The 131439-nt window shown below is 34.6% G+C and overlaps 26 protein-coding genes across 30 annotated transcripts; 11 read left to right on the top strand and 15 right to left on the bottom strand.

Annotated features, from left to right (window-relative positions):
• Window positions 1-5587, bottom strand: LOC17891275 (DNA topoisomerase 2; the record flags this gene model as incomplete). Its single annotated transcript, XM_006296777.2, has 19 exons — window positions 4841-5587; window positions 4437-4729; window positions 4282-4348; window positions 3911-4181; window positions 3611-3807; window positions 3326-3535; window positions 3115-3228; window positions 2908-3021; window positions 2666-2830; window positions 2240-2581; window positions 2034-2167; window positions 1610-1958; window positions 1345-1531; window positions 1214-1263; window positions 689-1126; window positions 428-608; window positions 266-336; window positions 114-183; window positions 1-17 (listed from the first exon to the last, which is right to left on the bottom strand). Coding segments are annotated over exons 1-19 (3834 nt in total), but the record flags the coding sequence as incomplete, so codon positions are not given.
• A 4546-nt stretch (window positions 5588-10133) lies between these two features.
• Window positions 10134-11483, top strand: LOC17891098 (F-box/kelch-repeat protein At3g23880). The gene has a single exon (XM_006299475.2). The coding sequence runs from the start codon at window positions 10149-10151 to the stop codon at window positions 11250-11252; it is 1104 nt and encodes a 367-aa protein (XP_006299537.1). The 5' UTR covers window positions 10134-10148; the 3' UTR covers window positions 11253-11483.
• Window positions 11484-11976: 493 nt separating this feature from the next.
• LOC17893102 (probable magnesium transporter NIPA1) lies at window positions 11977-14764 on the bottom strand. 3 transcript variants are annotated; one of them, XM_023786512.1, is made up of 9 exons: window positions 14701-14764; window positions 13674-13914; window positions 13525-13581; window positions 13348-13438; window positions 13094-13254; window positions 12893-13020; window positions 12669-12806; window positions 12468-12560; window positions 11977-12377 (listed from the first exon to the last, which is right to left on the bottom strand). In XM_023786512.1, exons 2-9 carry the CDS (start codon window positions 13801-13803, stop codon window positions 12153-12155), a joined length of 1023 nt encoding a protein of 340 aa, XP_023642280.1. In that variant the 5' UTR covers window positions 13804-13914; window positions 14701-14764; the 3' UTR covers window positions 11977-12152. The 3 variants fall into 3 exon arrangements, with proteins under 3 accessions (XP_023642280.1, XP_023642282.1, XP_023642281.1); XM_023786514.1 differs by lacking the exon at window positions 14701-14764 and adding an exon at window positions 14014-14312; XM_023786513.1 differs by lacking the exon at window positions 14701-14764 and adding an exon at window positions 14018-14312.
• Window positions 14765-16145: 1381 nt separating this feature from the next.
• Window positions 16146-17676, bottom strand: LOC17892149 (protein ECERIFERUM 26-like). The gene is made up of 2 exons (XM_023786112.1): window positions 17209-17676; window positions 16146-17119 (listed from the first exon to the last, which is right to left on the bottom strand). Exons 1-2 carry the CDS (start codon window positions 17641-17643, stop codon window positions 16289-16291), a joined length of 1266 nt encoding a protein of 421 aa, XP_023641880.1. The 5' UTR covers window positions 17644-17676; the 3' UTR covers window positions 16146-16288.
• Window positions 17677-20589: 2913 nt separating this feature from the next.
• LOC17892469 (protein ECERIFERUM 26-like) lies at window positions 20590-22544 on the bottom strand. Its single transcript, XM_006297677.2, has 2 exons — window positions 22110-22544; window positions 20590-21636 (listed from the first exon to the last, which is right to left on the bottom strand). Exons 1-2 carry the CDS (start codon window positions 22542-22544, stop codon window positions 20794-20796), a joined length of 1278 nt encoding a protein of 425 aa, XP_006297739.1. The 3' UTR covers window positions 20590-20793.
• A 6288-nt stretch (window positions 22545-28832) lies between these two features.
• On the top strand, window positions 28833-30393 carry LOC17892083 (glycine-rich RNA-binding protein 4, mitochondrial). The gene is made up of 5 exons (XM_006298634.2): window positions 28833-28929; window positions 29089-29219; window positions 29331-29399; window positions 29643-29749; window positions 30062-30393. The coding sequence occupies exons 2-5, from the start codon at window positions 29099-29101 to the stop codon at window positions 30170-30172; spliced, it is 408 nt and encodes a 135-aa protein (XP_006298696.2). The 5' UTR covers window positions 28833-28929; window positions 29089-29098; the 3' UTR covers window positions 30173-30393.
• A 1236-nt stretch (window positions 30394-31629) lies between these two features.
• Window positions 31630-33292, bottom strand: LOC17892657 (UDP-glucuronate 4-epimerase 6). Its single transcript, XM_006297567.2, has one exon. The coding sequence runs from the start codon at window positions 33103-33105 to the stop codon at window positions 31717-31719; it is 1389 nt and encodes a 462-aa protein (XP_006297629.1). The 5' UTR covers window positions 33106-33292; the 3' UTR covers window positions 31630-31716.
• A 12979-nt stretch (window positions 33293-46271) lies between these two features.
• Window positions 46272-48290, top strand: LOC17890632 (adenosylhomocysteinase 2). Its single transcript, XM_006297406.2, has 2 exons — window positions 46272-47053; window positions 47267-48290. Exons 1-2 carry the CDS (start codon window positions 46343-46345, stop codon window positions 48011-48013), a joined length of 1458 nt encoding a protein of 485 aa, XP_006297468.2. The 5' UTR covers window positions 46272-46342; the 3' UTR covers window positions 48014-48290.
• Window positions 48291-49179: 889 nt separating this feature from the next.
• On the bottom strand, window positions 49180-49863 carry LOC17892357 (protein RALF-like 24). The gene has a single exon (XM_006296574.2). The coding sequence runs from the start codon at window positions 49794-49796 to the stop codon at window positions 49431-49433; it is 366 nt and encodes a 121-aa protein (XP_006296636.1). The 5' UTR covers window positions 49797-49863; the 3' UTR covers window positions 49180-49430.
• Window positions 49864-50610: 747 nt separating this feature from the next.
• Window positions 50611-52760, bottom strand: LOC17892935 (selenium-binding protein 3). The gene is made up of 7 exons (XM_006299444.2): window positions 52639-52760; window positions 52348-52543; window positions 52028-52255; window positions 51678-51909; window positions 51484-51591; window positions 51126-51398; window positions 50611-51046 (listed from the first exon to the last, which is right to left on the bottom strand). The coding sequence occupies exons 1-7, from the start codon at window positions 52685-52687 to the stop codon at window positions 50765-50767; spliced, it is 1368 nt and encodes a 455-aa protein (XP_006299506.2). The 5' UTR covers window positions 52688-52760; the 3' UTR covers window positions 50611-50764.
• Window positions 52761-53539: 779 nt separating this feature from the next.
• On the bottom strand, window positions 53540-59784 carry LOC17893017 (probable acyl-activating enzyme 16, chloroplastic). Of its 2 annotated transcripts, XM_006299541.2 has the most exons (18): window positions 59390-59784; window positions 58857-59048; window positions 58279-58393; window positions 57637-57724; window positions 57011-57219; window positions 56820-56935; window positions 56558-56707; window positions 56339-56406; window positions 55955-56060; window positions 55669-55827; window positions 55501-55554; window positions 55341-55421; window positions 54951-55088; window positions 54508-54667; window positions 54244-54323; window positions 54000-54148; window positions 53844-53901; window positions 53540-53746 (listed from the first exon to the last, which is right to left on the bottom strand). In XM_006299541.2, exons 1-18 carry the CDS (start codon window positions 59543-59545, stop codon window positions 53654-53656), a joined length of 2172 nt encoding a protein of 723 aa, XP_006299603.1. In that variant the 5' UTR covers window positions 59546-59784; the 3' UTR covers window positions 53540-53653. The 2 variants fall into 2 exon arrangements, with proteins under 2 accessions (XP_006299603.1, XP_023641876.1); XM_023786108.1 differs by lacking the exon at window positions 59390-59784 and having other exon boundaries at window positions 57637-57764; window positions 58857-58952.
• A 928-nt stretch (window positions 59785-60712) lies between these two features.
• Window positions 60713-62372, bottom strand: LOC17893507 (probable glucan endo-1,3-beta-glucosidase A6). The gene is made up of 3 exons (XM_006299695.2): window positions 62295-62372; window positions 60853-62199; window positions 60713-60750 (listed from the first exon to the last, which is right to left on the bottom strand). The coding sequence occupies exons 1-3, from the start codon at window positions 62338-62340 to the stop codon at window positions 60713-60715; spliced, it is 1431 nt and encodes a 476-aa protein (XP_006299757.1). The 5' UTR covers window positions 62341-62372.
• Window positions 62373-63143: 771 nt separating this feature from the next.
• Window positions 63144-64936, top strand: LOC17890847 (uncharacterized protein At4g14100). Its single transcript, XM_006298536.2, has 3 exons — window positions 63144-63467; window positions 64405-64561; window positions 64657-64936. Exons 1-3 carry the CDS (start codon window positions 63174-63176, stop codon window positions 64767-64769), a joined length of 564 nt encoding a protein of 187 aa, XP_006298598.2. The 5' UTR covers window positions 63144-63173; the 3' UTR covers window positions 64770-64936.
• A 1650-nt stretch (window positions 64937-66586) lies between these two features.
• LOC17891324 (receptor-like kinase TMK4) lies at window positions 66587-69869 on the bottom strand. Its single transcript, XM_006296865.2, has 2 exons — window positions 67497-69869; window positions 66587-67342 (listed from the first exon to the last, which is right to left on the bottom strand). Exons 1-2 carry the CDS (start codon window positions 69772-69774, stop codon window positions 66822-66824), a joined length of 2799 nt encoding a protein of 932 aa, XP_006296927.1. The 5' UTR covers window positions 69775-69869; the 3' UTR covers window positions 66587-66821.
• A 2526-nt stretch (window positions 69870-72395) lies between these two features.
• Window positions 72396-75074, bottom strand: LOC17891992 (receptor-like kinase TMK4). Its single transcript, XM_006296917.2, has 2 exons — window positions 72980-75074; window positions 72396-72875 (listed from the first exon to the last, which is right to left on the bottom strand). Exons 1-2 carry the CDS (start codon window positions 75072-75074, stop codon window positions 72454-72456), a joined length of 2517 nt encoding a protein of 838 aa, XP_006296979.1. The 3' UTR covers window positions 72396-72453.
• Window positions 75075-75568: 494 nt separating this feature from the next.
• Window positions 75569-78620, top strand: LOC17893629. Its single transcript, XM_023786216.1, has 8 exons — window positions 75569-75946; window positions 76033-76151; window positions 76262-76355; window positions 76445-76716; window positions 76858-76951; window positions 77140-77825; window positions 78049-78147; window positions 78258-78620. The coding sequence occupies exons 1-8, from the start codon at window positions 75604-75606 to the stop codon at window positions 78354-78356; spliced, it is 1806 nt and encodes a 601-aa protein (XP_023641984.1). The 5' UTR covers window positions 75569-75603; the 3' UTR covers window positions 78357-78620.
• Window positions 78621-79046: 426 nt separating this feature from the next.
• LOC17892937 (probable xyloglucan endotransglucosylase/hydrolase protein 16) lies at window positions 79047-80211 on the bottom strand. Its single transcript, XM_006298175.2, has 3 exons — window positions 79881-80211; window positions 79609-79802; window positions 79047-79525 (listed from the first exon to the last, which is right to left on the bottom strand). Exons 1-3 carry the CDS (start codon window positions 80151-80153, stop codon window positions 79117-79119), a joined length of 876 nt encoding a protein of 291 aa, XP_006298237.1. The 5' UTR covers window positions 80154-80211; the 3' UTR covers window positions 79047-79116.
• An 8462-nt stretch (window positions 80212-88673) lies between these two features.
• Window positions 88674-89093, bottom strand: LOC17890590 (putative defensin-like protein 252). The gene is made up of 2 exons (XM_006299543.1): window positions 89027-89093; window positions 88674-88909 (listed from the first exon to the last, which is right to left on the bottom strand). The coding sequence occupies exons 1-2, from the start codon at window positions 89091-89093 to the stop codon at window positions 88674-88676; spliced, it is 303 nt and encodes a 100-aa protein (XP_006299605.1).
• Window positions 89094-90774: 1681 nt separating this feature from the next.
• Window positions 90775-93434, bottom strand: LOC17893092 (protein TIC 22-like, chloroplastic). Its single transcript, XM_006300191.2, has 7 exons — window positions 92798-93434; window positions 92640-92714; window positions 91820-91876; window positions 91567-91626; window positions 91398-91478; window positions 91269-91304; window positions 90775-91170 (listed from the first exon to the last, which is right to left on the bottom strand). The coding sequence occupies exons 1-7, from the start codon at window positions 93365-93367 to the stop codon at window positions 91090-91092; spliced, it is 960 nt and encodes a 319-aa protein (XP_006300253.1). The 5' UTR covers window positions 93368-93434; the 3' UTR covers window positions 90775-91089.
• A 343-nt stretch (window positions 93435-93777) lies between these two features.
• LOC17890555 (30S ribosomal protein S1) lies at window positions 93778-96221 on the top strand. Its single transcript, XM_006297682.2, has 9 exons — window positions 93778-94265; window positions 94350-94411; window positions 94487-94646; window positions 94733-94853; window positions 94931-95012; window positions 95097-95200; window positions 95547-95625; window positions 95702-95752; window positions 95836-96221. The coding sequence occupies exons 1-9, from the start codon at window positions 93818-93820 to the stop codon at window positions 95917-95919; spliced, it is 1191 nt and encodes a 396-aa protein (XP_006297744.2). The 5' UTR covers window positions 93778-93817; the 3' UTR covers window positions 95920-96221.
• A 732-nt stretch (window positions 96222-96953) lies between these two features.
• Window positions 96954-99367, top strand: LOC17892856 (transcription factor bHLH77). Its single transcript, XM_006297874.2, has 7 exons — window positions 96954-97757; window positions 97968-98168; window positions 98265-98399; window positions 98483-98554; window positions 98648-98800; window positions 98886-98973; window positions 99053-99367. The coding sequence occupies exons 1-7, from the start codon at window positions 97332-97334 to the stop codon at window positions 99088-99090; spliced, it is 1113 nt and encodes a 370-aa protein (XP_006297936.1). The 5' UTR covers window positions 96954-97331; the 3' UTR covers window positions 99091-99367.
• A 447-nt stretch (window positions 99368-99814) lies between these two features.
• LOC17892528 (F-box/kelch-repeat protein At4g33290) lies at window positions 99815-100951 on the top strand. Of its 2 annotated transcripts, XM_023786919.1 has the most exons (2): window positions 99830-100573; window positions 100661-100951. In XM_023786919.1, the coding sequence occupies exons 1-2, from the start codon at window positions 99830-99832 to the stop codon at window positions 100919-100921; spliced, it is 1005 nt and encodes a 334-aa protein (XP_023642687.1). In that variant the 3' UTR covers window positions 100922-100951. The 2 variants fall into 2 exon arrangements, with proteins under 2 accessions (XP_023642688.1, XP_023642687.1); XM_023786920.1 differs by having other exon boundaries at window positions 99815-100951.
• A 345-nt stretch (window positions 100952-101296) lies between these two features.
• On the bottom strand, window positions 101297-107827 carry LOC17891332 (kinesin-like protein KIN-12B). Its single transcript, XM_006296774.2, has 16 exons — window positions 107403-107827; window positions 106970-107104; window positions 106800-106883; window positions 106576-106701; window positions 106430-106489; window positions 106279-106332; window positions 106095-106187; window positions 105638-105733; window positions 105325-105470; window positions 104876-105025; window positions 104644-104773; window positions 103291-104568; window positions 103107-103205; window positions 102864-103016; window positions 101986-102789; window positions 101297-101877 (listed from the first exon to the last, which is right to left on the bottom strand). Exons 1-16 carry the CDS (start codon window positions 107694-107696, stop codon window positions 101548-101550), a joined length of 4032 nt encoding a protein of 1343 aa, XP_006296836.1. The 5' UTR covers window positions 107697-107827; the 3' UTR covers window positions 101297-101547.
• Window positions 107828-108818: 991 nt separating this feature from the next.
• On the top strand, window positions 108819-113960 carry LOC17891229 (protein transport protein SEC23). Its single transcript, XM_006296942.2, has 12 exons — window positions 108819-109685; window positions 109788-109961; window positions 110085-110246; window positions 110947-111089; window positions 111270-111345; window positions 111468-111637; window positions 111754-111835; window positions 112448-112525; window positions 112805-112966; window positions 113056-113319; window positions 113413-113517; window positions 113608-113960. The coding sequence occupies exons 1-12, from the start codon at window positions 108900-108902 to the stop codon at window positions 113752-113754; spliced, it is 2349 nt and encodes a 782-aa protein (XP_006297004.1). The 5' UTR covers window positions 108819-108899; the 3' UTR covers window positions 113755-113960.
• Window positions 113961-123232: 9272 nt separating this feature from the next.
• LOC17891763 (terpenoid synthase 25) lies at window positions 123233-125995 on the top strand. Its single transcript, XM_006299161.2, has 7 exons — window positions 123233-123496; window positions 123574-123847; window positions 123943-124321; window positions 124415-124633; window positions 124746-124878; window positions 125284-125532; window positions 125632-125995. Exons 1-7 carry the CDS (start codon window positions 123233-123235, stop codon window positions 125923-125925), a joined length of 1812 nt encoding a protein of 603 aa, XP_006299223.1. The 3' UTR covers window positions 125926-125995.
• A 1975-nt stretch (window positions 125996-127970) lies between these two features.
• LOC111831460 (meiosis-specific protein ASY2-like) lies at window positions 127971-130399 on the top strand. The gene is made up of 3 exons (XM_023785601.1): window positions 127971-128775; window positions 128844-129553; window positions 129629-130399. Exons 1-3 carry the CDS (start codon window positions 127971-127973, stop codon window positions 130397-130399), a joined length of 2286 nt encoding a protein of 761 aa, XP_023641369.1.
• Window positions 130400-131439: the final 1040 nt, after the last annotated feature.

Genomic DNA, 131439 nt, shown 5'->3' with positions numbered 1-131439 from the left:
CGATGTTTCAGTTGAATCTGTTGATAAAACCACATAAAAGACAAAACTTCAGGACCCAATTACATACACGTTAGATCAATGTTTCTTTATCAAGAATGTGATTGTTAGCTTACTGCTTGTTGAGCCAAAATTGTATTGGGCAAGCCGTTGTGCTAGATCCAACATGTCATCCTCCTCAACCTCCTGCAAAACAGTAACCGAACAGCATAAGTTTTTCGGATTATACCGTCATTCAACCTATCAATTAACTATAAGCAATAATCACCTTTGCAGCTGGAGCCTTCTTTTTGGCTCCTTGTCTACCTTTTGGCTTCACCACTTCTGCTACGTTGTAATCTTATAGAATCAAGAAAAGGTTTCCAATGTACATTAGATCCAACCAAGAAAACAAAACGCAATGAAAACGCTCGAGTACGAGGAGACTAACCAGTGTCCATCGCTGAAGCCTCTGTTGTTTCGGATTCACTGACTTTCTTTGTTGTCTTCTTTGCTACCGGTTTCTTTGGCGCCTGTTTTCTACCCTTTAATGGTGCTCCAGATTTGGCCCTGATTTTTTCTTGTGCTACCTTTCTTTCTATTTCGGCCTTAGCATCGGCCTGATCAAGTTTCTGCAATATGAGGAAGAAGATATGTCAGTGACAAATTAAATATTAAGCGTTATATAAGGGTTAGCTTTGTGAATCCTTACATCTAGTTCCTTGTCAAGAGAGTCCAGGTCTCTGAGCCAGAGGGCTCTCGGTGTGGTTTTTCTCAAGTCCTCAACTGCTTCAAGCATTTTATCTCTGTCTTCGCATAACTCCTGAACTTTCTCTATAGTCAACGATCCTATAGCCATTGCCAATAGGTAGTCATACTCTGAGCCGGGTATATAAGCATCTGCGGAATCTACAGGATCCACTGAGCTTTCTTCAGATTCTTCAGCTGCATCAATTGCTCCAGCAACTGCAGCCTCTACAGGCATGATCTTCTTCGGAAATGGTGTGAACCCTCTCTGTCTCAATTCCTCAACAAGATCAGCTTTCTTTCTATTATTCACTATGATTTCTCCACTGAGAACTCCAAGAATGAACTTCACTTTGTTTTCTAGTTTCAACAGCTCAAGTTCCATATTCTTCAGCATAGTTTCCTGAATACATCAGAAGACAATTAATGTTAGAACAGTACCATGATGACTAAAACCTCTAAAGGACTGAATCATTGTTTATTTTCAAACCTTTCTCTTCTCATAGTATTCATTCCTGAGGTCAAAGAACTCTTCAAGGACTGGAACATAGGGATGTAACATTAGTATGTATTATAGAGGAGAAAAAAAAAAGAATAAAAACAAGTTGGATCTCTTCTTACTTTGTTCTGGAGACGCATATTTCTTTATAACACCTTTTTTATCAAAGAGATGCATATTACTTGTAGAGATTGTCGTGGTGAGTTTGAATTTCTTCAGAAAGCCCTCTTGCCGAGCCTCCAGCATGTTCTCTTCACTCAATTTAATGTCGAAATCCACAGATGCATGGTCATTGTATGCCCTGATGTCCTGCAGAGAAAAAAGAACGAATCAGAAAGCAGCATAAAAGAATACTAGTTTAGTTTCTGATTAAAGCATGCATTCTACCTGGATAAAGGGGGCACCATTATCTGCCTTCATTGACTCCAAGAATTGTTTATAATCATCAGTCCACCTTCTGATGGGCAGCTCCGTAATTCTGATAGTTGTGTCATCAACTTCCTCATATAGACCAGAGATTGTGTAGGTACAACCACCTTCCTTAGAGGCACTTTTCTCAATAGTTCCTTTAAAACCTCTATACCAAGGATCCATAGGAACCACACTTTCACCATTGATTAGACGCCTTATGTTAGCAACAATCTCTCTAGGGTTATAGTTCGGTATGAAAGTGCTCCACCCAGTTCCAATGCCTTCAGAGCCATTGACAAGAACAGTTGGAATTATGGGCATGTACCTAACCAGCAATAACATATTGAGTTAACTAGTCTGAAAAGTAAAAAACAAATAATTAAGGAGGGCAAAGAGTTACCAAGTTGGCTCTATCTTTTGCCCATCTTCATTCAAGTAATCAAGTAGGACATCATCATCCTTGGGATACAAAACCCTTGTTGCTGGAGAGAGTACAGTGAAAATGTATCTTGTACTAGCTGCATCTTTTCCACCCTACAATTGGATGCACTATGATGAGCACAAGCATAGATAAATGAGAACAGTTGGTCTATTAGCTATCCTTACCGAAGCTCGTGTACCAAATTGACCTTTTGGTTTAAGCAAGTTGATATTGTTGCTCCCCAAGTAATCCTGTGCCATGCCTATGATAGTGCTGCCAAGACTCTGCTCACCATGATGATAAGCTGAGTGCTCTGCTACATATCCAGAGAATTGGGCAACCTTCATTTCTTTAACTAAGTTTTTCTTGAATGCAGAGAAAAGTATCTTTCTCTGACCGGGTTTGAGCCCATCAACCATTGAGGGAATTGACCGTTGAAGATCCGCCATGGAGAACAAGATCAGTTCTTTGTTCACGAAGTCACTGTATGTAATTTTTGGTTCTTTCTGATCAAGATGAGTGCCAGGCTGAATGGAAAAGAGAAATCAGAATAGGCAGATGTAATAAGCAGAAAACATATTTTTTTTAAAGATAACTTAAATCCTCCATACCACATAGTTTGAAAGCCAATTTTTTCGGGCTTCAATCTTCTTTTTACTGAAAGCAAGTTCAATGGCTTCTCCATCTTGTTCATCCTCCCAAACAAAATCCTTTTTGTGAAGACTAAGATTACTAAAGTACTCTTTCCCCTCCTTAGCATCACTTGTACCCAGCCCCTGGAAAGATATATGGACAATTAGTACATGAGAAGTTTCAGTAGGTTCTCTCTAGATAGTTGCAACAGAAAGAAAACCTTGTAGTATTTGATTTCCCATCCGGTTGCATTACCCCTCAGACTTTCTTTCCAGTCTTCATACTCAGGCATTGAGTAAAATGACAAAACTCTTTTAGTTTTCTTGTTCGTAGCCTGAGTATGATATTTCAGGGCAGTTGTTAGCATTCTTTTATCTACTATATCAAGCACTATAAAATGAAAGGAAGATAAAGTCTTTCTACTTACCTTCACAATGGGTGTTATAAACTCAACCAGGAATGATGGAACTTTGAGTAACGACGGCCAGAAAGAGTGGATAAAGTTGATTAGGAGCCCCTTTATATGGGAACCATCATGATCCTGAACAAGGTGGAGAGAGAGAAATTTCGTCAAGAAAACATATACTGTATAGAATAATGCACCGAGGGTAAAGATAAGAAGTAGTCTGTAAACATACTTGATCAGTCATGATCATCATGTGGCCATATCTTAATGAGTTAACATTCTCGTACTTCATATGTTGCTTGAGCCCAAGAATTTTTTTTAAGTTCTCAATTTCCTTATTGTTTGTAATCTGAGTGGTGCTGGCTTCCCTAACATTCAGTAGCTTTCCTCGAAGCGGAAACACACCGTAATAGTCATGACCCACAACAGACACACCCGCCATCTGACCATAATGAGTATTAGGAGCGTTGTGATAATAATTGAGAGGTGGCAGAAACTATAGATCAGAACCACTTACCGCTAGTGACTTGGCTGAATCACCTTCAGTCAAAATCAACGTACACTTTTGAGAGTTCTTCCCTCCAGCTTCGTTTGCATCCGATAACTTCTCAACAAAAACCCTCCCTGTTTTGGCTCCATCAGTTTTCTTTAGGTCTTTGCTCTGCTTGAAATCAGCCCATGAAAGCAGATTCTCCACTACGCCAGATTTTTCCACTAAAACAAACATTACACAAAAAATAAAATAAGGATTCATCACTCTTACAAAAAATCAGTTACATCAAACTTATCCACAAAAGACAGATCAAGCGCACCATACCTTTCTTCAAAAGATCTTTTGAAAGCTCACATTTTGATCCGAAACTGCTCTGTCGAAGAGTCAGAGTTTCTTTTGTTTGGGAATCAAAAGCAGGATTGTCAATCAGTGCATTGACAAACACCCACAGATGGTTCTTTACGTTATGGGCCTTAACGTTAGCGGTTTTACTCTTTTTGTTCACAATACCCACAATATGGTTTGTGATCTGACTCGTCACATAATCAACATGAGTACCACCCTTGATCGTTGCTATGGAGTTGACAAAGCTGACCTGGTAGCAGCAGACAACCAGAAAACATTGTTAAGACTTTACTCTTTCTTTCTTCATATGAAAAAAGGTAATACCAATACACAGCCAAATGTATACACACCTGCTGAAACTGTCCATCACTTACGCTCACACAAACTTCCCATCTGTCATTAACTTTCTCAGTCATCCTAATCACAGAAAACTCAAAAAGATCAAAGATACATTCCAAGAAACACAATTGCTATAACTAAGCAACAGCAAATCACGGGAACAAACCTTGGGAGAGGCTCAGTCCTTGATTTGTTAGCCGCACGTAGGTATAAATCCACATAATCACTGAATGACTTGACTGGTATTCGTTTGCCATTCAGCTCAACTTTGACAGACTTCCCCAAACATCCAGCAATATCAAACACTCGCTTACTCATTAAAGCAACCACATCGCTCTCCAATTCAGTCATGCTAAACTTCGTCAAATCTGGTTTGAATGTAACCTTCGTCCAGTTCTCACTCTTATTGCATTTGGTTATAACTGGTTCTGACTTCTTCCCCATATTGTTCTCAAAGACCTAAATCATCACCAGTAAAAGTTAATTTCCTAAACGAATCAGCAAATCAATTACGCCATAGATGAAACAACAACAACAACAACAATACAGAAGCAAGAAACGATTCAATACCTGCTTATACTTCTTGAGTCTCTTCCCGTCAGCAGTCTCTATGATGAACTCAGTAGAGAAGATATTAGTAAGCTTAGCACCATATCCGTTTCTTCCACCAGTGGTCTTCTTCACATTATCATCGTAGTTACTACTCGTCAACAAATGACCAAAAATCATCTCAGGCACATAAACACCTTCTTCCTGATGAATCTCCACAGGGACTCCATCTCCAGTGTTACAAACACTAATCAGATTCTGCTCAACATCGATCACAACTTGCAGAGAGTCCATCGACGGATCTCTCTGTTTGTTATCAGCAGCGTTCACAAGAATCTCATCGAAGATCTTATACAATCCAGGAACGTAGGTAACAGGACGAGAAACCATCTCTTCATTCTCATAGACCCAAAGCGTTTGGGTGTGTTTCTCAATCGATCCGATGTACGTATCAGGACGGAGCAGGATGTGTTCCAGCTGCGATTTCTTCTGATACATTTCCTCAATCGTCTTCCCGGCGGCGGCGGCTCGAGGTTTTGGGACATTTGCGTTGTTGCTGGTTTGAAGCGGGAGTTTGGTAGCCATGGTAGCGAGTTTCTGAGGGAGAAACTTGAGAGTAGATCTTCAGATCTAGAAACGGGAGAGAGGCGATTGTAGAGAAAACAGATCTAGAAATTAGGGTTTTCGCGAAAGTACAGAGAGAGATAGAAGAATGAAGAAGGAGAAGAAGAAGAGCGTTCACCAGGAGTGTTGTGTATCTTTTTTTTCTTTTTTTGAAATGGGGAATTTGAGTGAGAGATATAATGAATTGAATTGAGGAGAGAGAGAATTGCAACGGTTGGGGTGTTTGACTGACCGAATCAAAATTCGAAATTTGAATTTGGTATAGGAGCGGGAGAAGATATTTTTCAGCATTTTGATGATCGTATTGCGGGTGAAGAGATCTGACGGCTGGAGTTAACCTAAGCCTCTCAATGCCACTTTTCATGTAAGATCCTATTAGTATGTGAAATCGGACGGCTGGAGTTAACCTAAGCCTCTCATTGCCACTTTTAAACCATGCATTATATTATTAACTCTTTCTTTTTCTTATATGAAAATTTGAAAATTAATATGTTATATATATATGCAAATATTAATCAAACAGTTTAAATTTAATTTGTTATAAGAGTGTATAACCATTTTAAATTTATATTAAAGTATATGAATTACAATTTTCAATCATATTTTGCATATATTCAGAATTAGGTATAAGAAATATAAGTTGAAATCATGGTTTATTTTAGGCAAATAAGAGATAGTAAAATATCATTAGTTTCCAAGCTATGTATTTAACATATTTAAAAGATAAAAATATGTAGATATATATAACAAGTAATTAATATATAATAATATATCCCATTATACATAAGAATATTAACACTTTCGATTATCTCATTTTACATCCCACTACTGCAATTAGTCCCGCACCACCAATTGATTTTTTTGTAAGATCTTCAATTTTTTCAACTAGGATAATTTGTTTTGGCACGTTTAAATAATTTATATGAAGTTATAAGATTTATAATATTATCTTTTCAGCAAAATATAACTCTGACAACTATTTGATTCTTAATATTTTCACGAATATGGTTTATATATAATCATATATATGCATAATCACAACAATGGGTGTTAAAGATTTTTGTTACTCTTATTGAATAATTTTTTGTTTTAAAAGAAATATAGTTTGAAAAGTTTGTAAAAAATCTTTGGTAACCTATAATTTTGAAAATATACAAGAAAATATTGTTTTTTACCGCAAAAAATGTAGAAATATTGTAAGAATCCAGGTTTTCTCGCATTTTCAATCGTGTAGATTTTGTGTGCTTAACAATTTCCCTACTATAATTATAGGATATGGTATTTAATTATAGGATACTAAAGTGTCACGTCCAAATAGTAAGAAGCAACGGAATCACGTAGCTCTACTTCCTTGACATCTCCTACATATGCGACCACCTCACATCTTTATGATGAATTAGGATCTGTTTCTCGTTGTTGGTAATGTGACGCCCGGCTGAAATGACAAGCAGAGATTATGCAAATAAACAACAATACTATACATGCGCAAGTACTCAGGTGGTCCATGCTCAACAGTACCTCTAATCTCCAGACAATTACATTGCATATAAAACGAAAAATTGAACTAAAAAAAATATTTACCACGATAAACACACAAAATCTAACAAAAAGTTGTAACACATAGCAATGTCTTAAAGTTCATATCAAAATTGTTTTGACCCAGATTTCCACTAGCTTTGACAACTCCACCTACTTGTATTAGCTGCTAATCTTTTGATTATATTGTAACACTTATTTTGTTTAACTTGACCATTAGTTTCTCGATTGAAAATCGTGACTATATTTAAACCATTCGATCATGATCTCCTATATTTAATATTGGGTAAATTTGTTGTTTAGTACGTTTTGGAAACAATATATGCTGTTTAGTACATTTCCTATTCATAATTTGCAAAATAGGTGTTGTGTAATAAGGGTTGTGTGTAATAGAATTTTGTGTGGGGTAAGAGGTTGTTGGGTGAAAAGACAAAAATAGGGCATGTGTTTGTTGGTGTGAGTAGTTTGTTTTGGAGAGAAAAAGAGGTGTGTAATAGATTTTTTTAAATTATTTTTTTTTCTTTTTATTACACCATTCCAATCTAATAATTAAAATGTTCACCAATATATATATTTTTTTTGATATTTTTCACAAACAAAAAAAATATATGTTTTTTTCTCTACAATTTGATATGCATTTTGTTAAATGATTTTAAATTTATATAATAGTCTATATATATACAATTATATCTGTACATATATTTTTGTATACAGTTGTTATACATACATTTTTTGTACATATAATAAGTGTACAGTTTGATCTGTACAATTGTACAGATCTAAAATTTAGAAAATTTATTTGTTATTATCAAATAAATCATCAAACAAAATGCATATCATATAATAGAGAAAAAACATAGATTTTTATATATCTGAAATTTTTAAAAATTCAAATTTTCATTTACTAGTATTTTAGTTTTAAGATTGAAGGGGAAATGTAATAAAAAAGAAAAAAAGAAAGAAAAAAATATTAATTAAAAGTGGGAGTTAATCTCTTCGGTTTGGGGGGGATAAATGTTCAGTGGCATTAATAGTAAATAGATGGATATAATAATGGCAAAACAGGGATGTGTGCAAAAGTGAACAGTGACTTATGTGTATTTTGCAAATTATAAATGAGATTATTATAAAGATAGGCACAATTCAGCTTCTAACTTCGGAAAGAGGCATAGTAGGAAGGAGAGCATTAAATATATAACAAAACTAACTGTTGATGACATTTCTGTCCCTAATAGTTTACTATGCTGGCTTTAGTGAGATTATGCAAGTTGATTAACAAGTGGAGCACAGTAATTGATACCAATTATGTAGTGAAAAGCAGCGATTAAAAAGAAAAATATTCACTAAACCCAAGTTTAAAGGGACTAAAAACCCCAATCAAAATTAAAATAATTCATATTTATAAACCCAAACCAAATTTTTTTTATTACAAAATCTAAACCCTAACTATTATTTTATCAACCCAAACTTAAATATAATTTTGTTTATTTATAAAATATAAACCCTAACCACTATTTTATCAACCCAAACCATAATATAATTTTGTTTAATTATAAAATCTAAACCCTAACCACCAGCGGCGGACCTATGTGTAACTAAGGTGGGTCAGCTGACCTCCCTAAACTTAATTTGTTTGGTTAGTTTCATAGGATTTTATACATTTGCAACTAGTTTAGTTTGGTTTAGTTACATATTTATAACTATTTGACCTGGGCAAAAATAAATCCTGGGTACGCCACTGCTAACCACTATTTTATCAACCAAAACAAAATATAATTTCGTTTAATAATAAAATCTAAACCCTAACCACTATTTTATCAACCCAAAGCGAAATATAATTTTGTTTGATCAAAAAATCTAAACCCTAGCTATTATTTTATCAATCCAAACTAAAATATAATTTCGTTTAATTACAAAATATAAACCCTAACCACTGTTTTATCAACCCAAACCAAAATATAATTTTGTTTAATTACAAAATCTAAATTCTAACCACTATTTTATGTGTTCAAAAAAAAAACCACTATTTTATCAACCCAAACCAAAATATATTTATGTTTATTTATAAAATCTAAACCCTAACAACTATTTTATAAACCCAAACCAAAATATAATTTTATTTATTTATAAAATCTAAACCCTAAATAATAATTTATAGATATAAATTGAATAAATTTTCCTTAATAAAAATCGTACAAAATTTATTCCTTTAGTTTGTTTTATTTTATTTATTTTAATTTTGATTTTTTTTAAATAGAAAATGATATGGCAGATTGTTATACAATTTTGATGGATTAATTAAGAGGATATGAACAATAGTGTAAACCTAAATATTTTTTAAGAAAGAAATAGTATGGGATATTGAACATATTTGGTCAACAAGTTTTTGAACAGATTTGGACATCATCGATTCACAACAAAAAAATTTTAATAAAGCATCGAATATCACAATTTTTCTTTTAATATAACATGAATAATCTGATGTGGTCAACTATTTTCTCGTATGTGAAAATTATTAGTTTCACTAAATAATTAGGAATAAGTAGAACAATATCATGAAATCAACTAAGTAAGGGTAGTATAGTAATTTCCAAAAACACAAGTGCCTAATGCTGAAGTTTGGTGGGCATTGTGTTTGTTTCCGAAATGCATCGGCGTTTCGTTACTTTTTCTGTAAATAACTCATTATAAATAGTGAATGTATCAAATAACATATTATGTTTTGAAAACGTACTATATTGCCAATTATTCCTTTAATATTCTATTTTTAAGTACATATCGTTGTCTTTCCATTTTGTTGTAATACTTTGGAACTTTTCTACCACGGTCAATAATGAAGCTTTGCTTGTTTATTGCATATGATAAGAACCAAAATTTTGTTACTAGATGAAAAAAATAAAAGAAGCAAATTTTGTCGCTCTATAACTTCTTCTGGTCCTTTAACTTGTGTCCTCAACTTTCTTTTTAATGTCAACATCTTTACCACATTATCATCCCCCATATCTAATATATATATGTTATCATAAAGTACATAATATTCTACGTTATATTTGATATTTTACATTATCCTGATACATGCATCTCCTCTTTTTCCACAACCACTTGTGCGTAAAAGAATGGTCTTTTTATATTTTCTTCTTCAACACTATTGGTTCCTCTGCTCTGACTCATGAAGGAAACCACCAAAGAGATGTCCTCACCACCTAATCTTCCTCTTGAAATGGTGGAAGAGATTCTCTTAAGGCTCCCCGTAAAGTCATTGGCGCGATTCAAATGCGTTTGCAGCTCGTGGAGATCTTTGATCTCAGAGACTCTGTTTGGTCTGAAACACGCTTCGATCTTGGAGGCATCGAAGGCAACCACTTCCAAGAAGAGTCCTTACGGAGTCATCACAACGTCTCGGTACCATCTCAAGTCGTGCTGCGTCCACTCTTTATACAATGAATCAACCGCCAATGTTGTAGAGCATGATGGTGAGCTTATAGGCAGAGATTACTATCAAGTCGTGGGGACTTGTCATGGATTGGTTTGCTTCCACGTAGATTACGACAAAAGCTTCTACTTGTGGAACCCAACCACCAAGCTTCAACAAAGATTGTCTGGTTCGGATCTTGAAACGAGAGATGATGAGTTTGTTGTAACGTATGGGTTTGGTTATGATGAATCTGAAGATGACTATAAAGTGGTTGCATTGTTGCAACAAAGACAACAAGTGAAGACAGAGGTAAAGATCTACTCAACGAGACAAAAGCTCTGGAGAAGAAGAAGCAACGATAGTTGTTTCCCATCTGGAGTTGTTGTTGCTGACAAATCAAGATCCGGAATCTACATCAACGGGACACTAAACTGGGTAGCCACGACTCACTCATCAACATGGACTATTATATCATACGATATGTCACGAGATGTGTTCAAGGAGCTTCCCGGGCCAGTTTGTTGCAGCCGAGGATGTTTTACATTGACGCTTGGAGATTTGAGAGGATGTCTTTCAATGGTGTGTTACTGCAAAGGAGCTAAGGCAGATGTTTTGGTGATGAAGGAGTTTGGAGAAGGAGAGTCTTGGTCTAAACTCTTGACCATTCCAGGTTTGACTGACTTTGTTCGACCACTATGGATCTCAGACGGTTTAGTGGTTTTATTAGAGTTTAGATCCGGTTTAGCTCTCTATAACTGTGCTAATGGAAAGTTTCATTACCCAGTTGCACATAGCTTAAGTGGTTGTCGTGACGCCAAAGTTTATGTCAAGACAATGGTTTCTCCAAGTGATCGTTAACATTCAAAAAACAATTACTGGATTTGGTTCAGTTCAGATTTGTTCGGTTTCTCCTTGATGAGAAGATAAACCGAGATCATCTATGTGAAGATAAGAGTTAAGATCATGTTGTTTTGCTTCTGTAAATTTAGTGGTTAGTTTCTTTGTTTTATTTTGTGTATTAAAACATCATTGATTAGCAAATGAAGGAGGACTAGAAAATTGACAAAACAGAGTATATCTCTTTGGTTACTTGCTTATGTCTTATACTTAAGCATCCCTTTTTGCTTTGAAGAGGACCATTCTATCACTACTTTGTTGCTCTTTATAACTAACAAGAGGGTTAAGAACATTACAAACTGATTAGATTTGAACAATTGTTACACTTTATTACTTGGATCTTTCTTTTTTTACTTTGATCAAAACACAGTCTAGAAAGATAGATGCATATATCATTTATTCAAAAATCCAAACTCGACGGGAACAAGAACAAAAACATATAAGAGGAAACACTCGTATTGCAAGTGTATGCATTTTTTAAAATTGTCCATGTAGATTGTAGAAAATAGCTTTTTATCCCTTTTTGGTGATGAATGAGATTGGAGAAGGAGAGTCTTGTGACGCCAAGTTTATGTCAAGACTCAAGACAATGATTTCTCCAAATGATCTTTGACACCAATGTTATAAAAAAAAAAAATTTATTGGATTTGGTTCAGTTTATATATTTGTACCTCTGTTAAAAAAAAAAAACATTAATTCTCTTTAGTTAGAAAAATTACATTCTCATAGAAACCAAAAAATAAAATAAAAAGAATATAGTTCCTAAACAAGTGTTCAAAAATACATCGATCCTTTATGCTTTCAAGTGTTTCGTGCTCACGTGTACGTACAATGGTGGAGAATCTTGGACGTTAAGTTAGATCAGGAGGGTATTTTATCTGAGCTAGAGCTCCGAGCTGATCCTGAGTTGGTAAAGACAGGAGTCTCTCTAGGCATAGAGACAGATCCACGACCACTTCCACGACCACTTCCACTGTTAGTGTTTCCCATGTCTTTCGTCTTGTGAAGCAGAAATGTTCCTGACAAAATCGTCACAAACCCACACAACTCTGTTGCAATCTTCAATCCACTCTGAGAAGCCCAGTCCTGTAGTCAGTCACACAAACTTTATTTAATTGGACTTTGTTTACTTGGGGATGAAGAAAAAAAGAGTTGAATAAAGAGATTCTTTTTGACCTTGAACATGATCATACTAGCTATGATGGTGAAAGTTGTGAACATAACGTAGTAAACCGGTGAAATAACCGCGGTGTTGAATGTATCCAGTGCCTGATAGCCAATTTACAAAGAGAGAAGAAGTTCAGAAAAGATGAATGTGATGAAGGCTTGTGTGCAAACAACATGATTGAATTTTACTTAGTTTTTTTTTGTGTGTACCTTGTTCAAGTAGTTGATTTGTAAAAGGCAACAAAACGCAACTACTAAAATGAAAATCCAAGTGTTGAAGTATATGAACTGATTCGTCCCCGAAAACGTTAGCTTTATCGCAATCGCCACAGCTTTAACACTCATAACCTATACAATCAAGAAAGCCTGAGGAAAATTTTCCATGAAGCATAATAGTTAACAAAGAGAGATTAGCTCATCAAGAAAAATCGTACCGTAAGAGAACCCATCAAGGAACAGATTCCAACATATACTATCATATGAGTCTTTCCATATCGCGGTTCATAGTAGAAGATCAGTATAGCTACCACAATCACGATCACGGCAGAATACACAAGGAAACCTGATGAAACAGAGCTTGCCATCAGAAGCAGTCTTACTAAAATTCGATTTTTCTTATTGTTAAGTATATATACCTGGTTCAGTAGCAAGCTGCCATATTTGCTTGACTGATTCAATCTTCTGCTCATGTGGTGCGTGTAAGACTATAGTTGTAGACCCAACAACACAGAGAATGCAACCAAGTATACCAAACATATGCAGTTTCTCTTGCAAAATAAAATGCGCTAGCACTGCGCTGCATAAAACATAGGTTCTTGTTTTCAAGAAAACCATAGTCTATAAATATAATATATATAATAATATGATATACTGATTCAGGTTCCAATACCTGAATATAATACTTAAAGCTCCCAAAGGTGTTACCAGAATAGCTGGTGCAAATGCATAGGCTGCAAAGTTGGCTACTTCCCCAACAATCACTAAACCAAGAGGCCAAAACATGTTTAGTCATTTGCATCTTGAGTTTTAAAAACAGTTGAACAGAATCTTGAGTTTTAAGACTTACTTGTTATCATTCCAGCCCACCACCATGGTTCTTTTAAATATCCATACCCTCCTTCACCTGATCGAGGATATAATTACCAAGAAGTTAAAAGATCCATATTGAAGTGTTGATTTCAAGAACTAGTAGGGATGTGAAAGAAGCTCTCTCACCTGCTCGGACACCGCTTGCGCCGGCCTTCTTGAGACCTTTTTTCTTGACGATGAAGCTAGAACCAATAAAAATACTTGAAGACACTGCTAAAATGACTCCAGTTATGTTATCAGGTGACATTTGATCCATCTTGGCTATATATATATATATAAGCAAAGATGAATCAGCTTTGATATATGAAGCTCCCAGAAGAATATTTGGGGAGAAAGATTCCAATTTCTTTCAAAGAGATTCTTGCAACTGGATACACAAAACAAAAAACAGAATAAGAACATCAAAAGTGAGTTTTAAATCTCATCTCTCATAAAACTAAAAAGAAGATTAAAAAAAAAAACTCACATACATATTGCAAATGATCATATTACTGATTATACTTTAATAATTAGCTCATCTTTAACCAAAAACACACAAGAAATAGATTCAGAAAGAAATATATTAAAATTCCAAACAGATGGCAGAAGCAGGCAAGAGAGGATTTTTTAGAATCGTATCAAAATCAAAAGAAGAAAAAAATCGACTAATGATACTATGACAAATCTTTAAACTCCAAACAGCAACAAAACAAGAACAAGAAAGAAAGAGACAAAACAATAAACTTTACTTCCAAAAAAAAAAATAGAATCTTAAGGTCGTCCTTCAAAGTTTTGAAATGTTGATTTCTGATTTTTTTTTTGCCAGAGAAAAAAAAAAGTTTTAACGTATGAATACCTCAAAACCCTCTCATATACGTTACCTTTTGTAACAACAAAAACATTAACTAAATTAATTCTCAGAAATCACTAAAATATCGCCAGTAAATAAATAAAAACAATAAAAAGTGAAGAACAAGCCAAAAGACTAAAAATCCAATTTGCTTCTTCTCACAAAACCCATCACAAAATTACATGTACAGAACTCAAAACGCGATTTTTTTTTTGAGATAGTGATTGCACAAAAAAGAGAAAAAGAAAGATAAAATTCGAAAAGTAGGCAAAATAATATATCACGAGCAAGAACGTGGCTTTATGTAGAATATTCGAATGGTACCTTTAACTCTGCCACGTTCTCTTCTCCCCCAAAAAAATGAAAACAACAAAGAGAGAAACACAAAACTAAGAAGAAGAAGAAGAAGAAGAAGAATCTAAAGAGACCATAGTTGTTATTTTTTTGTTCTTCTGTTGAAACAGAAACAAAACAAATTAGGGTTTTGGTTGGTTTTTGTGTGTTGTTGCTATGAAGAATCTGCAGAGGAGGAGAAAGAGAAGATCCAGAGGATATAGGGGTGTAACACAAAAAACAGCTCAGAAATTAGAAAATTATCGCCAATTCATAATTATTCTCTTTGGTTTATACATAAAACAATAATAATTATATTTTTTACATGCTCGCCACTTTCTTTAATTGTTTTTATTTTTAATTTCCGTATATAATTATATTTTTGCAAATTTGCTTTTATTTTATTTTTTCAAATTTATAGAAAGAAAAAAAAATATCTAGATGAAGATTTTGTTTGATTTTTTTTTCTTTTTCTAATATTGTTACATTTGTTTGTGGAGGATATGGAAGTAATTCAATAACTAGATCTTTATGATTCGCAAGCTAGTAAAATGTTTAATCTATATATAAACCATTTAAAATGTTTAATTAATATTTAATATAATTTAAATGGTTATTTTTAGATATTAATAAATTTAAAATTGATCACCAATTAAAACTAGTAATCACACCTATAAGGATATACTGTACATTGAAAGCATATCATTTATATTTAATACTAATAATTACACAATATTAGCTTTATACATATTTGTAAATTTTCTCCTTTGCAAAAGATTGATAGACCGATAAAATATTTAGGATCATGAAATAAAAACCGATGGAGAGAACCTACTAATGTACATAAGTCAGCATTTTGTAACCGATGGAGAGAACCTACTTACTTTGTGAAGTATACGATCAAATATCTATGTTTGAACTTATATGAGGACCGCAATTGCAAATATAGTAAAAGAACAGAACCCATTAGAAAGAGTTGAACAACCAATCTCCTCTGCATTTGCAACGTGTAATGACTGAGGAGTGATCTCACCCTCCTAATAAGATCCTTTTGGCCACTCTCTATGGACTATGATCTGTTTTCTTTGCCCTTGTATCTTCACTGGCCGCCACTTGTTTGTCAGCAACAAACTCATATTCCGAATCCGGTCTTTGTTTGTTGCTTGGTTTGATGTATGTTATAGGCCTGTTCCTAACGTAGAACCATGGCATTCTTGTAAACATAGCTATGGTTTGCGAGGGAACATCTTTCTCACAATTTCCTTGCGAAAGACGTATTGCAAGGGATATTGCGAGGGATACGCTAGGCATTCTTCCCTTGCAATACGAGTATTTTCTTGTCATGGTTAGATGATACATTTGAATTCGACAAGTTATAAAAAATATTGTATGACGCACCCAAACCCATCCGAAAGGTCTTATTACGGTCGTGAGGATGAATTAAAAACATTCAAAGCTATAGTACTTATTTCACTCTTCTTAACACAAACATCATAACAATAAACAAAATGATACAAAAACACCACAACGAAATTAAAATAACACAACAAGTGTATAATAAACCGTTATTTAATCACCGTTACTTAACTAACACCGTGATCAAACCACACTTGTCCATTTCACATTTCACCTTCTCAATATCATCTCCCGGTAACGTCACCGTAGCAACCCTCTCATCCACCACAACCCCTGGCGAAACCACCACCGCTCCGCCGTCACCAATCCCCTGGACATTACAATAAACCGATTCCGGCGACTTCCCCAAAACCTTCGCCTCGTAAAAATCAACTTCGCTTAGATCCACAAACGTCAGATTAGCACCGTAAACAATAAAATCCGAAACATCATCAACAATCTCATCGATCTTAGACCTCTCATCGCTCGCTTCACCGATCGATTTCACAATCTCCTCCAAACTCGCCTCCGCCACCGAGAAACCGACGTGGACGGAGCTTATCACCTGACTGTTTCTCACCGCTCTGGGTTTTAACCCGTTCGGATCCGGACGAATGACCGTAATCGTAACCGGATCTGATCCTCCTCTCACTTTGGCTATACACTTCCATATAACTCCGATGAGAATCTCGAATACATCGTCTCCGTTCGCCGGAAATTTTGATTTTATATCCTTAACCGTCAGATTGAAGGAGAATGTTGTCATTTTACTATTACTTGGAGTAACCCAAAGGTCTCCAACCGGGTCAACCCGTTTGATTGACTCCGGTTTTGCGCCGGTCGAGTTCGGGTTTTGAAATACTCTTTCTAACTCAGAGGTTTTGTGGGAGTAGATCTTCTCACCAGCAAAGGCCCGAGCCCATAAGTTGAAGACATGAGAAAGCGATAATGGATCTCCCATGATATGAGCCCAGCTCAATCCCAAAGCTAATCCACCACAGCTAAACCGGGTCATCTACGCCAAACAAAACCGTATTAAACAGATTTTAATTTTTGTATGGCAATTTTTATGTACTTTACGTGAATTTGTAGTGGTACGTATACCTGAAGATAGATCAAAGGAGAGAATGCCATATCTGGTCCAACTGGTTGATGGTAAACCAAAGACTCATCAACGGACCGGTCCGGTACACGGAGCCACTCATCCACCGTGAGATCACAATGACTCTCCACGAAACGTGTACCACAGTCGTTGCACTTAATGTACGGACGTCCCGACTCGTGCCGTCTTAACCTGCCAGTGATCCATGAGATCTGATCGAACACTGGAAACAAGGGAGCTTTCACGCTCATCACGGTCAAGTCACGTGCTGTCTCGGCTGAGTAGATGTAAACCACCTTTATGTAGTGGAGCTTCATGGCGAGGTCTAAACCAGTAGGCTCGTGGGTCGTACCGGTCTCTGTTGGTCTGGACGAACTCACGGTCGATAACCGGAAGCCATGAACAGGACCGCTTCCCTCTTCTTGAACTCGACCCATGTTTTATGAGACAAAAGATATGTATGAGAAATATTTGACAAGATGAGTTTGAGTGATGATCTCTTGGTCTAGTCTAATATAGGTATATATAGAAATATACTTAGATGTTTTTTTCATGTATTAATGTGTTTTGCTACGTGTCTCTCTCTCTTTCACCCTTGTTATATGTATAGATTGTGACTATAATCTACTCACGTTGTTATAATGCATAGAATAGAGACAATATGTATTTGCGTCACGAGTTGGTGAACGTGACCCCATTCTTATTCGTTTTCCTAGAGAAGGTTATATAACCTATGGCCATTGTTGTATAAATAATTGTTGGCAATCCATTGTTGTATATATACGATATGATCATCGTATCATGTGAATATATATGTACCAACAACTTAGAAAAGAGATTGAACCAATATTAGCTTAGCTTAATATGATGAGCAACCATTTTAGGTAATCAGCCGAGTTTTCTATTACTATTTGAGTGTACTTAACAGAATTAAACAATGATTGAAAGTACATATAGGTTTTAGATATATATACAAGTTGGAAACAAAAAGTTGGATACACGGGGCCTTTGTAGTTTGTACTCGTCCTGCGCTATCCGTTCCATTAAATATTCCGTGAAACTCATTTTTGATCTTTTGGTCTAATCGGAATAAGTGTGTATGTTGATTCTTTTTGTTTGCATAAATCAGTGAATTGTCGTGCGACACTGCGAAGCGTAGATAGATAGCTTGGTAGATGATAGGTTCACTCCATATCCTTATATGATAAGTTCCAAAGACAACCATCTTTCGTTGACAGTCGTCCATGTATAGAAAGTAAACTCAAACCATTTATCATAGATTTTGGGTTAGGTCTACGTTAGTAAACTCTTATTGTATACGTTACGTCTCTTATTTGTCATAATAATTGTCTAGAACTTGTGGTTGATATAGTTGATGGTATATATCGAACTTAATTTGTACGAGCTTGTGTAATTTTGTATAGTGGGTCGTCTAGGCCTACGTATATCAATTTATTTTGATTTGAATAGTACTTCTACTCTAAATAAATACGTTTAAAAAAGTTGGTTCGACCTGCAAATGTAAATCCGTACAGTATATGGCAATATGTCATGATGGCCGTGAGAGTATATACTCGTATTTTATTCAACAAACAAAAAAGAAGTTGCTTTTCAAACAATTTAAAACATGTTTAATTCACAAAAAGCCAACTAAACTTGAGACCATTTCAGAAATGTATAAAAAGTTATCACATATTTGATACTTTATAAAAATATATATCATGTACTAGCTAGTGTTGTTCAGTGTCAAATACACCACAATTGGTCTTATTCGGAAAGCAAACAAAAAAAGCAACCGCAAGCGAGACAAGAGTACGAACAACCAAATACTTAAAATACTTCCAACACATTTACTACAATCCCACCTAGTTAAGATCCATATGGTTTTATTTTTGTAACTTACCAAAATAGAAAGTAAATGTGATTTAATGGAATGGTTTATAGCTACCGTATATGTTAGGTATATATGGTTCCGTGACTTTGTAGTTCATCGATCTATTGAGGTTGACATCTGTAGTATGTTTAACGTTTGTGGAGTTTTCATATGAGTTTTAAAATGTCAATACCAAGAATCATAAAGGTGAAATTGTACAGAGTTAATGAGTTCCGTAAACTTAAACTCGTTTCAGCATATAGTTGATGTTTTACATGTGCATAGATTAATGTGAATATGAACAGTTAAGAAATATTAGTAGACGGTTGTGAGTTGTGTGATTTACGTACGTCTTCACGTTAGTTTCACCAACTCAACTACAATGAAGGATGCAACCACTATTCACGTACGATAGGTTTGTATGTTTGGGGCTATCACTCGAACTTTATAGTCGAACATCTATAAAATACGATAGCCTTGTAATATGACTCGTATTATACGAGTTTACTGTTTTAACAATTATTTTAATACTAACCATAATCTAATATTGTTGTTTTTAAAAACATATGACTTATATTAATGAGTTATAAGGTATTACAAAACATTGTAACAACCATTCAACCAATAAAGGAGGTACAATAAAAGATTAATATAAAGGAAATTAACCAATAAAGGAGGTACAACCATTCAACCATAGAATTACTGCAATGTGATTATGTAAAAGCTTATCCGTTGCTGCATTCTTAGCTCGATTAACATGGCCTAATCAACAATCAATGAGGCAATTTGGACATCCAATTCTAATATTGTTTATTGTTCTATTTCTCAGTTACTATTTTATGTGATATACCTCGTGTGAGGATCTTGTAAATGGGGTAATATGACCTTTTCTCCTTTTCATTTCACCTGCTGGATATTTCCTTCCTAGAGAAATAGCTTTTTGAAAAAATATTTACCAATGTTTCCCTTACCAATAGCTTTAAAAAAAAAAAAATGAAAGTAACTTCAGAAGTTAACTTGCTAAAATATATATACATTTTTAAATTTTTATCCTATTACTTACATTGATTATTTTTTATATCTATTTCTGTTTCCAGAGGTTATATAGCAATTTGAAACAACTAACACTTGAACAGCATATCTAAATGGCTGAATTTATGCCTAATTGTCTAAAAGGCTAAAACTATACTAAAGAAGCATTTTTGGACCTTATAAATTGGGTTTCAACGCATTTTTCAGTTTAGACCATACAAAAGTGAAGTATCTTTCAGCTCTTGACATCTTGTTGTATCCAAATCCAATCATGTAATGAGTTTTTTTGGACCTTATAATGGGTATTTTAGTTCATGTATATGAAGCAGCTGATGTGACTTAAGTCACTTAACTCACTAAACAAAATAACAAATCGATGTTTATAGATAAATAACACAAGCCAAGGTGGCATAAATAAACTGAAATAATTTTGTATAGCAATTGCTCATAAAAAAAAATACATAAAAACTTTCATGAAATAATAATATTCTTTAAATTTTTTACAAGCTATCCAAGTAGAGCTTGATGACATATTAATTTTTAGATACACACCACTGAACAATATTATTATGCAAAATTAAATTATACGACAAATAATACCATTTAAACCATACACAACTGGTACTTATTTCACTCTTAAATCTTAACACACACATCATAGCAATATAACTAAACCATCCTTTCATTCACCGTTAACTAACACCGTGATCAACCCACACTTATTCATTTCGCATTTCACCTTCTCAACCTCGTCCTCCGGTAACGTCACCGTCACAACTCTCTCCTCCTCCACACCACTCGGCAAAACCACCACTGCTCCGCCGTCACCTATCCCCTGAACATTACAATAAACCGATTCCGGCGACTTCCCCTTAACTTTCGCCTCGTAAAAATCAACTCCGCTCATATCCACAAACGTCAGATTCGCTCCGTAGACAATAAAATCCGAAACACCGTTAACAATCTCATCGATCCAAAACCTCTCGTCGTCTGCTCCACCGATAGATTTCAAAATCTCCTCCAAACTCGCCTCAGCCACCGAGAAATCGACGTGAACGGAACTTATCATCTGACTGTTTCTCACCGCTCTTGGTTTTAACCCGTTCGGATCCGATCTGATGACCGTAATCGTAACCGGATCTGATTCTTCTTCTCTCACTTTCGCTACGCATTTCCATATGATTCCGATGAGAATCTCGAATACGTCTTCTCCGATCGCCGGGAAATTTGATTTGATCGCGTCAACCGTTAAATTGAAGGAGAATGTTATCATTCTGCTGTTACTTGGAGCGACCCATAGGTCTTCAACCGGGTCAACCCGTTTGATTGAGTTTGGTTTTGTTGTACCGGTAGAGTTCGGTTTTTGAAATACTCTTTCCAAGTCAGAGGTGTTGGGACAGTAGATCTTCTCACCAGCAAAAGCCCGAGCCCATAAGTTGAAGAAATGAGAAAGAGAGAATGGATCTCCCATAACATGAGCCCAGCTCAAGCCCAAAGCTAATCCACCGCAGTTAAACCGGGTCATCTATCAGCAGATAAAAACGGAATTTAACCGATCTTTTTGATTTTTATATTTGGCTATAAAATTATATATTTCTTTCACTATATGAACGTCGAGATTTTCTTGTTTTTAATCACTTAACACGTTTATGACCTAGACTCGTATTAGCTGACTTCTCTTCCACTCGAACAAAATAATTGATGCCGATGTATTAAGAATATAACTTGCTTTCGTTTGAAACTATAAATACGTATTATTCATGCAACTATATATATGGTATAGTTAGCTAGGTCTCATCAGCCATATATCCCGTTTAAAGTTTCTCTCTGTTACACTAGTTCTTGTCTTCATCTTTTTCGTATTTAGTGGTAAGCAAACTTCAGAAACATGTACTATATGATTAATAAAGGTAATGAGACGTCTTTATCTATGTTAATGAATGGGGCTATACGTAAACTTTAAATCACTAGAGATATATATATCTACTACGTACGTACCTGGATATAGATCAAAGGAGAGGATCCCAATTCCGGTCCAACTGGTTGATGGTAAACTAGAGACTCATCAACGGACCTGTCCGGTGCACGGAGCCACTCCTCCACTGTGAGATCACAATGACTTTCCACGAAACGTGTGCCACAGTCGTTGCACTTTATGTATGGACGTCCCGACTCGTGCCGCCTGAACCTGCCTGTGATCCATGGGTTCTGATCGAACACTGGAAAAAAGGAGGCTTTCACGTTCATCACGGTCAAGTCACGTGCTGTCTCGGCAGAGTAGATGTAAACCAACTTTATGTAGTGGAGCTTCATGGCGAGGTCTAAACCAGTAGGCTCGTGGGTAGTACCGGTCTCTGTTGGCCGGGACGAACCCACGGTCGATAACCGAAAGCCATGAATATGACTATTTCCCTCTTCTTGACTTCGACCCATGTTTTATAAGACAAACGAGGTATGAGAAATATTTGGAAAAGATGAGTCTGAGTGGTATCTTCTAGCCTAAACGGGTATATATATATAGAAATAATTAAGTAATTTCAAAGGTTTTATGTTTTTCTTATTTGTTAATGTTTTGCAACGTGTCTCTCTCTCTTTCACCACTGTTATATAGATTGTGACTCTGTGACTATAATTTTACAAACGTTGTTAGATATATGCATACTATATTTCATAATAGAGACAAGAGGTTGGGCGTCGCAAGTAGGTGAACATGACCCCAATTCTTAATTGTTTTCCTAAAGATCAGGCGGCTACATAACCTACGGCATTGTTGTATAAGTAATACATTGTTACTTAGACCTGTATATATGTAGAGGAATTGTATTGGAATAAAGATTATGAAATATTATACATATATAGGAAATATGATATACAATACATATTGTTGAATATAGTGTTATGTTTGAGACCCACTAAAACTACGGTGAGTGTACAACTTTGTCGCTACACTCATCTAAGAAGATTAAATGGGTCGTTAAATTCTGAATTACGTAATGGTTATAAAAACAAACACATCACACATGTAATAAACTATAATAACAAATAGCGTATTAATTTATAGTGTTATATTATCCTTAATTAATGATTATTTTTTTCTAGAGAGAATTTAATAACTTTATAAAAATACTAGCAGTTGATCCGCGCTCCGCGCGTGAGTTTTATAATATTGTTTTGTTAATTTTTTATTTATTGTAATATTTTATTATATTTTTAGTTGATTTTCAAAAAATATTATAATTATTTTATCTTTAATTATTATCTTTCAATACTCAAATTTGGATTAAAAGCATTTGATTCAATTTATGAAATATCATTTTTTTTCTTCTTTTTGATCATGTTATAAACTAATATTTCACTTTCAATTTTATTTGTCCTCTTAATAATGTTATGTATACAATTGCATAACATTTGGTTTATTATACAATAAATTTAAAATTTACTTCCATTCTAAAACTGAATAACATATTTAAAATTTTAAATTATGATCAATTTAAAATGAAAGTTGAATTGTATTATTACCACTAATAAAAAAAATTAAAGTATTGTTTTTCTTATTTTAACATTTCATTTATTTTACATAATTTATTTTTATTTATATAAACTTTCTATTAATTAAATAAGTAACATAAATATGCACTAAATGAATGTTTAAATTTATTTTAATGTAAAAACAAAAATATGGCTTAGGTGGCATCATAAGAAAAGAGAAAAGCTAACTTTATATATATAGATAAATAGGCATTGAAAAAATTCGATGTAATCACTTACACATAAGAAAACAGTTATCACATTTAGGGCTCTTCATGTACGTTATTAATTAGCATGCAATTTATAAATCGTCATCATTATGATTTCGACATTATGAAGTTTTGAACAGAAATTGTAAGGAGATGATAAAAATGTAAAAATTCAAAGATATGAGGGTGCTTAAAACTTTGGCATAGAAGAAATTACAAAAAAGGAACATTAGCAGAAGTAATTGGTGAGAAATCCACAAACAAAAATTCATAAAAACTAAGTTATCTGGCGAAATTTTGACAAGATAACGTAAAGAGGTGGAGAAAATTATGGATAATATAAATATTTTGGTGCGTGAAACTCTTCATAAATAGAAAGAAACTAGTATAAAAAGACAAAAAAATTTGCAGAAAAAATTGATGAGAAATCCACAAATGAGAAAGATCCATTTGAACTTAATTATATGACGAAGTTTTAAACAGAAAATGGTAACGGTAACGGTAACATTATATATCACGAAAATACAGTGGTTCATAGTGAATATTCATAGAGAATAAGAAACCGACTACAAGAATACAGAAGTATGTTAATTATATCATTATAACAAAGTTTATATAATTATATTAATTAAAGATATTGATGAGATAACATAACTACAGAATTTTTCAAAAGATATATCTATATATATAAAGTTAACTTTTTCTCTTTTCTCCTTAAGTCACATCATCATCCACCTCATTTTATTATTTAATTTTTAAAATTAATTATACCATTTTATCATTTAATTTTAATATTTAAACCTATGTAAATAAGTTTTTTCCAAAATGAATATGAAAGGTCTTTTTTTTATATTATACATTATAAAACTAAAAAAGATAATTGATTAAGAGTTAAAAAAACTTACTAATTATTGATTATACTAACAAATATATAAATAATAGATTATAGTTTTTAGTGAATGTTTAAAATATATATATGATTATATTTACACAATGTAAACCTAAAGATAATGAGATTTAACGGCAATAAAACAAAAAAATAAGAAATTTTGAGAATATAAATCTATCTAATTTATGTCTCAAAAAAATTTCTAACATAAGTGAGATAGGTCGGACCGAAACATGAATTCTTATTTTTTATAAACATATAAAAAGGTAAAAATAAAAATAATATTTCTTTAAAAGTTTCCAATATGAATTTAACTATTTGTTTCCAATACAACACATATGTTAAACTAATAAACAAAATAAAAAATTAACTATATTTCATAAAAATTGAAAATTAAAATAAAACATTATTAAATGAAATAAACTAAATATAAAGTAAATTATACTAATATGTTAAATTTAAAAATTGTTCCATATGAAAAACAAAAAATATATAAAACATAAAATCAGAAAAATATATAATAGTATATAAATGATCATTACGAGATATAAAGTACGACAAATCCAAAAAATGAAACCGTAAAACAAAAAATAATAAATTATGACAATATATAAAGAGATAAGGTAAAAAATTAAAAATACAACAATCCGCCCGAAACACACAAATTATGTTCAAATTTCATGCCAACATATAGAAGGCCCAAAATATTAACATCTAGATATATATTTGGTAAAAACCCTAATATCACACGTTTCCCACACTTCGACTTATACTATACACATTTACTTTCTCAACGACTAATGAAGCTAAAACTCAATAGTTTTTGTATATAAACACAATTTAAGTTTTAAAAAAGTAAAGTATGGTATAGTGAAAAAAACAAGTAGGAAAAAAAGTACGAACCAATTACTTATAAACAATATAATAAACTCCCGCGCGTAGCGCGGACAACCGACTAGTAATCATATAAAAATGTGTTAATGATTACATTGGCTCATCCGATAAAATTTCTTAACTTATAGCAATATTAATTCATAGAAATTTTATATGTGTTATGTTTAGTTAGGGTTTAGATATGCACTTTGAGAAAAGTTGGTATTGATGTTCAACAACTTTAATTTTCAATTAACATACATGGGGCCTGATCTAGCCTTGCTACCCGTTCCATTAAATATTTTTAACAGGAGAAATTATTTATGAAATTTAGTTGTAGACATCGGCGAATTGTCATGCAAGGCGGCTAAACAAAGTATGAATGAGAGGTTCACTCCTTATCCTGATTAGTTCCAGAGACATCCATATATCTTTTGTTGAATGACTTCCCAAATTGCGGAACATTCGCAAGTTGCATGCAACATGCATGCCTCTTTCCAACGCCACACCAAACGACTCTCTCATGAGTCATCTTAAACAAAAACGAAGCGAAGATAAATCACATTGAAATGAATCATGACTAAGAAAGTGGTGTCAAACAATGATATGATGGGTTACAATTCCGAGTCTTCGACAGCTTTTGCTTAATCATAGTCAATAGGCACACATAACATAATATTGGCATTTTTTAATAATATACATGAAGAAGTATAGTCGATGTGTGGGAAGTAAACTACAACTGCTTACCATATATTTTAAGCTAAGGTTAGGGATCAGCTTTACTTGTATGCGTTATATATGTCTCTTATTTAATTTGTTATTTGTCTAGAGCTTGTACGTGGTTCGGTGGTTGCAGCTATTGAACTTTGTACCTTTGTATTGTGTGGACGTCTAACTATAGTAGGCCTATATTGATTTGATTAGTAGTGGTGCTCTAATTAATATGTTTTAAAAAGTTATTGCGATTGCAAATGTAGATGGCATAATAAGTAGAGTATTACACCCATTTATCAAAGAAAAGGATTAAGGTACATTTTTTTTGGTTGGAAAGGATTAATTAAGGTACTTTTCAACAAACTTAAAATATGTTTAAATCACAAAATAAATACTATATTATAATTAGGTATATATGTGCATACAGCAAAGAAGTGAGTTTAAACCAAAAAAAAACCCAAAGAAGTGAGTAATCCAGTGGTTTACATATTTTTTTTTTTTTGGTTTATATTCGTTTCTGCTGCAAAAAATCATATATTAATCGAACCAATTAGTATTTTATATTCAATTATACTAATCAGCTAACTAAACAACATGGTCACTATATATACCAAGAATCATAAAGTCGAAATTATGTAGAGTTGGTTCCGTACATTTTAATTCGTTCCAGTATATATAGTTCATTTATGTATACTGATTGATGTGCGTATTGATGGTCGGGAAATATTAGTTTGGTCTCAGTAATATCTTTCGACATCCTGCGGTCAATGACCCATACCAATTTTCACGTACGATAGAGGGTTTGTATGATGTTGGGAATCACATGAACGTTTTTGTCGAACATCTATATGTAAAATAACTACAAAAATGTCGGGTAATGTAATGTAAGGTATTATTTTGATCCCGAGTGGCCGTGTCGGTCGGGAGCGCAGAGCCGTCCTGAGGATTTAGTGGCTTCAAGCAAAGGAACAAAATTGACCCACTACAAAAATGCAACAATAGTCATGTATAACATTATTATCTTCATGCATGCTTGTTACCCCCAATAGCAATAATTTATTGTGTTTTCTTCTACCGCCGTAAACGTGTAAAAAAAACTTGCACAAAGATATAAATAAATCGACCCACTAAATACATTGATTTATCTAATTCTATTTTTACTTTTTTTTTTTTTTTTTGAAATTCTATAACGAGGATCAAACCCTAAACATCCAAACTACTACAATTGCTACAATACTCGGTTGATCTCCTTATACTAGGTTTCTTAAACTACAACCTACATCAAAGGCTCCAAAAACTCATGGTTGGTCTCTTTGTTATGTGACTGGTGTTGGGATATCTAAACCAAGCCAACTTTCTATTAGTATGATATTGTCCGCTTTGGACCTATAACTCAAACCCGTACAGAATTTTTGGGTTCTTTCCCAAAAAACCTCATACTAATTGGAGTTGAATTTGATTTATATATTAGAAACTTTTTTTTCTAATCTTCCGATGTGTGATATTGGTTTGTATTCCAATAACTGGATGTGGGATATTGGTTTGTATTCCAATAACTGGGTTTATGGACGACCTGAGGAGCTCATGACTCATGACGACACAAGAGCATCTCTATTGTTTATTTTATAATTAATTTCTAATGGAGATGATCTAACCATTGGTTTGAGAACCGAGACTAACTATATATTGCAATGTCCATAACTTGCTAAACATATATTGCATTGTGTGTAGTAGGTAAAATTGGAACAGTGAAGGAATTTATGCTGAATGGCTTGTATTTTAATGTTTAGTTGCCTTCAAAAGAAAAAAAAAACAAACTAACAAACTAGCTATAGTTGGAAGAAGTTGATCTCAGTGGAGATTCTTAACCACAGTACTCTACTCTCTTGTTGTTGTTTTTTTTTTTTGTCAACACCTCTACTCTCTTGTTACTTTACCTAATCTACTCGTTGGTAGGATCATATTGCCATATTGGCCTTGCTCGGACATGAAAGAACGCAAGATTCGCAACACAGAATGTAAAAATCGTTGAGAGCATATACAATAAGTAACTTCAAAATACTAATGTGGATATATACTCTTCGATTACATTATTGAAATTATACATCTTTCAATTTGAACCCAACAGAAGAAAAAAAAAACACAGTATATTTTAATGGGGTTTTGCATAACAACATTGTAATGGGCTTTCTATACCTTGTGTTGGGTTTTTGGTCACTGATGTGAGTAAACAAATAGATAAACATGCCGACGTGGCAACAAAGGTCGAACAAGTTAGAGAGAAGTCCGTGAACATGATCCCCTACATCGGGTACATTTTACTTTCACTACACTACCGCTTTTTCACGGTCTTTACTCTTTACTGTTTACTCTGTAACCTCTCTATTCTATTGGACAAAAGACTATAGTACACACTAATAAAACACACCTAACCCACAGGTGATTAATCTGGGCAGCACAAAAGATCTTTTTAAAGAAAAAAAGAGAGTTTTTGAGTTCTGTATAAAATCCCTTAAACCCTACTCTTTGTCTTCATCCTCTCACTGCCTCTTTTCTCACTGACTACTCACTGTCACTTCGCAAAAACCCTAATTTCGCCATTCAGGTTCGCTTCACCCCTTTAATGTTCTTTCTCATCTTTTTAGAAATGGCTTTGATTTTGATAATCTTTTTGCTTCTAGGTTTTGTACTCTGTTTTGGTCTGATTGAAATGGAATTTGATTAGTTATACAACATATATGGTTTTGATATGTTTTGTGTGCAGATATCTAGAAATGGCTTTTTGCAACAAGCTTAGTGGTATTTGGAGACAAGGTGTTTCTCAGAGCTCAAATGTTCCAGTCACATCTATGCTTGGCTCTCTCCGTTACATGTCCACTAAGCTTTTTATTGGTGGTAATGTATTTTTTTACATATCTTCTTCCCTTGCTGGTACTGGTTTTTTTGTAGCTTGTATGAATTTTAATTTGGCTTTCACTAAATTTGAATGTTTTGGTTTGCTTTCAGGTCTCTCGTGGGGAACTGATGACTCCTCCCTGAAGGACGCTTTCTCTAGCTTTGGTGATGTCACAGAAGGTAAGCCAATATTTTCTGTTCCTTAATAGAATGTGTTTTTCATTTCGAATGGTTATAACAATTGCTATGTTAGTAGTGTATGTATATCAGACGGTTCAAGAATGATGATTTAGGTTGGTTGATAAATAGTTTTGCTAAATGGTCTTAGTGTTTGGCTTTTGTAGTGTTTAGGGACCTATTTGTCTTGTTTGTTGTGGTTCATGTATCTTGTTCGTTACAAGTGTTGTGTCTTTGGTTGTGCAGCTACGGTGATTGCAGACAGAGAGACTGGGAGGTCAAGGGGTTTTGGATTTGTCAGCTACGACAGTGAAGACTCCGCAAACAATGCCATCAAAGAAATGGATGGAAAGGTTAGAGAGAATTGCTAATGCTTAATGTTGAGTGTTTTGTGTTAAAAGTCATGTCTCTTGTATGTATGATGGGTAGCTTAATACATTGTGTTGGTAAGTGTTCTGTCTACGAAAGTCTTGTCTTTTTACTTAGGTTTGGGTTTGATCAGGAGTTGAATCCATAGTGTTTGAAAAGTTCTGTCCAAAAAGTCTTATCTGTTACTAGCTCTTTTGAGGGTTGGGTATGTGATCAGAAGATGAATCCATATTGTGTTCTGTGTAAAAGGTCTTGCCTCTTACTAGTTGTTTTGTGTGTGTTTTGGGTATGATCAGGAGCTGAATGGGAGGAACATCCGTGTGAACCTTGCTAACGAAAGACCGAGTGCCCCGAGATCATCATTCGGTGGTGGTGGTGGTTACGGTGGTGGAGGAGGTGGATACTAAAACAAGCCAGAGGATTTGAGAAAGAGAGAGAGAGGAGCCTCTGAACTTTCAGTAGTTAGTTATTAGTTTTGTTTCCCTCTCTGTTTAACTGCAAACAAACCTTAAAACTAGTTTTGTTAAACTTCTTACTTAGACCCTGTTTTTGGTTGTGTCTTTTCCAATGAATACCATATTGCTGCTACTCCATCTTCAGCAATCTATGTTGCATCGAGTTGATTTAATGTTTAAAACTTTTCCTTTTAGTCACAAGTCATGTATGAGTGATTTTGATATGATTGTTCGGACTTGTAGATATACCATAGAGCCATGGAGGTACCAATTAGTATTTTGGTGAATGAAACTGGAGGCCAATAATGAATTTAAACTGGAGGCCATGCCCATTGGCCCATTAGCCCATTTTACAATATTCTACATTTTTAAGCCTATTTGTGTTTCCTTGTTCTGCCAAATACAATTCTTGTGCTTACTCCCAATTTGGATGTAGTAATATCAAGTTGTTGTGTATTACCATGAGTCGAGTCGATGACATAGACTTACGTATGTTTTCTACACTCGTGTGACCCAAATGGCCAAAATGCATCAAATTCTTGAATACTACATGATTCCTTATGAAAAAAGTTTATAACTCTATAGTTGGGGAAGAACATTTTTATTTCTTGCTGAGTTATAAAAAGTGCATTCTAAATTGATTCCTTGCAGAAACCGATAGAAACTCATATAACAAATTAAATGCTATTTGCCAAATTGCCTAAGGTATCGTGCATCTTCAAAAGCAAATATCTAAAATAATTGCCAAAAACCTTTATATATCATCAAATCTATTACAGAAGATAAAAAAAATCTAAAAATCCAATAGACAGAAAAACATAAAAAGAAATAGAGAATAAAGTCCATAAACATAAGAGATAAGATTTGACAAAAGAAAAGCCAATGGTCCTCTTCCTTTATTACTCTTTATGGTTTTCATTTTTATTTCGATTCGGATTGAGTCATCATATTTCCATCAACAAAACCTAGTTACAACAGATTACTTTCAATTCAGTTCAGTTCTGGTCTTGCCATGAAATAGCAAAGAACAAAAACAAAAACATTATAAAGTAAAAAGAACAGATAAAAAGGCAAACATTAAAGAAGAATAAAATTTATTTTACAGTTGGTCTCTAATAATAATGGATCACAGGTTTCATTTCTTTCCAGCAAGATCGATGAACCCAATTTCATTTATTTCAATAACAAAACCCAACACAAAATATATATATAAATATTTTCAATTCTTCTTCTTCTTCTTGCTATATATCTTTTTTTTCTCTATTATAACATACAGCTGTAACAATTTAATTCCCACAACTATGATCCCCCTAAAAAAAGGACCACCACCAAAAAAAAAAAAACATTATATGATTTTTTCTTTTGCAATTTTTAAATACGGAAAAATACAGAAATCTGTCCCTGTAAAATGATTTATAAGTTTTTTTTTTTTGGTTTTGTAAAAAAAAAAAAAACAAGCATGTGATGATGAGAGAGAGATGGTGGAAGTAAAATTATTAAGCGGAATCTTCGGCGTGAGAGTTTTCCTTTTTTACCCTCGGCTGTATCCCGTAATAACCAACGTACCACTTGACGAACTTCCTCAGCCCCGCCGCTAGATCCGTCGTCGGTTTGTATCCGAAGTCTTTGTACGCTAAGCTCACGTTAGCATGCGTGTAAGGCACGTCACCGTTTCTCGGCATTTTGATGAGATGCTTCTTGGCTTTTGTCCCTAGCAGCCCTTCCAAGATCGAGACCAGTCTTCCGACCGGAACAGGAGACGTGTTTCCGAGGTTGTAAACACGTAGCTGAGCTTGTCCTCTTTTCTTTCCGCCGCTTCCTGTGCTTTTCTCGGCCGTGTCTAACGCACCGACACATCCTTTGACGATGTCGTCGATGTAGGTGAAGTCACGCGCCACTTCTTGATTGTCTTGTGTTCTGTAAATGTCGATTGATTTGCCGTGGAGGATGTCTTTAGTGAAGAAGAAGTAAGCCATGTCTGGTCTTCCCCATGGACCGTAGACTGTGAAGAACCGTAGTCCGGTTAAGGAGAGACCGTAGATGTGGTTGTAAGTATGTGCGATCTCTTCACCGGCTTTCTTGGTCGCGGCGTAAAGACTCGCAGGCTGGTCTGTTCTGTGTTCTTCAGAGAATGGGTTCTCAGTGTTGAGACCGTAAACAGAGCTAGAGGAAGCCCAAACAATCGCTGGCTGAGGATTAGCTGCTTTGGCTACTTCGAGGAGGTTTACGAATCCGGCTATGTTGGATGCGATGTAAGATTGAGGATTCTTCATAGCGTAACGTACTCCGGCTTGAGCGGCTAAGTGAAGAACGTGAGTGAATGGGACGACATCGAAGAGTTTACGTAAGAGTGGTCCATCGTTGAGATCACCTTCGACTATGAACACTTGTTGCTTCTCCAAGAGAGCTTGTCTTGCTCTTTTGAGTGCTGGGTCGTAGTAATCGTTGAAATTGTCGAATCCCAAGACTCCATCGCCTCGTTTCCTTAGATAGAGTGAGCAGTGGGATCCGACGAAGCCAGCTGCTCCGGTGACTAGGACAGAGAGACCGTGTTGTCTTTTAGCAGTTGAGGATTGTCTAACGCGCTTTTCCCACGCGGCTCCACCGATAGAGGAGGAGGAAGAAGAAGAAGAGGAAGAGAATAGTCCGGTGGATAAGAAGCTACGACGGTGGAGATGATGAGCTGCGGCGGCGCGGCTGTCGGAGAGTGGAGGGTAGTTGATGGCGAAGAGGAGGACAAGGACAAGAGCTACAAGTAACGTTGCTCGGAAAAGAACTTTAGAAGAAGCGTTGAGAACTTTGGTGCTGTGAATCTTGCGGAGGTAGCTGTTGTACCTCTCCAGCTTCACCGTCTTACTTGTATCCGCCGTCGCCGACAAGGGCATTTTCGTCTTCTTGATATAGACAACCTCACTTGGTTTTTTGATATGTGGATCTTTCTCCACTGTGTTCTTGATCTTATCAAAGAAACTCGAAAATTAATTGTTAAAAAAGATTTGTGGAAATTTTGTTCGAAGAGGGTTTGAGAGAGAGCCCTGAAAACCAAGTGAAGAAGCGATCTGATGATTATAAAGAAGAAGAGAAGAAAAATTTTGCTGGTCGGAAACCACTTTTTTTCCTAATAAAGATATATAAAAAATAATAATATATTAAAAATAAATTTCTAAAGTATAAATAATAATAATGAAAGAAGAAGAAGAAGTAGTACAATATTGTAATAGTGTTATTAGAGTTGTCGGTATTATTTTTTACATGAGTGTGTGTGATTCTACCCGAAATATAAGAAGGATCACCAAATTAGGCAAATGCCACGCATTGGCAAGAGTTAGATTGTTCTCCATTGGAGACTTCTTTACAAGAGTTTACTTTTGCGATCTTGTTTTTTTTTTTTCTATCTTTAAAGTCTTTCTTGAGTTATTTACTTATTTATAAAAAAAAATTATATAGTCTGTGATCAAGATCTGTTTATTAACTATGAAGTTTGTTTTCTTCATTACTACTAGATATCAAGTTTGTCGTGTTCTTTATCTTTATGGAGATAATGTTATTATGATTTTTTTTTTTATCTTTTTAATGTAAAAAATGTTTACAACTTGTACCCAATCAAATGATCATTTATTATGTTATTGGTTTCTTTTTTTCTTTCCATGGCTTTTAATTTAAAGATAATTAAATAGTTAAAGTATAGTTTTCATGATAATTAGATATTAAATAAATCAGAGAGAAATTAAAGTAACTGAACATAGTAGAATTTACTAGATACTTATCCCTAATTAGTTTCTGTAAAACATAATAAATACACTAAAATATGATGTTAAAATGATCTAAGCAATGAAGGGATTAAGGATAATTTTTTGTGGTTCTGTAACAAGGGAGTACTAGTAGCTCTTGCACTTTTGACATACTCCATATTTCCCATTTTATAAAACTTTGTAACTAAAAGCAACAAAATTAAGAAGTCAGAAATGTTTTGTTATTCTTACATAAAATATATTACATATTTATAATAATTTTTAACCAATAGAAAATATAAATATAAATGATTATATAACACACTAAATAAACATAAATGAAAATCTAATAAAATGAGCATGATTCATGACATCGATTATAAAATGAAAGTACATGTATATGTTGCATAAGATAAATTATAAGCATGACCCATGAGATCGGATAGTTTGATGTGCTAGAGTAAATTATTTGTTGGAGATCAAATGAAAAAGTACATATATTTAATTTGTTCCATAATTAGAGAAAAATGTGTGCCTAAATTAGGTTTTAGGGAGGTCTCGGTTCCCATGCCATTGCAAACTTCAAGCTAGCTTAAATGCCAAGTATGCTATAGAAAAATTAATTGATGATCTAAAACCCAAATTTTGACAAGAATCTAAAGAAACTGGAGAAATATGGTCGGCGAAAACTCTAATATAATAGGCTTCTAAAATAGAGTTTTGACCATAAAATTAGTATGCAAAGAACAGTATGTTATGTTTTTTTTAGTATGGCAAAAGTTGTACCTAGTCCGACAAAATGAAAAGGTCGAAACTTAATTCCATATTGTACTTCTCCCAATTGATAAATCTGGAGTACGAAAACATCTTTTAAACAAGGAGCCAGTGACAGACTATTCGGAAGTGTGCTTAAGAAAACATTGATATATTCATTGTTCTACGAATAGCTAGCTTGTAAAACTTGAAAAACTAGGTGTAAAATACAAAATCACAACTGAAAGTAATACTAACAGATATGGTGAGCTAATGTTTTTTTTTTTTGTATATGATGCCGATAAGGTGAAATATATAGAGTTGACGGTTGAATGATTAATTTAGATAAATAATCACATAATGTTTTTTTTAAGAGGTATATTCAACATTAGTTTTTAGCTGAATTGAGTTTTAATGAGTTTTTATAGGTTTCACTAATTTTAATTAAATTTAGAGAAATTGATATAATTTATTGTAAGTTTGTAACATAATCGCAAATTTCATTTAAAGCTATGAGATTTAGATTTATTTGTTTTCAATTTTTAACCTTCATAATAGTTTTAATAAGAATATAATTTAAAATAACTATTTTAATAATATTGGATTTCATTATATTTTCTAAAAGTTATATTTAAATAACAGCAAAATTTATTATATTAACAAAATCATATTAAATATTTGACTGATCACATTCCCTAAATCAACCTCGTGTCAATTGATGACAGTCAAATAACACAAATTCTCTTACATAAAAAGTGAAAACATAATATTGTCATGCTCATGCATGGCGATCAGTGAGACGAACGAGTGGCTGATGGTAACAAGGAACATGTATTTAAAACGCCAAAATTGTCTCATCCAGTACATGAACATATATGCGCGACACATGTACCAAACACACTTCAGATTTTATTTACGCGTATTGGATTCTATGCATGCAATGATTTGAAATTTTGAATACGGACTCTATCCAAATCCAATCCAAGTAACCCCTACGTATCAAATTCTCGAATTTACTCATATGTATATGGATAAAAACTTGTTTTTAATCATTATTTGACTACCCTTTTGTTTTATAAATATCAAAATTTATAGGTTTGATATTAACAACATGATCCAATAAAACAAACTAAAATAACTTTTAATTTTTTTTGTGAGAATTTTTATAAATGTACGACCAAAACTCATCATGGTCTTTTAAAATCTAGTTGACACTGTAAACATTTATTTAAGCGCATCTTTTATCCGGTCAAGTAGCTAAGATTATAAGAGAGTGTGTTTATTGGCCTAGATTAGATTATAGATGGATTATGAGAGTACTTAAGAATATAATTGCAGATGCTAATAATCGTCACGAGACAAGAGATCAAAAAACAAGTTGTGGTTGAGACTTTGACGTAATCTGATACGATGTAATGTCTATGTCTGTCAAAATAATTGAATCATTCTCGTATATTTTTATTCATCTATAGACTATATACTAGAATATGAAAATTCGCCTCATAAGTTAAGCATTCAGAAACTTAAATACATTTGATTTTTTGTTTTATTTTATAAAAGTCAGTTTGACCAACGAGAAAGAGATATCAAATGTCACTAATTGATTGGAATTTTAATGTGCAACTAGTAGTTGTTGTTGTTGTGGATTTTGTTTGTTATCAATTGTATCTTCATTGGTGGGTTTGTTTAATTGTTCACAATCGATCATTAGCTACTAACAACTCATAGATATCATAGTTTCCGAATCAACAATTTTGTAAACACTTTGCATATTCATGAATTTAGTTCAAATTTCGTGATGAAAAATATCGATCAACCATGCACCGGCCCAAATATGTGTGGAACAAAAATTACCATCGTAGTGTTTGGAAATGATATTATACCGTAAAGACCTAAGTCATCTCCTAATACATGTTGTTTTGGAACTTGTATTTTGCCGTTGGCGTAGTAAAACATGAACTAACTACCTAAAAAGGTTTTAATTATTAAAATATTAGTGACTGTGTTACGACTTAATAACAGTAAAGTGTGCATACTTTAATATGCATATTTGTGTGGGTTTAAGAATAATATTATAAGTAAAGTATGGACCTTAGTTGTCAAATAATTAACCAAAAAAAACGAGTCAAATAATTAAGGAATTGTTATGCACATTGGTTAAGCAAGAGGACAAGACCACTTCTGTTTGTCTTGTGGTGCGACGAAATGACAGGAGAGAGCCCCATGTGACCTCCTTCCACATGTTCGTATATGTGAACATTTGGACTAATTTTATTTGCTGACTTATTTTTTTTCTCCCTACCACTTTATATATGTTTTTATATTAATTTTTTTTTCTTTGAACAAAATTTATATTAATTCTATATTGTGAAAATGGGTTTCAAGAATCAATTAAAGAACAGTACAAGTACAAGATAAATGAAACCGTTTTAGGACTAAAAACAAACAAAGTAGAGATTAGTAAAATAGCCGACTTGTTGCTAGTCTACGCGTTTTCTGAAGATTGATTATATTCTACGCAAAAATACGAATTTTATAATGTGAAGATGAAATTTCAATATTAGAGATCTAATCTATATCACCCACCCAATTAGTTATTGCAATAACATGAATGATCGATAAATATAAAACAACTACACAGTTTTTAATCATCATTTAACTATATATAAACTTTAAAAGTCTATTTTTAGATATAACTTATCGAAACGATCAATTCTTTGTAAATAATTTTTTATTGAAATTTTTTTACATCCTCTTTTTTACGACATCATTAATATAATTTTTAAATACTTTTTTTTTGTCTACTTTTAAATACTTTTCTTAGTTTTCAGTTTAATACCAAATTTTAATTTCGAAATATATTTTGAAGAAGAAATGATTTACTCGTCATTTATATTTATGGCAAGACTAAAATCATTGTTTTAATATTTAAATACATGAATATTCCAGCAAAGGCTATGTTGACTTGAATTTAGCATAAACCAATTACCAACTATAAAATTTGATATTTGGGGAAAATAAACATGGTAGGAACGTTCAAGAAATAGACAAAAAAAAGAAAAGAAAAAGCGAATAAGTTAAACATGATAATCTAAAGGTAAAAAGACAAATTAAGATCCATCTTTTACATCTCTTCTTTATTTATAAACTTACTACAAATACATTAGAGCCAAAACTAACCTTTTCTTTTACCCAATATTCTACTGCAAAGACTGTATTTTAAACGTAGGATGAAAAGGAATCCCCCAATTTAATAAAATAATTTTCTATTTTCCAATTTGAAACTTCTTTTTTTTTGCATGTGATTTTTGAATAGTAATGAGCGTATGGACAAGTCGGTCGCAAGTTGGAGAAAACGTTAGGTCAAGTTTCCAAATCAGAAAGAATAATTTTTTTGGGGGGGTTGTAAAGTTAACAGGAGGATGAGAAACATGTGGTTTCTTAATGGTGTAATCATTGTTTTTAAAATGACTGATTACGAAACTTCTTTAATTTCATTAGATGCGAATAAAGTGTATATTACTATTAATCTTTATAATTATGAGACATATAGTGTAATGTTTCTTGAGAAATTAGATATATACCAAGCCTTTTGCAAGTAGCAAAGATAATAATTCCTGCAGTATCAATATAATTTTTTTTTTTTTTTTTTTTTGGGTCGAGGAGTCAGAAATGTAAGCTGTCAAATTATAAAATCTCTCGAGATTCTAAGTTTTTGTTTAAGTACGTAAAAAGATTATTTAATCAAGATTGACTTCGTTTTTTTTGCATTGGTTTCTAAAGGAAACGACCAAAACCTCGTTCGTTGCCTTCGTAGAAGATTCACCATGCATGTTCTACCATTTATTGCAGATGCTCGTGCTTAGTTTTTTTTAACTATTACAACAGAGGACGTACAGTCTTAACGATATTTATCACTAATAATTTTGATTGATGTTAAATTAACGATCGGTTTGTATTTTGTGGCAATTTAGTTATATATATTGTTAAGGACATGATCACCGACAAAACCTTTCCAGAATTATAAATTCTATAAGATTAATTTAAATCTACTTTATTATATAAGTTGATCTATTATTGAAGCTGTATATATGTCCATGGGATGTTTCTTCAGAAAACGTAAGATCTAAATTTTGCTTATATATATATATATAAGAGATCTTCAACAAAATCATGAAGGTATATATATAGATCGGGGCAGGCTAATGGTTTTGTGTGTGGGCATGCAAGACAATTATTCTAAGTGTTGGTTTGTTTGCATACTACTACTACTACTGGCTACTGCTACATTTGAACGATTTTACTGCACATGAATAACCAAATTTTGCACTATATTTATCTATGGCTAAAGAGGCTTTATTGCTATCTTGTAATGAACCCTAATTTCTAATGAGAAGTATTTGTTGTTCAAAAAAAGGAAATTATGTTTTGAATAAAAAAAAATTCACAAATTTAGGATGGATAATGGATTCTTCTAGAAAGTTTGGGAAGGACTTGGGAAATTCTGTCTATATCAAATTATGAATAATAATGTTTAATTGAAAATGCCTCATATATATTCTCATAAATTTTAAAGGAAGTTTAATGTACTTTTCAAATAAAATTCATCGACTAAAATGTTGGTAATTTTGGTTATGATTTTTTTTTTTTAATAACTCAATATAATTTAGAAATTACAACTTACATCAATTTATGAGAAATACCCTCATGTATCCATATCCTTTAGTTTGCTTTTGTAATTTACTATGAGACAAAAAGAAAATTATGGAGTGCACGTAAATAGAAAGGTCAAATATAGTCAGCTAATTTTGTAAAAAAATATATTTGTGATAGATTTTTAAAACAGAAAAATTGGCCAAATCTTAAAATCTGAGATGGAATATGAACGTATAATTTGTTCATCTTATTTAGATCATGACACACATATATAAGTCAGCTTAATAGAATATGTAAGCTATTGTGAAAATTGGGTGAAGAGTTTTTAGTTGTCAGACTCTATTTTTATTTTCTTAAGTGTCGGTGTGAGAGAGTCTTAGCCATATTTGAGAAACATTAAGATCGAAAAATTCGTTACTTAATAATAATAATCTGAAAGCGATTTGGCAAAAAAGCCTTTGAAGTCTCTCTCGCTGCCTATAATATTTGTCCCTTTCTCAAAGGCTTTTTAAGTCGAAAACGGAACTCTTTGTCGGTACGGTTTAATACTGTGTGGATGATTTGGATCGTTTTTTGCATGATTTCAAAGTAGGTAATTTACAAGTAGGAAATAATATGTATAATTTTTTTTCTTCCATATATTCTAAATATATTTCATGTCTTTATCATAGAACTAAGGTTTATCATTTGTTTTTACATATTAAAGACAAAATTACGAGGAATTAAGTGCGATTTACATTCAGTATATAACCAAATTTAATTTTGACCAATATCGAATATTTGATTGGTTTTCCGTGATAAATATTTATTTATTTTTTGTAAATAACAAACAAATTTATCCGATAATCAACCAAAAAATACTCAATTCGTAAAAAAAACAATATTTCAAAATAAGGCAAGAGAAGGTAATAATTTAGCTTACAATTATTTTAGCTAGATGCCTAGATAAACATACTGTATATAACCTTTTGAAAGACGCATATGTATTATGTAATCTATTCTTTTTTTTTTTGGTAGCAGAGCCAATAATATGTAATATATTCTTCCAAAATATAACTTTACTTAATCCATTTTTTTTTACACCAACTTTTTTTATCATCAGTTTAGCAAAAAAAAAAAACTTTATTTATCATCACCTCTACACAATATGTTATGTGTCCAACTCTATAAAACAACTCGTCCAAATTGCATTGATTAAATATAACGAAACGTAGTAGGAAAAGTATTACAAGTTATATCAAAGATGATAAAATACCAATTTTCGTATGCAAATCATGTATATACGATAGAGCTGACAACATAGCAGTAAAATGGTATTTATTTGCATTTGTCAGGAAGAACGAAGCTGTAAAGTTTTGGAAGTTTCAGTGTCCAATCATAGTCTCAAAAAGAAAATTATTAAAAGTCTAAAGTATCCAATAATTCGATATATCGATCCCTTTAGTGTAGATAACGTATTTCTCAACGTTATAATATTCTCATACGACATTTTATAACCATTGGTTATACAATTCTAATAAACAGAGCGACAAAAGCTTTTGGTTAAGTGAAAAAGTCTTACAGTATGATGAGTTGACACCAATACTAGCGGTACCGGTGGGTTTATCAGTTGTGATGATTAAATTAAAACAACGACGTTGTAACTAATTAAGATCATTAACAATATTGTTGTTGTAGCTAGTTAAGGGTTTAAGGCTATAACACGTTGAGCATTAATTGTGTGCAATAAATTTTGACTCTTTTTAAGTCACTTGTTTCCCTCATAGTTAGTTGTAGAATCCAATGATCCCTCCAATGGAATAATGTAAATTAAGAAGAATAATATAAGACTACGTACGTAGATCCCATCTTTGGTTTCTTCCCGTTAATCGAAGTTCAAATAGAAGTCAAAGGATATGTACGTAGCTAGTGCCACCAAATATGTTTAAACCTAGTAGTTATATAAAGAACACAAATACAAAGGTGGACATTCATAATCATATTAACATGAAGATGATTTATAACCGACCAACAAAAAAAGAAAAGAAATAATAAAAGGGAGAGATTTACCTTAGCCAAAAGCCCATTTTCCAATTCAGTAGTTGTGAAAGAGACAGTGGATTTGTTGACCAATTAGCATTTATCTCGATAATATTGGCTTCTTGCAAGTTGAAAAGACCATTCACAACTCATCTCTGATCTCTCACTAGTCACTATTACTACTACTACCACTTCCTTCCTTCTCCACTTCACAAATATCTCTCTCTATTTTGTCGGCAGAGGTACATTTTCTCATTTTGTTGAGAAGATACTTTTATCCTTTTCTAGATTTTTTCTTCTTTTTGCCCATCATCTCCTCAATTATCATTGTGTATAAAAACTTTTGTAACTATCTTCATGCAATCATATATATATATGTATAATGTGTCATTTGGGTTAATTTATAGTGTGTTGCTTGATGTAAAAGATCAAGTCTCACTCCTGATCTTTATTAACTCTGTTAAAAAAGACAGTAGTGTGACAAGAGAACTAACAGATTATGTGGTTAATTATTTTGTAATTACTACTATATATTTGGAGTTTAAATTGAACAAAATAAGTTGAGGATGATCTTTAGTGTTGCCAAGTGTCCCCAAAGGATAAGACTAACTTGTTCTGGTTGTAGCTATTAATTATGATCGATCAGTTTGATAGTTTTTGTTTTTTCTACTCTTCAAAGGATTATCAAATTGTACAATATTTAGTTATTATGATAAAAGTTATATACACGTATGACTACTCTCCCAAACTATTCCCTACAAATCTACACGAAAAGACAAGAATGAACATGGAGTAACAAAAAAGAGGATGAACATCCACATTTCTGAGAGAGATATTATGATAGGACTAGAATATACATTATATGATGATAATATCAAAATGTAATATACATTATAAATAAATATGGGCGAGATATATGTTGCATGGAACGTTATGGAGACGATGAAGGGCCATTAAATTTGTGGATATGGCTCATGAGCTTATGTACTTTCTTTACATCAAAGTTGAAAATTGTATGGGAGACACTAAATAACATCAATTCTGAGCATGAAGTAAAATTAACTCATCATCCGACTAGATACGATGATAAAATTAAACATCAAGTCGTTGTCACTCCATTTCTTACAGAGACCGAAGCCCACATTCTCATTTTTTCTTCTTTCTTCTCTTGTTAGAATTTGTGTGAGTCTTCTTTAAGTTATTTATATTAGGGAAGAGCCACTTGTTTTATAACCATACATCATTATCAACTGTGTGGTTTTCATAGATTTTAATTAGTACTTTGTCGGCAGATTGAAAAATTTATGATGAGATAATGACATATACATATAGACTATTCAAAACGTTCTTGTAAGAAACTATATAATAAAACGTATTTCACATCCTACCAAATTATATGTGAATCTTAAAAGTTTAACCGACGACAGATGAAAATTTTAAAAAAGAAACATGGATATAGTGCTGTGAATATGGACCAACATATGCTATCCACTGTCCCTTCTGAAATCTGGAACCCAATTATTTGGTCAGTAAGGACATGCTTTTTTCACCACTCTAATCAATGCTCAGAACAAATCTAGAGGTAGCTGATGTCGTGATGCAATTTATAGTTTCCTGATGATATTAAAATTTTTGTGTAAATTCAATTTTATTCCCTAGTCGATCTAGAATGAAATTTTTTTAACAACTTGTTTTTGTGGAAAAAAAAAATGTGGATTGAGATGTAGTGTGATTTGATATGTCTGGAGATGGACGTTCGTTCATGGAAAAAATACATGAAAACTTATATTTTATTTTCTTTAGGAAATTATTGCAATAAGGGATGTTGTAATCTATTGCCCCATGTGCTAAGGCAAAGACAATGACTCTTTTTTTTTTTTTTATTGTGAAAAAATGTGTAATATCATCAATGTAATGACTATAATTAATAGCATCACATTCTTCCAACTAACTTCCACTTTAACTTTTTTTACAAACAATGATCATCGAAAAGCAAACTGATTCTCAATTTTAATAATAAGCCCAATAATTTTGGATTTTAGTGAGGGGTGAGGTCCATCACTAAGCTTTTACAATGTTGGGCTGATGCAGGAAAATTATAATTCAAGAAAACAATGATTTTTTTGTTTGTTTGTTTGTAGCATAAAAACTATATCAATGTATTTATCCATGCAACTCAGCAAAAACAACTCAAACATACCGAAAATCTCAGCCATCCAACCGAACCAATAGCCTGATTTGTTGTAAGGTTCCTTAAAATCTGAAATCTACATTTTTACTGCCAAATCAAACTTTAAAAGAAAACCAAATGTATCCATATGTAAAAGAGATTGTAAGGATTGTAAATCAACAACTTTATCCTATTCATGCCATAGGCATAGCACTTCCCTTCATGGATGTTTTAATATCAGTTGGGGTATCCTTTCTATTTAATCTATTTCCATAGTAAGCCCAAAATTTTTGCTAGAAAAAAGAAATGGCCCAATAAAGGCCCATAGTTATACATCAACAAGAAAACAAAAAAAACATAAGGATATGATTCAAACAAGCAAACAGTTTTGTGTGGAGTTATATAATTCACGTTTTGAAAGCAAGTTTCGGGAATGTGGTAGTTGAGATTGAAGACTATATGCTCACCGAACCACAAAGGCACAAAGTGCCAAAGTTATGTTTTTTTTTGGAATTAGGTTTACCAATACCAATTATGGAGCTTTCATAATGAGTAGTGGCGTGGCCCTTTAACAATTCTTCTACACACACACACACACACACAAATATCTGTCGACATCGTGACGTTCATCAATGTTTGAACTTTGTTTTTTTTCTTCTACTTTTACTCTTTCTCTTTCGTTTCTAGGTAAGAATACATATTGTTTATTGATTAAGATTTGATTATCATAAGCTATTTTTTTGTTCTTGGATCAAAGAAAACGTATATCTCTTACAAAAGTATGATAGTGTAGAACTTGTGTCCCTTTTCTCAACGATAAATTTTGACCTTATTCACATTTCCCATGTTAATATAAAATTACCTAAACTAATTAATATACTTATATCTCTCTTGCAAAAATATCAAAGGAACAAACTCGCATGGCTCGTATACTAGCAACGTCTCATTTCTAGTTTAAAATACTGCAAAATATTTGGGAAACACACAAAATAAAATTAAAATGGATAGTTTTAATAATGGGTTCACCTTATTTTTGCACTGCAGTTTATTATTACAGTAAAACCTCTATAAATTAATACTCGATAAATTAATAATCTCTATAAATTAATAAATTTCTCCGGTCCCAATTTGGGACCAGTGTAATTTTAGACACATTTCGATAAAATAATAAGATAATAATTTTTTGAAAATCCTTTGTAAATATATGGTCCCATCAATATTATAAATTAATAATTAGGTAAAATTTTCAAAATATATGTATATATAGACACATTAGTTTTTGTTAGATTTTATTTCTAATATTTTACTATATGAAAAATAGTTAGCATTCTCTTTTAATACATAATAATTACTGTTTTATTTGTAATTGATTATATAAAATACTATTTATCATGATTAAATCTTATTTTTAAATATTGTTTTGAAAATATTTTCTAAATTAGGAATATCTCTCTATAAATTAATAATTATTAATTTATCGATAAATTAATACCTTTATAAATTAATAGATTTTAATGGTCCCATCATTATTAATTTATAGAGGTTTTACTGTATGTCTATTTTTGTTGGTAGGGTAATATTAATTCAGATCCACCGACGCTCTTCCACAATCCGGTGCACATATACTCGCCACCGACGCTCAAAAATATTTCCTTGGCTTAAGAATAAGGTACGTACACATTCAATAATAACTATAGTTTCCACACAAACTCACACACACAAAACTATGAATGGGGTCGGTTTCTTAAGAAAAATATCGGTGTGAAAGGGCAGAGATATAATGGAAGAACGACACTAGTGACCCACACCAGACGAATTAGAAGATCTAATCAAGAATGACAGCAAAATCCTGACCTGCGACAAATGCTGCTATTGCTAATAACCTATAGTTCTATACTTCTATGATGAAGCCTTGGTTTGGTGGCTGTATTAGCTCAATGCATCCGAGACTGTATTGTATCATTCACCATAAGTTATAGTCTTCTTATATTAATGTAACATATCCTCTTAAAATGATAAAATTACGTCTCTAATATTGATATAATGTATCATTTAAGATTAATGTTTGGTCTTCGGTCGTGCATGTCATTTGATAAGTCATTTGTTACTTGTTAGCTATGATTTTTATACCTCAAATAATATTCTTACGTAAACAAGTTTTGCACTAATTATTCTGTTAGTAGTAATGTAGTGTATAATGAATAACGTGTTTAATCTGTTAGTTTCCTAGTTAAACTTTTTTTTTTGTTTGGGTCTTTTTGTTAAGATTCCTAGTTAAACTTGATCGTCTAAAGATTTTTGAACATTCGACTTGCTATTTTCATATGAAATGGCAAAAAGTTTCCTTAAACGGCAGGAGCGGAGCTTAAACAAATTTAAACCTAATTTTTATGTACTTTAAAAAAAATTAGTGATGAAAAAACACAAAACAAAAATTAGTTTAATTTTCATATGAAAATATCAGACTGATTATTTCTGATCCATAATTTTTTTTTCTTGTTCCTGTTTATTTGTAACCAAATTTTATTGATTGATTTGTATAATTAAGAATTTTTTTTTACTGGTAATCAAAACAGAATTGTCACTCTTTTCGGAAAATCTTAAAAAAAAAAAAGGATGAAAAGTCAATGTCTTTTACCAGATCCACCAAACTCTCTCTACAACTAATCTCAACCGTTCATCTCACTCCCGCCTTTATCTATATAACCACACTCCCTAACCTTCCCCTGTCTCCTCCCACATCACACCCATCTCTCAAAGAATCCACATTTTCAAGAAAACAAAACTTCAGAGATGGCGTTGCTCGTTGAGAAAACCTCAAGTGGCCGTGAGTACAAGGTCAAAGACATGTCTCAAGCCGACTTCGGCCGTCTCGAAATCGAGCTAGCCGAAGTCGAAATGCCTGGACTCGTCTCTTGCCGTACCGAGTTCGGACCATCTCAGCCACTCAAAGGAGCAAGAATCACCGGTTCACTCCACATGACGATCCAAACCGCCGTGTTGATCGAAACCTTAACCGCTCTTGGCGCTGAGGTGAGATGGTGTTCTTGCAACATCTTCTCAACTCAAGACCACGCCGCAGCCGCCATTGCTCGTGATTCCGCCGCCGTGTTCGCTTGGAAAGGTGAGACTCTTCAAGAGTACTGGTGGTGTACTGAGAGAGCTCTTGACTGGGGTCCTGGTGGTGGTCCTGATCTCATCGTTGACGACGGTGGTGATGCTACTTTGTTGATCCATGAGGGTGTTAAAGCTGAAGAGATCTTTGCCAAGAATGGTACGTTCCCTGACCCGACATCAACAGATAACCCCGAGTTTCAGATCGTGTTGTCCATTATCAAAGATGGTCTTCAAGTTGATCCTAAGAAGTACCATAAGATGAAGGAGAGATTGGTTGGTGTTTCTGAGGAGACTACCACTGGTGTTAAGAGGCTTTATCAGATGCAGGAGACTGGAACTCTCTTGTTCCCTGCCATTAACGTTAATGACTCTGTCACCAAGAGCAAGGTAATTGCTAATTCTGATGTATATGTGTCACATTATAGCTTTAGAAGACTAGATCTGATACTGTTTTGTCTAGTTTGTGGATAATGCAATGTTTATATTACCAAAATGTGGATGACATTGTTAATGATTGAAGAGTACTCAATTATGTTTACGTATGTTCTGTTTTTTTCCTCTGTTTTTCTCTGTTTCACTGATGATTTGTTTGTTTTACAGTTTGACAACTTGTATGGATGCCGTCACTCTCTACCAGACGGTCTCATGAGGGCTACTGATGTTATGATTGCCGGAAAGGTCGCTGTTATCTGTGGTTATGGTGATGTTGGAAAAGGTTGTGCTGCAGCCATGAAAACAGCTGGTGCTCGTGTCATTGTGACTGAGATTGATCCAATCTGTGCCCTTCAGGCTCTTATGGAAGGTCTTCAAGTTCTAACTCTTGAGGATGTTCTCTCAGAAGCTGATATCTTTGTCACCACAACTGGAAACAAAGATATTATTATGGTTGACCATATGAGGAAGATGAAGAACAATGCCATTGTTTGCAACATTGGTCATTTTGACAACGAAATCGACATGCTCGGGCTAGAGACCTTCCCTGGTGTGAAACGTATCACCATCAAGCCGCAGACTGATAGGTGGGTGTTTCCAGACACCAAGTCTGGCATCATTATTCTAGCTGAAGGTCGTTTGATGAACTTGGGATGCGCCACTGGACACCCGAGTTTCGTGATGTCGTGCTCGTTCACCAACCAGGTGATTGCACAGCTTGAGCTTTGGAATGAGAAGTCTAGCGGGAAGTACGAGAAGAAGGTGTATGTTTTGCCTAAGCACTTGGATGAGAAGGTAGCTGCACTTCATTTGGGCAAGCTAGGTGCCAGACTCACCAAGCTTAGCAAAGACCAATCTGACTATGTCAGCATACCCATTGAAGGTCCTTACAAGCCTGTTCACTACAGGTACTGAGAGGATAAAGAGCCAGGGATTGGTTCTTACACCAAGGGTTCGTATGGTTTTATGATTAAGCCGTTTGTTGGCTATTGTTTGAGTCGGGTTGGATCTGGTCTGGTCGGGGTAATATGAGATATTGGTCCTTTGATCAAGGTGACCAAAATATTGGTATGAATAAGAGGTTGTTCTTGGTTTTTTTGAAAGGCTGTTTTTTTTGGTTTTCTTATTTCTCTATTTTTATATATCTCAACTAAAATTAGCTTCTGGATTATACTATCGTTAGGCTTATTTATGCTTTGTTCTGTTTACTTTTCGAACAAAAGAGAAAACAAAATACGTAAAGCTATTTTCGACTTCATATATTGGATATGCTTCTTTGAATTGTATACTAAGTTTGAATCATGCTTGTAATGCAAGCTTATGAAAAATGTTATGAGACTTACTAGTATGTTAATGGGCATGATCTTCTGGTCTCATACGGCAATCCTGCTACATAAAGATGATGATAAAGATGAAGATGAAGATGATACACGTTTATATATAAATTTGATGCTAAACTCAAAAGGTCATCAAAGTTCTCAAAGGATTAGAGAATATGTCTTACAATGTTCTCTTAGTAGACCCTGATAACTGCACGTCAAGAGCAAAAGAGCTACTTCATCTTGCATTCTTTTTATGGCGTTGGGATTGGCCTATTTCGTGGTGATCCACCTATCCAAGATGATACTGATGCTTGCTTGTGAGTAGTTTTAGATTTATTTAAGGAAAAGGGCTGATGGCAATGGACATGATAAGCAAGCTTACCGAAGAGTCTTGATAACAAATTATTAGTTTGAGTCACACAACATGAAGTAAACTGATCCCTTCTCTGAATCATCTTAACAACCAACAGTCAGCTGAAACTCTTTATGCTTTACACAAATTGAGTTCAATTGAGCAATTCAAGAGTCAAGTTCTTGAACTTTACAACAACAACCAAACTCAGCTACCTTTACTAAATCCGAGAAGTAAGCAAGGTCTTCTCTTTAGCAACATTATAAGTACCTAACCCCATCAAAAGATCTAACTCCATTCTAAAAATCCAAAATTTCCCACTAAAAACTACATAAGAATCATCCCAATTCATCACAAACAATGCCATAAACTTCTAAATTTGGATCATAAGTACCTTGAACAAAAGCTTAAAAACCCAAACTTTATCCTACAATTTCAACAAATCTTCCATCTGTATCACTCCAAAATCAACACTTTCCAAGAATATAGATATCAATTATAGCCAAAATCATACAAAATCACATATCACTATTCAAACATAACCAACAACATTACAAACAACAAACAAACACAGTAAAAATAATAAGAGAGCATCTTCATAGCATCTCCATTTCAAACTCAGATGTCCTTCAAAGACAACAACAACAGCAAAATGTTATCAAGTCTTGATATCGTTAGTGTCTCTAGCACACCTAGTAATGATGCTACATCCTCTGTTGTAAGAATTAGCCTGACCAGAGCGACAAGCGTAGTAAGAAGCACCTGGTTTCTGACAAGGAACCATGTCTCTCCTCAATGTTTCGTAGCTTATATACCGTTTCCGCATCATCATCACTCTCCGACTAATCTCCGACGGCATCATCATCTCCTCTTCTCCTTCCTCCTCTCCGATTACGCCGCCCCGGTTCAGCATTGCGTCGATTTCGCCGTTCACGGAAGGAACCGGAACCGTGGCGGAGATAGAGAGATGGGTTTGAAGGCAAAGTATGGATAAGTAAACAAGAGCAGCTAAGGATCTCGACATTGTCGGTGTGTGAAAATTTTATGATGTCTCTGTGTTGTTGTTACGACGGCAACTCCAAGTAGCGCTTCTTAGGGGAGTTAAACCGGTTCGGTTTAAAGATGGATAGAGTTCAACTGAATTGTAACATCATGTATTTAATTAAATAAAATAATTTTCTTTTTTCTCATTGGGTATCAATTTTTAAAAAATCTTTATTGGTGGTCCACTTGGTTTCTTTGAGAATTCACATTTAAGTTTTGTTTTTTTCCAAATATAAATTTAATATCAGAGATTTGATTGGTAAAATGTTACTTATCAGTAATCACATAACTAATATAACATTGTTTAAAATCATCACTGCTTTTTAACTGTTATTTTTGATATATATATTTTTTTATTACAAGTGTGTTTCGTATTTATTTGATAATCTTATACAGTTTTGTGTCACTAATCGTAATCATATTTAAATTACTTTCAATAAATCTTTATAACTATCAAATTAAAATATTTATATTTAATTTACCGTCATTCAAACAATTATATAAAATTAAACATGTTTTTGTGGTGATTTAATTAAAATACTTTTAAGTTGTATGGAAAAAGTAAATAATTCCGGCGGTCATTATGATTAAATGTGTGGGGTTAGGCGGTAAAAAAGCATCATTAAGGAGTTAGTGTAAATGCCACCAAACAAGTTCCAACAAACAACCCCAACTACTACATCAGCTGAGCTGTTTCCTCTATTTTGACCCACACGCTCTTATTTCGCTTCACACCAAAGCATCAATAAATTCACATCATTGTTCAAAACAAAAGTTATATATAACATACTCTCTTTGGTGAATCTTACCTTTAAATCATCTTTAAATCCTCCCAATAATGTTGCTCTAAGTGTATTTTAAATCATCTCATGTATCAACATTTATTAATTTAGTGATCACACATAACCCATTATAAAAAAGGTGTTCTGTTCCAGTGAAACAACCCAACTAAACCCATATATCGGAGGTGCAGTCACCACCAGGATATCTCATCTCGTGAGCCAGCGCAGGACCATCTGGTTCGGACCCAAAGTCGACGAAGAAGTTAGGGTTTATGGAGAGACCACCTTTGTCTGTATCAACATCAATTTGTAACATGTGTGAGCCTTCCTCCACAAGTTCTGGGTAAAACTGTCTGTCCCAAACGCTAAACAGCGAGTTTGTTACGTATAATCGCTTCCCATCTAGGCTCAACTGAAACATTTGAGGACCTCCTCTTAGACGCTGACCCTTCACACAATAAACAAAACACCGATCATTACAATAGCGTGTATAACAAGTAACATTATCTGTACTTTCTTCAACGGACCTTGATCTTAGGGACATCGAACTGAAACATGTTCCCATCTTCTCCCAAGGCAAAGACAGGGCTTCCCTTTTGTACTAGCCCACCTACATGTAGTTGACCGGTTAAAACAGGGGTTTTCGGGTCCTCGATGTTGTACTGGCGAATATCTCCATGAAGCCAGTTGGAAAAATAGAGGAACCGGTCGTCAAGTGAGATTAAGAAGTCAGTGATAAGCCCTGGCATTTCTGGGAGAATCCAGTTCTCAACTTTCAGAGGTTCCACTGATATAGCCACCTTATAATATTGGAGAGGTTGTTTGTTGTTGGGATCAGAACCAAAAGAAATGAAGAATAATAAGTAGAGAAGATTCATTATATACCTCGTGGCTCCATGTTTCATCTTCGTTCTTGAAAAATCTTACAATAGTACTAGATAACGCACACCCTGCAAATCCCGTAGCTTTATCCGGGTTGTGCAAGAATCTTACCTGCAAACCAAAACAGAGGAGGATGATGCAGTTTCTTGTGGAAGAAGAAAGTTATATAGGCCGAGGTTTGCAAGATTAGAGTTTACCTCTAAGGGTAAAAGTCCTGTATCTCCAAGGTCAAGTATCTGTTTCAACTCTCCTTCAGGCCAACTATAAACATGTAGATGCTTTCCATACAAGCCATCAGAGACGTCCTTGAGGTCAAAACCTTTGGTAAACGCGGCTGGTGCTCCCCAAGAGGTACTAATCATCGTCTTGTGCCGAGGTTGGTACCAGAAATCATACCCATACAAAGGGCTGTTTCCATCCTTCTCCCACCTATTAAAAGAAATTTAAATAGCTGTTACTCAAAGAACCCTAAGCGAGATAATAGGTTTTGTTCTTCTTTCTTCTCGCCTAAGAAACATTAGTACAAATCTGTTCTCCTCGAAGTTACCTTCCTTTTATATTAAACTCGGAATCGAGTAAGAGAAACCCACTGCCTTCTGCGTTTCCATCTTCGTCCCCAAGACAAGACACAAGAACGTCTCCGGAAGTTAAGCAATGAGGTTGATGCGGATAAGCCAACCCCGTCTTCTCCAAAACCTCCGCTGGCTCCAAAAATTTATAAAGAAATGGTTCCCTAGGGTTTGTTTTCGTATCTATAACGTAGATACGACCAGACCTTTTCCAACATGTGTGAGACACGAGAATACAATACATGAGAACTTTTCAGATGAACCAGAAACTGAGGAGAGATGTTGTTCAGTATCTTACAGAAGAGAAGGCAAGATGAGATAACGTCTTTCGCAAGAAGGATCACCATAGCAAGAGCTACAAGAGTTCCAGCCTGAATGATGAAGTTCATCTCCAAGAAAAGGCATAGGTAATCTGTGGATGACACAAGCGTATGTCGATGAACTTGGTTCCACATCGACCGTAGCTAAGTAATCTGGCTTCGCTTGTCCAGTTCCTGTATATATGGAGCCGGCACAGTGAAGTTCAACGCCAAATCTTAATGACAGTACTTGATCTTCACACTCAAGATATATGTATAAAGAGTTTTACCGGTGTATATGGCAGCAACATAAATGAGTTCCTCTCGTGGACCAGACATGGCGAGAAGAGGCGAGGCATGACCCGGTCCGCTCTTGCAGCAACCTTCCCCTTGGCTTTTCAACGCTACTTCCGTTCCCATATCCATGTTTCTATGTTTTCCACTATCAAGCTGTTGCATATTGGATTGTATTTATATTTACATATATTTTCCAAGTTGGAGTAAATTAACGCAAACATATGGTCTTTAGTTTATACTTTATATTAAGTTTATATCCTTAAAAAAATCTTAGCTAGGAATATTTTTCTGTCGGATCTTAGCAAGAAATATAACCCAATCATTTCTTCTTAAACATGAACTAATTTGCTGCTTTTGGCTTGAAAAGATAATATATGTTTATGTAGAAAGGGTGGCATATTCTAGTTTGAAACCTAATCTAATAAAACAAACACATAATCTTAAAGATATTTAAGAATGTTACATTATTGAATCAACAACTACACTATCATTTCTCTATAACACATAATAATGTTAAGATATCTCAAAGCTTTGTTTCTCGGCTTTGGCGGTGGAGATACTATAATGGTGCCACGTGGTTCATCTCTCATGGCTACGTTTCCGGTTATGTTTGTTCACTTCCTAGTGTTATCCTAGCCCGTGAACGTGAAGTATATCTCTCGACTGTATTAGTCAGATATTTTTGTTTATTTGCGTAACTACATTTTACCTCAAAGCCTTCAACGTACTTTTGCTTTTACCGGTTTAGTTGTTCTTCTCAAAATTTCAGTTCCATTAGTCCGTAGAGTCGTAGTGAGATTAGTTATCAGGGTCACTTAGCCAAGAGGATCCAATAAGCATAAGCTTTAAAAGACTCTTATTTTTCCATGAAATGGTGTGCTTTTGTTATTGGCGTAAACCGATATTTGCAGCTTTTATTAACAATGGGGTAAGAACCTGGTCCACATTTGCTAATCCTTAATAAAAAGGTAAATGCAAAATAAAGAGGATGCTAAAAATGTCTAAAGTCTACTTGTAAAGTCTTTCTATTTCGCTCTTGTACTGATCAACCACCTTGTCCCGTCTTATTTTCATTGTTGGTGTCATTAAACCGTTGTCGATCTGTAAGGAGATATTCACAGAACGTTCACATGAGGACTGGATACTTTGAGTCGCAAGTAAAGGGATTATGAATGAGAAGCAGAACAAAAGAACATACCGTGAAGGGCTCATCAACGATCAGAACCGGTCCAACTTGGAACGAGCATTGTGACGTCCTGCATCATGGTTTTATATAAGTTTACACTTAACTTACTCCTACATTTCAGAGAGGGATTTAGACGCTCAAAGAGTAATACTTGGTTTGAATCTTTACCATTTCCTCAGTTCTTCGTAGACCATGCTCGTTATCGTCTCCTTGCTAAGCTCGTTGACTTCAGGATCTACAGGTGAAATTTTCTGCTTTGCTGCTTCTTCTGCTGCTTCTTTGTTTGGGATAATAATAGCTCCAAGGCGGCGCTGATCCTGAGAACGAAAGATCAAGCATGCATCAAATTCGAAGATTAAATCAGTGAAACATCCCATACCATTGTTCCTATATCAAAGTCTCCAACAGGTACCTGTCCAATAACCACTATCTGTTGAATCAAATTGCTTCTCATGGCTGCTTCTTCAATCTCCAATGGTTCCACATTTTCACCTACAACGATCAAGCTGCTATCATACATTTTTAACAATATTTTTGCAGCAAGGTGGTTTCAATTCACATCTTTGAACCGAGAGGTTTATTTTGTTGTTAAGACTTCCAGTGTTTTAAGCTCAGGTTTCCGAGGAACCAGTTTATGAGGTGTCTGACAACAACAAAGTGTAAAAGTGTGATATACCTGTGGAAAGTACAATTGTGTCCTTGGCACGGCCTTCAAGAACGAGGACACCTCCACAGCTACGACTCCGTCCTGCTGAGTGCTTAGGAGCAATCCAACCCATATCTCCAGTATTGAACCATCCATCGTCATCTATAACTTGCTTGGTGGCCAGTGGATTCTGAGATAATCAACAGAAAGATGAGTTAACCACCAAACCCAAAGCCTTCATCCAAAACACAGAGAATGTTTGAGGAGTTCACAAATTTAGCAAAAAAGAAATGGATGGCAAGAAATCTAGATTCCAGTGAGATGCTTTAGATGAGGAATGATGAGTTCAAGATGCAAAGAGTTATACATAAACAAGCTAAGAGGTCTCCGTTTCTTTCTGATTAAAATTCTGTAACTGTTGTGTAATTCGTTCAAGAATTTGCCGTAAACAAAGTGCAGAAAGTGTGTATCACCTTATAGTAACCTTTCATCACCGGAGGGCCTCGGACTTTGACAATGCCCTTTGAACCAGGTGGAAGAACGGAACCAGTCTCAGGATCTACAATTTTGAATTCTGTATCTTTAATAGGATGCCCAACTGAGCCGAGAACCTTCATAGAAAAGTACAATATTAACTGGTTATTGACACACTCCAAAAAGTTATCTTAACAAAAAGTGAGGAATACGTCACTGTGTAACATAACATAGAGTCATAGAGAGTAATAAAGATTGGAGAACTGCTACATGGATACTTTTATAGCTCTTTGGGACTAATTGTGACCCAAACATTTGCTGCAAGATGAGAGCTTATTTTTCCATAAACACAAAGGAAAAGGTCATTTTGGCGAGAGTTCTGAACTTACATTACAGCTAAGCTTCCGCGCAGAGATAACTGGTGAGGTTTCTGTCAAACCATACCCATTTTGTACATTCACACCGATGGCCTGCACAAAGAACTAATCTGTTTACATATGGACAAAGTAAGTTAACATTAATTTCAAGAAGCAATATTGGCAGTCTAACCTCGAAAAACTTGTCAACATGCATAGGTAAACTACCACCTCCACTAACACCAGCCTGGAGGAAACACAGATTAGATAGCATGCAAGTCAGTTTTACAATCTTTCCTATAAGGTCGCCTAGAAATATAAAACTTTTAAGAGAAAACGAAGTAGAATGTTGTAGTACTACCTTTGTTATTCCAACAGACGAACGAATTTTTCTGTGCACAAGATTTTCAGCCAACATATGCAATGGCCATAGGAAAAATGCAACTACTCTCGCCCACAACCAATCCACCAACGAAACAATATACATTGGAGGCTTTTGATTTTTTGTCAAACAAAGACCCTGCATACAAGAGCAAAGAAATTATCACAACTCCATGCATCACGAATAGGAACAACCAGAAAAACTCTATTAACCAGAACTATTAGGCAGTATGGAATACTAAAGAAGACACATCTGGTTCGCAAACCTCATGAATCCTTCTCATCTCCGTGTATGCAAGGCTGACTTTGATCAGTGTAAGGGCCAAAAATTTACGAACCGGGGAGCTTGTAGAAATTTGCTTTTGAATCCCGCTGTAATTCTCACAAACGAGAGAAAAATGTCTATCAATTAACATGGTTGAGGATGCTGATAAAAATTTGGTGATTAAAATGATGGAAGAGACAGAGTAGATACAGCCATAAAGGAAATCTTAGACTTAGCTTTCAGTTGCAAGAGATGGCTTTGAAATATATACAACATATGAATATGAACACTTATAAGCTCTTATCAGTAAACTTCAGTATCAATAGAACCTATCTGAAAGTATTTGAATCTTGTGCAAACAAAAAAAACTTGTGAAGTAGCATACCTGTAGAGCGTCTCATACACTAAAGGAACTGAAATGAGATAGTGTGGTTGATATTGCTTGAGATCATCCTGTACCAAAAACAAAAAATAAGCTTCAAAGTCAAAGGGAAAAGTATAAATGAAATGCTTGACCCAGTGCGAAGTTTCATCGTCTCTCACTTCCAAGGATAAGATGTTTTTTTAATTTGTCACTCTGTAACAATAACACAAAAAGACTTACCTTTAAGAATCTTATAGAAGTATACTTTTGCTCTACTCCACATGTAAATATGAAGTATTCACAAGCCCGTTCATAGGCATGCCATGATGGCAGCATACTTAGAAATCTTTCCCCAGCTTGAGAAGGCACAAAGTCGGATAAGTTTTTTACCTGTAGAGTAAGTCAAGATGCCAAAAGAACAAAAAAATAGTTTCAGAACGTAATAGCAAACTCAGTATTTTATAAAGGTAAACATAAATTGACTAGAAGTATTGGCTTGAACCTGGTGTAACAAATTCTGATGTGTGAGCATAACACCTTTTGGATTTCCCGTGGTTCCGCTGGTATACATAATTGTGGCTGTGTCATCTGGATTGATGTACTCATATTCATACTTTCCTGCAGTCATTCATTTTTTAGCACTGCCAAAAACACTAAAAGTGCTATGTAAGAAATACAAGATGTTGCACTTACCAGCATCATTAGATCTTGCAAATTTTGCGCGTCTCTCTTGTCCAAATCTTTTAATTTCGTTGTAACTATAGACTGGTGTCTGCCTACCCACTGTAACCAATGACGATTTTTCACCCCATAGAAGAATCACAAATCTTGGAGGTGCCTTGTAAGAAAATGACTCAGCAATGCGGTTGTAAAACTCAGGGTTATCCACAACAAGAGCTACACTGCAAGGCAGAGACACAACTCCGTACTTTAAATAAATTTGAAAACAAGGAACAGGAGACATTAGCTGCACGAAATCAGGCAGTACACATCATATTGAAAGACCAAAGACTTATGTCTCTGTCATCTACGAATCTCCTTGATTAACTACCCCTCTCTAGGAAAGCGTCATCATAAAGAATGATACGACAAATGCGAAATCATGATGTTGACTAAAATTACACCTATTCAAGACTCAGCAAAACAGCAAGATGATATCTGACGTGATAGAAGTTCTAAAATTGGCATGAAAACAAGAAATTTTGATGACAATTGGTAAGTAAATGTGGTTGGTAAGTATGACTTAAGTAATTTGCTAACTTCTCTCTCGAGTAAGACATTCACTTGAAACAACAAAAGAACAAAAGTTCTAGGCATACCTTTCCGAATGACAGTATATCTGCAATAACTCTTCAACAGAGGATCTGGAACCTCTAACAACATTGACTGCTCCTGTAGCCATTATACCTGGCATAAAGTAGTAAAATGTGCGTAAACATACCAATACCTGCGGAGGAAAAGAAAAATCGAAGAACCAAACAACATAATTAGAATTATTCCAGTAAAGCAGAGTTAAAACAACTTAACCTGTGAGCATCTTAAGGTTATTGCGAACTGGGAATGCAATATAGCTTTCCTCAAATGAAAAATTCTAACTAGACTTTCACTTCTTTAGGCATGAAATTTAGCCAGTGAAAGGCTCGAACTAAAGTAAGAGCTTTAGAAGCCTTAAGGTTGGAACATTTTCCCTTTCAAAGACATGTAAATAATGGAGAGATGTTATTTAGGTGTTTGAATAGTTGAAGCAGAAACAGCCCAAAACATATCTCAACAGATCACTGGTTGTCTCTGGAATGATAATGACTGATAAATAATGTGTAAGAGCACTCACAAGCTCAGTTTTCCAAGTTTAATGAAATCATCCAATACAGGGTAAGGCTCAAGCTTTACGAAAATTATGTAATAATTATGATTTTCCTATAGCTAAGAATTCAAAGTTTTCTACATAATCAACCAAATACCTTGATCAGCAATAAGCCACCGACAAGAGTTATCGGCGAAAAGTGCAATCTTCTCATCTGCTTTCACTCCAACCACTCGCAAACCCTCAACAAAGTCCAAAATTTCTTGTTCCAACTGCAGTTGAAGATGATTGAAATGAAAGCATCAAACTGCTAATCCAAATTTAACAACACTAAAACTTCAAAAGTTATTCCCACCTACTTGTCAGGCAGACATACAGTTTCCGAAAAGGAGGTGCACAATAATTGAAACAACGTTGGTTCCTAACATATACTAAAACTAACAACCACCAAGGGAGTGCCTGACAATAATCATTAGAAAGTATGCTTCCAAACATCTACATATGGTTCATCTTCAGAACCTTCACTTATTTAACAAGCAGATAAGACCTGCAGCTTCAGAATGTCTATACATTACAGAGCTAATAGATAAAGACATAAAGCTTAAGGCCAATTAATCTTAACTCTTGTATTCCAGTTGTTTCCCTAAGTTCTGACTCTTGCTTAAAATTCCTCTGTTGTTCCAAAAGTATGGAGATCCCAAAGTGACTCTAGCATGAGATGCAACGCAGTGTTACCTGTCTGTACGTGAATGTAGTTGGCGGGTCATGATAAGGGTCCACCACCGCAACTCTGTCACCATACTTTTCCACAGATGATCTCCAAATATCAGGAACAGCCTTCCATTCATTAGAGCGTAAAGCAACCTCCTTTGGCAATGATGAGCGTTCCAAGAAAGGCGAACACCGCCTTAACTCCTTCTCTTGAATCTATAGCAGAAAGAAAATTACAAAATTGATGTTACAGATCATTCAAAATCAAACTCCAGCTTTCATAAGACTTAAACTTAGACAAGTATCCTAAACTAACAAGACCATCCCCAAAGTCAAATCATTTCAGCTTTCATTAGTTGTCAGGTTTAGTGCAACAGTTAAACGTGAACCAACCCCAAAGTCAAATCATTTCCTCAGATTACTTACTTCTAAAATCAAAGTAAAGGAGCAATTTTTAAAGTCCACAAACCAAAAAGGAAGAATTTTTAATCTACTTCTCATCAAAAAAATCGAACCCATAAAAGAAAAAGTTCAAAGTGAGTGATTAAAGAGCTCGCCGTGGACTCGCAGCGAACTCGAAACCCCCGTCGTGAAGTTCGACGACCAAAACCCTTGTAACCAAACACCAATCTCATCCCAGAAACTTGAAATTCAGGAGCAGAGGAGCAGTGGGAAACGAGAATCGAAGGTCCAAGAGACGTGGACGACGCCATGGTTGAAGAAGAGAGGGTGCAGAAAGGGCTATTGTGAGCTTGTTGCTTGCACAGAGAGATGAGAGGAGAAATAGAAAGAGAGGAAGAAACAAGAAAGGTAGAAGAAAGAGACGAGAGAGCATGACGATATCGTGATTACGATTATGAAAAAAATAAAAAGAAAGAAAGAAAGATCAGTTCCAAGTTGGTTGGCACCGCTACAGAAGCATGGCAACTTCAGAGACACTCAGAGATAATAATAAAAACAAAAACAGAGTTGATGATACTTCACTTACACTAATATAGGATGTTTTATTACTATACTTTATTTACAAATTTTGAATTTAATTTTTATCTGTCTCTCTTTTAACTTATAAATCAATCTTACCAATAATCATCTTTTATGATGTCCCAAATTTAATAATTTTTTTTATATTTACTTTGAAAAATTGTAAGGTTGTATTGATTCTATTGAATTATGTATTCTAATTCAAGAATATATGTTTTTTTCTAAGAAAATATTACAAAATTCTAAATAAATAGTTATATTTGTTGTTGTTGTCATTGTAACATAATTATATAAATAGCATAAAAATATAGATTAAGATAGTATAAAACTCAAACAAGACAAAAATAAGAATTTTGTTGTCTACTAGTGGGATGACTCATGAGTCATGACTACATTTTAGTGGTTATATTGTTTTACATACATAATGCGATCGCTTCTGTGCTCATGCACGGATTTCAAGAGATACGAGTCTTCTTTTTCCTTCCTTTAACTTTGGTAAACAAGAAGAAGCAAGAAAACTATTGAATATTATGCTTTAGTTTAATCACAATATGTCATATGATCGTATGGTAATAATGAGAGCAAAATCATGTTCTTGAATTACTTATAAAATTCTCATAATGTTCTTCAAAAGAGTATTACACTACTTAGTCAACTAGATAAATAAGTCAAGATCAGTGGGATTGCAATCTTCGCATTGAAATATTAGTAAATAGTAACACATTTGTTTTAAATAGATTACTGGATCTTTCTCAACAATAGAAAACAAGGATCGTAGAAGCTTAGAATAAAAAGGAAATTAACAACAATGATCAAGAATTAGATTTGACTTAATACGAAATGATCCAGCTTTTGATCCTTTCTTCTCCACACCGCACCATGAGTCACACGAGACTGCCTCACAGAGTAACGCTAGGGAACTTGCAACGCTCATTTCCTATAATCAAAAAAAGTAGTATGTGTTTGGTAACTTGGTATATGTAGTCTCATTTACGTATACTCAAAGTTTTGCTTGTGAGACAAGTTTAGAGAAACTCACCAGGGTTAGTCGTAGTCTCACGAGCCAAGCCATTAAAGTAACATTGAGAGCTTTGGTTCCGGAACTGAGCCCAGTATGAGCTAAATGCATAGCTTGCATGCCAAGAAACAGAGACTGGCGCGTAACACTCTTTTCCCGGCGCCAAAGCTGCGCAAGTTTCATTGCTTCTCCCACAAGCAAAGTTGAGTGCCTGCCCTAACTCTGCCTCGCTTGCCCCATCTATCGCCACACACCACACGTTTCCCTTGAACGGCACATTGTTATCCGGTTTAGGCAACTCACCGAAGCTTGAAACCGGTCTTGTACCGGTGAAATCGATTTCGTAGATCGGTGTACCGTCAGGATTCAAAATCCCCCAATGCCTCTCTGTTCCCGAACCGGGTTTCTGGTTTTCATTGAACAAGGAGAACAAAAACGTCGGTATAGGTGCACCGCGCCTCGCTGGTGTACCGAGTGGTGGGTTAGCAGTCATCTTCTTGATCAAATTCCGGTTATACGTCGCGGCATTGAGAACATTAGCACCGGTTTCGTGGATATCACCTGAATTAGGCCACCCGGTTTCAGAGATTGCGAGACGGACGTCCGGATAACCGAGCTTGGTCATTGCAAAGATAACCGAATCGAGCATCTGGTCTAGAAGATTGGTGTAAACCAACCCGGTTTGAGGATCGGTATAAGTCGAATTCGACTCGAAAAGAGCGTAATCCAAATGGTTATTAACCGGATCAGTAGACCAAGGGAAGTAAGGGTAAACATCAAGAAAGAAGAAAGAGTTTGTTCCATTGAGAAACTTCAACAATGGTAACATCACCGGAACAGCGAGATCTTCCCGGAATGCACCACTCGACGGAGGAAAGCTCGATCTAAGAGCGTCCATGGCAAGAGGAGTCCCGACTTTGATGTTGTGAATCCCACGAGCCCTAAGAGAATTCACAACTTTACGCATGGCAGGGACAAGATTGGCCCATATCTGCTTGTCTTGGTCAGAACTGTAGCTGAGGACTTCGTTTCCAACGAGGACGAATCGGATTCGGGTTTGCGGGTAGAAAGGAAGGACATTGGTGGCAACCCATTTGTCAGCAGCGGCTTGATCAGAGCCAACTGAGATGATCTGGTCGTTAGGGACCATGATGGTGACGTAAAGATTGGTTTTTGAGAGGAGTTTTAGGGTTTCTGGATCAGCGTCATAGAGCTTGACGTGGCCAGCTTTAATGGTTTTGATGAGGTTAATTGATTGGTAAGGAGAAGGAAGATTGTTGCCTAGTTTACCATAGTTGATCCCAATCCTGCTTGCAAGTGCTAACACTGTTCTGTTGTTTTGGGAACCAATCGCATAGCAACATGAACCTGTATATAAAAAAAAAAAACATAAAGAGAGTTAAAAAAGGAAAGATTGTGTTTTAAGTAATCCTAATGTATATGTATGTAAGGAGGAGACTTACTTGAAAGGACAAGGAGAGTGAAGAGGAAGAGAGCAAGATGAGACATTGTTTTATGTTTTGTATGAGAGGAGAGTGGTGAGTGTGATTTGGGATGAAGGAGAAGAGACATTGTTGAAGAGTATTTAAGGGATTGTGTTTTGAAAGATTAGATATGATATCTAATCATTCATGCAAGAAAAGCTTTTTGCTTAATCTTGAATTCTCACAGTTCTTTTGGTGTTTCTTTTCTTTTTTAATTTGTGTCTTAAGTGAGTATATAAAGTTTAAAGAAGATTGGTTAGTTTGCTGGTTCAAAGGTTACCAAGAATGCTTTGCCAAATTGTTCACACAAACTTTGTAGACATACTGTTAATTATTTTTAAAAATGTCTTAGTTGAATGTTAAATTTATATTTCATCAACAAAAAATGTTATTTACATCAAAAATGAAATTATTGATATGTTCTTTAAAGCTATGAATGGATGTTGTGGTTAAAGCGGGACTAATTTGTTAGCAATTTTATTGCAAACCAAAGCTTTTAATGGATTTACAAATAAACGGATTAATACGTCAACAATTTAACTTTATATAAAAAACGGTAGTTTTTAAAAAAAAAAAAAATATTTTATTTTTTTGAACCGCATTACTACAAACTATAATTTATGAATGATATATAAAAACGATCTAATACACAAATAAATTTGTCCAACACAACTATTTGAGTTCAAGTATATCATTTTTATTTCAATTTAGTTTCTATTTTCATAAATGTATTTCACCTAATATTTAATAAGATATTCCACGGTGGAAAGATATCTAAATAATACGTTACTGTGACTGTTGTTTAAGTGTTATCATCTGTCTGAAACCAGAGTACATACGTGGCTTAGCCCAAACGACATGTCCTTCAGACCAATCTACTACTCCCTATTCGTTCTCTTCGTCGTTCACTCAGCCGCCGCTGATGAGCCGGTTCCTACGCCATGGCCGGAGCAGTTTCACGCATTGTTGGTGATGAATAAATCCGGATCCTTGGAAGTTCTGGATCTTTGGTACGACTGGGTCAATGGACGTAACTTTAACATCATTCAGAAGCAGCTTGGTAAGCTCACCTATGACCTCGAATGGAACAATGGCACTTCTTTTTATTACTCCCTCGACGAATCCAGAACCTGCCGCACCGTTCATTTCGAGGTTAGTATTATCACTTCCTCTGTTTCTTCAAGAAACTTTCTTGCTCTTTATGTCTGGTTTTTTGGAGAATTTATAGTATAATTGAGTAAGAGATTGATCAAATTTAAAGAAATAAGAAGAATTATAAGACCTTTTGAATTTAGATTGTGATAGGCTTTTAGAGATGTACATTGCATAATGACCACTCTCTTAGTGTGCATTTCGTAATGCATAGTGACACATATGTATGCTTCTTGCTGCGTATGTTGATTTTGAGGAGAATATGTAGTGTTTTGGCTAAAGAACTACCAAACTATATAACATTTTGAAGCAAGACGAAGAGAACTTTCTGAATCTTTTGAATTGTGTAGTGTTTTTGGCTTTGTTTAGAAACTGAAACGCACTGAAAAGAAACTTGGAGAGTCTGTCCTAAGTTACTTTGGTGATATTTCATTCAATTAAGACCTTTTGAAGTTAGCTATTATCTCTCTTCTACATTTGGAGAGTATGGCCTACTCTTCCTTCTAAGATCTCTGTGTTTGTTATAAGCAAATGGGTGTTTTCGTGTCAATGTGAGCCCACAGTAATGCTTTGGTTTTTTCTTTGATAGATGAATCATATCTTCTTCTGAGATTAACAACTCACTCTAGTGATGGTCATAATGATAAGCTGCAATGAGCCACAATGGGAACCTAATTCAGAATAGTGAGGAGGACTGGAGAATATTTTGGATTACATTCTTTAAAGATCTTAAGACTTTGGATGGGAAAGTTTTGTTTATGATAGAAACATAAGGTTTCAGAGCACTGTTTTTAGATGATACACTTAAGTTTATGGAATCGTTATGTTAGAGTTGATTTTGTAGATCTTGATTGGTTTCACTTTTCAGAAACATAACTGTATCCTAGTAAGTTGCTGAGACTAGAATTGGAAATGTGATTGTCTAACTCGATTCAAGGTTGGAATCTTGAGGCCAAATTGGCTAGATGGAGCAAACTATTTGGGTCAACAACAAGTAAATGGGTTTTTATGCAATGTATGGGAGAAAGTTGAGTTCTTACAGTATTATGAGGATGTTGTCACCAAGAGACCTGTACAATGGATATTTCATACAGGTAAAAAGTGATGGATACTATTGACTTATGAGTCATTTTTGTTATGTCTCTTGCTTAAGATGATAACCAAATACTGAAAGATATATAAATTGCAGGGAGGGAAGCTCATGTGATGACATTTGAGGTTGGAGCTGTCCTAGAAGACGAGAAATGGCAAGCTCCTGTCTATTGTTTCCACAATGAGAAGAAGATGAAGCAAAGTGAGTGATAAAGATTGTGTGTGTTTCATTATGATGTTAAGAGAGTTTTGAACCGTTCAATGAGGAAGTCATTTTCGTTTTTTCTAATCAAAAACTTGGGTTTTATGTAATCTAGTGGAACATAAAAAAAAAAAGTAGATGTCTTAATCCATAGGCCTTTGTTGGGCTTTCACTATACATTTTTTTTTTGTAATTACCTTCTTATCTAGCTAAGGTCTACTAACGCACCTTCTTATTTGGTCCCCAAACGTATCTTACTTGTAGTCTTGTACAGTTGGCCAAAATCTTGAAAGTGTAACTTGTGGTTAGATATAATATAAGACAAATTAGAGGTAGAGATTAGCAAGAGAGCTAAGTAATCATAATAAGTTAAAAAGTAGGTCAGACCACATTCAAAAGAGAATCTATGTGATGTCATGACATTAGTCTTAGCATAGATGATAAAATCAGAGTATTTTAGACTCTTTAAGCACAAGACATCTTACGTGTGGGGGTGTCAGAAAGGGTATAGTTTGATCTTTTTTATAACGCGTTTCCAAAATCCATTAACACTAGTATCACATTAGCTTAATACTAAATGCGATTTAAATAAATAAGTTAACCAATAGATTAGCGTTGTGGAATCATTATGGAGAGGATAAAGTCAAGACACCAAATCACCAATGCACATGTGAATATGTTCCTAAAGAATATTATAATTTAGACAGAACACAAAAAGGTTATTAGCCTTTGTCTTTTGAACCTTTTTGTCTTCTAATTAATGATTCATATGTCCATTTCTTATATTAAAAAAAAAAAAAAAACAAAGCTTATGAGTAATGATTAATAAGACATTTGGAATTAAACATTCTCAAATCTTTTAAGCTGTTTTCCAATTACTTTTGTAATATAGTAACTTATCTTTTTCCAAATACATGAAGTAAAAATATATAATGTTTTTATCAAGAAAAAAAATGAAGAAAACCTTAACACATAAACCTTAAATCTCATCTTTTATGTATTACAAAAAGAAACATATACATAAATCCATCTTTAATTCCCTTTTTTTTATTAAAGAAAAACTAAAGAATATGAATGGGGAATATAGTAACATGCTACTCTCTCTTCTTTATTCACTTTTAAAGTTGGATCTTTATATACTTTTGACATTCTTTTTTATGCATCACCCATTCTCCCATATGCTTCAACACCTAAAGTTGCTGTCTCCAAATCAATTTCTCGCCAGCCCGATATATGTGTGTTGTGTGCTCTCTTTTTCCCCCATCACTTTATTTCTTTATCACTTTCTTACCATGCAAATTTATTCCAACGTTAAAATAGAATGATTAACATGTTTCTTTTTTCCCAAAAAGATCCGACCCATTTCTTACTCTCTTTACACAAATACATTCCAAAGTGCTTCTAATATTAACCTTTAGTCATACATCATAATACATTAGATGTTCTTCTCATTTTGTGATAACCAACCAATGTAGTAGTTTATCACAAAATTAAGTAGATAAGAATTAGTTAAAGAAACCAAATAAGAGATTGTGACACAACAAACAGTCAAAACACAACAAACAAAACTCCCTAAAGATTATCCAAAATTTGAGCCATGAATGGTGGTGGCAAATAAGTCTTTGGCTTCTTTAGCTTCACAATTAAACACAGCCTGTAAAAGACTCATCATATGATTAAGACGTTTACAATTTTCTAAGAAGTCATATCCATTTCACGCGGCATAAATTTAAACTAACTAAAAACCAAAACAAAATAACAGACTTTGTTCACAAATCACAACTAAGTAAAATATTCCTAGTTACAGGCTTACAACACTTCAAACTAACGTTAGTTTTCAAATCTTCCATTTTTTTTCCAAAACCAAAGCTACGTAATACAATTTTTTTCCTTAGAAAGAATGAACAAATGCAAAAGCTCAAAGTGGTCAGACGCGAATACAGCATATATATGTGCTTACAATATTTATATAAATATCATTAAGAAGAAGAAAAGGTAAAAGCCAAAATGAATAAAACTTAGTAACACCGATTTGACACAGATCGACACGAAGTTTGGTGTCACCGACCATCAGCTGAATCAAATGTGTTAGGGAAACCAGAGGCCTTTGGAGGGATACTAGACTGTGTCTGAGAATATGAGAAGTCTCCTTGGAACATTGTAGATGATGATGTTCCTTCGTTTTGCCATCTCTGAAGAGCTTGAGGTAAACTCATGTTCACATCGATCCCGAAACTCTCTTCTTCTTCTTGGCACGACGGTTTCCATTTCTCTACAAGTGGACCTAGCACGTTTACCGCGTGTCCCATGTCTGGTCTTTGTTGAGGTTCGCGGGCTGTGCAGTGTCCTGCAAGCTCAGCAACTCTGTATATGCTCTCCATTGTTTCCTCATCGGCCTCTAAGGTTTGGTCGAGCGCCTTTGGGATGTTATCTTTGTTGATTAGGTTTCTTCTGAACCATGTTACTAGATGAGATCGCTCGTCTGGTAATGAATCATCTAAAGCTTTTCTTCCAGTTAGTATTTCCATAAGAACCACTCCAAATGCATACACATCCACTTTCGTTGTTACTCTTCCAGTAGCTGTAACCAAATAGTATAACATCAGTATCTAATGCAGCTACTATAAGCACAAATAACATGAAACCGTAATGGCAGAATGTATATACCCATTGCATAACACAGACTAGGCACATTGTGAAATTAACAAGAGTAGAGATAAGAAGAATGAACTTACCAGCATATTCTGGTGCTAGATAACCGAATGTGCCTGCTAATCTTGTTTCAACAGAGTATTTCCCATCTGGTGCATTCTTAACCAGTCCGAAATCAGCAACCTTTGCCCTCATGTCATCTCCTAGAAGGATGTTAGAGGGCTTTAAATCTCTGTGGATGAAGCTTTGCTGCGCCAAGCTATGAAGATATTCCACACCTCGTGCCACGTCTAGTGCGATACTGACTCTCTGTTTCCATGTCAGAGGAGAGTATCCAAGCTCACGCCACTCAAACAAATGCTGTCCAAGATTTCCCTGTGGCATGTACTCGTAGACAAGCAACCTCTCGTTCCCGTTCACACAGTAACCCAATAGAGCAACCAAGTGTCTATGCCTGACCTTAGTGAGTACTGCTATCTCGGCCTGAAACTCACTCATTCCTTTATTACCCATTGCTGAACATTCCATCCTCTTGACTGCAGTCTTTGTTCCATCGTGTAACTCTCCGGCATACACAACACCAAAACCACCTCTGCCCAATATGTTATCCTCACTAAAGTTATTTGTAACCTGACGAAGAACCTCCATTGGAATGGTAACACTTCCGCCTTCAAGAAGGAAACGATCACTATTGTCACCGCTACTAGGACTGTTCAATGCATTGAAGTTATTAGCTCCATGTCCATTAGCATATCCACCACTACCACCACCATTAGATAGAGCATCACTAACCAAAATCTTCCCAGCCTTCTCAGGATCCGTCCGATTAAACTTACCATACTTCCTTTTCATAACAAATTTGTAAACCACAAATCCTAGGATGGCAAGAAAAACCAAAATCGCCACAATAACACCAATGATCACTGGAGCCTTACTACCACTATGACCACCAGAAGACCCACCAGGACCACCACTAGCATCAGAACCAGTTCCAGGTGTTGAACTGTCTCCAGCATTAGTGCCCAACAAAGAATTACCCGGCTTGTAATTAAACTTCACCGAACCTGGAAACTTCGGTATCTCCCCTTTGAGATTGTTGTTTGAGACATCAATTAGTTGCAAACTAGTCATCGATGTCAACTCCTTGGGGATAACACCAGTTAAATTGTTGTCATTGAGGTAAATACTCTTCAAAGAAGTGAGATTCACAATGGCCGGAGATATAAAGCCATTGAATCCATGTTTCCCAAGATTCAACGTGACAACATTCTTCCCAGCTGAATCACAAGAAACATAAGCCCAACCACTACAAGCATCATCTCCTTTCCAAGACTCGGCCAGCATTGACGGATATCCCAAACCGCCGGACACAGCTAAAAGCGTCATCACCTGAGGACTACAGCTCTGTCCAGGTTTAGTAGTACAAAAATAGTTGTGGTCACTGGTTACTTTAACCTCCGGTGGAAACGAAGGTAAAGGACCTTGAAACTTATTGTTATCAAAAGTAATGTTCTTCAAGCTTCCGAGTGAAAGAAGCGTCGGAGGTACAATTCCGGTTAAAGCATTGTCCCGGAGCTGTAGATCGAAGAGATTCTCGCTCTTGGAGAGATCCGGGATCGGTCCAGAGAACTGATTCTTCTGAAGCCAAGCTTGTGACAAGGACGTCATACTCGAAAGCACTTCGATCGTTCCTGACATACCAGTTTGTTGATTGTTGATCCACAGATTCTGAATCGAAGATTTCGCAAGCGACGGCGGCAACACTCCGGTGATGTTGTTGTAAGATAACCGGAGATTTTGAAGAGAAGCGAAGGAATCGAAAATGTTCGGCAAAACTCCGGTGATGTTGGTGCTATCGAGGTAAATCGTAGTGAGGGAAGACGAATCAGCGAGCTCCGAAGGAAAACCCCAAGGAGTAATTTTTGTATTATCGCTCAAACTCAAGATCTGAAGACTAGTAAGTCCGGCGAAAGCTCCGGCTTCAACTCCGACGAAAAAATTCTCATCTAAATAGATCTCTTGAAGAGAAGAGAGTTTAGCAAACGAAGGGATTTTACCAGAGAGCTGATTACGCTGAAGAGCGACGGTTTTGAGCTCAGAGAGAGTCGAGATCTCAGGCGCGATGAAGCCGGAGAGAGATTTATCAGCGAGGCTGATTGAAGTAACACGACCTCCAGCGCAACGCACGCCGGTCCATTTGCAGAAATTAGCCGACGCTGTTGCCGACCAATCTGACGGCGGAGGATTGAAAGATTTAGCTAGAGCGAGCATTGCTGCCGCATCGTCAGCGACGGATGTGGAGAGGAAGGTGGTGGTGAGGAGGAGGAGGAAGAGAAGGAGGAGAGGCGTTGGAGCCTCCATTGATTAAGAGAACACGCGCGGCGTGTTGAAGATGAAGAGGGAGATGAAGAAGAAGAAGAAGAAGAAGATGGAGAGATTGGTAGGGTTTGGTAAATTTTGTTCTGTTTTGATTTTTTTTGGAAGAAGAGAGAGAGATGATGAATGGGAAGCAAGCGAAGAGTGAGGTGTCTCATTACTATTATAAACCTAACCGTTTCGTCCCGTCCCGTTCCGTTTTAAAAAATTATAAAATATTAAAAAAAAAAACAGAAAATACGCGTTTTTAAAAATATTTGTTTCCTTTTTAATTTTTATGTAAAGATGTAATAATTAATGAATAAAGAGATTCTGTTTTTTTCTTTCCTTTTTTTTTGAGATTGTGATATATATATGTTTAAGATATGGATTGTAATAATGGGAAAAAGGGTGAAATTGATTGAGATGATTATTGAAGAGAAGGTGGTTGTGATAATGGAGATTAATTGAGAATCATAATTTGTGTTTGGTAGTATGGTCGGTAATTAAGAAATGAAAGCTTAATTTAAGGATGTAATATTGTAATAATGGAGTTTTATTTATTTATTTATTTATTTGTGTGTTGAGAAAAATGATTCTTAGTTTAAAATGTGGTCGAACATCTTGAGAAGCCTATTTTGTGGTGGATGAGGACCACAAAGGTTGTGTATAGTGTGGTGGCTAATGGCTAATAGCTTATACTATAGAATTGTGTTTGACCGGCGTAACCTATTGATTCGAAACATTCATTGCACTGATTGCTGCAGCCTTGCAGACCTGTGATTCGAAAGCTCGCGTGGAGCAAAATATATTTATTGTGTTTCCATAAATGGGGAATTCTTAATTTATTATGCAACTTGATTGGTTATTTTATACTATAGAGAAATTTATGATAACATGCAATGTTTGGGTAATATAAAACCAAAATAACTTGTGTAATGTTATTATTTTTTATTTTTTTCCAATTCTCTTAATTTTATAATTGTATGAGTGAAACTTATGCAATTTATGAGAAATGAAAGAAACAGAAGGATCCATGGTTGAACTCGCTCAATGTAGACACTATAATTAGAGTTAATTAGTCGAGTTCTTCATTAGTCTTTGTTCTAGGTATTGACGTATTGCTTAAGGTGAAGTTCTAAGCATTGTAACTAGATAAAGCTATGATCGATCTTGACCAAGTTTAGTAGCTAGATTGTTACACTTTCAATGGGATTCTTAGATTGAGCTCTTCACATTAATTAGGTGTTGTGTAAGATAAGATGATAGATATATAGAGAAGTAGGATTTTTTTTCATCATTTTTTTTTCTTCTACTTTCTCATGGAATCTCTCTATTTATGTATTTTGTACACTCCTATTTTGGTGATTTTCCAACAATAATTGCATTTGTTCAAAATAGTGATGGTAGGTGAGTTACTTGAACATAATCAGTTAAGGTTATCAGTTTATTTGTTACTATTATACACTTAAAAATGTTATAATAATACCAAAATTATTTTTCATATTTAGGTCTTTGAATTTCAGGATATGTATTTTTTTGTCTACATCAAAGATATATTATTATAGCTTTATTAGTTTACCGCCCTAGTTATAAAAAATAGTAGACAAAAATGGAATTTATTTAACATTTACAAAAAATAAAATTAAGAGTCAATGGCTTATTAAATCTCCAGGGAACTCACAAAAGATTCCCAAAGAGAGGCGGTCTCGGTTTCATATTTGACCAAATTTGTCAAATAAAATGTTTTAAAATAAAAGATGTAACGTGTATTTAATTTTATTGTAATACAACCGACCTACCTAAGTTAAACAAGTAAAGTAATTAATCTCTTTAGACTCAAAAACCATCGCAAAAAATATATATATTGTTCTAAATTTTTGGTCCGCCATTGCTACGTTTATTTGAGATTGCATTACACATTTACTGCTAACATTTGCGATGTATATATAGTTAGAGAAGTGGTTTAAAATAATATGATATAACGTATACTAGTTGATAAGTTCTTGTTTCTTGGCATTACTATAGTTGATGAGTTCAAATGATTTCGTATATGGTTTATATAGACTTATGATCATGTAGATGAATTTAACTTGGCGTAGAGCACATAATAAAAGCATTCGATGAGCTGTGTGTTGTTTTATATTCATTTTTAAACATCGATGATGAGCTGTGTCACGACTAAAATCATTCTTAAGAATCTTGGCGGCGCTGCTGGATTTTGAGATGAAAAAAGAGATAAAACAATAATAATAACAATTTGTTCCTAAATTCATGTCTATCTATAAACGTACCGAATTGGTTGTGTATAAAATGATTGAAAAAATGCATTATCTGATTTATGTATATGTGGACGTGAGAAACTTGGTGATGATCGGATTCTTCAGCATCTGCATGTGACAGTCTGTTCCTGTGTCTGCATGTCCCAAACTTAGTTATTGATTTGTCGACAATGGAAGCATTTACCTTATTGTTTGACTTTATGAATCTACACTTTATAAGAACCTGTTTCTATGTAAAATAGAGTAAAAATTAGAAGAAAAAAAACACAAGGATGTTGTTAGAACAGATGATTAATAACATTTGACATTTTTTGTAGTTAAAGACTAAACAAATCTTCAGGAATTGAAATCAAGTTCTTGCATACAAAGCTTATACGACAAAACAGAATCAGTTCAAATGTTTTCAATCTTTTAAACCACCTAGAATGCAACAGCTAATTGTAATCTTGTATAGAAAACTCATGTCCACATCGATCCTTAAAGTCTCTTCTTCTTGGCATGACGGTTTCCATGTCTCTACAAGTTGGACAAGCACGCTCACGGCATGTCCCATGTCTGGTCTTTGTTGAGGCTCGAGTGCTGTGCAATGTCCTGCAAGTTCAGCTACACTATAAATGCTCTCCATTGTTTCCACGTCTGCTTCTAAGGTTTCGTCAAGTGCCTTTGGAATGTTTTCTTTCTGGATTAGTATTCTTTTGAACCATTTCACTAGATGAGATCTATCGTCTGGTAATGTATTGTCTATTGTTTTTCTTCCTGTTAGCATTTCCATAAGAATCACTCCAAATGCATACACATCCACTTTGGTCGTTACTTTTCCAGTAGCTGCACCCATCATGTCATATCATCAATCATCATATATAGGCACAAAATAACATAAACCATTTGCATAGTATACCATAAAAGATTTGAAATTAACATGAACTTACCAGCGTATTCTGGTGCTAAGTAACCAAATGTGCCTGCCACTCTTGTCTCAACAGAGTATTTCCCATCTGGTGCATTCCTAACCAATCCGAAATCAGCAACCTTTGCCCTCATGTCATCTCCTAAAAGGATGTTAGTGGGCTTTAAATCTCTGTGGATGAAGCTCTCCTGAGCCAAGCTATGGAGATATTCCACACCTCGTGCCACGTCTAGCGCGATACTCAACCTTTGTTTCAATGTCAGAGGAGAGTAACCGAATTTACGCCACCAAAACAAATGTTGTCCAAGATTCCCCTGTGGCATGTACTCGTATACAAGCAGCCTCTCGTCTCCATTTACACAGTATCCCAATAGAGCGACCAAGTGTCTATGCCTGACCTTAGTAAGTATTGTTATCTCGGCATGAAACTGTCTTACTCCTTTATCACCCATTGATGCATAATTCATCCTCTTGATTGCAGTCTTAGTTCCATCGTGTAATTCTCCAGAATAGACAACACCAAAACCGCCTTTACCCAATATGTTATCCTCACTGAAATTATTAGTAACCTGACAAAGAACCTCCATAGGAATGGTAACGCTTCCACCTTCAATAAATAAACTATCACTATTGTCACCACTAGCACCATTAGACTTAGACACATGCTTCCTTTTCATAACAAATTTATAAGCCACAAATCCTAAAATAGCAAGAAAAGCAAGAACTCCCACGATTACACCAACGACCACAAGAGCCTTACTACCACCAGAACCACCACTAGCACTAGAACCATCTCCCAACAAAGAGTTCCCCGGTTTGTACTTAAACTTCATCGGAAACTTTGGTACTTCACCAGAGAGATTGTTGTTGGAGACATCAATTAGCTGCAAACTAGTCATAAATGTTAACTCCTTGGGGATAACACCAGTTAAGTTGTTGTCATTAAAGTAAACACTCTTTAAAGAAGTGAGATTCGCAATCGTCGGAGATATAAAGCCGTTGAATCCATGCTTCCCAAGATTCAACGTAACAACATTCTTACCGGTTGAATCACAAGTAACATAAGCCCATCCACTACAAGCATCATCTCCTTTCCAAGATTCAACCAACATTGACGGATATCCCAAACCTCCAGCCACCGCTAAAAGCGTCATCACCTGAGCACTACAGCTCTGCCCTGCTTTAGTAGTACAGAAATAGTTGTGGTCGATGTTTACTCTAACCTTAGGCGGAAACAAAGGAAGAGGACCTTGGAGCTTATTGTAGTCTAGAGAAATGTTCTTCAAGCTTCCGTGTGTAAGAAGTGAAGGCGGTATGATCCCTGTTAACTGATTACCCCGGAGCTGCAAATCAAAGAGATTCTCACTCTTGGACAAATCCGGGATCGGTCCAGAGAACTGATTCTTGTGAAGCCAAACTTGTGACAAAGTCGTCATACTCGAAAGCACTTGGATCGTTCCTGACATACCAGAGTCTTGGTTATTGATCCAAAGATTTTGAATCGAAGTTTTCGCCAAGGACGGTGGTAACGGACCAGTGATGTTGTTGTAAGATAGCCTGAGATACTCAAGAGATTCAAAGGACTCGAAGATGTCAGGTAAAACACCGAAGATATTGGTGCTATCAAGGTGAATAGTGGTGAGTGAAGTCGAACCCACTAGCTCTGAAGGAAAACTCCAAGCAGCGATGTTAACGTTATCGCTTAAACTCAAGATCTGAAGACTAGTAAGTCCAGCGAAAGCTCCGACTTCAACTCCGACGAAAAGGTTCTCATCCATAAAGATCTTTTGAAGAGAAGATAACTTAGCTAACGAAGGGATGTTACCAGAGAGTTTGTTACGGTGAAGAGCAACGGACTTGAGCTCGGAAAGAGTCGAGATCTCAGGTGCTATAACGCCGTAGAGAGATTTATCAGCGAGGTTGATGGAAGTGACACGACCGGAGGTACATTCTATGCCGGTCCATTTGCAATATCCTGTGGAAACGGTGGTTGACCAATCTGACGGCGGAGGATCAAACGATTTAGCTAAAGCGAGCATTGCTGCTCCGTCATCTGCGACGGAGAAGGTGATGGTGTAGAGGAGGAAGAGAAGGAGAAGAGCCGTTGGAGTCTCCATTGTTTCAAAGAAAAATGAAAAGAGGAAGGAGAAATAAAGGAGGAGAGGAATGAAAGATCGAGGAAAGAGGAGTAAAAGTGACTGTGAAAGACACTAAAATGTCTTCTTCTTTTTTTGGTCAACACGTTAGTCTCTTGATGATGGTGATAACATATATTAATGATCAGATTAGAAACAATTAAGCACATGGAAGTGATGGACCTATGACATTATTATATGTAATGAACAATCCGGTTTGGTTTTATCAATTAATACAATAACTGTCAGATTAACCAATCAAAAAATTACTAAAAAACGTACGAAACCTATATCCATAATGGGCTACATGGGCCTAACTCAACAATATTCTGTAAGGCCTTTTACACTATTTCCCGCACAAAATCCTCGCCTACCTCATTTCCCGCCATCTAGTTTCCCGCCAAACACCTACAACCATTTTGCTATGTCCCGCCAAATGAAAAATTAAAAACAAATCTCTCTCTCTCTCTCTCTCTCTCTCTCTCTCTCTGTTTCGACGAAGGTTTAAGCTATGGCGGAACCAAACCAGATCCCTTGGAAGCGAATGCGATTCTCATCTCCTTCAGCTACAGAGATCATCACTGTTAGAAAATCACAGAACCAGCGAACCGCAGCCGCCGTATCCCAATCTGGGAACCGATCTCGCGTCCATCATTCATCGCCATCACTCTATGGAAAGATCGATTCGAAGATCACTCGTGCGTATCCACGAGTCACAATCAAGGATCTGCGTCTCAGACGCGTCTTCTCCCCGAGTTCGATCTCCACCGGCTGTGAATTTAACGGCAAAGGAAAAAACCGAACCAAGGAGGAACCATACCATGAATGTATTTGCAATTGTCCCGATTCGAACAGTAAGTTTCTTGATCTTACATTGAATCATATTTCAATTTTTTGGATGATGATTTAGATGGAATTAAAGCCTTTGTTTGTGGATTAGGAATTGTAGAAGCAGAAGAGTTAATTCAAACGACGTCGGTTGATCCTGAATTGTTAAATAAAGAGATCAATGTAGCAGCAGTGAAGAAAAGTGTTACTACTAATCTCGGGAGCAAATCGGTATGTGCTCTTGTGGATTGATTGATTGATACGTTTAAGCTACTATGTGTGTTCTTGTTGATTTATGTTGTGTTCTTGATTTGGTTTTTCGTTGATGTGTGTTTGTATAGGTTCTTCATCCATGTTCTATAGCTAAGATATTCAAGAACCCTGGCTCTCTTAGCTATAAGAGATTGCTTCCATTCTTGATGCAAGCTGCTGATGGTAAATTCTTTGGCTTTATGTGTATCAAAAGAGAAATTGATGTGATTGCATTGGAATTTGATATGCTAAATTGCCAATTGTTTTTACAGATGGAACATCTTCGAGCCGGTGCTCAAAACCTATAAGCCAGAATCCTCCAAATGTAAGTTTGTCTTGTGACAAAGAAGCTGGAGAAAATGTTGAAGGTTTAAAGGAGGAAGTTAGTGAATTGATGACACCCAAGTGTCAACTTCCTGAAACTACCAAACCTGTTTCACAGTCTGTGGACACGGTCTTTGATAAAGATTCAGCTGGAAGCTTATGTAGTAGAAACACCAGTCCGTTGAAGAGGGTTATTGCATCCAGCCCCAACAAGAAAGCTGTAAGATTCTATATATGAAGCTTCTTCTAGCTTTAGTTTATGGCTACTTCTATATTGGCCATGGAAATTTCCAGTTTTTCTCTGTGTACGTTTATTTTTCCAGCTTTCTGTCCAACATGAGTTCTTTTTGACATGAAACAGGTATGCTCTAGGCGCAAATTATTCAAAACACCAGGTTCCGTTAATTACAGAAGAATGCTTCCATATCTCAGAGATATTGAAGAGGATAATCCTTGTAAGTCTATTCCTAGTCCAATACAACTCTTAGTTATTTATATCCAGGGTTGGTAATAACAAATGCATTGGAACAATATCTTGCTCAATATATGCTGGTGGCTAGTATCTGCTTGTTTATTTTATGTTGGAAGGAAAAAACTTGACAGACTAAGATACTGATGACTCTGTCTTTACTGATTTATCTAGGCATGCTTGAAACAGTTAACCATCCAGATCCTCAAGAGAATAAAGAGGAGTATACTTCATCATCAACATTAGTCTCTGAGAATGAGGGGATACAGGAAATAGGGACATCAAATGCTGCTAGAGAATCAGATACATCCTCTAACGAAAACAAAGAGCCAATTCCTTGTGAACATGTATCTGTATCTCCAGAACAGTCTGAACTTGACAGGGAACAAGAAACTCAAGTTAAGCATGTCATCCCAGATACTGAAAAGAACTCAGGAACTCCTTTAGGCTCTGAGATCCCATTAAGAACTTCAAGTGAGGTTGCTTCCTCTGCATTGCCCAAAGCATTTGTCAACAATTTGGTGGGCGAAGAAAATATGAATGGTGCACAGAAAACAGAAGCAAACATCAGTGCAGAGCAACTAACAGATGAGCTGCTTGACTCTTCTACTGTATTAGCAACTCCTTCCTCCATTTCTCCGTCAAAAGGAATTCTGAGAAGAAGTATGAGAGGATGTAGAGGGATATGCTCTTGTTTGAATTGCTCCACCTTCCGTCTAAACGCTGAAAGAGCATTTGAGTTCTCAAAAAATCAGTTACAAGATACTGAAGTAATGGTTTTGGATCTAGTTGGAGAAATATCTCGTCTCAGGGATATGTTGGAGAAATCAGCAGATCATAATGAATCCTACAAAAGTCAAGTAAGTGCAGAACATAACTTCATAACAATTCCTTTTTAGTGGTAGAGTCACACCAATCAATTTCTTAGGTTTATCAATGTATTGGTTCAGTATCTTTCAGTAAAGTAATTAAGATGAGAATATATATGTTTACTACACTATTGCAGACTAGTTAAATGGTCAATGGATTAGTGAAACTTTATCTTAGATGCTTAATTGAATCAGAATATTGCTGTTTAAACAGGCTGGAGAAGCTGCAACGAGAGCTTGTGAGGCTGCAGAGCTAGCAAAAAGCCGTCTCCATCAGATGAACGATGACCTTCAAGTTCACTGCAGAATCCCCGTGAGTTATCCATAATCAATTGTCTCATTCTGCTTTACGTTAAGACAACAATCTAGTTAGTGGAAGCAGTTTAAAACACATGATTCTCACTGTCCATATTTTGTCTCCAGAACGAACAACGAGCAAGAGTGAAATTTGCTCATTACGTCCACGAGAAGACGATCTTAAAAGCACCCGAAACGAACAACTTGATAACTAGATCACCCTGAAGCAACTAGGATGGGCACTTTTCAATGCCCTTATCTGTCTCCAGAATATCCAGTTTCATGTTTTTAATTTTGAAAAGTGAGAAAGGTACTACTACTAGCTGTCTTTTTCTAACCAAGATAGAAGCATCATAGATCAAATTTGCGCTTATACATATAGTCCATGTGATCAAATTTATTATAAGGTTTCTTTTTCATTTTTTTTAAAAAACGATCTCTTGTTCTATGTACATACACAAAGACTATAAAAGCAAACCTCCTGTGATATCTTAGCAAATTGCATATAACAACAACATAGATGCTATTTATTCTACATTTTGTTTGCCTTTGATTAGAAGAAGTGTACTTCCCAGTTGACACCTCTACATGTGATCTTTGTGGCTTTTGATTTGGATTGGTTTTTATAGATAAAGTCATGTTTGTGTCCCAACCCAGTTGACACCTCTGCATGTGATCTTTGTACCTTTTAATTTGGAATTTGGTTTTTCTTAGATGAAGTCATGTTTGTCAAGTGTTCATACTTTAAATAATTTGTTTGTATGTTGGCGTCTGCAACTTCAAGAATCTACAGCTTCTTCTATGTTTTAAAATCTTTTAAGGACACTATAGTGAGTCCCGTGACACATTTATTGACTCGTAAGTCGTAAGAATGAATATTGCATTGGAATAAGCAAAAGAGAGCCAGTGATGAAGTAATCAAATCAATTTTATTTAAAGAAAAACAACAAAGAGAATTTTTCACTAAACAACAACAAAACATTATTTAGACTCTAGACCTCCTACACTCTGGTGGGAATCCTTGAGGAAACCTTTTCAAATCAGAACAATAATCATAAATCATGAAATATTTTTGAACCCATCTCAATCTTCTTCTCCCATAAGCATTAAGCTCATTAGCCACTTGAGATTTACCATTAGTAAACGAGCTCTTGAACTTAGGATCACAGAAAGATGAACCTGAAGAAACAGTACAAGCCGCAGCGTTGAATCCTCTGTAGTAAGCTGTGAAAGGAGCTCTAGACCAATCTGTCTTAACCAAACCACCTCTAGTAGCCCAGTCATCTGCATTCCATAGGCTTGAGTATATCTTCATTGGTTGGTTCTTGGGAAACGGGACACCAAGTTTCTCTGCGTTGTTGAATACTCTGATCGGAACATTATCTACCATGAATCTGAAAACAGAACACACAAATGTTAAGAGATGAAAATAAAGAAACATATAAAAGTGTTGATCTTTAGATGTTTTTTATATTACATGATGTGTTGAGGTCTCCAGACAAGAGAGTAAGTGTGGAAGTTCTTAGTTGGGTCGAACCAGAGATAAAACTGTTGTTCTCTGTTTCCTTTGCCTTGTGCAAATACATTAGTGTGAAGAACATAAGGCTTCCCTGTTTCATTACCAAGAAACTCAAAATCTATCTCGTCATGTGTTGGTCCTTCAGACGACAACTGCAAAACATTACTTTCATTAGTTTTTGTTATAAAATCCAAAAACAGAATGTGTAAAGAAGAAGAAGAAAAGCTTACGTAGTAGGCAGTGACGGTTCCGGCAGAGTTACCGGCGACGAGTTTAAGCTGCATGTCGATTCGTCCGAACAAATACTCTTTCTTGGACTTAAAACCCGACCCGGAAACCCGGTCTAGTGACAGTGACAACATCTTCCCTCCACTAAAGATTTTGCCTCTGTGTTCACCCCAAGTTAAGTCGAACTCTTCGTTGAAGCTACCCGAGTAAGCTGTTCCGACCAATGTTAAAACCAGAACGGTGAGTAACACTGTCGGATTCAAGATTCGACCCATTGGGGACAAGATTGTAGAAATGAAAGATAAGAGTTGTTTGTTCGAGGAGAGTTGTGAAAATGTGATGTGAGATGAGTTTTGAAAGAAGATAGAGTATATATACAGGTGAAGCAGCAACCTTGGGAACCCAACTACAGTTGTCTACTTCAGTATTATTTATCTTTCACTTGTTCTTTTTAAAAGCATAATTTCTTCTTTTGTTGAATTTATAATCTTATATCATGATCCTTAAACCACAAATTAAGTACTTTTTAACCCATAGTTTATAATCTATATCATCCTTAAACAGTTAAACCTAAGGAAAAAAACACGTTAATGAATACTTTTTCCCTTTTATAATCCCATGCAGATAGAAATTAACTCTTAATTACAGGCTTTATATATCTAAGATTAAGATGAAAATTCATTAATCTTTATCTTTTTTTTTGTTGTCATCGTAATAAAGAGATTATTTACTCATTCACGTTTGATATAAATGAGAGTAAAATATTCAAATTTGAAAATCGAGAATAAAAATGAAAGCTGTCGCAAAAGAAAGAAACAAAAACAAAAAGAGAAAAAGAGAGAAGAGTGCAGGACAGAGGAGAGTGATCTATCAGTAATATGTGAATAGCTGTTGCCAGCTCTGTTTCTTCTCCCATCAAACCTGGAAGGCATGCCCTTTATCTTTTCTTCACATTTCAATAAAGTTTTATTTCTTATTATTTTTATTTTTTAATAGAAAAATATGATGAATTATTATGCTTAACAAAATACATCTATTGCCTATAAAATTACCAAATGATAATAGGATATGATGTAGAAAAAAAAAGAAAAAGAATAAATTATAAGGGATAGTTAATGTTACATTCACTATATTATCAAAAGAATGATGAATTTGCTTGTAGCAGTTACATTATAATGTTTTGTATGTAAATATTTTTACATCCACTATGTTATCAAAATGATGTATTTGCTTGTAGCCATTACATTATAATGTTTTGTATGTAAATATTTTTTGATATCAATATATTAGATTTGGCGAAGTAAATTTGTACAAAACGATATTAAATTATTGATTAGTAAGTTAATTTATGTAAATCTGATTTTACAGATACAAAGATGAATGTTATGTTTACAAATCAGCGTTAGTTAAAAATTTGGAGTAATTTTGTGGCGGACGGATATTATTTATGGCTGTATTTTGATATTTTATTAATATTTGAATTTTTACATTGGTCTATGGACGCTGCACCATATATGGAATCAGTTTGAACTGTGAACTTGTGGAAAAAATATTGATTTTATAAGTAACCATAGAACGGTGTTGTTTTCCGGGAAACGTATATTATACACCCGAATATGGATATAAAACTTTGAAAATTTTCAATACTTAGTTCATTAAAATTTACACTTTTTGTCCTAAATTTTTGAAAAATTCCATCATGCTTAGTAGTTTATCTAGGATTAGTCTACATTTTGCTTTACAACGTTTAGACTATATATATAAAAAATTTAGTGACAAAGTAGAAACATTTTTGTTGTGAATTTGTAAGTATAAGCATTGAAATATACTTAACTGATTATTTATTTTTAGCATCCTCTTATATGTTTCTTTGTGCATTGAAGAAACAATACAAAGGGAATAAAATATATAATTAAACTGTAATGAAAAATTGATAAGAAAAAAAAACTGTATTGAAAAAAAAAAGAGTCTCATAGTAATTGTAAGATTTCGAAACAATATATACCTGTACAATTTATTTATTTTCATGTCTAATACAATATTATATGATCGCACTTGTGAGTTGTTGTGAGTATCTGCTTCATATCACGTGTGTCTCTCTCTTTGATTGAAACATTGTACGTTTTCTATACTAAAGATTCAAATTCTTTACGCAAGTCTTCCAAAACACGAGACTACTCTAATGCCTAATCCACAAATTGAGATTTTGAATCGAGTTTGGCTTTCGTACGTGTTCAAATTCAAACGGATCAAATATTTTACTGGGATATGAAATTTTCATTTTGCAATTGCTATGTAAACGGTATAGAGAAACTTGTGTAGCAAGCTATTAGACCTACTCATTTATGTACCCTAGCTTAGCTAGCTTTATATCTAAGCTTTATGATTCGACATGAGGAGGTTTTGAATTACTCGTGCGATGGACACTAATATTTTGAATAACTAGTAATGTAATCATCTACTAATATTTTGAAAATATAACACTAGTAATTAGTTCCCACTTGTTGGCGTCTTTAAATTAATTGTATATCAATAGATCAAATCTCAACAAACATGATTGATAATACATATAAAAAAAAAACAATTTGGATCGAGCCATGATTAAGTTCTAATTACTTATGCTATGTGGGTAGTGGATGACAGTGCTTAATCATACTGATACAAGATAAAGCTGTTATATTACTAATCCATCTAAAGAAGATTACAAAAACCTCTTCACTCTTTAGGGATATAGTCATTATACTTTAGCTAGCTAATTATTCCTCCTTAAACATAATCAAATTACAAGTGGGTACCTTAGGCTTTATAGGGCTGATCACAATAATGTAGTAATTAATTAAAAATCTGTAAACCAGATTTATCCATTATTAGTTCTCATGTCATCCATTACCCACTCTTAATTAGTTTTTATTTTTATTTTTTGGTGTGTGTGCACATGATGAAAAATGAAAACACTGATAGATTTGTCAGAAAGTTATAGCATACCACTCATACTAGCTACTCCACAGTCCACACTAGAATACTTTGATCTGTGCCACATGATGAAAAATAAAATCCAGTGATAAACTTGTCAGACATTTAGAATACTATACTCTCAATTCAAAATCTATCTTTTTTGTAAAATATGTGTAGAGAGATGATCAATGTTTAAAGATCTAGAGTGAAATTTTCTGTGTGTGCAATATATACATCTCTTAGATAATAGATTATATAAATTTCTGAATTTCGTAACCAACTCCTTAAAAATTATCAGGAATGAAGATAAGTTTGAAGAAAAATATGAATAAAATTGACCTTAGTTTCAAAATTGATCATATTTTGTTGTATGGAGAGAAACTAAAGTAGAACAAAGTATATACAAAGTATATACTATTAGTTATCACAATGGACTAATTAAAATGAAAAGAATTTTTGATATCTCTCTGTTACGCGATTTTAGATACTTAATTAAAAGTTAAATTTATAAACACAATCAATATCTGACATGATGCAGTACATAAACACGTGAAATTGAAAAACATGGCTACGTTTACAGATTAATATACCGACATTAGTCAATATAAATCTTGGGGGTATTTAGTGTTTTGTATTTTGTTAGTAATTAATTAGTGTACACATTTCAAAGTTCTATGTAGATCTTTTATCTGCTCTAGTGCGATCTAGCGAGGGAGAATATAGAACATAGAATATATTTTTTAGTTGCAAAAGAAAATAAAAATTATAAGAAAACATAATATTTTGCCTAAATTTTTTTATATTACTTCAAAATATTAATGAGTAGATTAGTGAAGAAACTCCCTTTGTTTCTATATATACATTTTCAACACGAAACTGCACTTAGATTAGATAACGAGGCAATATATACATTTGAATGAAATCAATATGTAATGCAGATGTTAGTATATAGACCATTATTGTAATGGCTATCCTTGGGTATATATGATTTAAAGAAAAGAAAAAACATGCAATGTATATGTATATATCCCTATATTAGTAAAAGAGAAGTACAAAACAGAATACGGGTCGGGTCAAAATAAAAAAATTAATCCGATTTTAACAATTGGATACTTCAAAAATCTATACTATTAAAAAGAAAACATTTTGTATAAAGTTAACATAGTGTATACAAATAAAAAGAGTAAAACAAAACAAATACAATACAGTAATAAATTAATTTAATCATTAATTATACTTGATTCCTAAAATATAGTAAACAATATAGTTTATTCCTAAAATCACGATTCCTCAATAACGCAATTTATATTTAATTCTTTTCCAAAATCAACTCATATCAAATATATTCCAAAATTATAGGAATGAACTAACTAATCAATCCAGAGCAATATAAAAAGGTGTACACCAAATCAATTTAGTTATATGTAACAAAAAATAAAAAAAATTGGATAGTTTTAACAAGAAAACAATAAATCACGAAAGAAAAATAAAAATCAAAATAAAAAAATCAAAAAAGTTATAGATAACCAAAAATTTTGAATTCACGAAATAAAAATAAAGAAATCATAAAATCAAAAAATATATTCACGAAAACAACCATGATCCCTTACGTGGGTTATGTCCACCGAAATATATTCTGATGCAAAAAATATAGATGATATTAATAAATAAACATAATTAAAAGGGAAGCATTTTGTATAAAGTTAACATAGTGTATACAAATAAAAAGAGTAAAATAAAACAAATACAATACAGTAATAAATTAATTTAATCATTAATTATACTTGATTCCTAAAATATAGTAAACAATATAGTTTATTCCTAAAATCACGATTTCTCAATAACGCAATTTATATTTAAATCTTTTCCAAAATCAACTCATATCAAATATATTCCAAAAATTATAGGAATGAACTAACTAATCAATTCCGAGCAATATAAAAAGGTGTACAGCAAATCAAATTAGTTATATGTAACAAAAAATAAAAAAAATTGGATAGTTTTAACAAGAAAACAATAAATCACGAAAGAAAAATAAAAATCAAAATCAAAAAATCAAAAAAGTTATAGATAACCAAAAATTTTGAATTCACGAAATAAAAATAAAGAAATCATAAAATCAAAAAATATATTCACGAAAACAACCATGATCCCTTACGTGAGTTATGTCCACCAAAATATATTCTGATGCAAAAAATATAGATGATATTAATAAACATAATAATTTATTAAAACAACCATGATCCCTTAATAAATTTGAATTTGTGAATATACCAATATTATGCCGCAAAATTTAAACTACTCAACGAAAATATTATGATGAAATTGAAAACAACCATGATCTCTGAATAAATTTGATTTCGTGAATATACAAAAATTATGCCAAAAAATCAAAACTACTCAGCAAAAATTTTGGAGTTTTACTAAATTATCAAAATCTTAAACACAAATAATAAATCAAACGCTACCATACAGAATATTGAATATAAATACACTACTTGACATCTTAAGTCATTTGGTAAAGCATTCTTATTATAACTTAATCATGTCATATGATAAATGTGTTTAGATCGGTTTCTCTCTTTTGCGTATATATATGTATGATATAGTCTTTTGTATATTACAATCATAGTTGTGGTAACAATCGGTAAGATTTTGAAGAATGGGCTCACAACAAAGAAGAGTAGAGAAGAGTAAACCTATCTTTCTTCTACTATATGTAAATCATTATCTTCTTTTTTTGTAATTCAAGAATTTTTTTTGTCTTTGTTCTCTGTTAAATAACAGATGGAGGTGTTAACGAAAGATGAGAGAAAAAGAAGAATGGTTCAAAAGGTAAAGGCAAGTTTTCTTATTTTAATGTGAGCTTTATTAACTACATCCTCTTATTTACATTATTTTGGGTGTGAAATTGTTGCAGACTGAGATAATGTTGGGAAATCCTACAAAATTGACTTTGTCTTTCCACCAAAAACCAACGACAATACTTTTAGAGGCGAATGCATGCATACAAGTTTGACTTCTCGAAGACCAAGAAGTTAATGCCAACGAGAGACACCACTGAAGAAGAAGGAACAATATCTCCTTTATTATAATATATGCTTGGTTTGTTTTGTTTTGTTTGTCACATCAAAACATAATATATGATAGTAATTGTTTGTTTAGCAAGAAATAGTATTTTTCACTTCTGCTTCCATTTAGTATATTGAACAATATAGATATGAACAATATATGATTCAACAAATTGAAGCTAAAATCTTGGTAAATAATAAAATAGAGTATATTATTAGTATTTGGATTATATGTATATAGAGATATGAGGAAACATTGAACAAAAAATTTTAGTCCGATCTCATCTCTTTTTATATTAATATTGGAATTCTGATCACATATGTTTTAGACTTTCTTGGTTTTTGCTGTTTCTCTTTAAATCTGATTTGATTATGTGATTTCAATGTGATATTGACTCAAACAAAATTACACTACTTAGCATAGGGTACAGAGACAGCTTTTGCTCAATGATTTTTTGATTTCAAACGTATTATAAATTATAAGTTGCCATTGGATTTACGGAGACAAACATACTTTCTTCAATGTTAAATCTTTTGTACTCCTCAATTGCCAATTCACAAAACATAAAAAAAAAAAAAACCCATCAAACTATGCTTTTGAAAATACACCCGCACATATGTGCGGGTCATCATCTAGTGGTTATTAAATTGGGTTTGGATACATAAATCGGATACTTTCCATATCTAATTTAAGGATTGTATTATTTCCATAACTAATTTTATGATTTCCTAATATTTCTCTAACTAATTTAATATAATCTATTAAAAAATTATTTTTCTTCTTTCACTTTTATTTGATCTTATTTTTCATTTATGATATTATACTATATAATATAAATATTTAATAAAAATTTAACTTTTTTTCATATGTTGCAATTTGAATTTTTTAAAACAAACATATAATACTCTACCACACTCCGTTAAATGTCTTAGAAAATGGTTTAAAATTATTATAAGTATAAGTATAACCAATATTAAAACCACTGTTACATGAGCATATTTAAAATTTTAGAAACTTTCAAAATATTATAATTAAAAGGTTCCAATATTTATAAAAAAATTTAAAATTTAAAATATTGAAAATATTTTTTTGGAGATATAATTTTTATTGATAAAATATATTATATATCAAACTATGTAAATTTTAGATAGTTCACGGGTAGTTTTTTAAAATCAAAATTATAATGCTAAAACGAGTTATGAATAATGTTTTTTAGAAAATGAATTATGTTACGGGTTAGTCCTTCAAAAAATATATTGTAAATATGTAAGTTTTACGTATATTCCTACTTCTACTACAAAAATGATCAAAATGAATAATTTGTCGACAAATATTATTTCGTGCTGTTAAATTTTCACCGTGTTTTTAATTGTATCAAAACTTAATATATGATTATTTACTCGCTTTTTCCTTTATTAATTTATTTAAACTTATTATACAAATATATGATTACCATAATCGATTGCATTGCAATAAAATTAAAATGTAACATATTTTAATCCGTTAAAAGTTACATATATGTAATTATTTCCCCCGCACTGTAGCGCGGGTCCGAATCTAGTTCATTTTATACAATTGTAACCTATTGAAACCAATTAAATGGAGTTATACGTTGAGTTATGGTTTGGCTTTTCTCCCCAAAGAGATTAAATAAGGAATGGCTATGGTTGTGGTCCAAGTATCCATTTCAATAAATAAAAATAAATTTTGTTTGACTAAATGTATATATAGAGTCACGAGTTAAATTCAATGCCATACTCTTTTAAAATACACTAATTATTACTATACTTAGGTGTGCATGCAGATTCATGGAATTTGGAGTCGACACATCGTCATTTGATATCATTGCTTCGGAAGACAAATGATGCTACTCGTCGCACACCCATATCGTCTATACATATAAGAAACACTAATTCTTATTCATTTTTCACCGATGTTTTTTCTTAAAGAACGTAGAATATACATTTTTCAAAATGAAAACTTTTGAGATACAAAAATATTTTAAAAAAAAATCTTGAATCGAGTTCGAGCCTCATGCGACACGTAACCTCCTCACTCTCTTGTTACTTGATAGCTTAGTGTTAGCTCTCCTTGCCTTCCAAGGTCATATACTTAATTAACAGGTAGCCAAAGTTAGTTTGATGCGATCAATAATTGTAACTTACTTCAGTCACACGTTTCATATGAATTGTATATACCAAACCTTTAGTATCACTGTACTCACGTTTCTAAGATAGAATTATTCTGATCTAATCTTTGATTCGGAACAAGAAAACTGAAGCAGTTGAATATATATATAAAAAAAAAAGTCTTAATTGCTTTTGTTTCTTCCACCAGTACTTATTCTGCTTCAGTCTCTTGTGAAATGAATAACGAGACATGTCTTGCAAAAACGCTTGTGATCAATACACCTCAATGGAAGAAGATAAGTTTCGACATTGATATCACAATCTGTGTGGCAATAATAATTTAACTTATCAAGACCTTTTTGATACCAAAAGCATGCATGCATGAATTCTTTGAAAAGAAAAAGATAATATAGATCTAACTTTTTTAAATGTTTTGTTTTAAGGATAAAATTAATATGGATCTATTCCATATATTCTCTTATTTTATATAAAAAATTGATTTGGTTTGAATTCTTAATCTCCAAGTTAGACGTATTACTTTGTGGTGGAATAAAGATTAACATACAAAAGAAACTCATGCACGACCCTTTATCTCTAATATTTGAGAAAGGATAATACATTTTGGTGAAATTTTGAGAGCTATGGTTGGTTGCAAGGGAGTTTCATATAACATGTGCATTGATGTGCGTCTTTGCCTCGCAGTTTAATGTTGTTACAGTCGCATCTCTTATATGTCCGATCTCTTGAGTGCATACTGCGATAACACATGTCGCTCGCATCACGGACAGATGCTGGACATTTTACAGGAGTTGCCCAACCAGTTATTTTACACAGAGGTTTCAATCTTTCTTTTTTTTGTGCTTTCACATCTACGGCTCGATCGAAACAAACAACCACAAATACAAAAAAATATTTAACTCAAACTATATTGATAAATTCAAAGTTCTTTAAATAAAACAAGAAAAATCAAGATTGATTAGAATGTGTTTTACCTTTAACATTGTTCAAAACAAGGAACATGAGAATACACAAAACTAGAAACGAAGTAACACATCTCATGTCTCCAAATCTTAAATCAAAAGTCGTTTTTTATGAAATAAACTTTTAGTATTTTAAAGATGAAATAAGTAAATATTCTTTTTTAATCCGGAACTCATGATTATATATATACTTGATACATACTAAATATAGATTTTAATATTAAATTAGATAAATAAATTCTCAAATACTGAAAAAATAATATATATATATATATATATATATATTATTGGTCAATGGAGAGAAAATCGGTAGTTTATTTTTGGAAACAATAATTTCGTAATTTTAATATACGAATTATGAAGAATATTTAGGAATTTCTTATCGAACATGTCAATATATTAAAAAACTTAATAGTTTTTGTTTTTAATAATCAAAAGGTTATGAGCCAAAACCTATACATTTCCTCAGTTCTGAAACATAACATGGTCTCGTTCCAAACGTTACGATATATATATAACTTCACTGCCATTTATTTATTGACCTACTTGAATGTCTTCAAACGGATGTTGTGTGAGTATAAGGGTCAAGACCATCCTGATCACAGAGCCGGTTTTGCATTGTGATTGACTGATTAATTGTGGTGTTTCTCTTCCTTTTTGTCTAACGTCTGAATACAAAATCATGTCACCCATTGAGTATAGCTCCTACGGGCTACGTACGTCTTCATATTTTGAATTAATTTACAGTCTTTACTTAATTATATTATGATGTTCTTGACTCTTGAGCGTGTTTTTATTGATATTGTTCTCGTGAAAACCAATTATAGGTCTAAAAGTATAATTTTTTTTAAAAAAGTTATAAATATTATTGTATTATTTTAACAATTACATTTTTAATCGTAATTCCCACGTATCAGGTGGATTTTTCTCTAGTAATAATCACTAGTTTTATAAAAATAATTAAATATATATAGATGGGATAAAAAACATCATTACGAGATGAAAAAATACATCAAAAATGAACTTGAAATGTTAGAGAAGATTAGTTAAAGATAACTCTCAAAATTAACATTTAGTCTTGACTTTGCTATAACATACGCACGAATAAACGTCTTCTTTTCCAATCTTGACGTCTTTACATGGCAAGCAACGTGTAACATTCTGAGTATGATTCTTCGAAAAATATTTAGTCTTTCTAAATTCGTCCAAACAAAACTGAGTCTTGTTAGCTCCACATTTTCCAGGGTTCCTCAGATCAAATGGACATGGTATTAATTTCGCTGCTCTTCCTATATAAATAAAAATCAATTCAAAATTAAGAGTTGTTTGGTTAAACATTAATTGATTTATACGAAAAATATGAAAAGATTTATTTTCTTGTAAAATAACATATTAAAATGATCTTAACGAGAATCATAATATATTACCTTTAACGTTGTTCATAACGAAGAACATAAGAAAACATAGAAGTATAGATGTTGTAACAATTTTCATGATTCGAAATTATAATCAAAAACTTGTGTTTTTTTTATTTGCAAAGATTTGTTGATATTTTTTTTCTCAATAAATATACAAAACACACACTAAATATAGATTTTTTAATAAAATCACTAGAGGAAAAATAAAATCCAAAATAGGAAAATAATTGTGGTGAAGGCCAAGTCAACAAGATAATAAAAAAGAAGCCATGTTGTTTATTTTTTGATAAGTTCTTTTTGATAATGTTTACATGTTACAGTGGTGAACAAGAAGCTCCAAGGTTTTTTGAAATCTCAACGTCGTCTCAGTTTTAAATGCTGAACTCAGTAGGAATATGTAAAACGTGACACTACAGTAGTATTGGTACAAACTACTCTTACTTTTTTTTTTCCTTCTAGTACTAATAGTGAATATTATGCGAATATGTCTTTGTTATAAGACGACATAGAAGAAGCAACGGTTTGAGAAAGATATGTTAATGGAGGGGAACATCATCAACACTATGTCTAACTCTCTGTCTTCATCAAGTTGTTGAATGATGTGGTAGGAATATGAAAATGGAGAAGGTTGAGGTTTCGACGCGCCAAGGATTTCCGCTACTCCTGGGTTTGCTCGGTTGAAACGTCGAAACCAGGCGGTATAAACACTATGTCGTCCCAGCTTGAACTTGTGTTTTCCTGCAATTTCAATTCAAAAACCCCGGGAAACAGATTAAGCAAAACCCGAGAAAAATGCATCACAGAACGTCTATGGTGTTTTTTCTTTGATTGTTTACCTTCATCCCCTTGACAATATCTTCGAAAACTTCAACCTTTGGAATAAAAAAACTCATGCATTTAAATATGAGATGAGAAAATTATGGATTGACAAGATATATAATATTAAAGTTAAATAACAAGAAAACCTGAATATCGCCTGGTTTCAGAGCAGGGTTGAGTCGGTTTTGTTGGCTGGACGCTCGTTTTAGGGATTTTTCCAAATCCTCCTGTTAAAACTCAACCAAGATTCAAGCTTGCCGATCATGTAACCAGTGTATAGACCAAGGTGAACTTGGTGTTGTAAGTTTAACTAACCTTTCTGAAGAAAACAGGACGATAACTCATGTTTTCACTTCGAAGAATCAAGCTCTTTGACTGAGACAACAGAAGTCAAATTGTTAAGTAAACTTATTTAGAAAATATATCTCAAACATTTAAAGGAAGCAATCATCTCAAAGTTTTGCAATGTCCATGGATAGTCTCTGAAACTATATTATGCACCACCAGATAGAGTAAAAACGAAAAAGCTAGTCACACCATATAAAGCCTTGGTCGTTTTGCACATTACCTGGAAAACTGGAACACCATGGAAGTCGTCATCATCGATACCAGCTGTTTTCCTTTCCTGTATACACATATAGAAGAGACATAATTTACTTGCACTGTCTAACCAAATGCTACAGTCTGTTTTCAGAGAAATAATGGTAGATCCAAAAGACCTATATGCTGCAAAGAAAACCCGGCCACCTTTGAGTAAAAATGTACTAAAACTGAATACAATTAGTGTACTCCTAAAGAAAACCACTTGTTGGCGCAGAAAAGGTTCTTAATATCAATACTAACCACACCATGGAATTTCCTAACCAGAAGAGGGATGCAATAACACAAATCCAAAGAGTCACCTGAAGTCCTAACTCTTGCATCTCCATAGTCTATGGTTAAGGTTTATCCATATGTTATATGATTTCATGTCAGATAATATCAAAATGTGATATAGAGGAAGAGACTGATCATAACGAGAAACAGTTCTCTCTTTATTAATTCACATTTCACTCTCTCAATCTACATACCGAAGACAACTGAGAACAAACCGTATCAAAGCACCAATGACAGAACCACAAGATGAATTCTATAGCACCCTAAACTCTCATAAACCCAAACCAATGCTAGACTAATTCAGAATTCCCCTCTCCTGCTTCTCAACTTCCTTCTACTCAGTTACCTCTCTAGCTAACTGACTTCACTATAGTCGCTGAAACAGAGCTACAAGTAATTAAAATGCTCCTGAACTAAACTAACACAAAGGCTCCTCAGTCCTCATTGACGAATGATGACAGTCAATCATGTTCATCAGCATTTTCTGAACCCAAAGATATACAGAGACTCACCTTCAGGGCATTTTTCACTTGAGTAGACTCAGGAATCAACCTAAATGCCACACCATTAACTTTTAACTGGAACACCTGCAACAACACCCCCACACCAAAAAATCAGAAACCAAAATGACAGAGACTAAGTACGAAAGCTAATTGATTCCTTTTAATACCTTGCTAAGAGCAAGAGCAACAACTTTTGAACCTTCTTTCCTCATACGAGGATCCATACTCTTCATCTGTCTAAGAAGCGTCTCCGCATCCTCCTCTTTACAAAACAACAAACCCAGAGATTTCCCAGAAGAAGTCCCTGAAACCAACACAAACTCCTCATTCGAATTGCTCAACGCGTATACAGGAACTCCCGCCAATCTCTCCTCAATTGCATCAGCTGATAACCCTTTCCCGCTTCCTTTAACCGGAGCCGTCGCCTGAGTCCTCACACCACCGCCGTCACCGCCGGCGTCGTTAGAAATTCTCGCCCAGACCGGAGCGTTACCGGAACGAGAAACCGAATTGAAGCGAGAGAATCCGGAATCTAAGGCTTGCTTAGCTTGATCTCGAAACGAATTGATAGCAGAGAAGAGATTACTGGGACTGTTCGTGTCCGGGTTGAAGAGAGGATTAAAGGTTTGCGAAACATTGTGGAGTAAATTGGAGCATTGAGATTGAAGATTCGAGAAGGATTGTTGTATATCAAGCTTCTTTTGAGGTTTCGATGGTGGGAAAATGTTTGAATTCATAATTATTTTCTCGGGAAAATGATAGCTTGCAACTGAGAAAACACAGAGTATGTGAAGGGTTTTTGAAAAGCTTTGCGAAGAGGACAACACTTGATCTCTTTGCTTAGAGATATTCTTGTAAAGAGACCCTCATAATATCCATATTTTACAAATAAGCACTCAAAGTTACAAAAACGCAAAAAATAACCTCACATGTTGGGGAAACTTGGAATTGGAAAAACACATACAATTATTTATCCCCTGTTATTAGACACACATGTTATTTAACAAAAACATCCACTTAAAATCCTCCACGTGTAAAACCGACGACTTTTCCACTTTAGCACCTGTGAGCTGACAAGTGCCACGTCACCTTCATCACCAGTCTCTCACTTTCTTATCCAAAATCCCATTACCATTAAAATCTTCCACCTTCAGTCTCCGCGGCGTTTTTTGCTCTGCCGCGCAACAATGGCGGTGTTCAGTGGCGCTACCACATTGGGTTCTGTTTCATTCTCCTCTCATCTCTTCGACCAACAATCCTGTTTCCTCTCTTGCCCACTTAGACTCCTCCCTTCATCATCCTCTTCTACTTATTCTCCATCACATAGAAGCTCTCTGCTCTGTATCGTCAAATCCTTATCAAGCTCCGCCACAGCAGATACCGATAGAAACTCCGATCAATCATCCTCTTCCTCAGTTCTCTCCGCTTCCAATTCTCTTCTCCGTGATACCTCCGATGATGCTGCTGCTGCTGCAGGACCAAGCGATTGGAAAATAGCAAAGGCTTATTGTAAAAGTGGTGATACATTTAAAGGTCAAGTTGATGGCTTTAATGGTGGAGGCTTGCTTATACGTTTTCATTCTCTTGTGGGGTTTCTTCCTTATCCACAATTAAGTCCTTCACGTTCTTGTAAAGGTAATCAAAACTCTCTTTTTTTTGCACAAGCTTTGTATTGAAGTATGAATTTTTACATTGATGGTTTGTGTTTGATCTATGAAGAGCCTCAGAAGAGTATTCATGAGATAGCTAAGACTTTGGTTGGTTCTAAACTTCCTGTAAAGGTAAAGTTTTCTCCTTTGGCTTGTTTTTGTTATCAAACTAATGTGTATGGTTATTGAGGTAAATCTTCATATTAGGTTGTTCAAGCTGATGAGGAAAATAGAAAGTTGATTTTATCTGAGAAGTTAGCATTATGGCCAAAGTATTCACAAAACGTTAATGTGGGGGATGTGTTTACTGGGAGAGTAGGTTCTGTTGAGGACTATGGTGCCTTTATCCATTTGCGTTTCGATGATGGTATATTCTGTTTTTACTGAAATTTCTTGATTGGAACGTTTTTGTTCTGAGCTTGATGAAGAAGTATGTGGTGGGGTGGTGTATAGGTCTTTATCATTTAACCGGACTAGTGCATGTCTCTGAAGTCTCGTGGGATTACGTTCAAGATGTTAGGGATGTACTACGCGATGGTGATGAGGTTCGGGTAATAGTCACGAATATTGATAAGTGAGTTTCTTTCTTTTGGTTCCTGAAATATATTAGTCATGATGCATATATTTTAATCTAGAGTTGTTCCAATGCAGAGAGAAATCAAGGATTACATTATCCATCAAACAGCTGGAAGATGATCCTCTTCTAGAAACATTGGACAAAGTGATTTTGAAGGTAAACATTACAATGCGAATGAATATGTTTCTGTCTGTTGTGGCTCTTAGTGATTTGTAAATGTATTATTGAATCTTGTTACAGGACAGCTCTACTGGATCTCCATCACTAAGCTCGGACAATGGGGATAAAATTGAACCTCTTCCAGGGCTAGAAACAATACTTGAAGAGCTATTGAAGGAAGAAGGGTATGTAGAAAATATCATTTTATAAGTTAGTTACTACTACAGTCCTAATCGTCTCTCTGCATAGCATTTGATTATTAATAGAAAATCGTGACTAGGATCACCTTTTCTCTACTAGTTTGTGTGTTGTTATTGACATAGGCACTTCCCTAACAAATTTTTGTAATTGAATCCATACATGTCAATAGCTATTGCTGGCTGATACTTTATGCAATTGCATTACCTTTTCTTTCTTTTTTTTTTGGACAATCAATTGCATTACTTTAGATTCTATGTTTCAGGCTTCACCATCTAGAAAGAACATTTTCTGGTTTCAAAGTGTTGCTGATAATTATATTCGACATTGCAGAATAGAAGCTGTGAAAATCAACCGGCAAGGATTTGAGAAAAGAGTAGTTTCACAAGACCTACAACTTTGGCTCTCAAATGTAAGTTCTGTTTTTCTTTATATTCACAAGACCTACAACATTGGCAAATTCCCATTCTATGTGCTTTCTCACGCAGACACCGCCTTCTGACGGGAAATTTGTTCTTCTTGCTCGTGCTGGAAGACAGGTAAATCTCGGAAGCTATCCATTTATGGCCATAGATAGAGAGATGTTCTTGCTTTGATTTTAAGTAAAATGTCAATATTTCAGGTGCAAGAGATACACTTGACGACGTCTCTAGAACAAGGAGGAATCAAGAAAGCCCTTCAGCATGTACTAGAACGCGTCCCATAAGAACTCTAAAGAAACTTGCTACTCAGCCCTATGTCCTGCCCTATGCCATATCAACTCCTGCCAATGTAACTTCAAGTGGAGATGACAACTTCAGAATATGCTCAAATAGTCAAAAATGCAAATTCATTTGTTTATCATCATATGTCACACATAACACAACCTAAGGAAATATATGTGTATACCTTCAATGTTTTGGTTTCACATTATAAACTTGATTAACATATACAATGATACAAGATATGTCATCAAGTATCGTTTAGAACGCATCATAGTTCTTTTAAGTATTTCCTTTTCATGCTAAACTAAGATTTAGATACTTTACTTATTTCACAATGCGAAAGTCGGTTTGTAAGAGTCTATATAAGACTCTCAAAATCATCAATAAGAATTAACTTCCAACAATTAACCTAATTCTCTAAGAGAGGCTTGGGTTAAAGGGAAGCTTGCTTTCAATCTTCTTGTTCTCTAAGCTTAGGCTACACTTCTAATTTAGTCATTACGGAGAGAGTAGAGGGTCCATTAACAAGAGCAAAAACAAGAGCTTTGGCTCATAACAACTCATAACACAAACATCAATTTGCTTCCCTTGATTTTAATAAAACAACAACAAATAATTCATCAAATTCAAGATCTAAAACCCCTTCCAAGTCAATTATTGACTTTTTGACACCATCATGTTTTGGTGAGTAATACAGTATCTTAACCAAGAATAATTAAACATGATAATTAACAAACAATTTTATCCTTTTGTTTGTTTTCTCTCCCACAACTTTCCTGTCTCTGCCATGCACATGCTCTCTTCTCTCTCTTCTCTCTCTCTTCTTCTCACTCCAATGATTACAGAGGCCAGCCTAAGCAGCCTACCCACTTTCACCATCTAATGTTCCCACATTAACATAAACACACGTAAGATTCTTCTCCTTTTGAACTGTAAAACTCACTCTTTTAATTTCCTAATTTTAATTAGAATTTTCTTATCATTACTTTCCCTCTTTCTCTTTTTTAATTTTTTTTGTCATTTTCTCTTAAACCTTCTTCTTCTTCATCTTCCTCATCCTTGATCAGTAAAAAAAGTCACCGCCTCTTTCTCTCTTTCCTCTTTCCTCTACTTTGATTGATCAATCATGCTTCTTCATTTCTAGTTCCTCTGACTCATTTCCTCATTTCCCTCATAGATCTTTCCACAAAACCCATAATTGGGAAAAAGCTTACATTTTTCTCAACGGTCTTAGTTAAAAGTTGTCACTTTGTTTGAAGAAACACAAATAAAGTTTCTCTTTTTACTTCACAATTTGGTTGTTTCCACTTCAATTCCAATCTTGCTTTCTGATTCAGATTCTGGGTTTTCTTCAGAATTCCCAGAGAAGTTGAAAAATTTCACCTTTTTTTATCAAAGTTGTGGTCTTTTTTAGATGAACATGGACAAGGAAACAGAGCAAACCCTAAATTACTTACCTTTGGGTCAGAGCGATCCCTTTGGCAATGGCAATGACGGTTCAATCGGTGATTTCCTTGGAAGATACTGCAACCCACAAGAGATTTCACCGTTAACTCTACAGTCTTTCTCTCTGAATTCTCAGATCTCTGAGAATTTTCCAATCGCCGGTGGAATTAGATTCCCTCCGTATCCAGGTCAATTCGGATCCGATCGAGAATTTGGGGTTCTTGGGTCACAACCAACGACGCAAGAGAGTAACAAGAGCTCGTTGTTGGATCCAGATTCAGTTTCTGATCGAGTTCACGCCACGAAATCTAACTCCAGGAAGAGGAAATCGATACCTACTGGTAATGGCAAGGAGTCTCCAGCTTCTTCATCTCTTACAGCTTCCAATTCCAAGGTTTGTGATTCACAATCTCTCTTGCTTTAATTCAAAAATGTAGACTTTAAGAAACTGTCAGCTTTCTTGATTTATGAACTTATGTGTGTGTAAGAGAGTTGTGTTTTGTGGAGACTTTATCTAATTGACTTTTAATGTGTTTCTTCATGTTTTAGCAATGTTTTGACTCTGACAAAAAAAAAACGGGGTTGGTTTTGGCATTATGATCAGGTTTCAGGAGATAATGGTGGATCCAAGGCTGGGAAGAGAAGCAAGCAGGATGAAGCTCGGAGTAGTAAAAACGGATTAGAGAAGTGCAATAGTAAAGGCGATAATAAGGACGATGCTAAGCCTCCTGAGGCGCCTAAAGATTATATTCATGTTAGAGCTAGAAGGGGGCAGGCAACAGATAGCCACAGTCTTGCTGAAAGAGTATTGAACACCTTCCAAAAACCGATCTATTTTTGTCGATTTTAGGCTATTATGATGTTCACAATGTTGATGTTTTTGTTGTGTGCTTGGTTTCAGGCAAGAAGAGAAAAGATCAGCGAGCGAATGACGTTACTTCAGGATTTGGTTCCTGGTTGCAACCGGATTACAGGGAAAGCTGTCATGCTTGATGAAATTATAAATTATGTGCAGTCCTTGCAGAGACAAGTCGAGGTAAGAACTGGTATTTCGTAAATGTTCTTGAAATTGGAGTTTGAAGATATCTTAAACCTGAAACTCGCGCTCTGTTTCTTCAGTTCTTGTCCATGAAGCTGGCAACTGTAAATCCAAGGATGGAGTTTAATGCTAATTCTACTTTATCCACAGAGGTAAAATTCTGGTTTTGAGGCTGCAATATCATGTTGTTCTGGTCGAATGTTCTGAATGTTCTGTATCTATAATGTATGCATGTGTATGTGTAGATGATTCAACCGGGGGAGTCTTTAACGCAGTCTCTTTACGCAATCGCTTGCTCAGAGCAAAGACTTCCTTCAGCATACTATTCCCTTGGCAAGAACATGCCCAGATTCTCAGACACACAATTCCCCTCGAACGATGGATTTGTTCAAGCTGAGGTAATTAGTAGCTAATGTTCGATTCTAGAAACTCGTTTGAGCGTATCGAAAACTCAATCGTGTTTGTCTTTTTGATTCATTTTAGACACCGGGGTTCTGGGAAAATAATGACCTGCAAAGCATAGTTCAGATGGGCTTTGGAGATATCCAGCAACAGAGCAGCAACAACAACTGTAAGAAAAATTAGAACCAAAGTGGTCCTTTGAAACTTAGAACCAATCTTTTGCTTAGTCTCTTATCTTTATGTTTCAGGTTCTGAGCCAACACTTCAGATGAAGCTTGAACCATAGCTCTGATCAAAGGTGTCTTTATTATTATCTCTCTGTACATACAGAAAACCAAGTAGTGATGAGTACGGAGTGAAATTTAAATGTTTACTATCGTTTCTTCTTTGCTTGTGCATCTGTTGATTCCTTCTGAACCTAAAGCAAGAAAGCTTCATATTAAGTATGTAAAAAATTGACAAGAACCTTTCTGGACATCTCTGTATTATTTACAATTGTTATGTATTATTTTTATTATTGCTCAGCTTTGTAAGGAACGGGAATAAAACTTGTTCACGTCTTATGTTCTGCGGCCATATATATACACTTTTCCACATTTTTCACTGTAAAGGGAGAAAACAAGAAACTAGGCTTTTGAAGCCTCAGGAACAAGAAACTAGGCTTTTTATGATTTGCACGTATGAGAAGAGCTAAACACATTACATAAGTTTGTAACAACATAAAGTATACATCATTTAATTTAAAAAGATAACGTTGGAGTAGTGATTTTATATCCTTATTGGCCTTGCTTCACTTAGGGTTTCTGTATCTTACCTTCAGCCGCAATTATATAAATCAGAGGGAAAGTAAAATGGGAGGTTTTGATAGAAATTTAAACCAAATGACGACGAAGATGAGGATCTCTAATCTTCTAGATGATTTGGTAAAGGAGATTTTCATTAGGGTTCCTTTGACATCCATGAGAGCTGTTAGATTGACCTGCAAAAAGTGGAACGATCTATCAAAGTGTCAGAGCTTTAAGAAGATGCACATTGGTAAAGCCTTAGCCGCGGCAAAGGAAGGTGAGTCTCAGATGATCGTGCTGATGGGTTCTACTCTTTACTTAAAGAGCATCGTCATCAATGGAGATCCATCTACAGAGCATAAAGGCAAACTTACTTACCTTGACGAACAAGTCAATATATCTAAGTTCTTTTACTGCGAGGGTTTATTGCTATGCATCTTGAAAAATGATTCTAGGATTGTGGTTTGGGATCCGTATTTGGGGCAACCAAGGTGGGTCGAACTTAGATATCAGCCATATGGATCCAACGGTTTCTCTTATGCTCTTGGATACGAAGACAAGAAGAGCATATCTTGTCGTAGCCACAAGTTATTGAGGTTTATAGATAGATACTGCAATGTACCCGAGAAGCAGTTTTTTTGGTATGAGATTTATGATTTTGAATCTGGTTTATGGACGACTCTTGATGTCACTCCTCATTGGCGTATTAGTGAACCTGGCGTTTCTCTCAAGGGAAACACTTGCTGGTGTGCTGCTAAAAGGAACGAGGATATTGAAGAAGTCTTGGCTGATTGCATAATCTGTTTCGATTTTACAAGTGAGACATTTGGTCCGCTCTTGCCTCTGCCATTTAGTGGTGGGTATCATGACTATACGACTTTATCTTGTGTTAGAGAAGAGAAGCTTGCGGTTTTACTTCAGCACGATGAATCAAATCCATATGAGCTTGATATATGGATTACAACTAAGATTGAGACTGAAGAGGTGCTGTGGAGCAAGTTCTTGAGAGTGGAAACTGATGGATTTGATAGTTATGTTCCATTTATAACAGGAAGCTTCTTCATTGAAGAGGAGAAGAAACTCGCCATTGGTTTTGATGACCATCATCGCCACAATGTTTTCGTCATTGGAGAGGCTAAATACCTTAGGGTATTGGATCTCGGGCGAGAGTTTGATGACAAAGAATCTTGGCCAAATCTGTGCTCTTATGTTCCAAGTTTAGTGCAGATCAAGCAACCTGCAGGAGGGGAAGGGAAACAACAAAGCGATTTGGAAAGGCGTCGATATGATGAATACATGTCGAGACTTGACTCACTTTTAGCGGATTGGTAATGAGCAACATGTTGGAGGAAGGAAGCAAAAGGAGAAAACGAGATGATTAAGACTAAATTTACAATGCTTAATAATGTATGTCTTTCATTTACTCATTCTTTCTCTTTGAACAAGATTATTCTCATTAAACTGGTTTATTCCCATCTTTATGCATTATGTTGAAGATTTGATAAGGTTTTTACGAACAAAACATAGTAGCATAGTGAAATATAATAACCATAACATTTAGGATTTTCGGAGCTGATTGTAAGTAGTAGTCACATATCTGAAGAATCTAGCAATCAGAACCATCGGAAATGGAAGAGAGAAGAAGAAACAAAGGGACCTTAGTCTCAGCTTGTCTTGGTCTTGGTTTGTCTAAAGTAAAATCTACTCTAAGCCAGATTATTTAAATTCTCTTACAAGGAATATAACAAAGACATTGTTTACATGAGAGATGGACGAGTACAAAAAAATGTATAAATTGTAAAATGAGTTTGTAGCACATAGGAAATACATGAAAAAGGTACAAGTAAGAGAATGGTGCCAAGATTTAGATCTAAATCTCACAGAATCAGAGAAGTGCCCCAACATGTCTTTCTTTTTTTCTATACACATTACAGAAAAAAACTGTTGTGGAAACGAAATTATATGTTGCAACGATCATACCCTGAGAACCAAGAGGGTTCGGCGAGCTTTGACAACTCATCATCTTTCTTGTAAACTGGCTCAAACTCTTCTCTCCATTGGTGATCACCAGAACTTGCTGATGGTTCCATCTGTTCATCATATTTGGCCATAGCGTCGGCATGAAAAGAAGCTTGCAAAGATTCTACGAGATTCTGTGGCTCTGCAATGTGTTGTTGGTTAAGAGTGCTGATTTCGTGATTGCTGGTTTCTGTTTCGTATCTCCTCTTCAGCTTGTCCATCTTTTTATATGCTTGTGATGCTTCATATTCTGCATCCATTGCCCGTTTCTGCGAATACACAAGCCAGAATGGTTCAAGTAAGAGTCATGTGACAGGATTAATAACTGAAAAATGGCAGATGTGGGGGAGATTTTAGAAAAATAACTTCATATGTACCTGTGCATGTGTCAATCCTTCTTCAGCTTCTTTAAGTCGAACAAGTAACTCTCCTGCTGCTTGAACAGCTTCAGCTGTATCTCTTAGTTGTGATTGGAGACTCTTGTTCTCATCCCTGAAGTATTGTGCCTCCTTCTCTCTTTGCACCTTCAAAGCTGAAATTTCTGCTGCAAGTGCGTTTATGAATCTAGACTCAGCTCCCTTGACTCCTGCTCTGGCTGCTGCTTTTTTGACATCATCTATGCCTTCTCGAATCCTCCTATGCCTTGCAAGCAATTGGATATGCTTTTCTTCCAGGTCTGCATATTGTTCAATCATCCGTGCATGACCCTGCATTGCCATCTGCATTGCTTCCGTCAACTCTTCTGTACATCTTTTCTCGGTATCCAGTTCACGTTTCTGCTTTTCCATTTGCAACCTATTGTTATCAAGCTCAGTTCTTAATTCCTCAGCAAGAGAGATCCAGTTGCTCTCTGCTTCAGTCCAACGATGTCTTTCATGTTCTAGTGTCTTCTCAGGACTCTCATCCACTGCCTCAGGAATGGTATTAAGTGGTGGAGCCTGATTAGGGTCACAAGCATATGTTAGCTTGAGTAGGGAAGCTCTTTTCCGAGCTGATGTGAGAGAAGGGTCAGTGTAACATTGTAGCTGCGCCTTTAAATCGTGAATCTCTTCTAATAATACTTCCCTTTCTCCCATGTCACCATAGAAGTTCTTGAAACTTTCAAGCTCTTCTTGCACTCGTTTTAACTCAATCCTCGTCTGCAATACTTCGGGATGGTTCTCATACATGTCCTTCAGAAGCTGCAGCATTATAATGTAAGCATCATTCTGCATTGATTCAATAATTTTCTAAATAATGGTAACCCAAAATTTACCTTATGCTCATGCATGAGAGATGCAAATTCTTCATCCAGGAAATCATCTTTAGATAACACACCATCCATGAGGCTTTCAAGGCGAACAATCTTGTCCTCTCTTGTTTGTCCTATTATGGCATTGCACTCTCTCTCATGCTTGTACTGTTGCACCTGTATAATTTTCCAAGAGACAATTAGAGAGGTTGCCTTTATACGTCGAAATTAAAGAAGCTAACTAACAGAACCAAGCAAGGATCATACCAGCCGATTAAGCTGTGATATTTCAGAGGCTTGCTTAGTGCAGAACTCTTCCATAGCCATTTCTCTTCTGATAGACCCTGCTAGTACCTTTTCCACTGCCTGTAAGGTGCAGAAAACTCATAATATATTATTACACTATACAAATGTGGAACGAAGTGCTCAAAATGAAAATCACAGTTCTTACTTTAGGAACTTGGAAATTGGACTTTTCTGAACCTTCGGAGTTGTTAATAGGTACTAACTGAAGTGTAGAAGTATCACTTATGTCTTGGTCATCACATTCAGCACTGCCTTTACATTTACTGCACAGTACCTCTTTGGGGTTCTCTTCCGCTATTATATCAGCTTCGGGATAAGTTTGCACACCTACATCAGCCTTACTTAAAACGGTTGAAGGTTTGCAATCTAGAGCTTTGTGGGGCAATCCGAATGTCGATCGTCTCTGAGCTGTACTCTGGCGATAAGAGTCAAGAAGTTTCATGCCTCTGTGGAGGCTAGCTGCCAGTTGCCTAGTTGGCACAGGAAAAGCAGCACTTTTCTTTGTAGACAAAGCACTATATAGGTTTAACATCTCTGTAGACATAGCCGGAGAAGGTTCCACAATTTCTGTAGTCGACTCATTAGCTCTCTCAATATCCTTTTGTGATGCGGTGGACATTGACATTGTCCTCAGGCTTTTCCTGCTATTTCTAATCTTAGGAGAGGCACTCTCAGTGGGAGGTATTAGAACAGGAGAAACACTTACTGGATCTATGCTAAGACAAGGAGACACAGGATTTACTGAGACCTGTTCTGCATCATTTGATAAATCAGCTACTGATACAATTGCAGAAGCATCAGCTTCGAGAACCAAGTCGTGACATAATGGAATGTTCTCCACCTTGCTTGGTGAATTTCCCTGGTTTCTGTCGCTAATACAAGAATGAAGAGAATTGGTTATGGGAGTAGGCTGTACACCTGAACCATCATCCATAGTTTGTGTAGCCACTTTGATCTGATCTGTTGTGATGCTAGTATCTGCCACAGTTAACGCATTATCAGTCTCTGACCCACTGTTCTCAGTTTGGCAACTCGCGTCCTCCATGTTAACATCTGTGTCTTCAGGAAATTTCTTTCCTGTAAATGGGACTTCAGATGATTTAAGGTGGGAGTTGTTGTAAGAATCATCCTTTAAGGCCACAGTTTGTAATGATGACTTTATCTTCTCTACTCTGCTCATGTCCTGATTGTTGTCCTCGGCAGGTGGAGATAAGCCCATTTGAGCACAAAGCCTTTCAACAGCCTCCTCATCAATTTCCATCTCAGTATCCCCGTCATCATCTCCATTTGGTAACGACTTGGGATGACCCAGGCCAAAGCTTCTTAACAAACTTAGACTTCTACGCGCATTCCATGACGTGGCGTAAGATGCATTTGGGTTAGTTGGGTTGTTATTATTATCCTTCACCCTTTGCAGTTCATCCTGTGCGGTTTACATTAGATATTACATTAGTTGGGTTGTATCTATATTTTATGAGATACGCAAAAGAATACATACCCTCAGCTGCCGTATCACTTCCCGCAAAAAATTTACATCATCCTGCATTACTTCATTGACAACAGCCTTGTTCTGTATCGCCTTTGCACGCTGAGCAAATCTCAAGGTGCTGAAGGTTTCACTTCTACAACTGCAATATGTGATGCCGTTTTTTTATCAGAAAAAATGGAGGGTAAAATAATATTTTGAAGACATATTTCTTATGTGATACTCGTATGGGTTCTTGATTTACCTTTGGGAGGGAGAAACTGCACAAACCATAGCTAACTTTGCATTCCCACCAAGAGACTCTTGCAGTAGAAATGTCAACCTGGAATCTCGGTAGGGTATATGCCTTTGCTTCCCTGTTTGAGAAATTTCTGCGAGAATGTTGATCAAATTCCTGCATGTAAAAACTCATGTGGGTTACATTTATCTCAGTTTCAGTCTGTATAGCATCACATCGGTTAAATGTCAAGGTAAAAGATCTGGCCTAGAAGTCAGAAGTTACAACCATCAGTTTCAAATTTTGTTTTCTTTTCCCTAAGCTTTTCTTTTCTTTAGTCTATATCAACAAAATCGAGATTCAAATGCAGGCTAAGAAATCAAACATATTCTCAAGACAAAGGAAAAAATGCAGGATCAACTGGAAAAAGAAAATTAATAAGCAGCCTATCTATTCGTAGATTATTCTGATCTTACCCAAGTTGAGAAAGTGATCGATTTATATTCCCAGCTTCCTTCAAACGATCCCCTGCTGCAGCGGTTAACTTTTGCCTTTCTGAACCAGCCAGATCAACAAGATTTATTCTACTTGTTTTGAAGCTGCTTAGACCATCTGCAACACTCTGTTACATATCACATTCAAATACATTTAGATCTAGATTGACATCAACACAAAATAAAATTAACTAAATAATTGCTACACTAGTAAGCATCTGAGCCTCATAGCCTGTTCTTAAAACCTTGCAGTTGCCAATTGATTTGAACTATGTAATAAAGAAGAACAGCCTACCTTGCAGTGGGACTCGACAACACAAGTAAATACACAATGAGACCTCGAACTCTCTGCGTTTACACTTGTTGCACCAGTCCTTCTGTTTGCTAAGCCCTGCATCAGTTTAAGACTCAAGCATTACTATTGCATATACTCATTTAAAGCAAAGCAACAAAATAGTTCAGATTGTTTACACTCTATACTGCAAGAATTTGACACACTTTGCTGATATATAGATCTTTTTAGTCCAGTACAGTATTCCAGTACACAGTATTTTAGTCCTGTAGTGTAGATTCTTTTTCTTTATAACAAACTAAACTTATGCATCCAATCTTTTAAAAGTTTAGGAGAACAATAATATCACACCTAGGAAACACAAGTGCTTGTACGTTTTGAGCAATTACTCTAGAAATCTTTCAAAGTAGCAAAGAATTAAATCCAAAAGAGGAGCATGGAATGAAATGATATAACAAACCTTAACCAGAAGCTTTGACAAATCCTTCAAGTTTTTCACGTATTCCTCAGTCAGATTTTCAACATAAACACCGGACTTGACATCTTCTCTAATCTGGTGCAGCGTTAAAAAAAAAAAAATTGATGAATCCAGGTTTCTTTTCCTTAACAAAATGAAACAAGCTGAAGTTGCAAGTTCCTTTTACCATCAGGTTTTTTTGGCTTGGTTCCAAAAGATCTGTTATTTGCTCATTGTATATCTGCAATAAAAGATGGGAAAGTGAGCCATGTATGTCAAGCTTTGAGAAATGAAAACATCATAAGCACAAAAACTAAAGTAGAATCCACTCATTAAACCTCGAGAAACGAACAGCGGCACTGGTAATTGAGCTGCCTATCAGCGTGCTTGGCTTGCTCCTGCAAACAAAAGAAAACAACTTTTGAACGTGCTGCCTCTTTAGCAATATGAAACGAACTGAACGTAAACAACATCAATCCATCACCTCACTGATGCGGGAGAAAAGCAACTCAAAGACACGTGGAGTTAAACCTCTTTGGTCACCACTAAGGTGCTCTTCCAACAATCCATTTGCAGGACCCCACATGGTATATGTTTTCCCACTACCAGTCTGATGAAAAGATGATAACATAAGTTAAAATTATAATCCATCTAGTTTAAGAAATTGAAATTGAATCCCAAAGAAACACACTGGAAAATGATGACTACCTGTCCATATGCAAAAACAGAACTGTTAAATCCAGCAAGACAGTTCTCTACAAGAGGAGCTCCCACAAGCTGAAAGATCTCATCCTGCAAAATATACAGAAACGATAAGGACTTCTTAGCCTATGTAAATCATGAGACCCTGACCCCAATAATGAAAGCTAAATTCTTGCCTGTGTTGACTCCGGGTCAGCAATCGAGTCGAACGTGAAAGTCTGTTCATTAATAGTGAGGGCATCGTTAGAGATCTTTTTTACTATCATCTCCTCTTCCTCACCTTTGCTTGGAGGCTTCATTCTGACTATAACCTACAAAATGAGACAAAGGCTCGACTTTAGTAGCCATTAAGACTTCGGGGTTACCTTGAACACTACTTAGACAATCATTTTCCACTAAGCATATAATTTAACTTCATTTCAATAGTGAGAAATCGAACTAATCGTAACTAATAGCCAAATGAAACTAAACAATTCCAAAATTAAAAGCGCTATCATCTTCAATATAGTTAATTTTAGAAACCTATAAGATAATTTGACCAAGAAATTAGGGTTTTTTTTTCTCCATTTTCTGAGCAAGAAAAACAAAAATTCATTTGACCCAAACTACCTTGACACCAGAGTCTGAAACCCCAGTCGCTACTCCATTATCCGCCGTAGCCTCAGCAATGAGTTTCCGTTTAAGAGGATTAGACGACGGCGGACGCGGAGGCAAATGACTCTTCAGTTTCGCCGGAGAAGACCTATGATCAGGCATCAACGAGTTCAGATCCGGAGGTGGAGCATTCTCTTTAGCAGATCTAACCTTCCTTTGTGACTTCGATTTCGTCAAACTAGGGTTTGGAGATTGCGACTCTCCCATATCCCTCAAGATAGCGTTTCTTGGCATCATAAAATGCTTCATCTATCTGCGATAACCAATTCGACTCCCTGAAGAAGATGAAGAGAGGGAAGAGCAAGATTTGCTTCTGCAACTATCAGTGTTTCAGGCAAAGTAACGAGGAAGAAGGGAAGAGAGATTGAGAGAGAGAGAGAGAGAGAGAGAGTGTTTGAGAGAGCCGTTAATGGTGAGAATTTGAATTTCTAGATCGAGAACGCATTCACATGTTTGTTTTATTCTATATTCATTTATCTCCGTCGATCGTGAGACGAAATCCAACGGATGAGATCAAATTAGGGCCCAAGATTTTGTTCGACCGTTTGAGAGTTATTTATTTTAGAATATGTGAATCCCACGTGGCACGTGGCTTTTAGATAGCGTTGGGCTTTTATAAACGAAGCCCAATATCCCATAGTCAATTCCAAAATCCTTAATACTCATAATTTTATTTTATTTTTTTTATTTTTTTTGTCAACCCTTAATACAAGTACACAACTCATAATTTTATAACAAAAAGTTAATGGTGTTAAAAAAGAAGAAACTATAACACAAAATAAGATTAGTACTAACAAGCATTGGATTGTTTGGTCGTGGAATTCAATTAATTTGAAGTTTCACAATTTTAAATGTTGCAGTTTCCTTCAACCAGTAAATTCATTATATATTATACCATCTTTTACCACCTTAATATTTTTCCTCTCACAAGCTCATATAAAAAAAATTATACTAGTAAGTTATCTTTTCCGTAGTAATTATCAATCCCAAGTTTAATTTTTACAACTTTATCTAAAAAATGCAAAACTCAAATTTGAGCTTATAATCTAGTGGATTCCGAATATAACTTAAGTGAAATATAAAAGTTCAACCATTAGATATGAACTCGTGAAATTTCTTTCGTACTTATATATATATTTTTTTGTGATTTTAATTTGATCTTAATTTGTAATTTGTTCTAAATATTTTGGTACATCAATTTTTTTTTTCTACACAGTAACTTGGAATAAAAGATTATTTACCAAAAAAATTAAGTAAACAGTCAAATGAAATGAATATAGACCCCAAAAAAGAAAGTAATATTTGATATACACATCCTTTAAATGTTTCAGTTGCTGCTATAAACAAAACAAAAAACGCTAGAGTTGAGATTTTTCTGTTTCTTCGTCAAAGGAACAAAAAAAAAAAAATCAAAAGAACTCGAATTCTCTGATCTGATCTGAATTTGCAACAATGGCGGAGACGGCGATCACAGATCTAGAAGGAATCGATGGAGTTCGTATGACATGGAACGTTTGGCCTCATTCTAAAGTCGAATCGAGCAAATTGGTGATCCCACTCGCCGCTTGCATTTCTCCGATCCGGCGACATTCCGATATCCCTACCCTTCCTTACGCTCCGCTACGGTGCCGGACCTGTTCAGCTGCGTTAAACGCCTACGCACAAGTCGATTTCACCGCGAAGCTCTGGATCTGTCCCTTTTGCTTTCAGCGTAATCATTTCCCTCCTCATTATCATGTGATGTCTGAGACTAATCTTCCTGGTGAGCTTTATCCTCAGTATACTACTGTTGAATACACGCTTCCTCCGCCTGTTGCTATCAACGCTGGTCAATTTGATCCTAGGAATGGGGAGGTTCCGTCGCAGGCGTTGGCTCCGCCTGTGTTTGTGTTTGTTCTTGATACCTGTATGATTGAAGAGGAACTTGATTTTGCTAAATCGGCGCTTAAGCAAGCGATTGGATTGCTTCCGGAGAATGCTTTGGTTGGATTTGTGTCGTTTGGTACCCAGGCTCATGCGCATGAATTGGGATTCTCTGAGATGTCTAAGGTTTTCGTTTTTAAAGGGGATAAAGAGATTTCGAAAGATCAGATTTTGGATCAGTTGGGGCTTGGAGCTTCTTCAAGGAGAGGAGGTCCTATTTCTGGATATCCTAAAGGAGCTCAAAATGGCGTCCCGAGTTCCGGTTTGGATAGATTCTTGCTGCCTGCCTCGGACTGCGAATTCACACTCAACTCGGTGAGCGTTTTAAGTTCTTTATTATTTAGCTTTGTTGATTGTCAAGTCGAAATTTTTTCATCTGATTCTTCCATCTTTACGTGAATAATGTTTGGTATGCAGCTTTTGGATGAGCTACAAAGTGATCAGTGGCCTGTTCAGCCAGGTCATCGTTCCCAACGATGCACAGGCGTGGCATTGAGTGTAGCTGCAGGATTACTTGGAGCTTGCTCTCCTGGAACTGGGGCTAGAATTGTAGCTTTGATCGGAGGTCCATGTACAGGAGGTCCTGGAACGGTAAGTGCCTGTTAATGATTGTTGGCACTAAGAGCATTCATAACATCATGAGTATGAAGCATGGTTGTGACCAGTGTTGGATCCTGTCCGTTCTCACAAGATTGTCTAATCTCTTTTGTACAGATTGTCTCAAAAGATTTGTCGGATCCTGTCCGTTCTCACAAAGATTTAGATAAAGATGCTGCTCCTTACTATAAGAAGGCTGTCAAGTTTTATGATAGCATCGCGAAGCAACTAGTCACTCAGGGTCATGTGCTAGACCTTTTTGCTTCTGCACTTGATCAGGTATTACTGTGGCATGATTATAAATCGTTGCTGCACAAAGCTCTGAATTAGTTTTTCAAGTTTCATTGTGCAGTTTGCATTAGTAGCAAAGCCTGGATTCTAAATCTTTTCTGTAATACTGTTTTTGTATTCTTCTAGCTGGAAGTCTATAAATTGAATGCATCTTTTATTTTTGTCTCTGAAAGTGTTGCCTTGATATGCAATGGGTTTTATTAAACTGTTTGTCAAACCTATCATGAACAATATAAACAAAAAAATGTGAAGCCTGTGACTTGTCCTCAATTTTGTTAACTAGCCTGTGATATCAGTTTAACTAATCCTGAAGATGTTGTCTTTGCACTGTATTTATTATTTTAATCTTTGTAAAGCTAAAGAGCTTCTATAACAATATATTTTCACTGCAAAGGGTTTTGGGATCTTTCGAGGAAAGATACAAAGATTAATATTTAGAGCAATCCTGCCTGGCTGGAACTTTTGGAATCTTTCCTCGAGATCTCCAGTTCAAATTATTACAGGAAACCTAGGCCCCTCATTTCCTGTGTTTGATGATGCTTTTCTCTACAGTGTTTCTTCTAATAGTTGTTATCTTTAGTCAACTGGAGGCATCGCTTGTTGTATATTGCCGTGCTGTCATTTCTGATAACTATAATTGGATATCTAATTATTATCATTTCCGCTGTTGCACTTTGGATATAGTTAGGTTGGGGTTGCTGAGATGAAAGTTGCAGTTGAAAGAACTGGTGGCCTTGTTGTTCTGTCTGAAAGTTTTGGCCATTCCGTATTCAAAGATTCCTTCAAGCGGGTATTTGAAGATGGCGATCAGGCTCTTGGCCTCTGCTTTAAGTAAGTGTCTACTTTGCTTATGCATCATTCTCTTTGATTTATTATGACCTGATAAAGAAATTTTCGGCAATGCAATTACCTTTCTTTTCTTTAAAGTATCATACACTTCAAGTTTGTATGTAAGAAATAAAATAGTGTGCGTACTTCAATAGAAACTGACCTTGAATCATTTATTTCTAGTGGGGCGCTTGAGATCTGTTGCTCACAGGACATCAAAATTCAAGGGGCTATTGGGCCATGCTCATCTTTAGAGAAGGTTAAACATGGAGTCCTTGAAGATCCACTTCTCTCAAGAATGCGTTGATAGTGATTTGTGAGATGAACGAAACTATCTCTTCTCAATTAAATTGATTTTTTCTTTAATTTGGATCCTTTCAGAAAGGTGCTAGTGTTGCTGATACGGTTATCGGAGAGGGCAATACTTCTGCTTGGAAATTGTGTGGCCTTGATAAAAGTACGTGTTTGACGGTATTTTTTGACATATCTTCAAGCGGGTCAAATGCTCCTGGAGCTGCGAATCCAAATTTCTATTTGCAGTTTCTCACAAGGTACTTTGGGCAGTGTTTCAGTCTTGTATTTATCTGGTTTTTTGTTTCACGTGAACGCCTTTCTGCATTACATTGTGGACTTAATTTTCAGAAGTATCTTGTTTACTTGATGACAGTTACCAAAACCCTGAAGGACAAACATTGCTCCGGGTTACTACTGTATGCAGACAGTGGATAGACAATGCTGTGAGCTCAGAGGTTCGTCCTGATTTTGCTTTATGCATAAAATTTTGACTTCATTTCAATAGATAAGCAATTTGAATTTTTTCTTCATGATGACCTATTCTCTGAATTTATAATAAAGAGTAGGCCAGCTCATTGGTTTTGCTCCATATTGAACTTTCCTTTACTCTTAGTATCACAGTTAGGACTAGAACATGCTTTGCATCTCACTCTTTCTTTGACTACTAGACGTACAGTTTTCATATTACTTATACTGTCACAGTTACTACTTTTAGTCAGTAAGCCTTGTGGCTAATCAGATACAATCTATCACTAATGTATCATCAAAGCTAATTTATATGGAATAATAAGCAAAGCTTCTGAAAAACATTAGTTGTTAGCTTGTATGGGACATACAATTATGTTTCTCAGAATTAGTTGTCAATTAAGACAACTCTGGATGTAATGTTGGTTGCATGGTTTTGACATCTTATACGTATTTTCTGTCCATGAGATGAATTTTACACATGGTTACATGGTTTAGGATTTATGGAAATAACCATTAAAAATGCACTGCTGATTTCTTATAGCCTAAAAGCTTCCTAGTGAGCTGAAATTCTATTTTACTGGTGGTTATGTACTTTTCAGGAACTTGTGAAAGGCTTTGATCAAGAAACTGCTGCTGTGGTCATGGCTAGATTAGCTTCTTTGAAAATGGAGTCAGAGGTACGTCACAGTAGACAGCTTTAGTTTGGTAGTTCCTTTAGTTTATTTTTGTGGGAGAATAAGCTCTTAATGTTGACAATGTTTTGAAATATGTTTCTTTCCTTGGGAAAACAAGAGGTCAAATTCTCATCTAATTATGAAAAAGACTTTCAAAGTATATTGTTCACACAGCTGTATAATAGTAATATGAACTAGGAGGAAAATACTGCAGGGATTTAGTTATCTAAGGTTTATCAGCAAGTCATGTCTATTTATACAGTTCATCATATTTTTCCACAGGAGGGATTTGATGCTACTCGGTGGTTAGATCGGAATCTCATTCGTCTTTGTTCGAAGTTTGGAGACTACAGAAAGGATGATCCAACCTCCTTCACTCTGAATCCCTATTTTTCACTATTTCCTCAATTTATATTTAATCTGCGGCGATCGCAGTTTGTTCAGGTATAACTGCTTTTAGATTTTATGGTTTGTGTTCATCATATCATTAGCTTAATGTCATGATTTCTTTTGTGGGGTTGGGATGATGGCAGGTATTTAACAATAGCCCTGATGAAACCGCATACTTCTGCATGTTGTTAAACCGGGAGAATATTTCGAATGCAACTGTCATGATCCAGCCGTCGTTGACAATGTATTCATTTACTTCACCACCTCAACCAGCTTTGCTAGATGTGGCTTCCATTGCAGCCGATAGGATTCTTTTATTAGATGCATATTTTAGTGTTGTGGTCTTCCATGGAATGACTATAGCACAGTGGCGAAACATGAGGTATCATCATCAGCCTGAACACCAGGTACTAATAACTAGCTGATTCTGTTAGATTTTTCATGATGTGGAACCGTCTCACTGTGCTGGAATGATGACTGTTACCATTGGTGTGTGATAGGCTTTTGCTGAATTATTGCAAGCTCCTCAAGAGGATTCCCAGATGATAGTCCGGGAGCGTTTCCCTGTCCCAAGATTAGTCGTCTGTGATCAGCACGGCTCGCAGGTCATTCATCTTCTCTATATTTGTGTCCAAGTAATTGTCAGCTTCAATTTTTGTATGTGCATCTCATTGGATTTGAATGGGAAAATGCAGGCAAGGTTTCTGTTAGCGAAGCTGAACCCATCAGCGACATACAACAATGCAAACGAGATGTCGACAGGGTCAGATGTGATATTCACAGACGACGTGAGCCTTCAAGTCTTCTTTGAGCATCTTCAGAAGCTCGCCGTGCAATCTTGAGTAGTCAGTCTTTTGTTTCTTTATTTTGCTTTATACCATCCTTCACTGTACAACTTCTTTTTGAAAAACAATTCATCATTTTTCTTACATCTAAAACTAGCATTGAAGATTTCTATTTTGGTTTTCATTTATTAATTAATTTGTGCAAACATTGCTACTTTAATGTTTTCGTTCAACGACTGAGATATGTTATTCCTGATTCAAGATCAAGTTTTATATCATGCGTATCTTAGTCTCAATCTTACTTTGTACCGTTGCAGTTCAAAACCTTTTTACAAAAAAAGAAAAATTCGTTAAAATCTAAAAAAAACTATAAAATTATGTGCACAATCACAGTTTTACACCCATTGAATATTTTTACTTCGTCTTAAGCAAATTAGTAATCACATAAAAGTGCTTTAAGTGTATTGGTTGAGTATTACAAAAATAATTATCTAAAATAACGAATACTATAGTAAATAGAATTGATATGTGAATTTAATATCTTAAATTTGAATCTACAATATTTACTTTTTTCATTTGTATAATATTCGACCTATATTCTAACCTTTTGCTTATGGAATCCGAAAATTTTGCTTATTATTTTCTTATTGATTGCTAATTTCGATTATTCTCTAAAACATTAATAAAGAGAGTTATTATTTTATTCAAAACTAAAAAAAAAATATCGTGGCAACAACCGGTAAGTCTGGACAGTAAGAATTCATTCAATTCTATCATAGACCAATTTGCTAAACTACTAAAGAAGAACAAAATACAAGAGAGATGAAGAAAGTGGTGCGAGGCAAAGTAATAATTTTTTTTGTTATAACATTTTTATAACATGTTCGAATTGGCTTATGTGGAAGTTGTCTTGTTAGCGAACTGGAACTTGGTTATTCTACCCATCCAGTAAGGCAGTAACTTATAACGTATGGACTGAACGTGACATAGGTACCAAATTATTGCTAGTCGACGAAAATGTATAACTGAAATTAGAACAAACTTTATGTATTTACTATAACAAAAATTTTAGGGTGATTGTGGTTGTCTTTAATCAACAAAAAGTTACCGAAAAGGTAAATATTATATAACAAAAAAAAACAGAAAAACATATTATAAGAGATCAGTTATTATGAAAGAGAGGTAAATGGGTTTTGCAATTTTTGATTTTTAACTAAAAAATGGTTTGCACATAGAAAGGATCCGTAAACCTTTTTAGGTAACCAACATGATAAACTTCTGCTACGTATATCATGTTGTGAGTCATGCAGAAAAGTATTTTGATATTTTTGGGAAAAAATTATTTTGGTTGTATTTTAGGAGAAAAAACCCTAGTGATGTTAGGTTTGGGAACTAAAACTCATTTTAGTTGTATTTTTTCAGAAACCCTTTATTTAAAGATAGATACACAAAAAGAATTTTTTTTTATAACAACAATATGAAGTCGATTGATTTAAAATAGATAAAGCTTGCAATTTGATGAGGATGAGATCTAAAAGAAAAGTTTCTGGTAAATTCGTTTTTCGAGACTGATTTATTAAATAAAGTCGTTTGTAGAGTTATAATTTAGTTATCCATATAGTTGAATGACTTGTTAGTGATAATTAATGTGAAATTAAAGTGATTATGGTTATTTTGATTCACACTGTATATATATATATATACTTTTGAAACTGTAATTTATTATTGTCATATTGAGCTTATGTTTTGCTTATATTTTCCTTACGTTGTTCTTAATTTTTTCTTATTTTTTTCTTACTTTTTATTAATTCGTTTTCTTTTGATTATTTAAATAATTTTCATAACTATAACTTATTGATAGAAGTGAAGTCACATTGAGATTCACTCAAACAACTTTATATGATAGTATAGTTTGAAGTAATTAATAAAATTAAGATTAAAAAGCTCTTATTTTTAACCTGTTATTATGAATTAAAGTATCACTCAACTCAATCATAAGATTGAATAATACATATAGAAAGATTATGATAACAATCCGCCATAAATCTTTTGTATACATATCTTTGATTATTTAATTGTATTCATAAGAATTAATCAAATTTCATATACAAACCACAATACAACATATGTGTCTGTTCCACTCTAGTGTATTAAGGTAAAACTTGGGACGTCGTTTACTTGTTACAACAACATAAATTAAACTAAATAGTGGACCATTACATTTCATACACCATATGATACATTAATTGATGTACCCCAGTCCCTAGTTAATTGATGCACCCCAGTCCCTAGTAATGGAAGTTCATGTTGTATATATGTTGTGAATAGAGTATATGATGATATGAGAAGTGACAAAAGACAAAAAAAAAAAAAAAAAAAAAAAAAAAAAGAGAACTAAGTGTAAATTGAGAAGAAGACATTCGATTGCTGATATATTGAGTTTACTTGTAAGCCTATAATACTTATAACCATGTTGCATTCAAATATTATATTGCTTGCTGCACTTCTTAAGATATTAAAATATTCTATTGTTTGCTGCACTTATTTTCTTTTACAAATTGACTGTAAATCTATATATACAATTTTTATGTACATTTTGTGCTAAAATCAATTTTTTTGTAATTTCCTAAAAAACCAATATCTTAAACACTATTAATCTCAAATTATTAAGGTTAGTTTCGTAAATATGTATTCTGGGTCAGTTCAAAATTAAAATTTACGACCTGAAATCACAAATCGGATCTTCATTTATTATTATCTTAATCAAAATTAAAAACAATACTAATAGATATTGAAGATATCTAGATATAGTAATATTGTATTTAGTTTGTTATCAAAACCTATAAACCAATAAAATCTTGATTACTAATATTTAGATATCACTATACTAACTCATTTAAACTTATTTTTTTTTAAACACCGATTTTAACTTAAATTATTTATAAAAAATAGACCCATAATACCACGAGGTAAATTCTAGTATATCATTATTTATGATATACAACTTTTAATAACAACAACCAATTACATTCAATTTTTTTTTCAAATTTACAAAATTCATTATTAAAAATAAATAAATGCATTAAAAACTTAATTATCTAATCTTTTTCAAACAATCTTTTGTATAGATTATCTATACTATTAATTGGGAAGGACAACTTGAAGCCAAACACCCCCAATTTTATAAAAAAAAATTCATGAAATATATTCCAGTTGCCAAACAGAATTAATGATAGCAAAAAAAAAAACAAAAACTATCTATGGAAATCATAATAATATTTTACCATAAAAAGTGGATAATTAAATTCCAAATTAAATATATGTAAACATATCTATTTTGAATATACATAAACATATTTAATATCAATTTAATATTTTAATATACTTTCGAAATTAATAATTTATATAAAATGAAATCTAATAAAAAAAAATCATCATATATCTAAAAAACAAAAATAACAATTTTTAGAAAAATAAAAAGATAAAAAATATGTTAGCATATGAAATAATCAACTAATCAAATTCTACATAGTATATATACATAACTGATCATATCATCAAATTTTAAAAATTATATAAATTTAAAAATTTAAATAAAATTTAAATAAATCAATAATTAAATATTTGTTTGCTAAAATCATGCGAATAAACATTATAGATCACATAAATTTCTTATTTTCACATAAAAAAATTTTCATATTCAAAAAGCAATCTACCAATTGTAGCACAAAAGATATCTACAAAACTTATCATTAATTCAATTAGTTAATGATTTTCTATTTGGTCAAACAGTTAGTTAATGATTATTCTAAACAGAAACTATCTATATTTATGGATCATACTAATTTAAAGAATAAAATACAGCAATTATTTTTATAAAATAAATAATAAAAAAACAGAAACTATCTATATTTATGGATCATACTAATTTTGTTGCCAAAAAGTGGACAATTAAATTCGAAAATCTCCATATATAACATATTAAAAATTTTGAGATATTTTTTAAACAATAATTTAATATTTAATAAAATCCAATTTATAGTATTTTTTATTTGGTTTAATGATTTTATTCAAGTGTTTATGTTATTTGTATTTTGTATAACTCTTATGATATGATATATATTTATTTTCCGTTACAAAATCATCACATATATATTTTGTTTTAAATTGATATTTTAGGAAAAATAAAATGAAAAATAAAAATAAAAATAAATATGTTATATATTTTACAATAGCATAAAATATGGAGCAATATTAAAAAAAATTGATATTATCTTAAAAAAATTTTAAAATGATAAAGTATTAAATAAATAATTAAAATGTTTTAGTAAAAAAATCTTTAAAAAATCAACAATAATTTTGTTTTTTCAAAAATCAATTTAATAAATATTTTGTATCACATACAATCTCTTATTTTCACATTAAAAATCTTCATACTGAAAATGTGACCAAAAATAAAATATAGCAAAAAAGATATTTATATATTTCCTTGAAATAATAAAAAACCATAATAACATGTGACAAAAAATAAAATCGTCAAATAAACATTCGTTATTATTAACATCAATTTAATTATATATTAACTGCCCAATCTTGCTGGATATTAACTAATCTGGAATTAGCATTTAATAGTTTTAAGAAAGTTCAGGAAATCATATCACATGATTATTATATTTTCCATATAATATAACATTGGCAATCCACAAAAAGAATTAAACAGTTAATGTATGTTACAAATAAATAAATAAAATCAAGTAATTATGATTAAAATGGAAAAATAGTTATTTCAATTTCCAAAAAAGAAACGGGTAATACAAAACAAAATTATATAACTATTTGTCATCAAAAACTAGACGATATATACAATTTGGAAACTTAAATTCAATTTCAACTTTCAAATATCGGATGACGGGTATGATACATGAGTATGAAATTAAATAGCAAAAGTAAGTTTCAAATTACTTAATAATTTCAAATATCAGGACAAGAAAGAGAATGGGTAAGTTAATTAGTTAATTACAAGCTATATAATATTGTTTTCAAAAAGAAATGTAAATGATTTCATTTACATAAATAATATACAATCATATTTTAGAGGGAAAATACGGATACAAAAAGGGAACGTGTAATTATAAAAATAAATTATCTAAACTATTTCTTATGAAAAAGGACGATATAAAAAATTTGGTAACTTAAATTCAAATTCAAATTTCAAATATCAAGTGACAAGTATGATACAAAAATATGAAATTTAAATAGAAAAAAATAAGTTTTAAATTACTTAAATATTTCAAATATCGGGACAAGAAATATTTGGCTCGTATGAGCTAATTTCTTTCAATGTTGACAAAAATAAGTACAAAAAATAACGGATACGGAAAGAGAACGAGTAATTTAATTAGTTAACTACATGCTATATTATGTTTTTAAAAAATATGTAAATGATGTTGTTTACATAAAAAATGTATGATCTTATTTTAGAGAGAAAGAACGGGAACAAAAAGGGAATGGGTAATTAAAAAAAAAAATTATCTAAACTATTTTTCATCAAAAACAAGCCTATATAAAAAATTTGTATTACTTAAATTCAATTTTAACTTTCAAATATCAAATGACGGGTATGATACAAGAATATGAAAATTTTTAATAGCAAAAGTAAGTTTCAAATTACTTAAATATTTCAAATATCGGGACAAGAAATAACGTATACAGAAAGGGAACGGCTAATTTAGAAAATAAAAATTATTATCTTAAATAATTATGGGTAACGGCAAGCTGAAGACATAATATTTATTCATGTGGGTGGAGCAAAATATTTCAATTTGTTGTAGGACATGCATAGTGAACAGTTTTGACTCTCCTAAAAAATATATATATATATATATATATATATATTTATGTTATTTTATTCAAAATTTTTAATATTTTTTATTGGTTTATGTGATTTGATAGTTTATAAATTTAATTGATTTCTAACTTATCACTCATTCGGTTTACACTCGATCCGAGTCTCTTATCATGTCGATGCAAATATTTTGAAACTTTATGATAAACTTAATTTTTGCAACCAACCCCGCACGTATGTGCGGGTCCATCCCTAGTTATTGTTAAGACTTCCACATCCTCTTAATTGGCAAACACAATTACCATTAGATGTACGACTGATCTTATCCTCAAAGCATATACTGTAAATGTCCTAACAAGTCATTTTTGTTGATTTTTTTTCTGGTCTTGTTTCTAATGAACCAACCAATAATATTGAGATCATTATTTATAGGGTGTGTTGGCAAACTAATACGTTTTTGAAACATAATTATAAAAATAGTACATTTACTATTTACAATAGCAAAATATTACAATTTTACTATTTCAGATATCTGTACAGACAGACAACTGTAAAATAACATATTATTGTACATCAAATATTTGTATAAAGAGAAACAACTACATATAAACATATTTACACATAAACAAATATACATATATAGACCAGAATATATATGTACACATATAATTATACGTATAAATAGACCGTTGTACGGACGATTTTCCGTATATCAATACACAATTGTACATAAGGTTAGCTGGGCGTATCAAAATTTGTTTGAAAAATATATGAAATTATTTTTTTAAAAATGCATATCAAATTATAGAGAAAAAAATACAGATTTTTATGTAATTGAAATTTTATAGAAAACAAATATATTTTGATGAATATTTTTAGTTATTAGATTTAAGGGGGTTTTTAAATAGTGTCCAAATAGTAAAAATGTATTAGTTTTTATAATAATGAATAGTAAATGTACTTTTTCTACAATTATGTTTCAAAAATGTACTAAAAACCCAATTAATCCTTATTTATATGTTTTTTGAATCGTAATGTCATGTTTCAAAAATTATTAGTACATGGGAAGGCCCATGAGAAGGAATCGAAAGATTGGTTTAATTAGTTCAAAACCCAAATTTTAAAACTATTGTTATATATTTTAGGGAATTTAATGAAAAAACTCCTCAACATTGGTGAGATCAATTTTTAAACCCTCAACTATTTTTTTAGTAAATAAAACCCTGAACTAAAAACATTAACAAATTTAACCCTCTACCTATAAAAAACCTAAACACCCGTAATAATCTCTTCTACGCAATCAACGTTTGTTTAACTGAAACAAAAAAAGACTAAGCATTAGTTTTTAAATACAAAAATTAACAACAAACCTTCTCTTAAGAACCTTCGTTTTCCATAAAAGTTCACACGTCGAATAATAGATCACCAAAAAAACTCTCAAATCGTGAAATCCTAAAACCTCAAAATTCCAAATGTTGAACGGTTAGTGAAAAAGAAACTAAAGTAGGTTTAATAGCCGATTAACACAGAGTTAATCGAGGGTGAGACGCATAATTAAATTTAATGATGGATGACATTAACTCATCGAGTCTCCATTATGGAGTGAGGTATTGAGAGAACATATGTCTATTTCATCTGGTTTGAATTTTATAAAATATTGTGGTAAGTCAATTTTTTTTTTTTTGTTGTAAATATGTTTCAGAATAAGCATTTTGCATAAAATATGAGAAAATTTTATATTTTCCATCAGGATTTGCAGAATACTATAATCGAAAAATTGTGTTGTGATCGTAATATGTTTAAAAATATGCGTACTGGTTTTCGTTTTATTGTTCTGCTAGAGTATACGAAATTGTTAACGGTAAAAATGTATGCTTTTATAGACGGAGGGTTAAATTTGTTAATGTTTTTTAGTTCAGGGTTTTATTTATTAAAAAAATAGTTGAGGGTTTAAAAATGGATCCGGCCAATGTTAAGGGTTTTTTCATTAAATTCCCTATATTTTAATGTGAAACCATCGCATCTTCGCATGTTTGAGCCTGGTCGATCCGGATAAATGTGAACTGTAACGTGAGAGTTTCTGAGCAAGTGATATTAATTTGACTAATTGATTTGGACTTTTTGCTTGTAGTCTTATGATTACGGATTGTAGTCTCTCTTTTAGCTAATAGCATGAAGTGGATTTACAATAATTTTTTTTCTGGGCTAGTTTACATTAGTGCTACAAGACCAAAAGATTAAAATTGTTAAGTTGATACTCTTTTATGAAAAGTTATGAAAATAGTAAAAAACTGAGGTTAAAGAGGGCGGTGATGAACAAGAAGAAATAGGGAAAAATTATATAAATCTGTCTACTAAATCTACATAAAATGTCTAAAATACTTGGCCAAGACTTAAGATTAGTTAATGTTTCAATATCCGAATGTTTAGAATTCGAATCCCAAATAATACGATTTATTAAAAATTATACATATTTAGTCAAGTTTACAAGAGATTTCCAGTTGTGCAAAATTATAGTCTTTCAAAGAATAGTAAGGCGTTTTCAGTCGTTAATCTAATAAGATTATAAAGAATTAACAATAGTAAGATCGTTTATGTAACAATTTTCATAGTTTGTATTAATTAATACAAATCCCAAAAGGACAACAAAAAAACAAATAAAAATATTAAAATAAAACAAAAAAGAGAAATCACACGCGTGTAGTTTAACTTAGTAATTTAATACAGGGCTTGTTAAAAATTGGTACTCAAAAGATCTGAAAACAAAAAGTAAAGGAGTGATAATTTTAAAATTAGATCTCTCTCCTCACCACTATCGAAATTACATTTTTACCCCTAATTCGATTTAACAAAAAATAAATAAACTGATATTTGCAAAAATAGCGTATCATATAAATTGTATGTTACCGCTATACATTATAAGTTATTTGATAACTTCATAGTTATATAGTTAAATTATTTATAGTTATTCATATGTTAGCGCTATTAACTATGTTAATCATATGTTACCGCTATACATTATAAATTATTTGATAACGTCATAGGTATATAGTTAAATTATTTATGTTAGCGCTATAAATTATTTGATAAACTCATAATTATCGAGTTAAATTATTTATTATATAATTGATATCAACTAACTTATATATTAATATGTTAATTTATTATGATATTTCATCTGTTATGTTAACTTATACATAAGAAACATATAAATGATATGATATAAACATATAAACATATAAATGACAAAAGAAAAAAAAACATATAAATGATATGTAAAAGTTTTTCTAAAATTTTATGGATATCTATTTTGTTATGTGTTAAAATATTTGTTATCTATCTTAGGGGTAGCTTTTTCCAATTTAAATAGCCAAGAGAGAAAACTAATTAAAAACATAACATGTGTAGATTCTTAATTTTTTATTTATTTGAGTACACCCATTATAGTTTGCACTTTAATACATCTGTTTAAAAACGTACGTACAGTATAATATTCATTTTAGAAAGTTGACATTGTAAATCACATGTGCACGAAACACTAATTGAAGATTCCTCTTACGTAGTAACTTCCTTAATACATGTTATGATTGATCCAGTTAGAGCACGTTTCAGGCTGTCCATAAGATTCCGGCCATGGTCGATTTAAAACACAGTAGCTAGAGTTTAAGAAAGCAAAGTAAATTATCAAAAATGGAAGCATCAAGCATTACTTTTGGCCCTAAAGCTCTCCCTAGCGTTCACAACGTCCATCTTTGTCTTAAGACCAGCTTCTCTCTATTTCCTCGTCATTTACTAATTAAAAACCAAACTCTTTCCTCAAAGAAACATACAAAGCACAACCTGTTCTGTGTTAAAGCTGAGGCTAGTGGCGATCTTGAGAGTACTCGTCCATTGACATCTTTTTCTCCATCTTTTTGGGGAGATCACTTCCTCTCTGTTCCCGTCAATGACTTAGTAAGTACAGTCCTTATCCGATGGTAATTCTTGTTGCACCAAAAGATTTCTTTGACTAAGCTAAATATTAAGTGTAGGAGTTTGAAGCACTTGAGCAAGAAATCGAATCCGTTATGAAGCCTAAAGTAAGAGACATGCTCATGACTCCTCACAGCAACGACACGGTGAGGATCCGTCTCATCCATTTGCTTATCAGCCTCGGTACCGCTCATTATTTTGAGAGCGAAATCGAAGAGATTCTACAACAGGCTTTTAGGAAGTTGGATGGTTTAATTTCGAAAGAAGATGATTTGGAAACAATTGCAATCATGTTTGAAGTTTTAAGACTATACGGACACAAAATGCCCTGCGGTAAATCAAAGATCGATCGTAAAAACGTGTTTTATAATAAGCTTTCTTTATTCACATATATTAATAACATGACATATTTATGGGTTTTGGTGAAGATGTGTTTGATAGATTCAAAGGTGAAGATGGAAAGTTTAAGGAAAGTCTAGCCAAGGACACTAGAGGGATGCTACAACTATACGAAGCATCCCATCTAGGGACACTATCTGAAGATATTATGGAGGAAGCGTTGACTTTCACGCGGTACCACTTGGAGGAGTCGTTGACAAACCAAGGAACAAGCTCCAATCTCTTAAAGCATGTGGAAAACGCATTGTATAGAGCTCGATATCACAGCATAGAGATATTAGTCGCTCTACAATACATCTCTTTCTACGACAAAGAAGAAGGCCATGACGAGACACTCCTCAAGTTTGCTAAGCTCAACTTCAACTTTTGCCGGCTTCATTACATCAAAGAGCTCAAATCTCTCACCAAGTAAAGCCGTTGTACCTAGTTCAAATATTCACGTCAAAATATCTTCTATATATATATATATATTAATGTTATACTAGCTATTTTGGTTCGCAGATGGTGGAAGGGCTTTGATTTTGTAGCCACGCTTCCTTACATCAGGAATAGATCTGTGGAGATCTTTTTGGGATCCGTGGCATTGTTTTTTGAACCAAGATATTCACTAGGGAGAATGATAGCCGCTAAACTCACTATGATCATGACGGTTATTGATGATACATATGACGCCTATGCCACTCTTCCTGAAGCTACAAGTCTTACTGACGCTTTGCAAAAGTATGGTGTTAAGTTGTCTTGTGATCGGTTGTCAATTTTATCTCTTTAGTCATTTAGTCTTAATTAGCATGTTCTTAATGTCGTCTTGTCTAAGCATAGACTTAATGGGCAGGTGGGATCGTGACGCCATTGAAAATCTACCAAACTATCTTAAAACGTATTTCCTGAATTTGTTAGAAACTGTGGAAGAAATTGAACGGGAAATGCGGATTAGAGGAAGATCTTGTAGAGTGATAATAGATCAGGTACGTATAATACAGCTAATCAAACATTCAAGATTTAGTTTCTTTGAGAAATATATATATATATTAATGGGCCTAAAGATATATGATACCATGATAAATTGATGAGAGTAAATAACACAAAAAGATTTAAAGGAAGAATTATATTAGACTTTCATGAAAATAATGTTACAACTTACAATCTCTTACATAGAGTTTCAGGATAAATAATATATATTGTGATAATGTTAAACTTCATAAACTCAATATTAACATTTATCAATAATCTTCTAGAATAATATATCTTTTCGATTTCCATATTTTGGGGTTGACATATCGACCATCGATCTCGGTCAATCTCCGGTCTCTATCTTCCAATAACATCTATCCTTAGGTATATAATGTTTGTGTTGGATATTGAAAGCATAGATCAAGAGTGTGGGGAGAGCGTACCACGCCATAGCAAGATGGGCACGCACAGGTGATGTGCCAAGCTTTGACGATTACATGGAGGTTGTGATTGAAATAGCGGCGATGGACGACTATGTATCCTACAGCTTGGTTGCAATGGAAGAGTGTGAAGAGAAACAATTGTACGAATGGTTCGATTCCAAACCCAAAATTATCCATACTTTGAGCGTTCTGTTTCGTCTCAGAAATGATATAGCCTCCTTCGAGGTACGTATAAAAATTACGAATGGTACAATCATATAATAAACAAGGATCATTGCAATATTATTGACATATTATTTTTGGGTTTGTAAAAAAAATGAGCAGCTAGAGATGAGTAGAGGAGAGGTGGCGAATGGCGTCAACTGTTACATGAAGCAATATGGTGTTACCAAAGAAGCAGCCGTGAAAGCATTGAGTAAGATAGCGAAAGAGAGTTATAAGATGATGATGGAGGAGTTGATGAGTTCGAAAGATGTGCCTCGTCAGATTCTGGTTCGAGTCATCAACATTGGACGAGTTATAGATTTGTATTACAAGGAAGGTGATACATTTGCAGCTCCCGATCAAAAGATGAAACAACTTATTGCCTCTTTGTTCCTGCATCCATTTCTCCTTTAACGTAAAGACTCAATAACAAGTTGGAACGTTATATATATATATATATATATGGGATTTTGATTCCCATGAGTCAGACACTTTCCATGATGCTTTTACTTTCATTGTATACGTGTTTTCACAAATAATAGTAATGTTTAGCTTCTAAATAACCTTTATTGTTATGAAACTTTTAATAGAAAAATATCTGTGATACCACTTATTATTTACACTAATATTCATCCATTCAATTAATCTGAGTAGTTGTAGAAAGTTGGATTTTTAGAGTTAGTAACACACACGATCATGTGTTAAGTCTATTGAACCATGAGGTAATTTTAGGGTAAGCTTTTATAATATAATTGGTATATTGTAATTATTTCTATGTTTATTTTAGGTTGTATTTTAGTAACATGATTTTGAATCATAAGTCTCAGTTATTTAATCTTCAAATTTATTAAAATTTTTGTCACATTGATTTATTTGTTCTATAAGAGCATGCATCTACATATAACTGTAACATTTTATTAATTTTGCTTATTTATTTAATTTATTATCATAAAAAATAACTTCACCCATCAAATATAGACACATGGCAAATGAGTATGTTAACATGTTTTGTGCAAAACACCTCAAAGTAGCTATTTTTTTGCATTTTTATCCATCATCTCTAAAATAAGCAGATTAATATATGAAGTGAAAAATAATACACAATATGACTTTTATATGTAATATCTAAATTTTTCTATGTTTACATAAATTATATTTTCAAAATTTAAAATGTAGATTTGGTCTCCTCATCGTTGGAATTTCGATTTAGTAAACCATTTATCAGTATTTTGCAAATTTAAAGTAATGATGACGGGTTATATATTACATATTTATTTTTTTTTATTTTTTTTATGTGTGTTTTGGAGTTGGAGAATAAAGTTGAAAAATAAAAATTAAGATTAAAACTTGCCGAAAGTGGAAACGGAAAGAACTTGCTGTCTAAAGAAGATCTACCAATACTCATCAAAAGTACAACTATGTGTTACTCTCCACACTTTGATTTATTAAGTTCTACTTTTAGTTAGTGAAACGCAATGCTGGAAATCTTTTATCTTGATTGTAATGTGTATATTAGAACCACAATCGAAACTAAATTTATTGTCCTTTGCATTTTCCAAGTAAAACTTTAATTGCATTAATTTGATTATTTTAAAAAATATAATATATATATATATATATAATCAAAACATCATGTTGAACCAAGGGTTCACACAATGAATTTATTAAGGAAAGGAGAATAAATTCACTTTGAACAATCTCTCAAGAACTCGAATTGAAACGGATTAAAAGGATTGATTTGACCTAGAAATGAACGATTTAGGGTTTGCTCAAGAACAAATGAAGAACTAGGGTTTTTGCTATTAAATGATCGATGCCCTAGAATAGAGACATCTTCTCCCTTTATACGAGGGATTTAGGGTTACAATAAATGCTCCTCTTCCTTAGATTTTCGGAAGATATTATCATAAATATTCGATTAGGGTTTGCGAAACCCTAATGATCCGAAGTCGTCCATTCCATTTTAGGAATAAAGCACCCTTTGCAATAATTGGACAATAAACCGGGATTCCCCGATTTATTGGTTTAATTCGATTCCGTCTTGGTTTAGGCCGGTATGTCGTTGGTGCTAATTCCTACACCAACAATAAGTCCCCCCCCAGTTCGATGGGTCGAATGTTCATTCGAATTATGGAACTTCTAATTATGCCTGACCTAAGCTAAGAGGGAAACGAATCAAATATATCCGAATCGTCGCCTATCTCGGAAACGATGCCACGCGTCACTCATCTATGGAGCGGCATATAGGTCGGAAGTCGAAGCGTCGCCTAGGTCATCATTATTTTTTCGTAGGTCTGTCTCCCGCTCGCTTCTATAAATACTTGCTCAATGCCTTTCATTTTCCTCATTTCCGCTTTTCTGCTCAAAAGGTAAAATTTCGCTCTGCCCTCTCTCCTCTTTTTCTTTTAACTTATCGCCGCCGACTTTAAATTCTCCGGTCATATTATACTACTCCGACAATGTCGACATCGCACTCTCCGTCTGATAGTGAGGTCGCACCACTAATTCGTTCTAACACTCGTTCGATGCGCCGTCCTAGCAATGAGGCTTCATCATCTCGCCCCGTTCGGGCTTCCATTCCCGAGCTAACTGAAATTCCGATCCGAGATGGTAGGAATAACGCTGCAACCGCCATGGAAACCGGAGAGTCTTCTAATCCCGATCGCTCAAGGGGCGAGGATCGCTTTGCCGCACCGGGCGTTTTCGTGAATGATATCCAGCCTACCCTTGACCACAGAGGTCAGATCGGTGGAATTCCGACCTCTAGTACTGTGAGCAGCATCAACGAGATGCTCGACGTTTGCGGTTTGGGGAGATCCGGGGTCAGTATCCTGATTCCGCATGAGACTCAACGCCCGTGGACTCCTCCAAAGGGATACATCTGTCTGTACGAGATGTACTTCACCCGCTGCCGCCTGTGGTTTCCTCTGCCCGAGCTCTTGTCCCTATATACTCATCGCCGTAAACTGGCGATCTCTCAGCTCGCTCCGGCCAGTATTTGTAACATCGTTGGAGTACTGACCCTAGCGTCTGAGGTCGGTACGAGGGTTCCCGTCATGTGCTTTGAGGAGATGACGGTATTGAAGAAATCCAGGGTCGCCGGCAATTTCACCGTGAACATGAGGGAGAAACAGAACGTCATTCCCGGAACCCGAGTCAGCAATTTCAAAGGCTGGGAAAAACGTTTCTTTTATGTCCGAGCTGACTACCTCTCACTCGAAAATCCTTTTGTTGGCTTACGCCGACGATGGAATAGTGATCCGGGTACTTAATCTACGTTTTTCTTTTGAATTCCCTTATCGTTCTGACCTGACTTCTCCTCTTTTGTTCAGATCGCATCCGAAACTTTTCTACGTTCCCAACGGAGTACTCCGGCATTGTGGCAAGCCTGTTTAGCGGGGAGAATCGAGTGTGGGACCAATTTAGCCGAGAGCGAGTTGAAGAAGCGATGGGAAGGATCCCGAGAAAGTATCCAAACTTCGCAGAGGAGCTGGCCAAATCATCAGGTACTTCGGTTACCGCCCTCCAGGCTCGGGATGCCGAACTCGTGGTACCAACAACAACGGCTATGGAGGTCGCCGTAGTCGAACCGGCTTCCGGAGGAGAGATCGCCCCTACTGAACCTGCGATCGTGGATCTGGAAGACGATGGTGGAGATGAGGGCGAGGCTCCCGGGCAGGAAGTCGTAACTGCCGAACACGAGGTCGCTCTGTCTGAAGGAGACACGGCCGGAAGGAAGAAAAAGAAGAAGAGAATCGACAAAGGCAAGGGAGTGGCTCTGGACTCTGGCAACCAGCCGAGCCGTAAGAGGTCGGCCGAAGCAGCTGACTTAGAGTCTTCCGATCCTTTCCGATTAACTCGGAAGGATTCGAAGACAGACAAGTTCTGCTTCGACTACTTCGGAGAGAGCTCCGTAGCTGGCGATCGTTACGCCTCGGCAGAATTATGCCGAAATTTAAAGTTTTCTTCGGAGATTCTGCCCGACCTCGACGAGCTGGAGTTCAAGGAAGATTATCTGAACTATACTCGATCCGCGTTGCAGGTTTGTTTATCGCTCCTTTTGATCTGTCCTTTATATTTTGTGCGTATTCTAACACCGTTTTTGCCTTTTTTCCAGTCGATCGCCTATGGCAACGCTCTCTTCTTCAAATACGAAAAGAGGGTGAAGTCGCGCTCTACGGCGAATCACGCCTTCTTGATGATGGAGAAATGCGCCAAAGAGGCCCAGGACAAAGTGGTCATGCTGCGGAAGCAAGTGGGGGGCTTGGAGGAACAGGCCAAGGTTCAAGAGGGAGTCGTCGCTTCCTTAGAGGATACAATTGCTGGCCTTCGGGCCGAGAATGCAACCCTTGCTGCGGAGAAGGCGAAAGCCGATGGCGACCTTCAGCTCCTTCAGCAATTCTGCGAATCCGAATGCTGGCGACTTCGCCTAGATCGGCAGGCTGTGGTTGAGCGCACGAGGAAGAAGGCCCAAGATCGCCTAGATCGGGTGAAGGCGTTCCTGGCCGAGCAAGAGGTCACTGTTCGTCCGAAGGAAGACCTGCTGAACCAGGCTCTTGGGGTCGAGGCTACGATTGACAGGCTTGTCAAAGAGTGCCATGCTCAGATCCCCGAGGAGGAAATTGCCAAGATCAAGGCGAAGAAAGTCGAGTACAAGGAGGTTGCAGATGCGCTTGACTATCTCGTCCTCGACTCTGCCGATCTGAACATGTCTCCGGACCAGCTCGGCTACGGTCTTCTTCGGCCTGAGGATCCCGCTCCCAGATCTATCCGTGAGCCACATGGATCGAATGCTGCAGCCTTTCAGGCCGACCTTCGAGCTCCTGACACCAATGATGACCCCCCTTCAGACCCGGGCAATCCTGAAGATGGCGTTGAAGTCGTCTAATGCTCTTTTTTTTTTATATTTGTTTGACTCTTGAATTTGGATGGGCCGCCGGCCCTTTTGTAATACATTTTCTCTTTTCAATTTTACTTCTTCGGCAACTTGCTTCTACTTCTTCAGAAACCGGAAGTATTACTTTTTTTTTTTTTGTATTCCCCTTATTCGTGAAAGTGGAAATATGCTTCTTTTTTGGATCCAAAAGCGATGGATCATCTCCGTTCGCCGGTGTTGATATGCCGACTTTCACTGAGAAAGAAGCTCTTGATCGTGGGATGCCCTTGTTCCCGACGTTAAGGGTTCCAATGACTTTGATGTCGCGAGTTACTCGACAAGAGAAACTCCGGTTAGAGGAGTTCTTCCAGGCCGTGTATGATAAACATACGCAGTACTTTAAACAATTCCTCATTGTTGATGAGATTAGATCGGCCTTCGATCATAAGTTGAAACTGCTGGAATCTCACCCGAGAAACTGGATTCCCTTTGGGTTCGGGCGCATAGCTCCGATGCCGACGAGCCTTTATGCCTACTGCGAGCAATGTATGCGGGATGTTGAAGCTAACCGGAATGCACCGCCCATCCTGGGGATCCCGCGATGCCTTGAATTTACACCGTCGGGTGTGAAGGCATTTCTCATAGGGACGTTGGCCAGTAAAGCCGAATCAGACGAGGCCGAGGCGTTTGTTAAGAAGGTATCGGTACCGTTCCGTTTATGCGGATGTTGGCGTCCTATTTGCGGGGGATTTAAACAACTGTCTTTTGTTTTTGTAGGTCGGAGGCCTCTATCAAGAACAGTGCAGGGATTTGCAATTCTTTCGCCTGAAGAAAAGAAGAGGTCGCCAGGCTAAAATCGAAGAGAAGGAAAGCGATTCTCAGGCTTGACGAGGCGGAGCAGAAGGCTCGGGCGTTGGAGACGGATCCAACCGATTGGGAGCGAACTGGCATGCAGCTGCTTTGGCCAATGCCGAGTCGCCTTCTGCATGACACGTGTCAGGTCGCCGCAACTGGGGCGAAGGGTCCGTTGATCGTGGACTAGGCGATTTATT

Source organism: Capsella rubella, unplaced genomic scaffold (genome assembly GCF_000375325.1).
Source record: "Capsella rubella cultivar Monte Gargano unplaced genomic scaffold, Caprub1_0 scaffold_3, whole genome shotgun sequence".
Classification (NCBI taxonomy): domain Eukaryota; kingdom Viridiplantae; phylum Streptophyta; class Magnoliopsida; order Brassicales; family Brassicaceae; genus Capsella; species Capsella rubella.
This window is presented reverse-complemented; position numbering and strand designations above follow the sequence as displayed.

Excerpts from the sequence above, each read along its gene's own strand:
- LOC17891229 (XM_006296942.2), top strand. The coding sequence starts at position 108,900 with ATGGCGGAGACGGCGATCACAGATCTAGAAGGAATCGATGGAGTTCGT. Across the intron at positions 110,247-110,946 it reads TTGCTTCTGCACTTGATCAG|GTTGGGGTTGCTGAGATGAA; the intron begins GTATTACTGTGG and ends GGATATAGTTAG. Across the intron at positions 113,320-113,412 it reads ATCATCAGCCTGAACACCAG|GCTTTTGCTGAATTATTGCA; the intron begins GTACTAATAACT and ends GGTGTGTGATAG.
- LOC17893102 (XM_023786512.1), bottom strand. The coding sequence starts at position 13,803 with ATGGATCAAATGTCACCTGATAACATAACTGGAGTCATTTTAGCAGTG. Across the intron at positions 13,582-13,673 it reads CGCAAGCGGTGTCCGAGCAG|GTGAAGGAGGGTATGGATAT; the intron begins GTGAGAGAGCTT and ends ATCCTCGATCAG. Across the intron at positions 12,807-12,892 it reads CCTTGATGGGTTCTCTTACG|GTTATGAGTGTTAAAGCTGT; the intron begins GTACGATTTTTC and ends TTGATTGTATAG.
- LOC17891324 (XM_006296865.2), bottom strand. The coding sequence starts at position 69,774 with ATGGAGGCTCCAACGCCTCTCCTCCTTCTCTTCCTCCTCCTCCTCACC. Across the intron at positions 67,343-67,496 it reads TCTAGCACCAGAATATGCTG|CTACTGGAAGAGTAACAACG; the intron begins GTAAGTTCATTC and ends ATTTGGTTACAG.
- LOC17892083 (XM_006298634.2), top strand. The coding sequence starts at position 29,099 with ATGGCTTTTTGCAACAAGCTTAGTGGTATTTGGAGACAAGGTGTTTCT. Across the intron at positions 29,220-29,330 it reads CACTAAGCTTTTTATTGGTG|GTCTCTCGTGGGGAACTGAT; the intron begins GTAATGTATTTT and ends GTTTGCTTTCAG. Across the intron at positions 29,400-29,642 it reads CTTTGGTGATGTCACAGAAG|CTACGGTGATTGCAGACAGA; the intron begins GTAAGCCAATAT and ends TTGGTTGTGCAG.
- LOC17892357 (XM_006296574.2), bottom strand. The coding sequence starts at position 49,796 with ATGTCGAGATCCTTAGCTGCTCTTGTTTACTTATCCATACTTTGCCTT.
- LOC17892469 (XM_006297677.2), bottom strand. The coding sequence starts at position 22,544 with ATGGGTCGAAGTCAAGAAGAGGGAAATAGTCATATTCATGGCTTTCGG. Across the intron at positions 21,637-22,109 it reads CTCCTTTGATCTATATCCAG|ATGACCCGGTTTAACTGCGG; the intron begins GTACGTACGTAG and ends ATCTGCTGATAG.
- LOC17891332 (XM_006296774.2), bottom strand. The coding sequence starts at position 107,696 with ATGAAGCATTTTATGATGCCAAGAAACGCTATCTTGAGGGATATGGGA. Across the intron at positions 106,188-106,278 it reads CAAGCCAAAAAAACCTGATG|ATTAGAGAAGATGTCAAGTC; the intron begins GTAAAAGGAACT and ends ACGCTGCACCAG. Across the intron at positions 101,878-101,985 it reads AAGGATTGACACATGCACAG|AAACGGGCAATGGATGCAGA; the intron begins GTACATATGAAG and ends GTGTATTCGCAG.
- LOC17893629 (XM_023786216.1), top strand. The coding sequence starts at position 75,604 with ATGGCGGAACCAAACCAGATCCCTTGGAAGCGAATGCGATTCTCATCT. Across the intron at positions 75,947-76,032 it reads CAATTGTCCCGATTCGAACA|GAATTGTAGAAGCAGAAGAG; the intron begins GTAAGTTTCTTG and ends TTTGTGGATTAG. Across the intron at positions 76,717-76,857 it reads CCAGCCCCAACAAGAAAGCT|GTATGCTCTAGGCGCAAATT; the intron begins GTAAGATTCTAT and ends GACATGAAACAG.
- LOC17892937 (XM_006298175.2), bottom strand. The coding sequence starts at position 80,153 with ATGGGTCGAATCTTGAATCCGACAGTGTTACTCACCGTTCTGGTTTTA. Across the intron at positions 79,803-79,880 it reads GAACCGTCACTGCCTACTAC|TTGTCGTCTGAAGGACCAAC; the intron begins GTAAGCTTTTCT and ends AATGTTTTGCAG. Across the intron at positions 79,526-79,608 it reads TGGAGACCTCAACACATCAT|ATTCATGGTAGATAATGTTC; the intron begins GTAATATAAAAA and ends TTCTGTTTTCAG.
- LOC17892856 (XM_006297874.2), top strand. The coding sequence starts at position 97,332 with ATGAACATGGACAAGGAAACAGAGCAAACCCTAAATTACTTACCTTTG. Across the intron at positions 98,801-98,885 it reads ATGGATTTGTTCAAGCTGAG|ACACCGGGGTTCTGGGAAAA; the intron begins GTAATTAGTAGC and ends GATTCATTTTAG. Across the intron at positions 98,974-99,052 it reads ACAGAGCAGCAACAACAACT|GTTCTGAGCCAACACTTCAG; the intron begins GTAAGAAAAATT and ends TTTATGTTTCAG.
- LOC17892528 (XM_023786920.1), top strand. The coding sequence starts at position 99,830 with ATGCACATTGGTAAAGCCTTAGCCGCGGCAAAGGAAGGTGAGTCTCAG.
- LOC17892935 (XM_006299444.2), bottom strand. The coding sequence starts at position 52,687 with ATGTCTGGTCCACGAGAGGAACTCATTTATGTTGCTGCCATATACACC. Across the intron at positions 52,256-52,347 it reads CTCATCTTGCCTTCTCTTCT|GTCTGGTCGTATCTACGTTA; the intron begins GTAAGATACTGA and ends ATGTTGGAAAAG. Across the intron at positions 51,592-51,677 it reads CAGGACTTTTACCCTTAGAG|GTAAGATTCTTGCACAACCC; the intron begins GTAAACTCTAAT and ends TTTGGTTTGCAG.
- LOC17892149 (XM_023786112.1), bottom strand. The coding sequence starts at position 17,643 with ATGGGTCGAGTTCAAGAAGAGGGAAGCGGTCCTGTTCATGGCTTCCGG. Across the intron at positions 17,120-17,208 it reads CTCCTTTGATCTATCTTCAG|ATGACCCGGTTTAGCTGTGG; the intron begins GTATACGTACCA and ends TGTTTGGCGTAG.
- LOC17891098 (XM_006299475.2), top strand. The coding sequence starts at position 10,149 with ATGAAGGAAACCACCAAAGAGATGTCCTCACCACCTAATCTTCCTCTT.
- LOC17890632 (XM_006297406.2), top strand. The coding sequence starts at position 46,343 with ATGGCGTTGCTCGTTGAGAAAACCTCAAGTGGCCGTGAGTACAAGGTC. Across the intron at positions 47,054-47,266 it reads ACTCTGTCACCAAGAGCAAG|TTTGACAACTTGTATGGATG; the intron begins GTAATTGCTAAT and ends TTTGTTTTACAG.
- LOC17890847 (XM_006298536.2), top strand. The coding sequence starts at position 63,174 with ATGTCCTTCAGACCAATCTACTACTCCCTATTCGTTCTCTTCGTCGTT. Across the intron at positions 63,468-64,404 it reads GCCGCACCGTTCATTTCGAG|GTTGGAATCTTGAGGCCAAA; the intron begins GTTAGTATTATC and ends ACTCGATTCAAG. Across the intron at positions 64,562-64,656 it reads ACAATGGATATTTCATACAG|GGAGGGAAGCTCATGTGATG; the intron begins GTAAAAAGTGAT and ends TATAAATTGCAG.
- LOC17893507 (XM_006299695.2), bottom strand. The coding sequence starts at position 62,340 with ATGTCTCATCTTGCTCTCTTCCTCTTCACTCTCCTTGTCCTTTCAA. Across the intron at positions 62,200-62,294 it reads CACTCTCCTTGTCCTTTCAA|GTTCATGTTGCTATGCGATT; the intron begins GTAAGTCTCCTC and ends TTTTATATACAG. Across the intron at positions 60,751-60,852 it reads TGAGACTACGACTAACCCTG|GAAATGAGCGTTGCAAGTTC; the intron begins GTGAGTTTCTCT and ends TTTTGATTATAG.
- LOC17891992 (XM_006296917.2), bottom strand. The coding sequence starts at position 75,074 with ATGGAGACTCCAACGGCTCTTCTCCTTCTCTTCCTCCTCTACACCATC. Across the intron at positions 72,876-72,979 it reads CTTAGCACCAGAATACGCTG|CTACTGGAAAAGTAACGACC; the intron begins GTAAGTTCATGT and ends TGATGGGTGCAG.
- LOC17891763 (XM_006299161.2), top strand. The coding sequence starts at position 123,233 with ATGGAAGCATCAAGCATTACTTTTGGCCCTAAAGCTCTCCCTAGCGTT. Across the intron at positions 123,848-123,942 it reads CGGACACAAAATGCCCTGCG|ATGTGTTTGATAGATTCAAA; the intron begins GTAAATCAAAGA and ends GTTTTGGTGAAG. Across the intron at positions 125,533-125,631 it reads ATGATATAGCCTCCTTCGAG|CTAGAGATGAGTAGAGGAGA; the intron begins GTACGTATAAAA and ends AAAAATGAGCAG.
- LOC17890590 (XM_006299543.1), bottom strand. The coding sequence starts at position 89,093 with ATGAGATGTGTTACTTCGTTTCTAGTTTTGTGTATTCTCATGTTCCTT. Across the intron at positions 88,910-89,026 it reads TGTTTTGAACAATGTTAAAG|CCGTAGATGTGAAAGCACAA; the intron begins GTAAAACACATT and ends GTTTCGATCGAG.
- LOC17893092 (XM_006300191.2), bottom strand. The coding sequence starts at position 93,367 with ATGAATTCAAACATTTTCCCACCATCGAAACCTCAAAAGAAGCTTGAT. Across the intron at positions 91,627-91,819 it reads ATGGTGTTCCAGTTTTCCAG|TCAAAGAGCTTGATTCTTCG; the intron begins GTAATGTGCAAA and ends CTGTTGTCTCAG. Across the intron at positions 91,171-91,268 it reads ATATTGTCAAGGGGATGAAG|GAAAACACAAGTTCAAGCTG; the intron begins GTAAACAATCAA and ends TTGAAATTGCAG.
- LOC17890555 (XM_006297682.2), top strand. The coding sequence starts at position 93,818 with ATGGCGGTGTTCAGTGGCGCTACCACATTGGGTTCTGTTTCATTCTCC. Across the intron at positions 95,626-95,701 it reads TACAACTTTGGCTCTCAAAT|ACACCGCCTTCTGACGGGAA; the intron begins GTAAGTTCTGTT and ends TTTCTCACGCAG. Across the intron at positions 95,753-95,835 it reads TTGCTCGTGCTGGAAGACAG|GTGCAAGAGATACACTTGAC; the intron begins GTAAATCTCGGA and ends TCAATATTTCAG.
- LOC111831460 (XM_023785601.1), top strand. The coding sequence starts at position 127,971 with ATGTCGACATCGCACTCTCCGTCTGATAGTGAGGTCGCACCACTAATT. Across the intron at positions 128,776-128,843 it reads ACGATGGAATAGTGATCCGG|ATCGCATCCGAAACTTTTCT; the intron begins GTACTTAATCTA and ends TCTTTTGTTCAG. Across the intron at positions 129,554-129,628 it reads ATACTCGATCCGCGTTGCAG|TCGATCGCCTATGGCAACGC; the intron begins GTTTGTTTATCG and ends CCTTTTTTCCAG.
- LOC17892657 (XM_006297567.2), bottom strand. The coding sequence starts at position 33,105 with ATGCCCTTGTCGGCGACGGCGGATACAAGTAAGACGGTGAAGCTGGAG.
- LOC17893017 (XM_006299541.2), bottom strand. The coding sequence starts at position 59,545 with ATGGCGTCGTCCACGTCTCTTGGACCTTCGATTCTCGTTTCCCACTGC. Across the intron at positions 57,220-57,636 it reads ATATACTGTCATTCGGAAAG|TGTAGCTCTTGTTGTGGATA; the intron begins GTATGCCTAGAA and ends TCTGCCTTGCAG. Across the intron at positions 54,324-54,507 it reads CACAATTGTACTTTCCACAG|GTGAAAATGTGGAACCATTG; the intron begins GTATATCACACT and ends TGATCGTTGTAG.